Source organism: Eschrichtius robustus, chromosome 3 (genome assembly GCF_028021215.1).
Source record: "Eschrichtius robustus isolate mEscRob2 chromosome 3, mEscRob2.pri, whole genome shotgun sequence".
Taxonomy (NCBI): Eukaryota; Metazoa; Chordata; class Mammalia; order Artiodactyla; family Eschrichtiidae; genus Eschrichtius; species Eschrichtius robustus.
In genome coordinates, this window is record NC_090826.1 from 124110768 (window position 1) to 124254946 (window position 144179).

General features: G+C 45.7%; 1 protein-coding gene across 1 annotated transcript; it reads right to left on the reverse strand.

The window, feature by feature from the left end:
* Positions 1-25854: 25854 nt before the first annotated feature.
* On the reverse strand, positions 25855-117897 carry FAM78B (family with sequence similarity 78 member B). Its single transcript, XM_068538349.1, has 2 exons — positions 117635-117897; positions 25855-26599 (listed from the first exon to the last, which is right to left on the reverse strand). Exons 1-2 carry the CDS (start codon positions 117895-117897, stop codon positions 26077-26079), a joined length of 786 nt encoding a protein of 261 aa, XP_068394450.1. The 3' UTR covers positions 25855-26076.
* Positions 117898-144179: the final 26282 nt, after the last annotated feature.

Genomic DNA, 144179 nt, shown 5'->3' on the forward strand with positions numbered 1-144179 from the left:
CAGTAGTCTAGAGTGGCCTACAGGCCTGGGGATTGGGGACTTTCTGGGTAAGACTCTTCTTTTACCCACATGTGTGGCCTTTGTCAAACCCAGGCCTCAACAGTCTTCAGGAGGTCAGTGGTTCTCCGGGTGCGGTCCCCAGACCAGCAGCATCAACGTCACCTGGGAACTTTTTGGAAATTCAAATTCTCAGGCCCCGCCCTAGACCTACTGAATCAGAAACTTTGGGGCTGGGACTTAACTATGTGTCTTAACAAGTCGTCTAGGTGACTCTGTTAGATGCTAAAGTTGGACAACCTCTGGACTCGCTCAGTGCTTCTTAAATTGCACTCTGTATAAGAAACACTTGGGGTAACTTATTTAGAATGATGATCCCTAGACCCCATCACAGAAGTCTGATTTGGAAAGCCAGAGAGGCCCAGGAATCTGCACCTTAAACAAGCACCTTGGGAGATTCAGAATCCATCTCCAGATCCTACACTGAGTTCATCAACACTGCAGGAGATGATCACTGAAGCCCCTGTGGCAGCAGCCAGCCTCTGGTTCTGATTGACTAGGAGCTGAGCTGTTGGTACAATGAGTGGCAGAAAGGTGGGCCTGACAGGCAGGTGCTTGGCCTACCTTCTGATTGGCCAGGAGAGGCCCTCGGGAGGGACCAATGATGACTGTGCTGTGGGACAGAACTCTGAAAGGAAAGAGGCTCTGTACCTGGAATGGGACAGTCTTTCCCCAAAATAGCCCAGAGGGGTACCAAAGGTAAGGTGTAGCAGTTCTGCCCCTTTAAACACCCTTGTAATTTGCATTTAAAAATAGAAGCCCATGAATAATTTGTGAGTCATGAGCAAGCCCCTTCAAAATACAATCATGAATAAAATATCCTGCTTTGCTTCCTCTAATGGCGCTGGCCTTTGATGTTTTATTGATGGCTCGCCTGCCCTGAGTGCTGCCAGGCTCCTGGATTAATTCATGTGATCGAGCCCTCGACCCTCCCGGGTAGGTGGGCTTGCTCTCGCTGGCTGGTTGGCTTGCTTACACATAAATACACCAGCTTGTTTTAGACAGTTCAAAAGAGTTGCCTCAGATTCCTTCGGAACAAGAAGTGTAATTACAGGGCTGTGGGAACCTCTGCCCGGCCCCATTGAGAGCGTGGAACCTAAATCACCAGAAGCCATTGTTGGCAGCAAGGTGAGTATTTGGGGCAGGTGCAAGTGTGTCTCCCATTTTACTGCTTCCTAAGAAGCCGGGAATGGAAAGCAGACAGGTGGGAACAGAGCCCTTCAGAACCCCAGCCCGGTCAGTGTTGGTAGCTCCAACATTGCTGTGGTTCCAAAGAGGACCCCACCAAGTCTGGGGTGACGAGAGGAGCCCAGGGCCACAAGGGACCATGGCAGAGCAACTGAAGGCATTCAGGCTGGGGAGCAGGAGCTCCTCGACAGCTAGAGACTACAGTGGTCCGCTGGGAAACAGTGTGAGCTCCCTTGGACCCTGACTGCCCACTCCAACCCCTTCTCCCCACTCTGCGACTGACCATCAAGTCCTGGGCTAGAGTCCCCAGGCAAGGTCTCCTATGGAGAGTAGGACAAGGGTCCTGGTCAAGATGCAGAAGGAGGTCATGGGGTGGAGGCAGATTGAAGCCATCAGGAAGCACAAGCCTGGTGGAAAGAAAAGACCCCGGAAGACACAGTTCAGCATGCCTGCACCCCCTCCAGGGATCGAGGGCAGCAAGACAGTCTGCATGAAGTGGGTTCTGTCCCGTTGGGGGCGGGCAGCACCAGGACTAGACCTTTGACCACCATCTGCCAAAAAGTTGTCGCCAAAACATATCCGCCCATTATGATGTAAATGGCATCCCTAGAGTTGTGGAGCGTACAGTCTGCAGAGTCACACACAGCAGCCCTGGGCGGGGTTGGGGGAAGGGGCTCTCTCATCATCACCCAAGGCTGCCCTTCAGGGGCAAGTGCATTTAATAGCATCAAAGCCTCCTGCGAAAGGAACTCATGGCATTGCCCACCAGGGGTGGGGATAGGTATTTTTCAGGGAGTGTCTTAGTCCTTTTGGGCTGCTATAATGAATTACCATAGATTGTTTGGCTTATAAAGAGCAGTATTTGTCTCTCATGTTCTGGAGGCTGGAAAGTCCAAGATCAAGGTGTCAGCAGATTCCGTGTCTCGTGAGGGCCGATTCCTGGTTTGTAGATGGCCATCTTCTCGCTGTGTCCTCACAGGATGGAAGGGACAAAGGAGCTCTCTGGAGTCTCTTTTATAAGAGCATTGATCCCATTCATGAGGCTCCACCCTTATGACCTAATCACCTCCCAAAGGCCCTAGCCCTTAATACCATTGGGATAAACATATGGATTCTGGGAGGACACAAACACTCAGTATACAGCATGGAGGGTACTGGCACTGGGGTTCCCTGAGGCTCCTAAAAGAAGATCATGCTTATGTCATTACGTCCCCCAGCACGAGAATACAGCCTTGGGTGCAAAGATCTTCACTGTTCATCCAGTTCATTCATTCTACTCCTATTCATACTTGGATCAAGGGTTTATTCCAGTCTCTGGAATTAAGTCTAACTTAGTGTAGAGTCAATATTCTGGTATAAGAATGTTGGTCTGACAGATTTGAAAGCAGATCAGAAATGTGTGTATGTGTGTGTGTGTGTGTGTATGAGAGAGAGAGAGAGGGAAGGAGAGAGAGGGGCTGTGGATGGAGGCTTGATTAGGAGAAACTAAGGAGCTCACAGGAGGTGAGAACAGCTAATTGCTGTCTTGTCCACACAGTCTGGGAGACAACGCAGAGTAAGGTATTGCTGAGACTCAGGGGAAGCAAATACCCTAGAAAAGGCAAGTGAGAAAACAGGAAATGTGTCCAGGCCAGAGGAGGGAGGAGATTGCTTCTATTTCCTCGTCTGCCTCTCAGTCTGTATTAAACAGAGCATCCTTTCTCTGGAACATTTTCCCTAATTTCATCCAGATCCCTTTGTTTAGGATTGACACAGGAGACAAGAAGGTGGCCTGACAGGGACCCTGCAGCCAGATGGCTGGGATTTTAGGATAATACTGCCACTTCCCGACCGGGTGGTCTGGGGAGAGTTAGCGCTGGTGAGCCTCTCAGGTTCCTCACCTAAAAACCTGTAAAGTAATCATTCCACGCATGACCTTGTAGGGTTGTCGTGAAGGTGAAATGAGGGTGTTTAAGCCTTGGCACTTAGTAAGCTCGGTAAGTGTAGTGTCAATGCTTCTTGAAAAGCAAATACATGGGAATGGTAAGAATATCACTGTAAGATGTGGGACAGGTATATATATTAAATATGATGAATTAACAACTTTATTACACATACATGGAAACAAATCACATATGGCACAAGGGTATTCTGCATGTCTCCTTCTTACCCTATTCTTAGTTTCTAAGCCCCTTCTTCCAAGAGATGAAGGTTTTTTCCTCCTGTTTGAAGGGCTGTGTTTCAGGCTCTCCTTTATTTCATGCTTGTGCTTTAATCATCTCAACCCCCAAGATTTTTTATGCAGCTTCTCTTGCCTGGGAGCCAGTTTTACAGAAAACATGATTTGAAATGTCTAACAAATAAATAAGCATTCTACACATTTGTTCTACAAAGGATTTGTTTTCTCACACCTTGGTGCCCCAGACAAATACATCTGCCTCACTGGCACCTTCAATGGCAGCTGGTGTGCTTCTGTGTGATGGCTAAGAGGCAGGGGCAGTGCCGTGAGTGCATAAGGTGTGAAAGACAAATGTCATTTGGGAGTGCGCTTTCATGGGCATTTGGGGGAAGGTTGTGGTTGCACCTGGGCCACTGCCTCTTCTCACTGAAGTGTGACTTCCACTGGTTACTGGCTCCTGCAAAACGGTCTTTTGTGATAGGGGCATTTGAGAGTAAGCCCTGCACTCTTGAAGTAGCAAATACCATGGCTGAAATCTCACTTTGGCAAAAGATAAGCAACCAAAACCAATGAAAGTTTTCTTTTTCCTGCTGGGCCCCTATAAATGGCACCGATGTAGATTCCTGCTTGGGTTTATCGTATAAGCACTTAGTAGCAGTGATGGGATCCCCCAACCCCATCCTGCATCCCCACTCACCTCCATCACCTTTCCAAGTCTTCATGGAGACAGGGCTGTGTTCAGTCGATTCCAGCTCTGGGGAGGCCCGGCCCAACACCAAGGGTGTCAAGTCTCAGGCCCATGGGGAACACGACAGATGGACTGTTTCAAGGACCTACTTCATCTTCCCACAGATGCAGTGGGAAAGGAACTACAAAAAGGAAGTGTTTTGCTCCAATGTAGATGCTCCCTCCACTGGCTGCAATAACCTCAGAGCACTAGATTCTAAAGAAAGCTCTGTGATCCTAGAATTTCATATCCATTCACTCAACAAACATCTATTCTGAGGTCCTGGGTGTATGGCATTGCTCTTGACCTCGAGAAGCTCACAACAAACAAACTGCAGAACAGCTGATGTGAGTACAGAGGTATGTGTGGGTAGATGGAATGACCGGGCACTGCATCATGAGTTGGGGCAGGGAGCAAGGGGCATTCGTAGAGGGGACAGCTTGTTCAAAGACACCAAGAGAACAGCATGACATGTTCGCAAAGTTCTGTTCCTAAGTGTCCTATACTTGCTTCTCCTCATTTTATTTTCTTCCTTCCTTTCTCCATTCAGAGTTCTGAAATCACCTCCATCCCCTGCCAAAGACCTAGAAACTACTGCAGAATCTTCATGGGGAGCTTGGCCACCCGGCCAGGACATCCTTACCTCTGATGAAGACCAGTGGGCAGTGTCAGTTCAGACTCAGTAGGGCTCTCGAATGAGCTCCTGGCATGCTGGGTCTTGAAGACGAGGCTCATTCTCCTCTCACCCCACTGGGCCTCTGCTCTTCCTCAATTGCATCCACATCCGGCCTGCTCCAGGCACAGGGCCTTTGCACTGCCTGTTTCCTCTTCCTGGTAAGCCTCCTTCCCTAGGTATCTGCATGACTCACCCACTTTTTTTTTTTTTTTTTTTTAATGTAGCTGCCATTTATTAAGTGCCTACCATGTGGCAGGAGCTGATCTAGCATTTTATGCATTATCTCATTTAATCCTCACAATAAGCCCGTGAAGTAGGTATCATCATTCACTTTTTAAGAACTGGAGGTCGTAGAGATTGAGTGACTTGCCCAGGTCTCCTCTGCTAGGAAGTAAAAGGCTCTGTGTGTGTCCAGGTTTATCAGGTTTCAATGTCTGTGCTCTGTTCCTGTTGCTTTTTTTTTTTTCCCCACCCACTTCTTTTAAGTCTATTTTTAAACGCTCCCTTCTCAGTGAACCTTCCCTGGCCATCGTATCTTCAACCCCTCATCAATCTACATCTTCACTTCCTGCTCTATTTTCCTCCAGAGCATTTATTAACATAGCTTATATTTTGCTTACAAATTGTCTTTATTATCTACCACTCCCCAGCCTGCAATTAGAATGTAAGCTCCTGAGGGCAGAGCTTTGCCTGCCTTGCTCGCTCCTGGGTCCCTCAACCCTAGAACAGTGCCTAACACGTAGCAGGTGTGCCCTACATGTGTGTTGAATAAATAATAGAGACATGGATATTTCCGAGGACTGAATAATGGGACTGAAGAGACGTGGCTGGGCCCATCTTGTACCTCTGCTGAGGGGTGGTTGTGCATTGCAAGAGAAATCGCTGGGAAATTCCTCCGCCTGGTTTCCAAACCCCTGCTCCCTTGACACGGGGGCCCACCGATTTCTTTCAGAGAAGCCTCATGCCCCTCTGCCAGATCCTGTCACAGCATCTTCACGATCTCACTGGGGCAAGGAAGACAGTGGCGGCCCCTCTTCCCATCCTCCACACAGCAGATGCTGCTCGGATGTTTGTTCAGCTGAATGGGCCACCCCCTCCCTGCTCGCACCACAGGCAGTATTTTCTTAGGTAACTTGGCAACAAAGGTGTGAAACAGAGATATAAGAATGTCCTTGTTCACGGCTTCTGGTTTCTGCCTACCTGAACTCACCAGCAGGAAGATCTTTTATTGGGGGGGTGGGGGAAGGAGGGAATGCAGAGCCGGGGGCCCTGGTTAGCTTTCTCGCTGTTTCTCCTGCTGCTTTTGCAGTGGCCTCTCTGCCCTTCGGATCCCAGGCTGTCTGGTTACTGAGTAACTCAGCTCCCAGCCTCGCCATGCGTACACCATCACTGCAGTGATGCTGGTCTTCGTTCCGTCCACCCTGAGACCTCCCAGCACCCCTCCCCTGTCTTTAGGGGAGATGGAGGTTGTGCAATAGGAAGGTGACACAGGAGCCAATCATGAGGGGAGAGATTGGAGGGAAATCCCATCGTTCCCTCACAGAGGTGGGTCAGACCAGAATTCCCTTAAAATCACCCTTCCTAGAATGGGGCCAGGTGAGGGGGATTTCCTCAGGGCTGGAATAGCCCAGCCTTCATGGGGCCTTAGCAGGGCTCCCAGACAGAGCTGCCTCTGCTGCCCCTTCCCACAGCAGAGGGAACCTTGGTCCTCCGGGAGCCTTCAGCTAGAAAGGAGCTTGAGTGGGAGTCGGGACCCAGTGCTGGACTGAGCAGGCACGTGAGCGCCAACTCTGGATGAGTTGGTGGACGGGCCAGCTCTGGCATGGGCCAGCCCTCTGTGAGCTTCAGTGATGTTTGGGGCTCTCATCCAAAGGCAGGTGGTTTCCCTGGTCCTCCCATTGCTTCTGTAGCTTTAGGCACAGAACTGATGCTATACATGAAGTAGGTTACTTGCTGTTATCCCCAAGAGGGCCCACAGCCCTCCCCTGCTGCAAGGTTCAGAGGGAGAATTCTAGTTCTGGGGCCTGTTCTTGTGATGGAGGCTGATTGTGCCTGGAGGGTCGATATCTGGTGGAAGAGATACACCAGTAGTTTTCCAGGAGAGCACAAATCCATGGGAAATAAGTTGCGGCTTTCCCTGCCTGTCCCAACCTGACAGGGGAGAGAGAAGCCTGGGCTGAGAGTGACTGCCCGCTGAGTCACCTCTCGAGTGAACTTTCCCTGGATTGGTCACCTCTCCATCCCTGAACCTGGGGCTAGACCCTGACCAGCCTTGTGCTGGGCATCCGGGGACCTATTCCCTGAGCTTTGGGTAAGTCCTGCGGCCAAGCAAAAAATGCAATGACTTTTTGGACATCAGTGTTGTCGTCTCTAAAATGGCCTGACCGATGATAAGTGGGCTTTTTCTTCCTTCTAAACTCCCAAGCTGGAGCCTTGCAATGTGCACTGCATAGACCAGAGACCAGGACACTCCAATTACAGCTCCAGCTCAACATTTATTCGCTGTCTTTCAGCCTCACTGAATCTCTTTTTTTTCTTCCTATGCAAATATGGGCTCATAACACCCCACAAGGTTACTGGTAGGATAAAGTGAGATATTATATGGGACAAAACTTTATAAACTTCTAGGTTTTATACAATGGAAAGTGCTTAGAAATCTCTGAATCTGGGAATGAGAGGAGCCTGCAAGTCAGGGGGCGTATGGGACCTTAACTCTCAGGGGGCTGGCTCACTTCTCTCTCAGACTAAATTATCACTACAAATGGACAGCAGCCCTGAGGTAGCTCTTTATTTGACCTTGAAGAGACATTTGAATATCATTAAACACTCCAGAGAGTCAGACGACCTGAGACCTCTTGACAACTTTAAAATGCAACCTGGCCATGGGCATCCCAAGTTGCCCTGCTTTCCACTGGGCTGCTTGTCCTGGAGGTGGGCTCTCTTAAAGAGGTGGCATTTGGGGGGTCCTTCTAGCCATCAGTTTACAACTTTGGTATTTGGAAGAAAGAGCCAGAGTCAACTCAGAATTGCCCAGGACAAACTCTCCAGTCTGCTGTGTTTGCTGCTGCCAGATGGACCCCTCTGTTTGGGATGGGAGAGGGATGTTAGGAAGAGAAGAAAAATTCTCCACCAGATACCATTTTTAACTCGCTCAGAAATTTAACTAGGGATCTCTACAGCTTCAGTTGGAGCCCATTTCTCTTTGTCTTTCCTCAGTGAAAGGAAAATAATTGGTTCCCATCATCTTCAATGTAGATAATCTCACTAGAGTGAACAATTGCTACACCACAGATTGGGCTGTGGGGCTGAGACAAAGGCAAATTCCAGAATTTTGCAGATAGATTTGATTTATTTTGTGTCTCTGTCTCATCTGTGACATGAATTTTCGGTTTGAAAACTATGATCATCATGATTTTAGCTTTTCCCACATCCTTTTTATTTCTTCCCAAAGTTCTTTTATCATCTATCTTGGTTCATTCTCTATTCTTACACATGAACATGAGATTTGCCTACTTCCTTCGTCTTGAACCTGGGCTCATCAAGGTTTCTCTGTCTTTTGGGTGGTTTTATCCAACTTCTCTTGGAATCTTGATGGTAGGAGCTGCAGAAGCAGGGTGAGGATACTTTTTATACATCCTCCAGGCTGGGAGGGTGAATGGAGAGGTTACTGTCTTTCCTGGTTGCTCTAAAGCCTCCCACCCTGACCATGGGGAGAAGAAAGCAGGCAACATTTGGCAGCTCTATAAAGGTGCACTTTATTTTTGTAGAACTTTCAAATTTTTTCCCGAGGGCAAGTACATTCCCTTTGTAGAAGCACAGGGATTGGGCAGTTATATTTAAGAACCATTTCAGAAAATAGAGTATGCCTCTTGTCTTAGTTTGGGCTGCTGTAACAAGAACACCATAAACTGGATTGCTTAAATAACCACGAACATTTATTTCTCACAGTTCTGGAGGCTGGAAACCCAAGATCAGGGTACCAGCATGATTGGGTTCTAGTGAGGGCCTTCTTCCTGGTTTCTTCAGATGGGGGCTGGTAGGGGGGAGAGAGAGAACAAGCTGGGATCTTTTCATGAAGGGTACCAAACCCATCATGGAGGTTCCTCCCGCACACAACCTCATCCAAACCTAATTACCTCCCAAAGACCCCATGTCTAAATACCATCACTTTGGGGATTAATGCTTCAACATATGAATTTGGGGGGGTACACAAATATCCAGTCCGTAGCACCTCTCCTCCTGTAGCTTGCATCTTCTAAGCTTTCACAGAAGCCATATTCAGTCTTTTTTTTTTTAAAGAAGTTTTAATTAATTAATTAATTAATTAATTAATTTCTTTATGGCTGTGTTGGGTCTTCATTTCTGTGCGAGGGCTTTCTCTAGTTGTGGCAAGCGGGGGCCACTCTTCATCGCGGTGCGTGGGCCTCTCACTATCGCGGCCTCTCTTGTTGCGGAGCACAGGCTCCAGACGCGCAGGCTCAGCAATTGTGGCTCACGGGCCTAGTCGCTTCGCGGCATGTGGGATCCTCCCAGACCAGGGCTCGAACCCGTGTCCCCTGCATTGGCAGGCAGATTCTCAACCACTGCACCACCAGGGAAGCCCGCCATAGTCAGTCTTATTTCCTAGCTTAAACTAATGGGGTCAGTACCAGCTGCCTTTCAGGCCAATGTGACAGTTTTTTGTGTTCACTGGTGGGCATTCTCCAACTGCTGAGATGACAAAGTTAACAAAGGGGATGCAGAGGTCTGGAATAGGACAAGAAATCCAACTGGTTGCTCACAGCCACAACTGAACCCCTGGGATCTGTCACAGGAGTGTCCTTTTCTCCACACTGATGCTCAGAACTTCCTAACAAGGCCCGTGTACCAGTGCTTCTTCAATACATTTAGTGTGATTATGCACCTGCTGTTACAGAACACCTTTGAAGTGGGCTTGCTTTGAATTTACTTGAATCAGATAATTAGTTTACAGACAGAAAATATATACTGTTTTAATTTGTCCAACTTTAGTAAGAACTGCTTTGGGAGTTGTGTGCAGCGTGCTATAAAAATAACTCCTTTTAATTATATTTATTTACTTAATGAATCACACAGATAGTAGGTAAGTGGAATGTTGAGGCAGCCTGCAGAGTTGCCCCAAAGCATCACATTTGTACCGTGCCGTATGATTTATAAGGTAATTTCAAATCCAGTCTTATCTTACATTTGCAGGGAATTTTTCAAGGTTTTGTACACCTAGTAAGATACAATGCTGGATCTCAGTTTTGGATCTTCTGGCTTCATGTCTTGTGCTGTTTACAAATGCATTGAGAAAAATCACACAATGGAGTCAAGAGAGACTTATTGGAGTTCTCACTCTGACACTTAGTAGCCATGTGACCTAGGGAAGGTCACTTAACTTCTCTCAGCTGCAGCAAATGAAGTCCTCATAGGTTAAAATAGGAGACAATAAACCTGAGACTGCTTTGGAATGCATAAAGTGTAGATCTCAAGCCTTACATGGAAAAGGATGCCTGTTAATGCAGAGATTAAATGGGGTGCCTGGAGAGGCCATAATTATTCATGTTGTTGTTATTAGTAAGTGCAATTGACAACTGCTTCTTTGTATATAGCCTACACAGAAATTCACCTGGAAGCAGATCTTCTAGAACTCTTGATCCCTCTTACCTGTTCTTTTTACCCCCTCCCATAGTACTTCTCACCATCTAACACACTATACAATTTCCTTATTTATTGTGCCTATTGTCTGTCTTTCCTCCCACCAGAATGGAAGCTCCAGGAGGGATGGATTTTTGTCTGTTTGGTTCATTGAGGAATGCCCGGCATCTAGAATGTAGTATCTGGCACATGTTGGTCACTTAATAAGTATTTGTTGGAATAAAAAATCTTTTTGCTCTGTGGGTCAATCCAGTGATTTCCTTCACTTATGCAAATATGGGCTTTCAGGGAGGGGGCATGGAAGAAACGCAGCAACTTGCAAAGGTAACCTGGGCCTTTCTGTAAGACAAGGAAAGCCAACTCCTCCTTCCCAGGCTGGAAGTTGGGATCTTCAGGGGGCCCAGAACCAGGCTAAGAGCAGGATGAGTTGAGATTGCTGACCCTGGGAGGAAAGGGCTCAGGTCGTCGGCCTGGGTATAATGCAGAGGTGTAGAAATTCGTCAGGAAGGTGATTTCAGCACACCGTAGGACTGATTCTGGAAGTGCCTCCAGTCCCAGCCCCATTGGCATCCTTTGAGAATAGAGACTGAGCAAAGCATGGTGTTCAAAGCTATATCAAGGGGACAGTTTGTGTCCTGGGCATCCTGGATGTCTTCCCTCAGGCAGTGGGCAGGGAAGGCAGGAGGAAGGCAGGGCAGGAACGGGTTAATGTGACCCTGTTCTTTCTGCTTGGTGTTTTGACTCTTTTTGGTATGAGTTCAGGATCCAGGGTTCCTGAGAAATAGGAGGGTGGGTGGGTGGGGAGCCTCAAGAAGGGACTGCTGAGCTCTCTGCTAACAGGACCTAAGAAAGTTCAAGTAATGAATTTGAAAAAGAAAAGAAAGACGACCATATTTGTACTCCAAGTTGATTAAGTTGTGACGTTCTTTTCACAGAAATAGCAATAAATACATAGTTTTTGTTAGAATATTCTGTCTTTGCTCCCCCAAATCTCTTCTTTAAGTGTATGTGTATATAATTAGTTAGGTTTTAAAAAATCAAACACATCCCTGTTTCCTTTTCCAAACCATTACAGAGTTTAACATAGAACTTTACAGGTTTTTTTTTAAGTGAAAAAGAAATACCACTTATAATTTCAGTTTGCCTCAACTGTCACTTACGTTCCCCAAACCTCATCTGTACATTTGAACTGTACAGATATCCCCCACTTTTTGTAAGTTTGTTCTATGAAACTTCATTTTTATGAAAGACCTACATTAGTACCTGTTTTTGCTGACGGAAAGAAATCTGAAGAAGATTTTTGCTTTGCAAGGTGAAAAGCGAAAGTTCGGTGTTTCTTTTGCAGGAGCCCTTATAGAGGCAGCAGGCATCTGGAGCAGTGACAGTGGCCCTGCGAAGCTCCTTCCCCAGGAATTACACTCAGCGTCTTAGCACCAAGCCGCCATGGCTTTGACTTGTGTCTGTAAGCATCTGTGCTTTGTCTCAATTTGTTTTGTGCATCCGTTAGCAAGATGTGTCCTGAGGTAATTGCTTCTTCGCTTTACACCACTTGGGTTAATGCAAGGTTTTATCGGATAGTGGGGGAGACCTGTATATATACATGCATTCACACTTGGTGTGTTCAGCCAGCACCAACGCATGGTTTATTTCTTAAAATAAATGAACTGGGAAAAAAGTGCAAATTGCCCTTTCCCAGAGAGTGTACCTCAGATCACACTTTCTAATGGAGAAGATGGGGAAATTCCTCGCCTAAAATGTGTCTACAAAGCTGTTTCCCATAGAATTGAGCATGTGTTGCTTGGCTGAGTTGGTGAAGGTTGGGGATGTCTTAGATTATAAATACATATGCTTAAAAATATACCCCCCTCACCTCATGACATGTATGATAGAGAGATATTTTTTTCCAAGAGTGGAAACCACTATTTACCACTCTCTATTTCAGTATCTGGGTCTCCTTTCTTGCTTTACCTCTTTTGAGTGGTGGTGGTGGTGTGTATGTGTGTGTGTGTGTGTGTGAGTGTGAGAGAGAGAAAGAGAGAGAGAGAAAAAGAATGAAAGACAGAGGAGAGAGAGAGAATATGAACTAGTGACTCTTAGCCCTCTTAAAACTGCTGATCCCACAGAATGGTCACATCTCTTATTTAAAATAGCCATGACAGATTTGAATAATAGGTGCAGTAGAGAGAACAGCTGGTACCTAGAGGACACCAGGCACTTACCAGTCAGGCACTGGCTTCCAAAGCAGAAAAGCAGGTCGGGGTGAGGCGGTCGGGAGAGGCAGGGGGCGGGGTTCTCATGGACTGGGTCCCCAGATCCTCCTACCTCCATCGGGTTTTCAGAATACAAGTACAGGTCAAGAGCTCCATCCCCACTATACTTCCCACTCTTGCCTAGCTGTGGTCTAATCATTTAAAAATGCAGCTCTGTGGGAGAGAAGGCAATATCCCAGAAGCCTTAACTGCCTTCGGGAGCTCAGACTCTTCCAAATATCTTGTTTTAGTCTGACCTTGGGTAGCAAGTGTTAAGCTAAAGGAAAATCATTTAGCAAAAGCAAAGCAGAAACTGATCAAAGGGTGCTCTAGGGAGGAGTGGAGGTGGGGAGAGGATGGAAGGGCAAGATTTGCCCTCTGTGTTTCTAGAATTTCTTCTTCCCCCAATTTCACAGCACTGAGTCACAGACTAAGATAGTGCATTATCAGGGAGAAGGATGAGGACCCCTTTCTGTTCCTTACTCAACGTCATCCAGCTTCTTTCTCATCTGAGACTTGCCTTCTGGACCAACAATGATTGCAGCGCTCTGCCTTAGTCTGCAAGTTTTCCTAGCTGGGCAGGACTCCTGCATCTGCCCTCAGTATGTCCCTGGGGCCTTCCCTGGGCTTTTTGGAAAACCAGGCACTGCATCTGTAAGGACCAAATTAAAAAGAAAAGAGACGTTGTTGTTGTTGTTGAATACATACTGTATTTAACATTTTTTTTTAATCCCAGAGAAGTGAAATGCAACATCTGTTTGAGTTTATGTAACATCCAAAGACTGACGACTCAGAATTTCCTAATTAAAGTCATTTTTAAGGCACTCTGCAGAGCCAGCTTTCATCTCTTCCTTCGTTGGGTTTTTCTCCAAACTGTAGCAGAATACCTGGGTTCTCTTTCTTCAAAGTGATACACACATGCTCATGCTTTTAACCTGCTCTTTGTCCGGATGACACCGAAAAACAGCACAATTCCAATTGGGAAACAGGAAAGGAAGGAAATACATGTGGGGAGATGTGTGAGGAGAGCACGGAGAGAACATCCAAGTCGATGAACTGATGTGGTAGGAGAAGAAAAGAGAAGGAGCAGAAGGGAAATGGAACAGGGTAGCATGGGCCAGATGGCTGGCGGCCGGTGAAAAATAGGCTACATTTCCCAGTGAGGTTTCAATTAATTTAGCTGGTTCCTTTTTTTTTTTTTTTTTTCATTTTTAAACATAGGGAAAGTATAGGAGAGGTGTCTCAAAATTATGGAAAGTGTATATAGGTTAAGTGTGCTTGCTTGTGCTCATGCACTGATGAAGGTTTGATTTTAGAGATAGGTATGATTTGAGGGGTTGTAAAACGTCCCCCTCTGATAAAAAATAATCTCCCCTACTGGCCCACTACTGTGCCTGAAATTCCCACCATGAGGGCCACTCCTTCAGATTAAGGCATTATCTGTAGCCCCTATTAAAACATAAATGTCACCTGGGAGGGCTAACACTCAACTCTTTAGCACCCACTGACTGAACTGTCTGTCACCTATCAGAGAGTAGGACCCTGAGAGATGGGACGTAGGGCAGGGACATTCTGACTAATTGGGAAACAAGGCTTGGTGATATGGGATACAGGAGAGGGACCAGCTGGGCAGCTGAGGGTGTGCTTGACATAGTAGTTGCCCCGGGAGGTTACTTGGGGGCAAGAGAGTAACCTTTGAGGGAGATGGGGTAGCAAAAACAACTCTTCCCACATCACAGGTTTCCCTAGGCTGTGTGTGTGTGTGTGTGTGTGTGTGTATGTGTGTGTGTGTGTGTGTGTGTGTGTGGTGTGTCTAACAGTTTGTAGATATTACAACATTCTGTGTATATATCCAATATAGAATTCACTTGGGTCTATTATGAATGTAGTATATCTCTATGATTTGTATATAGTGTGTGCACATGTGTACACACACACACACACATATTTACTCACACTCAGCACTGGAGATCGTGTAAGTGTGAAATGTGAGGTGTCTCTTCTTAGCCATCTGGGGTATGGATGGTCCAATTCTTGGGGAAAGGACTGGCGTGGGGCAATGTGACTCCTTTCTCTGTTATCAGCAGACCTGCGTTCAATTCAGGTGGCTCTGCAGAAATGGCCGAGGCTTGGGTTGTAAAGACTGGGCACGGGCCTTCCCATCTGGGTTGGGATTTGGAGAATAAATGTCTCCAGCTTTGGAGTTTGGGAGCCTGGGGGAAGGGCAAGTAGAGAAAGAATCTGGGAAAGGGTAGGTTTCTGCTCTGAGAAAAGCTGGAAGTTGTCTGAGAGCAGCCCCCAGGCTGGGTGCAGGTACCAGCCTCTATGTACAACTGGAGGGACCTGCCAGCTCTCCAGGGATCTGCTCAGGTTGGTTGACCTGATGGGAAAGTTCAGTGGGAAGGGTCAGAGATGGGGAAGGTTCAGGGCTGGAGGAATGGGAAGAGAACTCATCATTCCTCAATGGCCTTTTCCTATTCTTGGTGCTGAAGAAAGCTTGGGAAATAAAGGATGAAGGATGTGGGTGGTGGGAAGAAGCAAAGGAGAGAAGACACTAGAAGTGCTTCTCAACTCTAGTCTCACGTTAGAATCCTCTGCATAACCTTTTAAAAATATCAGGGCCAGGCTACCCCCAGAGATTCTGCTGGAATGAGCTGGGGAGGGGACCAGAACTGGGTTTTCTGTAAGCTCCTCAGGTGTCTCTAATGTGCATGTGGCATTAGTTAAGAAGACAGTACCAGAGCAATTGAGAAGTCTAGTTCTGAGATGGTCAGGCTGGAGCTGAGTGGCTAGTCCCCGTCATGCACATGAAGAAGGAGAAGGGGAGGACTGATCCAAGGGGGTAGGGGTAGGGGCTTCTGAGAGCTTCTATTTGGACAGTCAAGCCTCTGCTGATGTGTGTGGCTTTACAGCCTCACTAGCTGGTGGTTTCTAACCCCACTTCTGGTTAAAATCTGCTTGAGGTGGAGGTGTTTGGGCAGAGGGAGAGAATTTCCCCCCCTGTTTTCTGTCATTTAAAAGAGGAATAATTCACTGTGCCCCTTGGGGCCAAGAAGACAAATTCTGGGACTGGGTGCTTCAAAGATGGGAGTAGATTTTCTGCTGTATAATAAATACATATTTCATAAATAAATAAATCAATAAGCAAGGCAATAAATAAAATAATGCACACAGTTTTTGCCTTCTTAGGGTGGTTCTCCCCTCACCCCCCTGATCCTAGTGACATACACTTTGCCCTTGGTTACCCGAAGGTACCCAGCCTGGCCATGTAGGGGAAATAAGACTGCTTTGGCCCTGGCTCTCCAAGGATCAGAGAAATCTACAGAGAGTATTAACACTGGTCACCCATGTGGAGAAGGGAGAAAGAGGGGAGATACGTACTCCCTCTGTTTTTCACCCAAAAGTGTAGGGAGGGCAGGCAGGTTTGGGAACCAACGCTGGAACATTTTAGGTATCTGAAGTCCAAGCTGACCAGTGCTTCATCCCAGCTTCACTTAGAGGGATGGGCATGGACTTGAGATCTGGATGGACCCACTCTTTCCACACAAAAAGATACAGCAGGCACAACTCTCACTTTAACACAGCTCCCCAGGAGCCAACCAGCCAGCCAGTTAGCCCATGGAGACTGCTGCATGGCGCGTGGTGGGGTGGGAGGGGGTACAGGTCATGGGATGAGGGGATGGGAGGATGGCGAGGAGACAGGTAGGATGGCACCCATTTTAATGGGAAATCAGCTGTCCAGGGCTTCAGCTTCTGGAGCCACCAGCCATCGCTCATTTCGTCCTCTTTAGTCTCTGCCATGTGGTTCTGCTCCTGGGTGTGCCTTGTCCTACTAGGTGACCTGTATGTGGACATGGAGACATGTAAATAAAATGGGCATTAAGACAGTGACCAAAGAATGCCATTCCTTAAAAGAAGATGTTCATAATCTGGGCTCCATAAATAGATTGCAAGGCGACAACGACCCTGAGATTTTTATGCAAAATTATCGGTACTTATTTACATATGCATTGCTCTGTCAAGATGGTCAATAGCATTTATGTGGTTCTTTAAAAATGATTAAAAACTAAAATAATATTAAGGGATTCTAGATCGTTTATAGAGGTAACCCATCAGCAAGGCACAAAAGGATCTACAGAAATGGGTGGGAATTCCAGACCCTCCATGGCCTTGGTTCTCAGCATCCAAAGGCACAGGTAATTTGCAAGAATCGCTGATTCACCAGAACCCTATGGCTCACCCAGTATACCTGTGCATGGCCACATATTCCAACTGTGCTAAAACTTTTTGAATATGCCTGTATTATTCAACTTGAAGTTGTCAATCAGTTTTTCTTTAAAAAAAGAAAAAAATTTGCCACTATTTTTTGGGGTACTTGTATATATTGCTTCATGTAATAGTGGTGGTCCTAAAGAAGAAGTGGTGAACTGAATTTTTAAAATAAAAAGGGTATTTTTGAACGTATGAAAGGAGTTGCTCTGAGGTAAATCCAAGCATTGGGCATCTTCCTCTTTCTTCCCTGATCATTTCTGTATGCTTTGTATCGTTGGATTATTGACATGCTGGGTTTGCTTACAGGGATGTACTGCTATATGGCATAACTAGTTTTTATGATTCTAAATGAACACTGTTGCATTTTCAAATTTTATGCATGGTTTCAGTTTCAGAAAGAAACCAAATTCCAAGTTCTTGTAGAGATGGTCAAATAAACTTGTTCCAATTGTTTGAAGTTTGCAGACAACCCCATTATACATGCAAATGGGGACTTAGTAGCCTAGAAGCCATTCTGGAAACTGTCCCTCCCTACACCTTGTGCTCTGGAATAGCTACCATGCTGTAGTGTCAATGAATGCCAGTTCCTCTTCCTGCAGTGAGCGATTGGTCAGAGGCACTGATCATGCTAGGCTCTGCCAGCCCTTGATGTCGCGCATGGCACAGAGTGAAATACATGGTGGGTGATGGGGGAGAGTAAAGTACCAAGTGGGTACAGGTGTGCAGAGGCTTTGAGACAACCTCGGAGTCTCTCTGTTGCTGATGGACCACACTGCCTGTGTGCAGAAGTCATATCATCATGATGACTGCTTTACATGACTATTATATTCATTATCATATTATTCATATTATATTAATTATACAATAAAGATGCCTTTGGGTTAGCATAATTTTTGTACAAAAAATATTTTAACTGCATGGTCGAGTTCTGTCTACCAGTTTTCCCCAAGGCAAGGCACAAGAAGGTCAGAGCTCTATGTCAGTGTGCTCCCACAAGCCTAAAACCTTTAAAGGGGTGACTGTGGCACTGAGGACAGGTCTTCTTCCCATTTCACAGATGGAAAAGTGCAGGTGATCTGCATGAGAGGACCTGCATAATAAAGTCAATTCAAAAATCAGGCCTCAGGGGTCTCAGATTTCCTGGTCCACTAGACCCTCCTGAGCATTTGAAATAGGCTTGGGAGATGCTTCCTTCTTTACTGAAGAGGAAAAGACATTGTTTTAGCTGCAGAAAGTTTGGAATCCAGGTGAATTTAGAGTTGCTTATTCTCTCATAAGAAATGCCACATTTCCTTTCTGATAAACATGCCCAAAGAAGGAATTTCTCTTTTTTGATTTTGTGAGTGGCTCTTAGGAACAGGTATTTTCTTGCTGTTTCAGAATACCCATGAAATTCTCCAGGTGAGATAGTAGATGAGTCTTTAGTCCCTGATGTGTGTGTGTGTGTGTGTGTGTGTGTGTGTATATACGCACGCATGCATGTGTACTGTGCGTGAAGAGGTAAGTGAGGTAGCGCCTCAGTCCCTGTTCATCTGATATGCATACGCAGAGTCCTTCTTTCTTTCCTAATTAATTAGAAGTAATAGCTTTCTGTAGTTTCTGGTACGTGAGGGAATGAAGTGGGAAATAATCTAATTGGCTGTCTTGCTTTCAAAGCCCAGTTTAATGAAATAGTTCTTAGCCTGAAGTGCATGTATTATCTTTCCTGTTATTTTTCCAATTAACATTTCATTGGATCACGTCTGTGTGGAATATTCTAATTGGTTTGAAGGGTGGGGGTGACAGGACGAGAGCAGATGGAGAGAGAACCAGCTGTTCCCTTCATCATCGGAGCCGTGTATGTACTGATGTGGCTGTAGGTTTTCCCCAGTGTGTTTCTTTGGAAGCGCTCAAAGAGCTCAAAGAGCTTGACAGAGTGCTGCCTTCTCACCTTAGCCATCCTCACTGAGCTCTTGGGCCAGACAGGCAGACTAAGGGAGCACTTGCCAAGATTCTGGGCTTCCTTTTGTGATGTGTGACTCCAAAGGGGAAAATGAATGGCTTCCAAAGTTTCCTGTGGGCACTGTCTACCTGCAGACTCTGTTTAGCCTGGAACATAGGAGACACCCCCTACAAATACTTGTAAGAGTGAGTGTCCAGAGGGGTCTCACAACACCCTCCCATATCTGCTCTTCTTGTGAAGAGAACAATGCATAGAAGATGGCACGAAGCAGGGCTGGGGCTGGGGCTGGGGTGAGGCAAGCCAGGTGCCGAGGGCACACACTGAAGGGGGCTCCCTCTCAGCAGATACAGAATCACAGCTCGCAAACAGGAGTTGGCACCTTCTTAGATTTTCCAGCCCAGGCACCTTGGTTGGTTCACGATAGTCCCGGGTCTGGCCTGAAGCAAAGCATTCTGTCCTCCCTCCTGTCTCCTCCCTGCTCCTAGTGATGCTGGGTCTCAGCCAGACTGAGATCAGCCCCAAACTCAGCCATCTCTCCATTCAAATGCTTCACGTGCACTATCAGAGCCCCTCACGATCTCCAGGGAGGTTTGACTGCAGCTGGGCTGCTGCTCTGTGTCTTGGCCTTCTCCCCTCACTGCTGTAATTCGAATGTCTATAGTCCCTTCTCCCGGGCATTTCTGACCCAGCATTCAGCTGTTTTAAGGGTCAGGCCACGTTTTCTGGGTTACTGAAGGACAAATAGGAGCCCGGAGGCAGAGAAGAGCCTCCTTTGCAAGGCCACACGTGGCCTGCTACCCAAAGACCTGTTTTCACATTTGTCTTGGTGAGAAGAGATAGTAGGCTCTCTTCAGGACCACTCTCCAGCTGGGCAAAATTACCTTTCTCCCCAGAAAGTCTGTGGTGGGGCCCACCTGGCAGTGAGGCACAGATTGGGGTTTGGGGCAGGGAGCCTTGGGAAGTAGCCCTGAAGCAGGCTATGTGGCTGGTCCAGATGGGGCCATGTGGAATAGGGCTATAGCAGGCAAGGCCGGCAGAGAGAGGGGCCATGGCCAAATATGCCTCCACGGTGGTGAGACAGCTTGGGGGTGGAGGCAGCGTTGGAAGAAGTATTTCCTCCTTTTATGTGCACCCACGTGACCAAATCTGTAATGTTACCTACAAACTGTGGCATCCCAGCCAAGATTTGGGGCATCAAAAACCGTCTAGGGACAGACAGGCCAGTGGAGACCCACATAAAATTATATATATATATATAATGCTAATAATTTTTCCCTCTGTATCTCTTGCCTGAGCCAGTGACAGGAAAAACATAGCTGTCCCTGGCTGGCTTCTCCAGGAGGCTTAAACTAGGCAAATTGTGCTGGGATTTCAAGTCCAGCCCAGATCTGATCAACCTCTTTTCATTTCCAAAAGGCAAGGAACTCTTGGAATTCCAGCTATAAATTCTGCTCAGAGCTGCTTTCTACAGGGCTATGCAGTGGTCTCCTTTCTTTTCTTGACTGCCAGGGTCCAGTTCTCTCCATCAAGGTGTCTGGGGGCAGGGGGAGCTCAAAAACCCCACCTTCTCCCAAGGCCATGCCTCCCTTGGCAGGAACAGTGGGTTTCCCTGAGATGGTCTTGGGCTTCCAATTCGATGGCACCTGAGGACCTGCAACTAACCCTGGGCCCCATGATTCTCCTGAAGTGACAAAACCTTACATCAGGCAGCACTTTAGACATTTTGGAGTGTTTCCAGACATCATCCTGCTGTGTCTTCCTGACTATGATGTTGGCTGGGCTGTATTAGTGGCTCCGTTAACAAAGGAGAAAACTGAGGCTGAGATGAATTACGTGATTTGCTAAAGGTCTAGTTCATCAGCTGAGTTTAGAAAATTCAAGTCATGCTGAGGTCTTGGGCTCTGGCCTCCTGTCTGAGAGTACTCTTCCAAGGTGGAAGAGGAGAGAAATCACCTGAGAGCACAGACCCTGAGACAGCTGAACCCAGACTCTTCAGGACAGCTTATTCTGTCTGGACAAAGTGCACCCAGAGATCAATTAGGGTGACCCTGCAAAGACTCCCTCTGCTAGTCAGTCAGCCCTGCCTGAGGAATAGCAGTGGCTGGACAGGCAGAGAAGGATGCCTGCATTTAACTAGGGAGACAATGCTCTGTGAGAACGGAGTAAAAGTGTGGTGCCAGAAGACTGAAATTCAAATCTTAAGAGCACCACTGATATTAGTGTGACCTTGGACAGGTCACTTGACTTTCAAATCCCTCGTCAGTAAAGTGGGGATATAAAGCAGACCTTATAAGATTGTTGAGAATCAAATGACAAAATTTTTGTGTCTGTGCTATGCAAACTGCAACATACTAATCAAATGGGAGTTATTGTTATTAATAACAATAAGAAGAGAAAGATTAGACCAATACTAAGATTTTTTATCTTGAATAGAGATGTTTTTTACTCCACACAAAGGAAGGTAAAAACCCTTTGTAAACTGTAAAGCACTGCAGACCTCAAAAGAATTATTAGGAGGACTGAGGTTAGTCAGTGATGGGATCCATCACGGGAGGGGGCGTGGCTGACCAAGGTGAGCGACAGCACTCCGTCTCCCTAGAGGCATTCCTATAAGAGTGTTTAAGGATGGCCAAACAACCTTGGCTGTCCTCTGGCCACTGAGCTGGCAACTCTTCTGAAGGCCTTCCATAGGCAGATGTCCTACCAGGGAAACTGGAACCAGATGTACTCAAGATCTCAGAACAAATTAGTGACAATAAGACTCTGGGGTAAAAATATCTCTGGGCACCGAGCTTGCTCACTCCACTCCCTTTCTATCTAAGGATCTTTTAGGCTTAATTATAGAGTTCAGGCGTTCATTGGGGTTTTAATTAATTTTCTTTTCAGCTTGAAGCACGTGTGAGTGTAGCGGGTCTGTGTGTGTGTGTGTGTGTGTTTACATCTTTCTTTGCAACTCAGTTGGGAGCTGGCTCTGGCAATGTTTAATTGTGCCCTCAGTTCTAGCAAGAACGTTCAAGGTGCCAACTGGAGCTTGGAAAGCCATTGTTTCCAATGCCTCTGCCCCACATGCTGCTCCTGTCGCACTGAGGGATGGCGGGTGGCAGGGCCTTGCTCAGCTGGGACCTCAGCTGTGGGATGCATGCTTTCCTCCTCCTTTTGTGCTCATGGTGTTTCAGGGATTCTCAGACCAGGAGAGCAGATTTCCTACTCCACTAATTACCAGTACTGTGTTAAGAGATGCCGAGTGACAGCCAGCTCACCCACACTGCAGCCCCCGACAGGCTTTTTTCTGGGCAAATCTCCCTGGGGATTACACAGTTTTCTGCATAAGAAAACAGTGTTACTTCTCTTATTTTAATATGTCCACTTAGTAGACTGGTAGGGACTACATGACTGTGTGGGTGAAAGTGACTTGCTTTCTCCTTTCCTTCGTTCTCTTTTGTGCTCTCTAGGCAGGGAACAACGCGGGAGGCACCACAGTATAGTGTAATAGCATGGGATTTGGAGCCAAGTGGCTCAGTTTGAATCCTAACTCATGACATTTGCTATTTGTGTGCCTATGGATAAGTCACTTAACCCCTTTGGATCTCAATTTATTGTCTGTAAAAAGGGGATAATAATAGCAATATCAACAACAATATTACACTCATAAGACTGTCTGGGGATGAGAAAATGCATGTGGAAGCCTTTTGTAAAATACTCCATAAATTGTAGTTCTTTTATTTTACTGCTCAGAACTACTGCTGAGAACATGATTTTGACCTGTGAGATATTCCTAGCACCAGGCAAGAGGGAGTTGCAAAAAGGCCCATGGAAGGGGAGGCAGAGAAGGAACTCGCCTCTAACCTTCCCAGGTGTTGTGGACCAAAGCAATGAACTGGGAATGTAGGATGCTGCAAAGGGCCCAGATTAAGATTTCAATCTCAGAACAGCTTGCATAGATAAAAGGAAACCAGGAACATTCATTTTTTTGAACATACTTGTGACAAGGATTTCCCCCTATTCTTTAAAGGGTGGATTCAATTGTCTCTAGTGCTAAAAGGGTGAATGGCTCAAGGATGGTGACAATGCTTTGGCTGGAGACAAGGGGAAAACTGTGGGTCTTAGGTAAGTGTGACCATGCTATGATATGAGATATGGGAGACCCAGGGTCTTCTCTTGGCTCTGCTGCTAATTATGACCCCTTGAATGATGTGACCCTGAATAGATGAGCTAATATAGCTCGACCTAAATTTCCTTGAGATCATGGAATAAAAAAATCTCAAAGGTGACTAAAGAATCTATGACCTAATGAAATGCTCTTTTCCACACAGGAATTAAAAACTCTTGTGCCAACTGTTGTGTGTATATGTATTTGGAATCCAAATATAGTACTAAGACCACCCAACTAAAACCTAATCAAGGCACCACAGGAGCCCCTTTAAGCTGATGGTATCTGGCATCAGACCCAGGGACTGTCAGGGGAAGAAAGGCCGCATGGGAGGATAGAGGTGACCCCAACCGAGATTTCAAGGTGAATTCTCTCTTGTTGGAGAGTTTCATTTGGCAATATCCCGATTAGCTGAAAGGTAATGATCTAAGGATGACAGAAAGAAAAGGGATCACTTCCTTGTAAAGCAACTATAACTTTAAAATAATAGGCTGCAGGGCAATAGAGCATTCTGCCAGGCTGATTTCGGAATTGAGAGACCCAACTATGGAGTTCACAACAGTATCACTGACAATAATCAAAATGTATATTTGCACAGTGCCTTTAACTTTCATAAGCACTTTCCCATCTACTTTTCTCATTTTTGTTGTTACATAATTTTCCAGAAAACTTGTGGGAGGTCATTTCTTTTAAAACTCTGAAAAGTGTGAGTTTTCAGTAGGAACAAGTCTAGCTAAGTATGTAGCACCTTGCTTTATAAATACAATAAAAGTTATGCTATAAACATAATTGTGTAAGTAATATCTTATTTTAATGGGCAGAAATCTTGTGTAGTATTTTGCAATGTAAAAAATCCTTCCTCATTAACCTTCTCTTTGTTACAATTTTAGATTTTTAAATATCAGTTTTTCTTAAAGCAGGGCCAACAGGGATTGGATTTCAGGATAAGTATCCACACTCCAGAATTCCATAAGGGTAGCATCTAATTCAATCACAGGGAGAGAGTCCTGTTTCTGACATCAGCATGGAAATTAAGCAGTTTTATATTTAAACCATGGAGCTCTCTGGGACTACCTCTCCCATAAAATAAGGAGGCATAACATGGGAAGGGACAGAGGAATCCAAATGTAATAGCTGAATTATTTCTAAATGGAATGTCTCCAGGTCTTCTGTGAGTCACCGATGTGTCATTAATGTGGTGTTATAAATAGCTCAGCTTGCCATCAATAACTGATCTCTAAGAGAGTAGCTGTTGGTTGGAGTGTGAGATTAACACTGCATAATTTGGAGTGGATCTGTTAACCCTCTCATGTAAATAAGCACCATCTCCTGGGACCTGAAGTGACCTGAAATAAATTAGACTGAATTGCATTTTTAATAAAAGTAATAAACAAGTCCTCCTGTTTTTTCTTCTCCATTTTCAAACTCTGATAAAAGACAGGTCACTGGAGCCAACCGTGGGATTGTAATAATTGTGTTGAATCGTAACTCTCTCATCTCTGAAATTAGGCTGGCAGTATCCACCCATAAAATCCACGATGATATTACGAGAGTTTTATAATTATTTTGCATGGGGGGGGGGCTTGAACAAGGATCTATCTATCATCTAGCTATCTATCTATCGATCATCTATCAATCAATCAAAATTAGCACTATGGAGAATAAAAGGAAAAGTTCTTTTTGTAGTGATTTAAAAGCTCTTTCTGTGGTGATCCATATGGTAAAGACTGGATACTTTTAAAAGTTTATATTGGCCTGACTAAAGATCTCAGCAATACAGGTTTGCTTACTGTGAGTAACTCAGATTTTCATTAAGAGTCTGAAGTTAAGACTTATGAAGCACTTTCTCACAAATGCTCAAGCAGTTAGCGTTGAGCTTCTGTGAAACTGAGCTAAAATAAACATACATAGGTACACAGTATAGGTACTGGGTATGCATAAAGGCTATAAGCACACATGCAGGTACAGCTGGCAAATCTGCTAGTAATTATGCTGTATATATCCTGGCACGTGTGCTTGCATGTGTGAATGTGTAACAGTAAAAATACTATTCTTACTTGTAGAAATGTTCTTGAAACTCTACATGGGTTCATGGCTTACAAACAATTATCTTTTTGTAAATTTAGGGCTGGTAATGGGAACAGAATAAGCAGCTGTAAACAAAATCACATTTCAGGTTTCACTAAAAACATGGTGAAGGCCCCAAATATCACAGTTATTGCAGAATACAGAAACTATCTATCCAAATACTGTGATTGAGGATGCTTTAAGTAAGCAGTTTTTGGAAGAAGGTGGGTAGATGGAACCATTGAGAGTCACCATCAATTAGAACTACGGTCAGCAACTTGGACAGTTCCTAGGAGGCTCTCCCTCAGAATGGAACCAATATCATGTCTCCAGTTTTCTCAGCGTTTCTTTCATTCCAGTGAGTGTGTTGACGATCTGATGATTAACTAAGACATGCACAGGCATTATTTTGCAATAACAAATTATTCCCTCCTCCTTCCATTGCCCATTCTCTTCACCACCTGACTTTCCTTCCACCCCTTTCCCCAGCACCTTCCAGTTGGGCAGTGGAACTGTATGTCTTACAAACACCTGGTGTGGATGTTTTCACTCCCACTTCTAATTGGTTGGGAAGCAGCATTTGCCACAGGCACTGTTTAATTTTGTTTCCATCCCCTGCATCTCACAGGAAAGAAATGGTCAATAGTTCAAAGAATCATCCTGGTCAGCTCCAAAATATGGCTACTTGCATGGTAATCACAGCAAGTCTGTCAAATCAGTGATTTCTTTATTCCTAAAAGGAAGGGATTTTTCCTAAGGATTATGGTTCTACCACCCAAGGAGCAGCTCTACTCTTCACAAGTGGCTGCAAAGGCTGGCAAACCATGAGGTCTGCTTTGGCTCAGAAACTCAGTTTGGCTCCTGCCACCCCTGGCAACCTCACTGTGTGTCTCAGTGGCGTGTGCTCCACACACAGTCAGGCCAGTCTGCTTCTACTTAGGAGGGATCACAACCAGAGGTGGCCCCCGCTTGGGCCTCCACATGAGGACCTGGGCATCGTTGGCATTGGGTTTCACTAGTGCGTTGGGGGGGATAGGTTCCATCCGGCTCAGGATCCGGGGCTGCTCCTGCTGAGTCCTGCCCACCAGCCGGGCCCGTTGCCCCAAGAGCTGAAGAGGGTCCACCTCAATGTCCACCCTCATCCTCCACTTGATAGTCTGCAGAATGATCTTCTCTTTCGTGGTGGTGTTCATGGCCACCAGCCAGGTAGTGAAACTTTGGTCCCTCTTGATCCTCGTGAGCAGTGGCACATTGCTGTCACTCACTGGCACTGCCCATGTCACACTGGGGTAGAAATTGTCATTCATGCTGACGGAGAACCTGGAGATCTTGTTGGTGGGGCCAACCAGGGTCACAGTTTCTGTGGTGTTCCCGTACCAAGGGTAGCTCACCCCATCTGAGTCACTGATGGCTTTTACTCTCCCTTCCCTCAAGTCAGGCAGTTCCCAGCTTGACCTGGCAAAGCAGAAGAGATGCACAAGAAAAGAAGAGGCTGAATGAATTTTTCAAAAGCTGGAGAGATGCCCACCACTTACTATCACAGTCAACTTGGGCAAAATGGGAAGTTCAGAGGGGAATTCAGGTCAAAAAGTTCTATGCTGTGCTGTTTTGGGATTAAATGAGAACAAATCAAAACAAAACAAAAATAAAAAAGCAATACCAGAACAAGTTAAATTAAGCCATAGCTGGTCCAACTGGAAGCAAAAATCTCAAAGAAGCATTTATGAGACCCACAAAGAGGCATCAATTAGCTGGAATGGTGCAATTGTAATGAACTACCTAGAGGCATTCAATTGCAAAAACCACTTTGTCAGGAAGTATGTGCATCTCTAAGGTTTGTTAAGAAAAGGTGGTGGTTGAAATCTGACATACTTGGAAGGAAGTATCAGGTGGAAAGGAGGGCAAAGGGAGGTAAGGTTAAAGGTTATACTGATTTCCTAGGAAATCAAAGTAGTAGAATTTCTACTCAACAAAGAAAGTTGTTTAAATTCTAGTCATTGGCCAATCCAGCATTTAGAAAACACACGTAGAAACTGATAACACAGGAGATAATGGTCACCTTTAGGAAAGCACCTCAATGTGCACGTTGTGCCGTAGGCTGGCATACATAGTCTCTACTATGCTGTTCTCCCATCAACTTTAAGTCCAGCCTGGAAGTCTAATTGCTTAGTTTAGCAAACTTGCCATTCTGGGTACTTTGTTACTCCTGGCTGCTCCCAACCTTGAACAGAGGGAAGGAGGAGGATATGTGCCCTACTCTTAGCCCATGTTTCTCCCCCAGTGCTATGGACTACTCATCATCATCATCACAGCTGATACTTACTGAATGCTTGCACTATTCCGACCACCGTGCTGAGTACTTTAATTACGTCATCTCAGTTAATGCTCAAAATATCCCACAAAATAAATACATTTTTATTTCCATTTACACATGAGAGGGTGGAGGCTTAAAGATGTTAAGGTACATGCCAAGGGTTCTACAGATTGTAAGACGTGGAGCTTGGAGTTGTCTGACTCCAAAGTCTATGTTTTTGACCACCGTGCTACACTGGTTTCTGAAGTGTCCTTACATGATGCTGGAGGAAGCCAGAGTGGAGGGCTTTCAGGCTATCCAGTGGGCTAGCAGTTCCCAGAGCTGCCATGGGAAGGTGGACTGGGTCCTCCTAGGGGCAGACGTTTAGTCAGCAGAACCTGGCTATGCATCCTCCATAAATCCTTTCCTGGGACCAAGAATGACTCTCAGCAATGTTGCATGAGAAATTAATAATTAAGGAAAGAAATGAGACTGCTCCTCTCATCAGCTAAGAGGTGGAAGTCTTGTTCGAAATGAAGTTCTTCTCTTAGGAGGTGACAGAAGATCCTACGACTTTATTTTTTTTCTTTTTAAATATTTTTATTGAAATATAGTTGAACAAAATATGTTACATGTGTGTAATATAATGACTCACAATTTTTAAAGCTTATTATACTCCATTTAGTTACTATAAAATATTGGCCATATTCCCTGTGTTGTACAATATATCCTTCTGGCTTATTTTCTTTTATTTATTTATTTATTTATTTATTTATTTATTTATTTATTTATTTTTTAACATCTTTATTGGAGTATAATTGCTTGACAATGGCGTGTTAGTTTCTGCTTTATAACAAAGTGAATCAGCTCTACATATACATATATCCCCATACCTCCTCCATCTTGCGTCTCCCTCCCACCCTCCTCATCCCACACTTCTAGGTGGTCACAAAGCACTGAGCTGACCTCCCTGTGCTATGAGGTTGCTTTCCACTAGCTTTCTATTTTACATTTGGTAGTGTATATATGTCCATGCCACTCTCTCACTTCGTCCCAGCTTACCCTTCCCCCTCTCCGTGTCCTCAAGTCCATTCTCTACGTCTGGGTCTTTATTCCTGTCCTGCCGCTAGATTCACTGGGACAGTTTTTTTTAGATTCCATATATATGCGTTAGCATATGGTATTTGTTTTTCTCTTTCTGACTTACTTCACTCTGTATGACAGACTCTAGGTCCATCCACCTCACTACAAATAACTAAATTTCGTTTCTTTTTATGGCTGAGTAATATTCCATTGTATATATGTGCCACATCTTCTTTATCCACTCATCTATCGATGGGCATTTAGCTTGCTTCAATGTCCTGGCTATTGTAACTAGCACTGCAATGAACATTGGGGTACATGTCTCTTTTTGAATTATGGTTTTCTCAGGGTATATGCCCAGTAGTGGGATTGCTAGGTCGTATGGTAGTTCTATTTTTAGTTTTTTAAGTAACCTCCATACTGTTCTCCATAGTGGCTGTATCAATTTACATTCCCACCAACAGTGCAAGAGGGTTCCCTTTTCTCCACACCCTCTCCAGCATTTATTGTTTGTAGATTTTTTGATAATGGCCATTCTGACTGGTGTGAGGTGATACCTCGTAGTTTTGATTTGCATTTCTCTAATGATTAGTGATGTTGAGCATCCTTTCATGTGTTTGTTGGCAATCTGTATATCTTCTCTGGAGAAATGTCTATTTAGGTCTTCTGCCCATTTTTGGATTGGGTTGTTTTTTTTTTGATATTGAGCTGCATTAGCTGCTTGTAAATTTTGGAGATTAATCCCTTGTCAGTTGCTTCATTTGCAAATATTTTCTCTCTTTCTGAGGGTCTTTTCATCTTGTTTATGGTTTCCTTTGCTGTGCAAAAGCTTTTAAGTTTCATTAGGTCCCATTTGTTGAATTTTGTTTTTATTTCCATTTCTCTAGGAGGTGGGTCAAAAAGGATCTTGCAGTGATTTATGTCATAGAGTGTTCTGCCTATGTTTTCCTCTAAGAGTTTTATAATGTCTGGTCTTACCTTTAAATCTTTAATCCATTTTGAGTTTATTTTTGTGTATGGTGTTGGAAGTGTTCTAATTTAATTCTTTTACATGTAGCTGTCCAGTTTTCCAGGTACAACTTATTGAAGAGGCTGTCTTTCCTCCATTGAATATTCTTGCCTCCATTATGAAAATAAGGTGACCATATGTGCGTGCGTTTATCTCTGGGATTCCTATCCTGTTCAATTAATCTATATTTCTGTTTTTGTGCCAGTACCATACTGTCTTGATTACTGTAGCTTTGAAGTATAGTCTGAAGTCAGGGAGCCTGATTCCTCCAGCTCTGTCTTTCTTTCTCAAGATTGCTTTCGCTATTCGGGGCCTTTTGTGTTTCCATACAAATTGTAAACTTTTTGTTCTAGTTCGGTGAAAAATGCCCTTGGTAGTTTGATAGGGATTGCATTGAATCTGTAGATTGCTTTGGGTTGTATAGTCATTTTAACAATGTTGATTCTTCCAATCCAAGAATATGATATATCTCTCTATCTGTTGGTATCATCTTTAATTTCTCTCATCAGTATCTTATAGTTTTCTGCATACAGGTCTTTTGTCTCCTTAGGTAAGTTTATTCCTAGGTATTTTATTCTTTTTGTTGCAATGGTAAATGGGAGTGTTTCCTTAATTTCTCTTTCAGATTTTTCATCATTACTGTATAGGAATGCAAGAGATTTCTGTGCATTAATTTTATATCCTGCTACTCTACCAAATTCATTGATTAGCTCTAGTAGCTTTCTGGTAGCATCTTTAGGATTCTCTGTGTATAGTATCATGTCGTCTGCAAACAGTGACAGCTTTACATCTTCATTTCTGATTTGGATTCCTTTTATTTCTTTTTCTTCTCTGATTGCTGTGGCTAAAACTTCCACAACGTTGTTGAATAATAGTGGTGAGAGTGGACACCCTTGTCTTTTCCCTGATCTTAGAGGAAATGGTTTCAGTTTTTCACCATTGAGAACGATGTTGGCTGTGGGTTTGTCATATATGGCCTTTATTATGTTGAGGTAGGTTCCCTCTATGCCCACTTTCTGGAGAGTTTTTATCATAAATGGGTGTTGAATTTTGTTGAAAGCTTTTTCTGCATATGTTGAGATTATCATATGGTTTTTATCCTTCTATTTGTTAATACGGTGTATTACATTGATTGATTTGCATATATTGAAGAATCCTTGCATTCCTGAGATATACCCCACTTGATCATGGTGTATGATCCTTTTAATGTGCTGTTGGATTCTGTTTGCTAGGATTTTGTTGAGGATTTTTGCATCTATGTTCGTCAGTGATATTGGCCTGTAGTTTTCTTTTTTGTGACATCTTTGTCTGGTTTTGGTATCAGGGTGATGGTGGTCTCGTAGAATGAGTTTGGGAGTGTTCCTCCCTCTGCTATACTTTGGAAGAGTTTGAGAAGGATGGGTGTTAGCTCTCCTCTAAATGTTTGATAGAATTCACCTGTGAAGCCATCTGGTCCTGGGCTTTTGTTTGTTGGAAGATTTTTAATCACAGTTTCAATTTCAGTGCTTGTGATTGGTCTGTTTATATTTTCTGTTTCTTCCTGGTTCAGACTTGGAAGGTTGTACTTTTCTAAGAATTTGTCCATTTCTTCCAGGTTGTCCATTTTATTGGCATATAGTTTTTTGTAGTAATCTCTCATGATCCTTTGTATTTCTGCAGTGTCAGTTGTTACTTCTCCTTTTTCATTTCTAATTCTATTGTTTTGAGTCTTCTCCCTTTTTTTCTTGATGAGTCTGGCTAATGGTTTATCAATTTTGTTTATCTTCTCAAAGAACCAGCTTTTAGTTTTATTGATCTTTGCTACTGTTTCCTTCATTTCCTTTTCATTTATTTCTGATCTGAGCTTTATGATTTCTTTCCTTCTGCTAACTTTGGGTTTTTTTAATTCTTCTTTCTCTAATTGCTTTAGGTTGTTTATTTGAAATGTTTCTTGTTTCTTGAGGTAGGATTGTATTGCTATAAACTTCCCTCTTAGAAAGGCTTTTGCTGCATCCCATAGGTTTTGGGTTGTCATGTTTTGTTATTTGTTTCTAAGTAATTTCTGATTTCCTCTTTGATTTCTTCAGTGATCTCTTGGTTATTTAGTAGTGTATTGTTTAGCCTCCATGTGTGTGTATTTTTTACAGATTTTTTCCTGTAATTGATATCTAGTCTCATAGCGTTGTGGTTGGAAAAGATACTTGATACAATTTCAATTTTCTTAAATTTACCAAGGCTTGATTTGTGACCCAAGATATGATCTATCTTGGAGAATGTTCCATGAGTGCTTGAGAAGAAAGTGTATTTTGTTGTTTTTGGATCATATGTCCTATAAATATCAATTAAGTCCATCCTGTTTAATGTATCTTTTAAAGCTTGTGTTTCCTTATTTATTTTCATTTTGGATGATCTGTCCATTGGTGAAAGTGGGGTGTTAAAATCCCCTACTATGATTGTGTTACTGTCGATTTCCCTTTTTGTGGCAGTTAGCATTTGCCTATGTATTGAGGTGCTCCTATTTTGGGTGTCTAAATATTTACAATTGTTACATCTTTTTCTTGGATTGATCCCTTGATCATTATGTAGTGTCCTTCTTTGTCTCTTTAATAGTATTTATTTTAAAGTCTATTTTGTCTGATATGAGAATTGCTATGCCAACTTTCTTTTGATTTCCATTTGCATGGAATATCTTTTTCCATCCCCTCACTTTCAGTCTGTATGTGTCCCTAGGTCTGAAGTGGGTCTCTTGTAGACAGCATATATATGGGTCTTGTTTTTGTATCCATTCAGCCAGTGTATGTCTTTTGGTTGGAGCATTTAATCCATTTACATTTAAGGTAGTTATCGATATGTATGTTCCTATTACCATTTTGTTGTTTTGGGTTTGTTAATTTAGGTCTTTTCCTTCTCTTGTGTTTCCTGCCTAGCTAAGTTCCGTTAGCATTTGTTGTAAAGCTGGTTTCATGGTGCTGAATTCTCTTAGCTTTTGCTTGTCTGTAAAGGTTTTAATTACTCCATCAAATCTGAATGAGATCCTTGCTTGGTAGAGTAATCTTGGTTGTAGGTTTTTCCATTTCATCGCTTTAAATATGTCCTGCCAGTCCCTTCGGGCTTGCAGAGTTTCTGCTGAAAGATCAGCTGTTAACCTTATGGGGATTCCCTTGTATGTTATTGGTTGTTTTTCACTTGATGCTTTTAATATTTTTTCTTTGTATTTAACTTTTGATAGTTTGATTAATATGCGTCTTGGTGTGTTTCTCCTTGGATTTATCCTGTATGGGACTCTCTGTGCTTCCTGGACTTGACTATTTCCTTTCCCATGTTAGGGAAGTTTTCAACTATAATCTCTTCAAATATTTTCTCAGATACTTTCTTTTTCTCTTCTTCTCCTGGGATCCCAATAATTTGAATGTTGGTGCGTTTAATGTTGTCCCAGAGGTCTCTGAGACTGTCCTCAGTTCTTTTTGTTCTTTTTTCTCTATTCTGCTCTGCAGTAGTTATTTCCACTATTTTATCTTCCAGGTCACTTATCCGTTCTTCTGCCTCAGTTATTCTGCTATTGATTCCTTCTAGAGAATTTGTAATTTCATCTATTGTGTTGTTCATCATTGTTTGTTTGCTCTTTAGTTCTTCTAGGTCCTTGTTAAACGTTTCTTGTATTTTCTCCATTCTATTTTCAAGATTTTGGATCATCTTTACAATCATTACTCTGAATTCTTTTTCAGGTAGACTGCCTATTTCCTCTTCATTTGTTTGGTCTGATGGGTTTTTACCTTGCTCCTTCATCTGCTACATATTTCTCTGTTTTCCCATTGTGCTTAACTCACTGTGTTTGGGATCTCCTTTTCACAGGCTGCAGGTTTGTAGTTCCTGTTGTTTTTGGTGTCTGCCCCAGTGGCTAAGGTTGGTTCAGTGGGTTGTGTAGGCTTCCTGGTGGAGGGGACTGGTGCCTGTGTTCTGGTGGATGAGGCTGGATGTTGTCTTTCTGGTGGGCAGGATTGCATCCGGTGGTGTGTTTTGGGGTGTCTGTTACCTTATTATGATTTCAGGCAGCCTCTCTGCTAATGGGTGGGGTTGTGTTCCTGTCTTGCTAGTTGTTTGGCATAGGGTATCCAGCACTGTAGCTGGCTGGTTGTTGAGTGGAGCTGAGTCTTAGCATTGAGCAGGAGATCTCTGGGAGAGCTTTTGCTATTTGATATTATGTGGAGCTGGGAGGTCTCTGGTGGACCAATGTCCTGAACTCAGCTCTCCCCCCTCAGAGGCCTGACTCCCGGCCAGAGCACCAAAACCCTGTCAGCCACACCACAGTTGTATGATCTTGAGTAGGTTATTTAACCCCCACCAGTTTTGCTTCCTTGTGTGTTGGTCTTGGAGAGTCTCCTAGAGAGGCAGAGGGCAGCTTCGGCTCATGCTGGGGCAGAAATATTTAGAAGCTTGTTCCAACGCGATAAGCCGGTGCCAGCAGGTGCCACTGTCACTGCCGGACTTTATACCAATGGCCTAAAAGGGAGTTGCATTGCCAGGTTAATACTGAACTGTCTCAGAATCCTTCACACAGGGACATGGAGAAACTGACTGCTGCCTCCTGCTGCCCCCCACAATACTCCCTATGCTAGGCAGCCCCAGCCTGAGGGAGGGGAAGGCTGGATTGCCTGGAGAGGAGGTGAGCCCACAGCTGCAAGAACCTTTTCTCTTGCCTCCATGCCCTTGATAACCGCTGGGAAAAACTGCAGTGTATAATGGTTGGCAGAAACTAAGTAAGAGGAATTGACTTGATGCATAAAGTTGGAGACTTCAGTTACCATTTTGTTACTCATGCTTGTTGTAGCTTGGCCAAGGAGTAGCTCCCAGATAATTCTATAGCCACTTCTTACTCTACAAAAGGGAATAAGTGTTGTTTGAGTGGGATATAATCATACAAGGTCAGGTCAAGTGAGAACCAATCTGCCTGCTGGGTTGATGAAATGGTCAAACTGGAGGCAGTTTTGTTCCCCGAGTCAAAGGGTTGTGACAATTATTCAGTCACCAGGCATTCATTTTCTGTGTTGCTTCAACCCTGTTCTTCATTTTACTTACAGTGATCAGGCTCTGCTGGCCTTTGGTTTCCTCTGTGGGACTGGAGGACAAGTATTCCCAATAGGGTAAAATTTTACTTGCCCTCCTGTCCTAAACACCGGGCCAGCTGTGGCGTGTTGCCTGGGGAGTTTAGCTTGTTATAACACTGTCCTTTTCAGGACTGGCTAGCTTGGCATTCTATTTAATTACTTTGTCTATAGAGTCTTTACATTCATGTTTTTTCTCCATTTTCCCATCCAGAGCTATGTGAGCAACGACTCGGGCCCAGGGTCTAGAGGTCAGTTTTGTGGGAAAATCACAAAGCTTAGTTTGGTCCCAGGTTTTCTGAAAACAGAGATAATACAATAAAGTTGCACTCTTGTGCCTGTCTTGAAAGAGAAAGAAGGAAGCTACCCTTGTCTTGGAGGATTCTCTGGAAGAGAGAAATAAAATAGACTTCTTAATCATCACATCAAAACAAAAGCACCAGAAATGCAAAGGATAATGAGAGACTACTACAAGCAACTACATGCCAATAAAATGGACAACCTGGAAGAAATGGACAAATTCTTAGGAAAGTACAACCTTCCAAGACTGAACCAGGAAGAAACAGAAAATATAAACAGACCAATCACAAGCACTGAAATTGAAACTGTGATTAAAAATCTTCCAACAAACAAAAGCCCAGGGCCAGATGGCTTCACAGGTGAATTCTATCAAACATTTAGAGAAGAGCTAACACCCATCCTTCTCAAACTCTTCCAAAGTATAGCAGAGGGAGGAACACTCCCAAATTCATTCTACGAGACCACCATCACCCTGATACCAAAACCAGACAAAGATGTCACGAAAAAGAAAACTACAGGCCAATATCACCGATGAACATAGATGCAAAAATCCTCAACAAAATCCTAGCAAACAGAATCCAACAGCACATTAAAAAGATCGTACACGATGATCAAGTGGGGTTTATTCCAGGAATGCAAGGATTCTTCAATATATGCAAATCAATCAATGTGATACACCGTATTAACAAATAGAAGGATAAAAACCATATGATAATCTCAACATATGCAGAAAAAGCTTTCAACAAAATTCAACACCCATTTATGATAAAAACTCTCCAGAAAGTGGGCATAGAGGGAACCTACCTCAACATAATAAAGGCCATATATGACAAACCCACAGCCAACAGCATTCTCAATGGTGAAAAACAGAAAGCATTTCCTCTAAGATCAGGAAAAAGACAATGGTGTCCACTCTCACCACTATTATTCAACAACGTTTTGGAAGTTTTAGCCACAGCAATCAGAGAAGAAAAAGAAACAAAAGAAATCCAAATCAGAAAAGAAGAAATAAAGCTGTCACTGTTTGCAGATGACATGATACTATACATAGAGAATCCTAAAGATGTTACCAGAAAGCTACTAGAGCTAATCAATGAATTTGGTAGAGTAGCAGGATATAAAATTGATGCACAGAAATCTCGTTCCTATAAACTAATGATGAAAAATCTGAAAGAAAAATTAAGGAAACACTCCCATTTACCATTGCAACAAAAAGAATAAAATACCTAGGAATAATCCTACCTAAGGAGAAAAAAGACCTGTATGCAGAAAACTATAAGACACTGATGAAAGAAATTAAAGATGATACAAACAGATGGAGAGATATACTATGCTCCTGGGTAGGAAGAATCAACATTGTGAAAATGACTATACTTGCTTTGACTATACCCAAAGCAATCTACAGATTCAATGCAATCCCTATCAAACTACCAAGGGCATTTTTCACAGAACTAGAACAAAAAGTTTACAATTTGTATGGAAACAAATAGCGAATAGCGAAAGCAATCTTGAGAAAGAAAAACAGAGCTGGAGGAATCAGGCTCCCTGACTTCGGACTATACTACAAAGCTACAGTAATCAAGACAGTATGGTACTGGGGCAAAAACAGAAATATAGATTAATGGAGCAGGATAGGAAGCCCAGAGATAAAGCCACACACATATGGTCACCTTATCTTTGACAAAGGAGGCAAGAGTATATGGCAAGAATGGAGAAAAGGCAGCCTCTTCAATAAGTTGTGCTGAGAAAACTGGACAGCTACATGTAAAAAAAATGAAATTAGAACACTTCCTAACACTGTACACAAAAATAAACTCAAAATGGATTATGGACCTAAATGTAAGGCCAGACACTATCAAATTCTTAGAGGACAACATAGGAAGAACTCTATGACATAAATCACAGCAGGATCCTTTTTGACCCACCCTCTAGAGTAATGGAAATAAACACAAAAATAAACAAATGGGACCTAATGAAACTTAAAAGCTTTTGCACAGCAAAGGAAACCATAAACAAGATGAAAAGACCATACTTAGAATGGGAGAAAGTATTTGCAAGCGAAGCAACTGACAAAGGATTAATCTCCAAAATATACAAGCAGCTCATGCAGCTCAATATCAAAAGAACAAACTACCCAATCCAAAAACGGGCGTAAGACCTAAATAGACATTTCTCCAAAGTAGATATACAGTTTGCCAACAAACATATGAAAGAATGCTCAACATCACTAATCATTAGAGAAATGCAAATCCAAACTACAATGAGGTATCACCTCACATGGGTCAGAATGGCCATCATCAAAAACTCTACAAACAATAAATGCTGGAGAAGGTGTGGAGAAAAGGGAACCCTCTTGCACTGTTGGTGGGAATGTAAATTGATATAGCTACTATGGAGAAAAGTATGGAGGTTCCTTAAAAACTAAAAACAGAACTACCATATGACCCAGCAATCCCACTACTGGGCATATACCCTGAAAAAACCATAATTCAAAAAGAGTCATGTTCCACAATGTTCATTGCAGCACTAGTTACAATAGCCAGGACATGGAAGCAACCTAAGTGTCCATTGACAGATGAATGGATAAAGAAGATGTGCCACATATACAACGGAATATTACTCAGCCATAAAAAGAAATGAAATAGTTATTTGTAGTGAGGTGGATGGACCTAGAGTCTGTCATACAGAGTGAAGTAAGTCAGAAAGAGAAAAACAAATACCATATGCTAACACATATATATGGAATCTAAAAAAATGGTTCTGATGAACCTAGGGGCAGGAGAGGAATAAAGACATAGATTCAGAGAATGGACTTGAGGATACAGTTGGGGGGAAGGGGAAGCTGGGATGAATTGAGAGAGTGGCATGGACATATATACACTACCAAATGTAAAATAAATGGCTAGTGGGAAGCAGCCGCATAGCACAGGGAGATCAGCTCGGTGCTTTGTGACCACCTAGAGGGGTGGGATTGGGAGGGTGGGAGGGAGGCTCAAGAGGGAGGGGATATGGGGAGATTATATATATATATATATATACACACACACACACATATATACATATAGCTGATTCACTTTGTTATACAACAGAAACTAACACAACATTGTAAAGCAATTATACTCCAATAAAGATGTAAAACAAAAACAAAAACAAAAAAACAAAGGCACCTGGTGCGTGTAGCTAATGGGCATGGTGACCTTGGGAGGCTACACACTCGTTCCATCCATTTCTGTGACTTTGGCCACTGCTCTATTGGAAATCCCTCAGGTCTGAGGCATGTTCTTTTCTATAGCCCCAGGGGCCCCAGGACTACATGATTAATGGAGGGTTTGATTTTGGAAGCAGCCAAAATTCATTATGACTTAAGCGTAGTGAATAAGGACTTAAACCTAGTGTACAGGGAGTAGGTTTCTTTTTGAAAAGTACTATATCATTTTTATTTCTTTTATGAAAAATAGCTATTAATGTGCATTCCAAGGTAGTGGCTTTTTTATTTTTTATTTTTGCAAAAAGAATTTTGCCTGTAAAATGCATGACTGGTTTATGTAGCTGATAAATTGGCTTTCATAATAGTTTTCAAATAGTTCCTGATAAGTTCCAAGAATAACAGCACCATTGGAATCACTCTATGACCATTATGACTACTTTGAATGGGATGCCAAAATCACTTCAAATTCCACATAGCCCAAACCAAACTCACCACATCCACCATAAACTTGGCCCTTTCCCCCGTCTCTGCTGCAGGCATTGGCCCACTGCTCACCCTGTCTTCCAGGAGAGAAGTGAGGGTCATCTTTGGCTCTTCCTCTGCCTTCTCCTAGACTGCCAAAGCTGTTGTTACTGCATCTTGTGAATTTGCCCCATAAGTGATGCTTGAATTTATCTCCCTTTCTCCATTCAACTCTCGCTGCCCTTATTTAATCCGAGTCTTCAGCATCTCTTACCTGGTCTACTGTAATGGTCCATAACTGGTCTCTCTGCATCCAATCCTGATCCCTCTCAAATTCATCTTTTAGGCTGCACTCATGTACAAATATGCAGATCTGATTATGTCTTTTCTCTACCTAAAACCCTTCAAAGTCTCCTTTACCTGGACATCACTGGCATCACCTACAGGATAAAATTCAAGTTCCTTAATAGGACATATGTGGCCCTCTGCAGTCTGGCATCCCTGTCTCCACACACCATGCTGTTTCTCACCTCTGCCCCTTTGCTCACTCTGTGCCGTCTGCCTGCACTGCTCTTTCCTCTCCTAAAGTCTCACTGTGTTTAACTATTTGACATTTGAGAATCATTGCATGCATCACCTCCTCCAGGAAGCCTTCTCTTCTGTGCTCCCATGGATATATCCAGATCTTTACAGGTCCCAGATTATATTATAATTATCTGAAAGGCTTGCTCCCTTGCCTCCATTATTCCTGGCTCAAATATCATGTTCTCAGTGCAATAGTTCCTGAAAGCTGTATTCAAAATGGCAACTTCCTGCCCCAGCCCTCCCCATCCCTGATTCATTTTTCTTTATAGCACTGTCTAATATAATATATAATTTACTTAGCTAATGGTCTATCTCTCCTCATCTCACTCCCCAAATATAACCCCAAAGAAGGCAGGGATTTCCTATGTTTTATTCACTGCCATATCTCCAGTACTGACAATTTATTCACTGCTATATCTACAGTACCGACAACAGTGCCTGACACACAGGAGTTCAACATTATTTGTTAAATAAATAAGCATTGAATTGATCTGAAGTGAAAGATGGGAGGAGACTATTTTCAGTTGGGATGTTGCTGCTTTTATGAAGTTGCAAAGTTGGGTCTAGAGCTTAGGAGAAAATCAGGGCTAGAGATGTAAATTTGGCAACTATCTGCATGGAGAGAATTGGTTGATGTGATGGGGATGGGTGAGATCTCTGGGGATGAAACAGAGATCTTAGGGGGCTTGTTAGATGGCCAGGAGACAAAGAGGAATCTGAAAAGCAGAATAGCCAGTGAAGGGGGGGTAGAACTTGTTTCCGAAGTCAAGAGAATTTCAGGGAGTCATCACTGTCAAAAGCCACACAAATGGAAGAGAGTGGGGTTAAGAAAAAGCCATTAGATTTACTATCAAGACAGCAGTACAGATATGCTGGTGGAGGCCATTCTGTAAGGGGTTATGGAGGGAATGAATAAACACAAGAAAAAATGGAGAGTTCAGGGAGTTCCTTCAAGAAGCTGGGCAAGGGCTTCCCTGGTGGCGCAGTGGTAGAGAATCTGCCTGCCAATGCAGGGGACACGGGTTCGAGCCCTGGTCTGGGAGGATCCCACGTGCCGCGGAGCAGCTGGGCCCGTGAGCCACAATTGCTGAGCCTGCGTGTCTGGAGCCTGTGCTCCGCAACGGGAGAGGCCACGATAGTGGGAGGCCCGCGCACCGCGATGAAGAGCGGCCCCCGCTCGCCGCAACTAGAGAAAGCCCTCGCACAGAGACGAGGACCCAACACAGCCATAAATAAAATAAATAAATAAATAAAAATTAAAAAAAAAAAAAAAGAAGTTGGGCAATGAAGGGGACAAGAAAGATAAAGTAGAGAGCTGATCAAGCAAAGAAGCTGAAGGCAGGATTCCTGGAGCCAGACTGTCTAGGCTTGTAAACCTAGTGCTATCACTTAGTAGCTACCACTTACTAGACAAGTTACTTGCCATTTCTATACCTGTTTCCCCATTTATCCAATAGACATAAGAACAGGACTTATTGATGTACTTGGTGTGAGAATTAAATGACATAATGAAGGGAAGTACTTAACACAGTGTGGCACAAAGTACGTTACATTGAAGGTTAGGTATCAGTAAAGAACAGAGATGGGGCAGAGTTAGAGAAAAAGGAAATGAACAGCCACTGAACCCTTCCACGTGCAAGCACTTAATAGTAACTATATGAGGCAGGGATTATTATACGCTGTTCATACATGAGGAAAAGTGGACTAAGCAAAGTCATATAGATGGTAAGGGGCGGTGCCAGGGTGTAAAGGCAAGCCTCCCTGGCCCCAAACTCTGCCTTTTCTACTGCATCACACTGTGGGAAGAGCTCCTTTGAGTTCTAAATTTCATCTCTCTTTCCTTGAAGTCTTTGGTGTGGTGAATGGAGGGAGCAACCAAGACTGCCCTCAGGAGTCTTGGATGTCAATCCCAAGGTGACAGCTGGCTGACCTCAGCAAATCAGCCTCAGGCTGCTCATGTGTAAAATGGGAATAAAAATAACCCCACCTCCTTAATCTCAGGGCTATTACAAGGATCAAATGAAGTGATGATCTGTGAGCAACTGCTTTGTAAACTGTAACACACCTGGTCAATATTAGTTCTTATCATCTCATTCCCCTCCTTCTCCAACCACCCTTCTCCTCACTGTGATAAACACAGTGTTTTCCTTTCAGACAATCAGCTATTGACCCAAAGCTCACAGCTACTGGACTCGCCAATGGAGCTAATAATGAAAACATCGATTATTGCAACCTACATGCTTTCTGCATTCCATTTTTAGAAGAAAGAGACAAATCTCAATCAAACAAGCTCATGTGAAGCATTTCATTCAAATAAGTGGTCCCTGGGTTGAGGTCCGGGTCTCCACCCAGACCCAGCCAGTTCTTCCAGTGTCCATGAGGGCCAGAGCAACCTCTCTGAAGGAGCCTTGCTTTGCTCTTGCCAAAGCCCTGTGGTCATCAAGGGGATGGGGGGCCAGCAGCAGCATTCTTGAAGGCAGGGAGTGGGCAGGTGTGCAGGGGCACTGCTGAGACTACTGTCCCCTGACGGAGACTGGAATGGGAGTCAGGGGAACCACACATGGAGAGGACTGATGGTTTCAAGCCTGTAGAGCTGCCAGGGGAGGCCATCCGGGATGGTACTGCCCCTAGGCCTAGGTAAGAGAAGTCCCTGCCTGGCCCAACACTTTAAATGTACCCACTCTAGTATCTTCTGGCTATGCCCTTACACATTGGCCAAGGAGTTTGTGGGGCTAAGAGGGCATGCCCACCTAGAACCTGTGCTCCTCCTTCTAGACCACCCTCCGGGTATCTGGGATCCAGCTCAGACGGCCCCAAAGTTGCCTTCAGGGTCTACACAGGCCTTTTTCCTGGTCGGTTTTCCAAAGGGGTCCACTCCACCTGTGTGTACACCCCTGGCCCCAAGGCTGTTTGTTGGGGGTATGCATGGAGTTTGGACATACACATGTTAAATGTCCACACGCATATGTGTGATGGTCCGTATCTCGATATGGTACAGAGCAAGGGGAAGGAAGAGAAATGGAACCAGGGGCTGAAGGTTGGCTATTCCTACACTGCTACATCTGGCACAGAACTTTTGGAATCCAAGAATTCTAAACCTGAACCTGGCTTTCAGGTTGTTATAAAGATACATCTGTCAAGGTCAGAGTATAGAACTTAGTGTTCTGTTAGTCTGAATTATACATTCAGCATTTTGTTAGTTCGGCTTAAAATTAATATTAATATTTTAAAATATGGTACATGGGCCTTCATTCTTTCCCTGGACCCTACAAATATTAGGGATGGATAACAGGTGGGAGATCTGTATCCACAGCTCTGGAACCATGGACAGTTCCAACCCTGAATTTTCTTTGGGTATGTGAGTTTTATTCACATCTGTTTAGTATTAACATTTACTCTTGGAAACAGCATTGCACCTACTTCTTACATTGATCGCATGACATGGGCATCATTCCATTTCCATTACACAATAAGGAACCTGCTCAAGGTCACACAGCTAGTGCTGGGCAGAAGTGAGTTGCGAACACAAGATCTTATTCTAAATCACACGTGTTCCCTAAAGTGACTCCCTGGTACTAAATTAGTGCTCCAAAGGCTCTGAAAAATAATAACAGTCATGGACGATATTAGCTGGCACACAATGCTCTCACCGTATCTGTTGTTAAAATGTTAAAACAGTTTTGGAACAATGGCTAAAGAGACTCCCCTCTCCCCAAGAGCGTCCCCCGTGGCTACCCAGGTTCCTTCTCGGGCCCTGTTTCTGTCCCAAATCCAGCAACTATAGGGTTAGTGTAGGCAGAGCAGAGGCAGTTCTGTAGCTGGGTATCAGTCCTGGTCACATGCCAGGCGCTGTTCTGAGGGTCTGTGGTCTAACCGCCTCAGCGCGTCTGCTCTTAAAGAAGACTGACCGCTGTGTAAACTCTACTGCACTTAGAGGGTGGAAAAGAGGCCCCTACCTAGTTACTTTCTGTCATAGCATAGAGTTACCAGTCAGGAACGTGGAAAGTTTAGTTAAAGAGAACACTGCGCTTTCTGAGAATTCAGCGTTTCTGCTGCATCCAGCGCGGAGAAGAGTCACGTGCCTACGTCCTGGGAAGCCTCCTGCTCAGCGTCACTTCGGACTCGGCAGAGGCGGTGCCCAGCATCTTTCCTCCCCCCGACACCCCTGCACAGGAGGCTCTGGAGACAGCAGTCCCTGGTGGGCAGGGAGGTCGAGAGGGAGAGGGTGGAGATAAGACCCTTTGGAAGGAGCAGAGCTCAGGGCTGGGAGAGGGCGGAGGTGGGGCTGGGGGGAAGCCAATACCCTGTATCACCCAGGGAGTCACGAAGCCCATGGCCCCTGGGTAGCCTCCCAGCCCACTCAGGCACCAATCCCAGCCCCCGCACTGGCACACATCCCGATTCTCAGATGGTCTGCACCATGATTACAGAGTAAGTTTTAAAATTAGGCTTTTCCTCATTCTGCACTGTTTATGTCAGACTCTGAGAAGCCTGTAAATACCACCCTCCCACCTCTGCCTCCGCCCCCTTCCTTCCTGACCACATCCTTTTCTTTCTGGCACACAGAGAGGCATTTCCCCACCCCCACCCCCCCAACAGCAGAAAAGACAATTTCCAGTGTTTTTAAAGAGTCATCAGCGTTGGGCGAGGCTCCATGTTTAACCGAAAGGCTTCTTTTGTCAGCCACCCTCATGTTCTGTTTAGACTGCGTTTCTCTACCAATGGAGACACCTTCTCAGTATGTATTTACTCTTGGGCTTCCCTGGTGGCGCAGTGGTTAAGAATCCGCCTGCCAGTGCAGGGCACACGGGTTCGAGCCCTGATCTGGGAAGATCCCACATGCCGCAGAGCAACTAAGCCCATGCGCCACAACTACTGAGCCTGCGCTCTAGAGCTCGTGCTCCGCAACAAGAGAAGCCACCGCAATGAGAAGCCCACGCACCGCATCGAAGAGTAGCCCCGGCTCGTCGCAACTAGAGAAAGACCGCGTGCAGCAACAAAGACCCAATGCAGCCAAAAATAAATAAATTAATTAATTTAAAAAAATATGTATTTACTCTTCACCACTTAGAGGTCAGTTACTGTCTCGAAGCCCTTGTCCTGGCTGGGTTCTCAGAGACCTCTGCTGCTTCGTCCTAGCTGACAGCCCTGAGGTCTTGGATCGGCGGCCAGTTTTCTGGGTCATGTCTGAGTATGGTTTGCCTCTGACTCCAATTCTGAGCGTCTTGGAGCAAAGCGCCTTTCCCCGCAGAGAGAGCTGTGGGCGTCGGTAGCCTTATCCACGGAGAATCCTCATGCGTGCCTGCAGGGCGGGAATGCGGACCCAGGCTGTGTCCCTTACAGAGCCGGCCAGGCATGGGCACTCTGCTGGGCATGTGAGGGCCTGTGCTTGGCCTCAAGGAGCTCGCAGCCAGCCTGAGGTGACCGGCCAGACCTCCTGATGGGTCAGACGCCAGAATTCGTCTTTACGCTCTATGTGCATGGCTACCATCCCGCTCCTCATCATTTTTCCTCTCCCCAGGACACTGCAATGACCTCCTTGCTGGGCCCCCATGTCTAAGCTTGCCCTGCCCCCACAAGCCACGGATGTGGTTTTTTAAGAAATGTACGTCAGATCATGCCTCACCTCTCTGAAAACTCCGATGACGGCTTCTCTTGCACTGCACATCCACGCTGCATTATTTGGCCCCTGCCAGTTCTCCAGTCTCATCTCCACCACCTTCCCCTGGCTCCTTATACACCCCCAACACTGACCTTTTTCATCCTGGGACAAGACAAACTCCTTCCCACCTCTGAGCCTTTGGACTTGCTGTTGCCTTTGCCCAGAACCCTCTTCCCCCAGCTCTTTCAATGCTTGGCTCCTTTTCATCCTCAATTTGCAGCTCCAAGTCGCCTCCTGAGAGGGGCTGCCCGACGGTGCCAGTCTCCCCACCAGACTGCAGGCATCTCGAGGACAGGCCTCACTGCGCCTCCAGCGAGCCCAGAGCAGGAGCTTCCTTCAGGCTTCTGCAATGAGCGGGCCCAGTGTTTCCGGCAGAGCAGGCAGGGCCGGCTATTGAGGTTAGTTCCAGAGGGCAGCAGAGGGGATGCTATGGGAAGGGTCTTCAGGAGACCAGGGGAACAGGCCTGATGTGATGACCAAAGGAATGCGAAGGGATTGGATGAAGACACATTGGGAGGAGCGTCTTAAGGTTCCCGGCTTGGAGCTCGAGTTGAATGTCCTTCTGACATTCAGCATTGACCATGAGCCCGGCCCCCCCAGGTGCTGGGAGAGGCCGGAGGCACCAGGTGGTGGGGGTCATGATCTGGCCATGGCAGTCAGCTGTATCCTCTACTTCCATCCCTCTAAGCAGACAAATAGTGGACAAGAGAAGAGGGAAAGTGGACGTGTTTTTTTTTCTTCTTATTTTGGAATTCTGCTACTACAGGTAGAACCTTAGTTAAAATTTAAAAAAGACATTATTGGATGGAGACTTCAAAATGTTAAAAGTATGATGATAAGATTATGGATATTTTCCTTTTATTTTTATTTTGTATATCTCCTCATATAAAAAATAATTAATTTGTATTTACTCTGTAATCAAAAGAGATGAATTGCTTCACAGAATTGTGTATCATGAGGGTGAAGCATTTTGGGGAAAAAAAGAGGAAGAGGAGGGCTTCCCTGGTGGCGCAGTGGTAGAGAATCTGCCTGCCGATGCAGGGGACACGGGTTCGAGCCCTGGTCTGGGAAGATCCCACATGCCGCGGAGCAACTAGGCCCGTGAGCCGCAACTACTGAGCCTGCACGTCTGGAGCCTGTGCTCCGCAACAAGAGAGGCCGCGACAGTGAGAGGCCCGCGCACCGCAATGAAGAGTGGCCCCCGCTCGCCGCAACTAGAGAAAGCCCTCGCATAGAAACGAAGACCCAACGCAGCCCAAAATAAAAATAAAATAAAAAAATAAAAAAAAAAAAAAGAGGAAGAGGATTGGCAACATAATGTAGGTTGAATTGAGCTGGGCAGGCCGAGGGGCAGCTGGAGGTGACATGGAGAGGCAGCGAGCAGGACTCACGCAGACCTGTGTGCAGCCCTGGACAGCACTGCCTGCAGGGCCGTGCAGACTTGGGCAAACAGCTAGGCCTCTTGGGTCTTCAGTTTCCAAGTATTATGGGAATAATAATAAAACCCACCTTATAGGTTGCTTTTAGAAATAAATGAGAAACCTATGCAAAGCAATCTCTGCAGTGCCTGGCACAGAGTAGGTGCTTCACGAATGGGAACTGTTATTACAGATACTGCTCATTTAAGGAGAATGTTGACTGGTTGGGACCCAAGCATCCTCAAAGGGTAAGAGGTATTTCCTCCTTTAATGCAGGTGATGTGGGCACCTGAGTATTTCCCTCCCATACTGACAAGGTTACAGGAGGGTAGATGGCCACCCTTCATTTACATGATGGGGACACTGAAGGAGAGCGAGAGAGATGACCCATTCATGACACTCACCAAGAAAGACACACATCCACATGTTCATTTCACAAAGATTTTTGAGATTTTCTTCTCAACATTGAGTCAGACTTTGTAGTTAACAGAGAGGACCTAGGACAACAACCCTCTCAAATTTTGCATGCGATTTCATGGGAGAAGGGCCCTGCTTTGGAAGCTACTAGCTTGGCCAGAGACCACTCTCTCACGCTCTTCTGGGATGACTTTTGGGCTACCTTCTCCAACGCGAGCACTTTCACCTTCAATTTTTTTCATCTATAAAACTGAGAGGGTGGAATACACAATAATCTCATGAATAAGGCCATGTCTAGTCCTATGTTCTTTGACCAAAGACCTCAGTCCTTGTACTGATGGCCAGTGGGATTTTCAGGGCCATAGAGGAAGAAGTTCTGCTTTCAGAAGAGAACTGTAGTGGGTACTCCCCAGGGATGGGCTGCTCTCCCCAGAACACAGGATCCTACACAACTGGTTCTCCTTGAGATCCAAGGCCACTGGGGACTCAGGGTAGCTTCCCTGGGTCTACACTGGGCCAGGGTCCCCATTCACATTCCACTCCAGGGTCTGGCACCGTCCTGATTGAGTCTCCTGCACTACCTGCAGCTGGGGAGCCACTGCAGCTCTTGAGCCCTGATGGGGTCTCTGACTTGCCGGTTGTCAGGCTTCCAGTCTGTGCCTTGGGTGGTGGAAGGAGACACCGCTCCTGCCTTCACACCACCTGGATCCCAGCCCCAAGCCAGGCCTCTCCTACAGCTCCCGCTGGAGCCTAGAATCTGGGAGCTCCTGTGATGATGAAAGACCTTTGACACTGTCAACACCCAACCTCTTTCTTTCTTTGCATTTTTCCTCTTGTTCCTTGTCCCTGACTGGGAGGAGGTGTGGTTCACTTATTTCTTTTTTTTTTTGTTATTCAAGTGGGATTCCTAGTAGGAATCTTCTGGTGATCCCTGGAGGAGGACGTGTTGGGGTCCTCCCATTTACCCCGTCTTGGTGAGCTGACACTCTCTGGCACTGCGTGCCCTGTAGTCTCATTGACTCTTTTAGCCCAGAACATCTGCAGCTTTAACTGTTATTTATAAAGATACAGCTAGTTTTCTGTGGGCTGAATCCAATGGTGGCACATGTATCTGATGAAGACGATGTGAGGAAGGTTGGCTGGGGGCCCCCTTGAGGAGAAGAGAGCCACTCTGCCAACCCCACTCTGCCAACCCCACTCTGCCATCTGGACCTAACGTGCATGGGAGCTGGGGCCAGAACTCAGAAGTCTTCCTATTTCTTGGCCTGGACAGCAGTTGTTGTGATTTCTTCCCATCCAATTTGGGAACAATTAAGGGCAAAGATTCTTCAAGGGCAAGGAGATATTGGTAATGACACGATTGCCAAATCTTCCCCAAGATGAACAGGAAGTCAATAGATATATACCATCTGAATGAATGAATGAATGAATGAACCACAGCAGGACTGGGCACAATGTCTGAGCAGGAGTGAAGGGGCACTGCCTACCCTCTGGTATCAGAGGGCATTCTTACCCTTCCCCTGCCTCTGGTTACAGAGGTCTCAGGGACCCAGGGAGAAGTGACCAGGATTTGGACATGTCTGCTGTCATCTTGTTTAAACCTAGCTCCTCTGACCAGAGCTGCCCGAGGCTCACTGATCTCAGCCTGGGGAAGAGAGAAGGTGGCCTCCTTCCACTCCTGCCCACCCCATCGGCTGGCCGTGAGGAACGTCCCACAGGGCTGCGGCTCAAGGATCTGGGTACTGGGGGTGAGGGGGGAGGGTTGATGCAGGGTCTGGGGAGGGGGCTCCTTGACCTCAGCGTCTAGAGGAGCCTACAGTCTGGAAACCAGGAAATAAAGTCAAAGTCAAAGATCTGTTCATTGGAGCAAGAACAAGACCAGGGGAATCAGATTGAGCAAAACAGCCATGGTGACAGGGTTGAGAAGATTAAGGCAGACAGAGGGGAGACTCTCAGAAGTCAGGTATTATTAATACTGCTACTACTCATAAGAACCGCTAATATATACTGGGGGCTTACCACGTGCCAAGCATTCGACTAAATGCTTGATACATCAACCTCAAAGGAGGCACTGTTACTCCCTCGACTTTTTTCTTCCCCCACATAAGGGACCTGAGGCTCAGGTTAAGTCACTTGGCAAAGTCACAAAGCAAGTAGGTGGCTGAGCTGGTATGAACCTAACTCTCTAGCACCTGTGCCCACCTGTTGCCCAGAACCAAAGGTACTGACCTGGGTCCCCTAACTTGATTCCCCAAACACTGGTTCTCTGTACAGGTGAAACCACAGCTAAGGTGAGTCCCCAGGGGGAGCATGGTGGCAGAGGGACAAGACTGCCAGGAGCTGCTGGGACCAGTCCTCTCTCACCAGCACTGGGCCAGGTGTGGCCGGGAAGATGGAAGCTGCCCTCGCAGAATGTGGACATGCCAGTTCCCCTTCTCCCAGCTGCCAAGTCCTACCACTGCTTCTTTAGGGAGCTCCCATTTCCCACCAAATAATGGCCAAGGAGAGAAGGGGAAGGGTGGGGAAGGGTCAGGTTCATTAGTCTAAGCCGAGGAGGGAGGCAGACACAGGCTCACAGGAGGGACCAGGCTGACGATGGAGGTGGAGTTATGCAGTGGCACAGACTTTTAAAATCAGAGTTTACTGTTTTCATTAGCTTTCCACTGCGTGTTCATCACAGGCCACGTTTCACTGCCCGCTGAGCGGGGCAGCAGATGTGGGGAGTTACCGGCAGCAGCGAAGCTGGGAGCAGACCATGTGAGGATGCCGGCGGCTCAGTGTGTGTCCTGGCGACAGGGCTGTGAAAATGATTTATTAGACAGGTCCCTGTTTAGCACACAGAAGGGGCGCCTGTGTGCAGGGAGTTGCGCACATATGTGAGCACAGAGGACTTCACGTGGGTGTTATGACACTAGAGGGCAGAGAGATTCCAAAGCACGCAGGGGCTTCTAAGTTTTCCCCCAGTACAGCATGTCCAGGCGGGATGCCCCTCTGGGCGACGGTCGAGGCAAACGCTCCACACACTTGCTCTCTTGAATCTGTGCCAACACTACCAGGTGGCGTCTATTACCACCATCCCATTTTGCAAAGGAGGAAACTGAGACTCAGAAAGATTAAGAGGTACCTGGGATCACGTGGCTGGTAAGTCGTGGAGCCAGGATTCACACCCAAGCAGTTGCCTCCATGGCCCATATTTAAGCACTCGGCTCTCCAGAGACAGAAGGAAAGTACCTTTTCTTGAGCTCCTACTATGCTTCAGGCACCATGCTAGGTCCTTTGTCAACTCATTTGGTCTTCGTAACTGCCTTTGTGAAGGAGGCAAAATCCTGACTTAGAAATGCAGCAACTTAGATTGAGAGAAGTTAGGTAACCTGTGTACATTCTCCCAGCTAGTAAGTGCAGAGCTGAGATTTAGCCCAAGAGAGACGCCACACCCTTTCTCCTAAACTGGGTGCCTCCTACATGACGGCATTGTGTTTTCAATTTTAAAAAGTTACACTACAGCTGACCCTCGGTATCCAAGGGTTCTGCATCCACAGATTCAACCATTGGCGGATTGAAAATATTGGGAAAAAGAATTCCAGAAAGTTCCGAAAAGCAAAACTTGAATTTGCCATGTGCCCTGGCAACTATTTACATAGCATTTACATTGTATTTACAACCATTTACATAACATTTATATTGTCTTAGGTATTATAAGTAACCTGGGGATGATTTAAAGTATACGGGAGGATGTGTGTAGGTTATATGCAAATACTATGCCATTTTATATAATGGACTTGGGCATTCCCGGATTTTGGTATACTCTGGGGGTCCTGGAACCAATCCCCCGTGAATACTGAGGGACAACTGTATTTTTGACACCGCCTGCCCCAATCTGTTTTGTTTGTTGGTTGTTTAATTACTTCCTTTAGCACGTAATTCTTGAAGTCCTTTTGTGTCCAAGGCAATATGAGGGAGGGGACACAAAGCTGGCTGTGACCTGGCTCCTGGTGGGTTTGATGACCCTGATGCAAGGAGGAAGGTGAGGAGTGCCGCTCAACCAGAGAACATTCTGGGGGTGCTGGGATGGCAGAGGGCACTTGTTCTCAGTATTTTGAATGAGATTGTTTTACTAATTTCCTTTTCAGATAGTCATTATCAGTGTACTGAAATGCAACTGATTTCAGGAAGCGCTGTGTCTGCTGCTGTTTCCTTCCGCACCCCAGGGGCGGTGGATCAGGAGTCAGCCTTCCCCAACATGAAGTCCAGGCTTGGATGCTTTGAGCCAATTCTGCTCAAGCTGTTGGTCACCTCCATCAAACACTCAGGGGACTTCCTTTTGCCCCTGGATGGATCATATCTGCTCTGATGATTCTGGCATCAGCCTGAGAGCCAGCAGGGGAGCTGGCTTTCAGCAGAGGCCTCTGGAAACTCATGCTTTTTAGATGTTCAGTTGAAATCAGGAGGTTTATGACTCTTCCTTTATTCAGAAGCCCATCAAAGCCAATGTGGGAGCTGCCGTGGATTCAGAAGGAACACCTGCATGGCCCTTCAGCCCCACCATGTTCCACTCTGTCCTCACTCTCTTTCCAAGGGAATTTTCTTTCTTCTGCAGACCCTGCTGGGTGGGGCAGAAAAAGCACTGGGAGGCAGAAGATCCAGGACCGCTTTCCTGACTGTCACTCAGCCACATGACTCGCATGGGTTACATTATGACTCTCTTAGGCCTCAGTTGTCTGAGCTGTAAAATGGAGATCATAATGCCCCCTTATGGATTCACCATGTGGGTTACATGAGAAGTAAGTGCAATGTTAGGTTTTATGCCCATTACAACTTCCAGGCTTCTTTGAGTAACTTCCAGCTATGGCCAAGACATTTCAACCCTGTGATCCTATGTGAAGGGCTTCTTGATCAGTCTAGCCCACCTGACTTTTGGAGGGCTGTGTGACTTCTTCCCAGGAGTAGGGGCAGAGGAAGCAGATGCTGGATTAATCCGGGGTTTGGGTTTTGCTGGGTTGGTGGACTCTCCACTCTACGACTCTTCAAAGGCTTCCTATCACAGGCAGAATCAAACCTGGAGCCCTAACTTGCTCCACACGGCCCTGCTTAATCTGGCCTCTGACTCTCTCTCCAGCTTCATCTCACACTACACTCCCCGTGCTCTCAGGGCTCTATCCCCACCAGCTTCCCTTACAGTCCTGAAACACACCTGCTCTTCCCTGCCTCAGGGCCTTGGCACATGCTGTTGGGAAAGCACTTTTCCCACTGTTTGCATGGGTAACTCTGAATAATCCTTAGCTCTCAGTGCGAGTATTACTTCCTCTGGGACCTTCTCTAGTCTGCACACACCCTCCCCCAATGCTGAACTAAATTAGGTCTCTCTTACTGAGCCCTGTTCTTTTTCTGATTCATAGAACATACCACTGTTTGCAGTTACATATGTGAGTGTGTTTATGGTTTAACACCTGTCTCTTCATGCGGACTGCGACAGCTCAACTCTGATCCCTGTTATAGACCCGGCACCTGCCACTGTCTGCCGCACGGTGGTATTTCATGAACGTGTGGAAGGGTGAATGTCTGCAGAAGAGGCAAGAGGATGGAGGGTGTCGGAAGAAGTGATGGTGATGACGTGCCTGAGAGGTAAGGAGGCAGGGAGAAGGCAGAGGGCTCTATGAGACGGAAGATGAGTCCAGTGGAAGGCCTGAGGGTGACTGTTTGAATTTAAGATTTCACAGGAGCAGCCTTGAAGGATGGTCTGTTTTGAGGCTCCCAGACAGGGTACATACTGCCTCCTGATGGGGTTTTGTGCAGTCGGGGCACCCAGAGGGCCCCGGGAGCTGGGAAATGGACCGGGAAGTAGGAGAGGGCTCCATGGACGGGCCCATGTTGCTGTGACCCTGTGGTATGGGGAAGCCCTGCCCTGCAGGTGTCTGAGGGAGTTGGGACTTCACGTGTATCCCTTGGACTCAGCAGGAGGGAACTCTCTTTGGGAGGCAGGGGCTCTGTGAACACAACTGCAGTGGGGGTTAAATAGCAGCTTTCCCTCCTGGTCTGGAGCCCTGTGGCCAGAAATGCTGCATGGACTCTGTGAGACTCAGCTTACACCTTCCCTGGGCCACACTGGGGCTCTTAGTCCTCTGGAAGCAATGAAAAAGCTGAACAGCAGAGGCAGGGATGGAAGACTAAACAGGAAGCTGGTAATAGCCTCTTGCAGATGTAGCTCTTTTATAATAGAAAGGTTCATACCAAGGTCAGATATACAATACTCCTCCTGTCCCACCCACGCCTACAATTCTTCCCAGCGTTCACTTTCTGACCCTTTGCTCTCATGTGGGTTGAAAGATGTCAACATGAAAACTGGGAAACAGGAAGCCCTGTCTCGTATGTGTCAATTTTCGGGGCTCTTGAGCACACAACCATGGGAGTAACTCTTTTTTTCCAAGCCAGGACCATGATACTACCTGCTCATTCACTAGCCCAGCCCCTGGATGGACAGGCAGACCAATGCCCCAGCCACTGAAACTGACCCTTATGCAACAGGAAGACTGGGCTGGAAAAGCAAAAGTCATCAGGAGAAGTAGGTGCCATGAGCTGAAGGAGGAGGCCACATTGATGACAACAACAGGGTAAGAGCCATCCAAGATCATAGGTTAAGTCCATCCTTCTATGGCTAAGACTAGACCCACCGAAGGGAATGTTGTCCCAATCAAAATCGATAATAAAGAAAAACCACCCCATGGTGACAGATGGTATCTAGACTTATCATGGTGGTCATTTTGTAATGCACAGAAATATTGAATCACTATGTTGTACACCTGGAACTAACATAGCGTTGTAGGTCAATTATACTTCAATTGAAAAAAATCATGATGAAATGGATGTGGAGGCAGGGAAGTTTGCCAAATTCCTCTTAGCAGCAACCTGCTCCCAAACATAATTAGATAAATTGTGGGAAGAAGTTACATTGAAGTCTCACCCAACTACAGTGTCTGTATTCCAGACCCCAGGTCTAGCTCAAATGCCGTTAGACAGGACAGAAATCATCTAAAGTGTATACTGAAATATGATGTTATCTCTGAGAGTGGCATCGTGGGTGATTTTATTTTCTGCCTTATACTCTTATGTATGAATTACTTATATAATAAAAACTGGTATTTAAAAAAAAAAAAGAAAAAAAGAAAACCACCCCAGAGATATGGCTCATTTTAAATCAGTTCCCTGATTTCTTGAACCCTTACCATGTGCCTGGCTCTGTCCTGGGTGCAGAGGACATCAAGACTCATAAAACAGGGTCCCTGCCCTCAGGGAATGTTGACATTATTTGGGGAGGACTCAGAGGCAGATTACTTCAGTACAATGTGGGATATTTGGGGACAGAGACATGTCATCACGAGGGCAGCAGTGCTTTTGCTGGGGAGAGGATGGTGGTGGTAATAAGGACAGCCAGCGCTGAAGGAGTGCCTGCTCTGTGCGGGCCTCGTTCACGGCCCTTCACATGCATTAGCTGATTGATCCTCACAGCCACTCGGTGAGGCTGGAACCAGCCTTGTCCCCATTTTACATGGGAGGAACTGAGGTTTGGGGAGGTAAAGAAAGTAGCCTAGGGTAACGCAGGATTTGAATGCAGGCCAGCTGGCTCCTAAGCAGAATCTGGATAAAGAATGAATAGCAGAAGAGGAAGCAGCATGAGCAAAGGCCTTAACGAGTGGTGTGGGCAGAAAGGGTAGAAGAAGTAATTTCTGAATCGCCTGAACATAATGTTGGGCTAAGAGCGAGGGAGGACGAGGCTGAAGGGGAGGTGGTGGCCTTGACAACTGCCCCAGGGCTGTCTGGTCAGGTTGGTGCAAGGAGGTGGGGTCTCAAGAGTGATTCCTTGTGGGTCCTGCCACCTCCTGCTGCTACAGAGCTGCTCCACAATGTTCGGTGGTTGAATGAATGGGAAAACGACCACAGCCAAATACTGGCTTAATATCCTGCTTTTCACAACATCCTCCCCTTATAAATGATCTCGTTTAACCTTCATGCTAATCCTATGAAACAGACAGTAAGTCCTCCATATTACAGACAAGGAAACCAAAGCTCAGAAAGGCTAACTGATTTTTCTCAAGGTCCAGCAGTTAGTAAGCAACGGAGACAGGTCTTGAGCCCATATCCACATCCTGTATGTTTCCTACCACATGCCCCACTGCTGTCACTGAGGCAGGAGGGCCTGAGAACCTGGAAACGCAGTGGTTGACACAGCTGAGCTATCATTTCTCTGAAATACAGAACGGGTGGGAGGTTTAGGTATGAAGAGCCCATTTCTCTGAAGAATTTTCCAGAACTTGACTCTCAGGAAGATTTGTCCAAACGGTCTATAATACACTTAGTAAACGTGAACAAGAAAAAATTAGCTAATGAGCTGCCATCCACGCTAATCATCTGTGCCAAAGGAGGCGAGCACTGATGAGGGAGATAAAAAGCCACGGGAAACTGTCTTTTGGATGGTGGGACCCGGGCCCTGCTCCCCAGCAGGGGGTCCCGGGCTGGCCTGCCTTCTGCACAGCCTGAATTCCAAATCTGCCTGGTATTCCTGACCCTACCCACTCTGGGGGCTTGTTTAAAGGGACCCCTCCAGGTGGTCAGTGGTCTCAACCCCCCTCCTCCTCCTCCTGCCCCCAGTTAGTCCTGCTCGGTTTCCTCTCTTCCACAGACCTTTTGCCTTGGATTCACTTCTGGTTCTCTGCCTAATCTCTGCCCATTAGTCTTCGTGCTTCAAACTTCCTTAGCCCGTTCTTGTCATCCAGGATGCAGACCTGGCTTCTCCTTTATTCCATACTCCTCAGTTACAAGCCAGCCTTGCCCACCCAGTACTCCAGTTCTGACCCTTGGGAGCCCTAGGTGTGAGCCCCACAAAGTGAATTTTGTGTACATGGCACAGTTTTTACCTTAGGTCTAACCACCCCAAACATAGTCTCTTAAATTTGGTGACATCTGCGCAGTTCTTTTTGTGTGATACGGTAAAAGAGGCTCTCAGAAATGTTATTCAAATTTACATTTTTGATGAATGAAGTAATAAGGAACTTGTTTAATCCTCCCAACAATGTCCATTTTACAGAGGAGCACACTGGATCTCAGAGACCTTCTAACTTGCCACTAAGTGGCCAGGCCAGAATTAAACCTGGGCCTATCTGAGCCTCAAAACTACACTCTTTCAAATCCACTTGGAACTTCAGCAGTAGTTAAGGATATGTAAAGAAACAAATATATTGCAGCAGCTACTCCTTAAAGGAGCCTCGCAGAGAAGCATTTTGGAACAGGAAGTCTTTATGTTAACATAAATAAGCACCCATTAGTTTTCTGGTTTTATAAGTTTCTCTAAATATATATATATATACATATATATATATATATATGTATATATATATATACATATATATATATATATATATATATATATGTATATATGTATATATCTCCAGTTCCTTAAAGTGGGGCATGTCAGTTTGTGAGAAATAACCCAGAAAAGTGGCCAAGTTGTGTCTCAAGTCTAGTTGTGAAAGGTAGTTGTGAACAGCAGGAAAAATAGGCAGCTGATAATAAATTCTAATTTTCAAGCAGCTCTTCTAAGTCCCTGCCCTTCCCACTACTTTTACCAAGAAAAAAAGGGGTCTTATAGAGACCTGTGACTGCCAAGGGGGAGGGGGTTGGAGGAGGGATGGATTGGGACTTCGGGGTTAACAGATGCAAACTATTATATATAGAATGGATAAGCAACAAGGTCCTACTGTATAGCACAGGGAACTATATTCAACATCCTGTGATAAACCATAATGGAAAAGAATATGAAAAAGAATGTATGTATGTCTATATATATATATATATATATATATATATATATATATATATATATATATATATATGTATGTATGTATAACTGAATCACTTTGCAGAAATTAGCACAACATTGTAAATCAACTATACTGCAATAAAATAGATTTTTTTAAAAAAGGAGTCTTGGGGGGGGGGCATTTGTTACCTTTTACTTCCTTTTCCCCTGGGCCAAAAGCAGAAGGAAATAGGCTGAAATGTCACTCCCTGCCAGGTACTATGGGACCCAGAGTTCACAGATCTCCATTGAAAGCAGGGTGCTTGCCTTCTTTGCCATCAAATATCTTTCGGGGCTCTTCCCACATGTAAAGGCTCTAAGAGATCGAACCTGTGCTACACGAACGGACGACAAACTCATGAGGGAAAAGTGTGTCAAAGAGCAGTTCTCTGCAGAATAAAAGAATCCTGACCAGCAGAGGCTTCTCAAGGACCTGGCAACGGCAGGCGGGTCACATGGAAAGGGCTCTTTATTATTTTTTTAAAGAAAGTGAGAAAATGAGCAGATGTAGATTAGGCACTGAAGGTAAGGCAGGCATTGATTTTCAGGAAAGACTTGATACCTCCTGATTGGCTCGTATGATATAAGGATAGCGCTGCTAGGAGGGGACTGCATATCTTGGGATCAATGACTGTGCACAGGGGAGAGGTGGGGATGTGGGGAACAGGGAAGGGGGGCACAGAGGGAGTGTGAATGAGTGAGTGAGTGAGTGAGTGTGTGTGTGTGTGTGTTCTGGAGTCCATGCTTTATAGAGCCAGAGGTCCGGCACAGGGAGGGGAAGCAGGAGGTTGGGATGCAGGGATGATCTCAGACAGCAAGTGCTGAATGCAGCCCCAGAGCAGAAGTCATCTGAGGGGGAATGCGCCTGGGGGAGTGTCCATACCCACAGCCAAAAGAAAAATGGTGGTAACTGAAGAGCACACAGAGATGGTGGGAATGAAAGTCTCGGTCCCGATGGAGAGGGAGGCTGCAGCCAGGAGGGGGGCGCAGAAGTGGAAGGCTGTCACTCCACTATGGAATGAGGAAGTATCCTGTGCTCCCTGTGAAATCAGTCTCCAAGCCTCTCTCCCCGGAGGTGTGTGTGCCACGCTGACATCTGCTGTCTGCCAGAATGCTGCAGTGGGCATTCTGCAGTCAAGGTGGACCCAGCGCTGCCCTTGGCCATGCTGCATCAGGACTGCAATGAGTCTGTGGATTCCTGCTGTCATGTTCTGTCACAGCAGATTTCCCTCTGCTTCAAACAGTGTGTACTTAGGAGGCTGACAGTGCAAGACAGTCCTATAGATGCAGGGACAGAATGTGCCTTAATTCTTTTGCAGTGAACATTTTGGCCCCGTATGGATGCTGCCATGAATCAAAATGGTCACATATTCTGGAAGGATCCCTGGGAGGAGCAGAGGATGTTTGGGGCCAAACGAGGCTGAGATGCGCAGGGGAGGAACAAGCTGGGGCTTCTGTTGTAGTGACAGCAATACAGGAGTAGTACTAGTTACTGTGGTTTATGCACCTATGACATGCCAGACAGGATAGAGCGTCTTATGTACATTTCTTCCCTTAATCCTTAGTGCCATGCTTCTGCACAGTGGCTAGTATTAGACCCATTTAATATATAAGAACACAAGTTCAGGGAGCTGAAGCAGCTTGTCCAAGGTGGGGAGTCAGAGGTGGCCCAGCTGGCAGGCTGCTCTGACACTTAAGCTGCTCCTGTGCCCCCTCTTTAGGCAGGGGGAGCTCTGTCCTCGGGCCCCTGCAGAAGCAGGGTTGCGGGCACACGTGCGGGTTCAGGAGGCCCGGCCTCAGGTGGCTGCATTTTCCCATTGCCCAAGGGCTTGCCAGGCCCTGTGGTGGCAGCTTCCCATCCCTCCCCTCCTTCCTTTGAGCACGGAAAACTCAGCAGATAGGCCCCTCCCGCTCCCCAGTCCCACTGTGGTGGCAGGCCAGGCCCAGGAGGACTTGGGCAGAGGGGTGCACAGGCATCACAGGTGAGACCAGAAGTGTGGGGAGCAATCTGGGCAGGTAAAAAAGAAGGCAGAGGGGCAGGTAGAGGCAGCGGTCAAGGTGGCCAGTGGGCCAGGAACCGGGGCAGGCAGGCAGGAGAGCTCACGAAGATGGAGTGGTCAGAAGACACGGAGGCAGGCCTGGTGCTGGCCCGAGGTTCGGGCACATCTGGGGGCGTGGGCACACAGCTTCACAGCTTCTCGATTCTGCAGCGTGGGCTGTCAGGAGCCACCGGGGAGGGGAGGTTAGGGAATACCCTGGAAGGAAGGCCATCACGACCGTTTTCAATAGGAGCAGTACAGCCAGAGCCTCTGGGCACAGACTGGCAGGCACTGCCCTGGCAGAGAATCCTCACTCCCTGTCTCTGCCCCAGAACTCTTGCACCCCAGGGACCCATAGGCCTCCTCAGTCATCCCTCTCTTAACCCCTGCCAAGAAAGGGGCTGGGGGAAATGGGCAGGGCATTGCCCAAGTGATAGATACAGTGAGTGAGGCTCAGACCCTCCCCCGCCACCTCCCAGAAGGTCTCTGGGGCTGGAGCAGGGGATGGAATCAGGAACTCTTGTGGGTGGAGACACTCCGCTGGCAGAGAGGAGTAAGGTACCGATGCCCGAGGACTGGTGACGGTCAGAATAAACACGGTGATAATCAGATCCTAAGTGCAGCAAGCTGCAGACAGCAAGGTAATTCCCCATCCGGCAATGGCAACACCTAAAAGTACTGAACTGTGGTTCTCACAGGAATGCTTAATGGCTCACATTCAATCTAGAGCAGCTTCTGGATTATGGGTTAGGATAAATAAAGAAAATCATCTAAGCGACATAACCACAGGTTTTTAGCTTAAAATGACATCTGGTACCAACAGAGTGTCTGTCTCTAGGAAACTCAGATTGCCAGTCATCCCAGGAGCCTCTCTGCTGCTCTCAGCAAGTTTTCATCCTGACTTGTTCTGACTGGTGGGAAGAACACAAGTTTGGACCTCCAGCTCCCCTTTGGGCCCCTGTCGTTTGTTAGCCAGGAGCCACTGCTGAGAACGGGCCGTCACCGGTCAGCATGTGGGCCGCGGCTCTGGCAAGGGCGGTGAGCTGGGTCTGCTTCCACCCGTGGGCTGGAAGCTCACCCCTCTGGCCAGCCCAAAGAGCCCCCCACGCACATCACTATACCCCCGTCTCTTCTCCAAGAGAAACAACTTTAAGCACACAACTTCCTGGTGGCTGGTCAGTGGCAGCATTTCCTTGGGAAGGAAGGAAAACTCAGGATCTAATTCCTGGTTCTATAATGTCCTGGCCATGTGACCTAGGGTGGGTTACCTCGCTGCTTTATGCCTCAGTTTCATCATCCAAGATGGGGACTAAGGAGAGGAATGTCTCTGACTGCCCTGAAGTCATCAGAGAGGTCTGCTTCAATGCTCTCATCTTCTCTTCACCCAGTTGACCTTCCTGCCCTGAACACCCATCATGGCAGGTCTGCCTGCATCTCACCGCACCCTGACCTTTGCCTCTGGAAGCCAACCTAGTTGCCAGGGAAACAAGGCTGGAGTCCTAGGATCAAGTGATGATGAACAGTTGTCTTCAAAAGGGAAAAGAACAGGGTTTATCACTGGCCCTGACCCTGGGTATCATGAAACCCTGACTTCACATCCTCCCTCTGCACAGGCGGGCACCTTTGAAGAGTCAGGCAGTAAGAGACTGTAACTGCTCTCTTACTTTCGCTATTTTGGATGTTGTTATTCATTATCTTTTCTTCCTCTGGCTGAGGCCAAGGCAAGTGGTGAGCAATCCTGGCTTTTCCTCCCGTGAGCTGCTCCCCAAAGCCCAGCTAATAGTTAACTTCCCTGCTTCTTTCTTGCTTGCCGGTCACTGATGCCATGACCACATGTCATGAGCATGCTGGCTGCTGGCTAGTCTTCAGCTTTGGGAGAGTAGAGTTTGTGGCCCTCAGCTATGAAAGACTCAGCTTCTGCTATCTCATCAGGCAGAGCTCCGGGAAGCTGAGCATATCTGGACCTGTGAGGAGTGAGACAGAAGATATAATGGGATGACGGCTTAGGACAGACACAAGCTCTGAGCCTCCAGCTTCTCTGCATGTAATACTGAGAATTAAGAAGTTACAAGTGTGAGCATGGGCTGGCACTATACCATCAAGCTTTGGGAGGTCCTATGCCCTGTAAATGTTGACAGGAATGACCGAGAAACCTGAAAGGTCCCTGCTGAGCACAAATGAAAGACACCACAGTTGTGAAAAACCAAGTGACCAGGATGAACTGTCTTTGATGACCAATGTTGGAGGGTGGAAAGCATTAGGCCTCTGCGTGAAGACAAATGATGGGACCACTGTAGGCAGGGGTCTCCTGACCATCCCACAAATGCTGGCCTGAACCTGACCCTTCTCTTTCATATGTTCCCCGGATCAAGCAACTATGGAATTTAGGTGGCTGAGATCAGTCCAAGGAACACATTTTTCAGTGCATCTGCTCTTTTCTGCATCAAGGAGACCCCAAATGTCTGGCTTGTTAAAAATAGATACTCTCTCCAGGACTCATAGGCAGGAATAGGAAGGATAAGGTTATACTGGGTTTCACGTTTGTTCTCTGCACCCCAATAAATGGGCCTCTACTTGCAGAGCTTGGTTGTCAAGTCAAGACGCCTAATATGATGATCGCACCAATGCAGAGAGAGAGAAAGCTAGAAGTCTCAGACGAGTCCAGGACAACTTGTAACACAGGCTAGAACAGCTGTCATCCGGCAAGGACACATTGACTATGGTCCACGTACAGCGTCTGTGCTGTACCTACAGTCTGTTCTGGAAATGTAATAAGTCTCTTACTTTAGTTACAAATAACTGGGAATTACCACTTCCTTTTGGACACCTGAAATGGGAGAAAAGTCAAATCCACAAGGTCCCAAAATATGTCTTTATAACAGAAAATTGTCAAGTGGTTACTAGACCAGGATGCCTTCTGCACAGGGCTTTTGAGGGGATCCAATGAGTGCAGGTCATCAACGTTCGAAGCACTTAATAAGTACTTGGTCAATGTTCAATGTTATCTAATTTTCTGTAATATTTGAAATATAACCAGCCAGAAACTAGGGCTCCTGGCTTCCCAGAGGCTAGTTCATTACCTGTGGCTTTCCATTCTTTATTGCTCTCTGGCTAAGTTTCCATCCAGGTCATAGTGATTTTGCCTAAGATAATATAAATTGAGTTCAGTAAGTTGCATGATCCAGGTTCTCAAAGACTTGATTAGCATCAGGAGACATTACTCAGCACCATGGCCTTCCCTGGCTATAATTCTGCAATCTCGTCTCCAGAAGCAGCCAGGTCTCTCTGGCATTGCTGTTTCTGTCTAAATTCTTGGGGTGTATCTCCCCACTGGCTCTGTCTGCAATTCTCTTTCAGCTTAGTCATTCCCTCTTCAGAACGGATTTACCAGGGATTAGCTTTCTTATTCATTTATCACATTTCTATTATAATCATACTCACGACCCCAGTCCCTGGATAGACACAAAACAGAGAGAAAAGTCGAGAGACAATATAGGTCCAAGCCCAAAGTAGGCTTCTATGGAGTCCAGCCTAGTTCTTCTCTTCCAATCTTCACCTCGCTTCACCCAATTTATTTACTTTTTATTTGTTTCTTTTCCATTATGGTTTATCACAGGATATTGAATATAGTTCCCTGTGCTATACAGTAAGACCTTGTTGTTTATCCATCCTATATATAATAGTTTATATCTGCTAATCCCAAACTCCTGATCCATTTCTCCCCCACCCCCCTCCCCCTTGGCAACCACAAGTCTGTTCTCTGTGTCTGTTCGCTTCACCCAGTTTATAAAAAAGCACTAATCAGGTTCTTAGGTCAACAGTCTGAATTACCTTGGAGAGAAACCTCTGGAGCCTGAAAGGGTACTTTCCCTTAGAATCATCCTCCAAATGCTGCCAGACCAAGCTCTGGGCCCTCAGCCCTCATGGCACTGCCTCAGATAAGATAACTGAGGAAAGGCTTTGAGGGAGATGTTAATTCACGGATTTCCCTGATGAAGAGCAGAGTACACACTGACGTCCCACTCTGGCCATTCCTTTCTGCAGACGCCCCACTATTCAAGGAGCAGCTGGGTGCTCTGTTACTCCAAGAGGCAGGTGTTGTCTCAGCTCCTGCCCTCAAACCAAGGAGGATGGGGATCTGACAACAAGGCCCTGGACCACCTACAATTCTGGGAGTACTTTCTATACGCCAGGCTCCATGCTAATTACTCTATACATTCACCTCTTTTCATCTTTGCAACAATCCTATAAAGCACATACTAGGTGACCCCCATTTTACAGATGTGCAAACTGAGGCCCAGAGAGGTTATGTAATTCAGCCAAAGTCACTAACAGGTGCCAGAGCTGGGATATGAACCCATTAGACTCTGTATTCTTGGGAAACCCACTTAAAATACATTGTTAAATTGGCTAAATTAGAGAGATGAGAGGTTAAAAACAAATCTGTTTTCTAATTAAAAAAATAAAACCACAGAAACTTCGTATCATGAATCAGGCTTGGCTGTGCCCCATCTGATGGTCATTCAGTCTGAAGATGGTCACTGGCCCCCCAGACTCCCCATGCCCTGTCCTGGCCCAGGTTGGGGGTCGATGTGTGGGGGTGGGCAGCAGATGAGCAAGCTGACTCTCATGACGGCCCTCTGGACCAGTTAGCTGTCCTCAGCCAGGATTCCCCTCCTGCAGGCTCCGGACTCACAGCCTGTCCCCATCAGGGTCCTGCCCCCTACAGGCTTCCTCAGAAACAATGTGGTTTAGTGAAAAGAGACTCTTTGCAAGGGGAAAAAGCTGGATTTGAAATTCCATCTCTCTTATTTGTAGCTGTATGTTCAGATGACTTTACCACTCCAGCTTCGGTTTCCTCAACTGTGAAGCAGAGCTAATCACTCCAACAATGTTATAAAGATTAAATTAAACATGTGGTGAGAGAACACAGGGAAAGCTTTATAAACATTAGCAATTAAATATATAACAAAGTTCATTTTCATCAGGGTGTGAATGACCATTAGGAGTTTTGCATTTTAAAGAATACTTGCATTTTAAAAGAGGAATCTGATAAAACAAATGACGCTCAAAGCAGTGGGTTGTTGATGTGACATCAGAAATCCAGGAATCCCACTTACTTCCTCTGGCAGGCCTGGAGGACAGGAATCATGCTGTCCCTCCCTTCAAAGAGGCTCTGGCCCTGCTCTGTTGTTCTACCTGGCCTCCCGTGCATTCACACTTGAGTGTGTTTCCTTGAACGGCCCTGCACAGAAATGAGTTGGTGCTTCCTGGTATATATGGGTTGCTGAAGGGAGGGTAAGGAGGTGGGGTCTGCATGCAGATGGGAGCAGCTGTGAGATCTCAGCTCTGCCGTGTAGGATGGGGAGGTCGGGGGAAGATGCCACTTCTGGCAGAAGCAGTGTCAGGATCCAAACGCATAAACCATTAAGGTCAAACACAGGGCAAAAGGAGGCAGCCCATCAGAACCAGTAACACCCCCTACCATGCCGGGATCCACCACCCTGCAGGTACTTGTTGGCATGCAAATTATTTACATAACAAGATGCAGGGCAGTAAGTAAATCAAATAGACCCTGTTTATGTTCTTAATATTCAGCCAAAGGCCCCCTCTGTGCACACATTATGTCAGGCACTGCTGGGGGATACAATGCATGATGATAAAAAGACATTTTTATCGCACATTAGGATTTCTGAGGCACTCACACATGCGCTATCTAACTGAGTTCTTGAAACGAACTGTGCAGAACATACTCTAATGCCCATTTCGAGGTGGGGAAACTGAGGCTCAGGGAGGGTGTCCTGGGTCATAGTAAATGGCAGAGCTCAGGCTAAAGGCCATTGGTTCATTCATTCGTTCATTCAGTCACAGAGTGGCCAGGATTTTTCTGAATTGATTTTGGCGTAGATCTGTCATCTTTAAGAAAAGACTGGCTGCTGAGGCTAGAGAATCCAGGAGCTTGTGAGAGGCAGGTACGTCTGTTTGGTTGATGTGGTCTCCCCAGGACAGTGGGTGCTCTCTTGGACACAGAGGGGGGAGTAACAGGTAGAAAAGTGAACTTTTACCTCCTTCAAACTGTGCCTCTCTTCTGCTCAGCTCCTACGAGTCCAGGGATGGATCACATTGGGGAAACAGGCAGCCCAGCATCCACCAATCACACAGGCGGTCAGCTGCCACTTTACACCTCGTTTCATCTCCACAACATCCCTAGGAGGTGTTAAACCCCCACTTTACAAACGAGAAAAGCAGGAGCGGGATAGGAGGCAGAGGGCTGCTGCATCCTCCTGCTGCTCTGCAGGTCGCCAGGAACGCTGACCGCTACAGGGCTGTCCACCACCTTGCACGTCCTTCCCTTCCTTCCATCCTCCTGCTGTCATGGCTCTAGTTTACCCAGACCCTGATTTTCTCTCTCTTGCACTACTGCAATAATTCCATTTGACATTCATTTAAAAAAAAATGTATATACTTAGTGAGCTCCAGCAGTGTCAATGCTGGGCACTGGGATAGAATGATGCGCATAAGTTACTGCCTGCCGTTCTAGTGAGGGACACGACAAGAGAACAGGCAACCCTAAATGAGGATGAGTGCGGCAGCAGGGAGAAGTCCAGGTGCAGCATGAGTGCGTGGTAGATGCACCCAGTCCAGCTGGGGGAGGTGAGGGCAGGTGGTGCTTAGGGTCAAGGGAGGTTGGGGACCTCCAGGATGCATCCAAGTCAACCATCTTCCTAAGAACACCCTTTGAGAGTCCTTCTGAAAATGAAAACCTAAGCAAACCACTCCTCTTCTCAAAACCCTTCAGTGGCTCCCTATCATCCACAGAATGAAGGACAGGCTCCTTAGTGAGGCTCCCAAAGTTCTCCAGGTTCTGACCTCATCTCCCACCATGTCCCAACGTATCTACATGGTTGTCTCCTCCAGAACGGAAGCATCTTGAACGCGGGGCCTATGTTCAGCTTAGTTCTCTGTATCCACGGCCCAGAACAGGGCTGCTATATATTTAGGTGTGATGGACTTATTAAAATAATGAATACATTCCTGAGGTCTGAGCCCTTGTCCCCAAAGAGAAGGCCAATTCTGCCTTCCCTTGGGTCTCCTGGTAGGAATGGTCCAAGCCCCCTGCAATTTTGGTCATTGAGGGTAGAAGAGAAGTTTAATAAGGAATGGGGCATGTGACTCTTCTGGGATGTAGCTCTGCACCCCAATTTCCTGATCTCAGCCCTACGGCGAGTTCTTCCTAAGTCTTGACACAGAGGAGTCCTGGGTCAGTTTATACATCCCCCAAGTCAGAGTGCATGGAAATTCCTTTGGGTGACCTGTCCCTTCCCCCAGTTCTCTGCATTCCATCCCTAGGAGCCGCAGCCCCTCACACGGTGCTCTGTACACATCAAGCATTTAGGGAGTTCTGTGTGAATACTGAACACTCTACTCTTGCCACCAGGATGGGGTTTATAACGGAGACAAATTCTCCTGTGCTAATTTTCAGGGAGAAAAGAAATGCACTTCAAGCAAGAAAACTGGGCATTTGGGAAGGTTTCCAGCCAGGAGATTTCCAGCAGGAGTTGAAAAAAGGTAGTCCATCCCGCACTGTAACAGGCTGGGGGTGGGGTGGTGGCCTTTACACCCCTTTCCCCGGCCCTGTGCTAGTCACCGCAGAGGACACAGAAGAGGAAGATGTGGAGCCTGCCCAGCACAGTATAACAATGTGGATTCCTTATTTCAAAAGAGACAACAGTGTAGCTTAGGTTCTCTGTTTTCCCCCCACCAAAACTCAGAAACCATAGCTGTGCTAGCCAATATCTTTGCAGAGTTAGACTGTGTCTGACCCACATCAACCTCAGGGCTCCCGACTCCCGCGGAGACAGTCTGATCATGTACAAAAGGTTCCCCGCAGCCTTCTCTAATTGTTAGCATAGAGACGGAGAGTCTCAAATATTTTTGGGGGGAGGGCAGAAGATGAGGAATGAGGGAATAGGAGGGGCATGTGGTACCACTATGCTCTCCAGATGTAACAGGAAAGCAGCTATTGGTGCCTTAACGTGGAACAGTATGGTTTGTTCATTCATTCGATAGATGTTTGCCGAGTGGCAGGGACTGTTCTAAGCTCTTGGAGCCACAGCAGCAAACAAAACAAAGCTCCTGCTCTCAGGGAGCTAACGTGGTAGGAGAAAAAGACAACAAACAAACAGGATAGAGGTAATGAAGGATGGGGCTGCTTTTTAAGACAGAGGTGCAGGGAAGGCCTCTTTGGGAATGTTGTCCCATTGTCATTTTAAGCAAATACCGGGATGAAGTGATGGAGGGAGCTGCTTGTATGCGTGGAGGTGGAGGGTTCCGGGCAGAGGGGCCAGCAAAGGCCCTGGAGTGGGGAAGTACTTCTTGCATTTGAGGTCGGCTTGGGGAAGGTGGGTAGAGGTGAGGTCAAAGGGGCTGTGGGCCCAGGGGTGATGCACATCCTATGGGCCCTGGAAGCCATGTTGAACGGACTCTGGGTGTCTGCTGTGCACCTTCTATGTGCCAGACATGTCCTAGGACCTGGGGATACTCCGATGAACAGTCACGACCCCCTGCTTTCATGCAGCTTATGATCTAGGGAAGGATGACGGACAAAGAGAGGGAGTCCAGGACCCCATGGTCAGTGCTAAGGGGGCACTCGGAGGAGCTGAGGGCTCAGGAAAGGCCTTCCAGAGGAGATGTCAGCAAAGCTGGCAGGAAGAGTTGTGAAATAAGCCAGAAGTCAGCTGTGTTATGGACCCAGTTTTGCTCACTTGTTATCTCAGTCAAGTCCCTTGATGTCTCCGAGCCTCGACTTCATTGTGCATAGAATGGGAACAATAATAATAATACCTGTTCTCTAAAGAAAAAAACAGGGTCATAGGTGTGAAAGTGCTTTGAAAACTGTAAAGCCTCAGACAGATGTAAAACACTGCTGTTAGCTCACTGCACTGTTTTCTCTTCCTAGGTATTTTGTTACTCTGGGTTTGAGCGCACAGGCTCACAGCCTCTCTCCTTCCCCCTGGAGCCAACCGGAGCTGGTGGCTCAGTCTGTGAAGATCTAAGCCAGGCTTCTCGGCCAGAGGCCTGGTTGCATCGTGTGGACTCCATGCATACCGTGGCCACCAGTAGGGCTGCCGGAGCCACCCTCATGGCATCTGCTCCAGTGGTAACTGGAATTGCCCAAACGTGTGTGTAGACACCTGTTTGCTTCTGGGCTCTTCGTCTTCTCCAACCAGAACCAGAGATGGGACCCTGACCCTGCTCCCCAAGCCCCAGATGAGAGGCGGCCATCCTGCACTGCCATTTTTCTGCATCCGGGAGGGGGACATTGTTGCCAGATACACCAGGCTTGGCTCTGTCCAGAGCTGCATTTCTCTGTAGCAAGAGGCATTCAGCCAGGGAAAGAGAAGAGCATGCTCTCTCTACAAACAAGGTCCATCTGGGGAGTAAATTTCCTTCTGCAGATTGGCAAAGTCATAGTTTAACACCAAACAATCCCCAACGAATGTAGAATGAAGTGCTTTCCACAAATCTTATTCCATGGTTAAGAAGCTCTTTTTCCTAGGTCCTTTCAGGAAGAAGAGAGTTTCCTTTCAATAATCTTAGGCTTTATGTATTTCATTTTCCAGGGTATTTTCTCCAATCAGAGTTGTCCTGTGGAAAACTTACCCTCCTCAGCTGAAACACCCACTTTCAATTCCTAGGGGAACACTGGCTGGGTTCAGGTACTGGTTCTGTGACCCCGAGCACCCCTTGGGCCTCAATAACTATCTGTAAAATGGGGGGAATGAGAACAGATGACTCCAAGGTCTCAGGACCCTTTGCTTTTGTTTTTTAGTTTTTATAAAATAGATTTTATTTTTAGAGCAATTTTAGGTTCACAGCAAAATTAAGTGGGAGACAAGGAGATTTCCCATATATGCCCTGCCCCCACTCATACATAGCCTCCCACATAATTAACATCCCCACCAGAGTGGTACATTTATTACAACGGATGAACCTACACTGACACATCATTATCACCCATAGTTTACATTAGAGTTCACTCTTGGTGTTGTATATTCTATGAGTTTGGACAAATGTATGACAAATGCATCACATGTAGGCACAATTACAGTATGCAGAGTAGTTTCACTGCCCTAAAAATCCTCTGTGCTCCGCCTATTCATTCTTTCCCTCCTCTCCACTCCTGTTTTAAATTCTATGCTTAAAATATATGATTTCAACTACTGCTCTATGTTTAGAAACTCCTCCGCTCTGAGATTCAATACCAAGTTACCTGTGCTAGTTTGACTTGTTTTGTGTGTTTCCTTCTATAATTTTTTGGTATAAAGTGAAGATCTACATATTTAACAATAAGAATAGTTAACCAATCATCCTACTAGTATTTCTTTAAACTCTCTTCCCCCAAATATATGTGACTCCCATTCATCACAAGCTAAATTGTAACTATATAATAGTCTACTTCTGCATTATATTCTGTGCCATTCATCTGTCCATTTATTTTTTTGTCAATTAAAACTATTTAATAAAAGTGTATTTCAGTATTTGATAGGGCAAGTCCCTCATTTTCAAAACATTCTTGACTATTTTCATTGACTTAATTATTCCGCAGGAATTTTTTGATGTGTTTTTCAAGAAAAAATATCCCATTAATATGTAGTGGAATTAATTTCCATGATTTAAAAATTATGTTGAGTCACGAGTTACTTAAGGAGCATAACCTTGGTTCTCTGGTACGGCTACTCCTGGAAGACTAGTATGAGCAACGCTTTTAATTGGCAGCCTGGGAGGAACAGGAAACAGCTACATGGGATGTAGCCAAGGATGGGGCCAGCCAGAACTCACACAAGAAGAGATCTGACTCCCTTCAAGAAAGAGCCAAACCATTTACTCAGTCAATATCTATCTGAATATGAATCAGAAAACAAATTTGGCTTTTAATCCAAACACAGAATGACTGGAGTCTGAGCTACAGAAGAATAGAGAGGTAGCAACTCTTTAGATTAGCTAACCAAATCCCATCTGCCCTCACATTTTTCTACTCCAGATACTGGGAACCAAGGCTGTAAGCGATTGAGAAAAAGTCATCCAAACATATCAGATCATCATCACTGATAAGAGTCCGAGACTTAGAAGTCTTTTTTTTTACCCTGAAGGACCCTTTGTTTTTAATGGCACCACCCTGCCATCTTGTCCTGGCTGAGGAGTCACCATGTCCTTTGACTTTTATCTTGATTGTTCCCTTTCCGTGGTCTCTTTCTGCTTCCCCCGACAGTTGAGGGAAAGACACAAGTCCCCGGGGAGGATTCTTGCCTAATATGGCATGGTGTGGAGCATGTAGTTTGCTGTTGGTGTTCAATAAACACAACAGCAGAATAACAGACCCCAAATAGCAAGTTTTTCTTTGTTCATTTAGATAATCAGCTGTTACCCTCGTTTCCTCGTCAGCACAAGCTACTGCTTCTCTGATAGGCTAACAACCTAAGCATCCATTTATTCCCATCTGAGAAGCGTAGTTTCTATGGCCACTGTTTCATTCCAGTTTTAATGGCACTTATTTTTCTATGGATATATGCTTTCATTAGCATAGATTTCTGTTGAGAAGGCAGTTAGCTCTTTTATTCATGGTAGGAATGGCTGAACTGTGGGTATATAGGTAGGCTGAAAGCACTGGGGGTCTGATTGGTCTGGAAGAGAGTGGACTTTAAATACCTAAAGAGTTATCATGTATTCTAAACATTCCTGGATAATTGGGGCCCAGGGGCTGGACACAAGCAGAGCTTCTGGATATCTGGGAAGGGCACAGGGGCTGAACCAAGTGCAGTCTGAGACGTAGAGTTGGGAGTGCAGCTGGGATGGAAAGCTAACATGCAGTCCTCCTGGATTGAGAGTGCTCTCTCCAAAAGTCTGGGCCTGCCCGGAGCCAGCCTGACATGAGGCAGCTGGGGAGGAGGTGGGGGGCCCAGGAGCGGTGGGCCAGGTTTCAATTGGAAGCAAGAAGGCAGCGCTGAAGTGGTCCTTTGAGGCAAACCTCCTGGACTCGACAGGGGAAGTGCGACTCATCTGTGGGAGATGAGGGTAGAAGGAGACGGTAGAAGCAAGGAGCATGCACAAGTGGCACCAACGGGGGAAGTCACAAGGAAGCAGAGTCTGCCTTCGTTGAGAACTTGTTGACAGCGGGAGGGGCCTGGATGGAGTGGCCTGTCTCCTGAGATGAGAAGCTCAGTGCAGACTACGGGTAACCAGGAGTCAGGAACTCGTAGAGGGGCTTCCAGGATGGAGCAGGTGGTGGTCCCTAAGACCCTTTTAGCTCTAAGAGTCTGACATTCTATGAGGTTTTGAAAAAGTATATACCAAGGTAGCCATCTAATGTGTAACTTCAGTTAATCACATAGCAAATAAAATCAGCAGTAATTTCACACTCTAATGGGTTTTGTGACTTCACAAGATAAACGTGTAACTTAACTGTTAGGAAGAGCCTTATTGGATATGTTTATTACCTTGACTGAGGTGATGGTTTCATGGGTGTATGCATATGAGTTTAATTTTAAACTCATCAAATTAAATATGTACAGGTTTTTGGTATATCAATTATACTTCAACAAAGCTCTTAATAAAAAAATTGTGAATTAAAAAACAAGAACCTTATTGGTCATCTAATCCACGGTTGGCCAATTATGGCCTGCTGTCTGTTTTTATAAATAAAGTTTTATTGGAACAGCCACGTCCATTCATCTACATATTGTCTTGGCTGTTTACGTGCTATAATGGCAGAGGTGAGTAGTTGCAACAGTGACCAAATGGATTGTGAAGCCTAAAATGCTTATTTTCTGGCCTTTTAGAGAAAAAGTTTGCCACCCTTCAATCTAATCCAGTCCCCCATTTTATAGGTAAGAAAACGGAGGCTGACATAGTTAAGTGACTTCCTTTAGGTTGAGTTAGTTGGTGGCTGAGTCGGGACAAGAACCATGGCATCTGATGCTCAGGCCTGTATTTCTCTGCCTCAGCCCCTAGTGTCCCAACGCTGGCTGGCCTGTGTACAAGCCCCTCTTAATGTCCTGCCACATTCACGTTTCACAGACCCAGGGCCCGAGGGGCAGAGGTGAATAGACCAGCCCACGGTCACTCCACCCACCCGCCAGCCACATGACGGGCCTCACGCTTGCGAGTTCCGACCCTACCGAGCTGGCTCCAAACCACTACTCCAGGAAAGCTGAGGCCTTGGGAGGCAGTGAGAGCTTCTAAGAGCTTCTAAGACAAGCACTCATCCAGCTCCCCCAGTCCCTCTCAGCATTAGCATTCACCTTCTGTTATCCAACAAAAGGACACATTTACAACTGTCTCAAATTCAACCTGAAAACCCTTTTCACAGGTTTCCAGGGAAATTACTCCAAGCAGCCCTGATGGGTTAAAATGATTTTAACACACCCAGTTGCCTTCGATTACTTTGGTGGCACCTGCTACAAAGAGCAAAACATATGAGTACCTGATATTTACCTTCTTTTGCAGTAAGAGATTCCAAAGGAGACAATGCAAAGGGTAAACAAAACAAAACAAAACCAAGCCCTATCTACCCACAATCATATTTAAAGGAAAAAACAGCCAATCTGAGGCCCAGGTCGGGCCTCCACTTTCCATGTGGGAGATTTCCCAGAGGGATGAGAACCAATCAGACCATTAGAATGATCTGTATTTGTCCAGGAGAGTATAAATTGAAAGCCAACACCCACTTTCACCCTTCTTCCAGCTGCCTCCCTAAAAGGACTGTTTTCCTCCTCCTTGCCCTTTATAAGCCTTTAAAGTTTCTGCATTTCCACTTCTCTTACACATCTCTCTTAGACAGATAAGAATGAATATTCATGCAGGAGACTAAAGCACATCAGCAGTCCTAACATAAGTGGTCAAGAGAATAAAGGACGAGGTTTGTAAGTGGCCACATGAGACTCCTCAAGCCTTGCCAAGGCAATACTTTTGACATGTGTGTGGTTCCCTGGGGCCACAGGACTCCTGCCCAGCTCTGACACAAGCTCGAATTCCAAGGGTGACGTTTCCCACCCAAGGGAGGAAAGCTAAGGATGAGAGAGAAGACAGATCCACAGAGGCAGCTCTGCTTGGGGCTCAGCCAGTGGATCTACTGTTACTTGTACCTTTGAACTCAGTCCGCCCCTCTCAGCAGAGTCAGATCTTCACAGCGCAAAGATGAGAACCAACATACATTATGTCAGGCACTGGGTGGGGTGCTGGGAATCAACGGTAAATAAGGTCTTTGTCTTTACATTTATTGAGAATCTGTCTGTGCCAGTTCCTGTGCTAGGGGTTTTACATGTGCCATCTCTCTAAATCCTTGCACAGCACTAAGCTCAACATTATTATCCTCATTTTATACATGTAGCACCCACAACTCAGAGAAGTTAAGTAACTGGTCCAAAGATGTACAGGAATTAAGTGGTGGAGCTGTGCTTTGAACTCGTGTGCATCTGGGTGCTTTCTATTACTCCGTGCCACCGCAAAACCTGGGGACTTTCTTTTACCGCTGTTGCTGGCTGACTGTGCCTCACCCACTTAGTAAGGTGCCCAGCAGCTGCAGGAACACGGGTCGAGGAAGAGATGCATGGGGTGTGCTGCGTGTCATGTTGAAACGAGAGCCCGTGGAAACGCTGAAGGTCATTTGGAGAAGAGAGGCAGAGGAGTCAGAGGAGGGAAGAACAAACCCAATTTGCGTGGAAATACAATTGTTTATGTTGGTGTGAATTATATGGATTGATCTTGGCTGCTGTGAGTGTCAGATGTACAGACAACTGTGCTCAGTCAGGCCCCAGGGGCTCCTGAAGAGGGGTCCCTGAGGGCCACTGTCAGGGATGCTGAAGATAGTAAAAACACCAGATTCCAGCTGAATCTGAAGTGAGGTGGGTGGAGAAAACAGGAGGAGCTGAGAGCTGTTTCCAAGAGAAGGGAGGGTGGGGAGCAGGGGACCTCTACCGAGAGCTCGCAGTTAACCAGGGTGAACGGATGAATGCTTGAGGCGGGAGGGGTCGGCCTGATTCCAGAACCCCTGGCCGCATTTGCACACACCATTTGTTTTGTCCTTTACACCTAAGTTTCCAGCACCTCTGCCTTCTCTCTACTTGGCCACAGTTAGCAGAAGGAGGGAGTGAGAAAGCAAATCAATGCAGTCCTCCCGTCAGCTTCAGGTGTTTGTCCCCAGGGTATCAGCTCAGCAATTGCTCTCCATCTCCCTCTTTACCACCAACATCATCACCACATTCCCCCCAATTCCCCTAAAATTTTCAGGGTCTGGGACAATAATTTTTTTAAAAAGCCCACATACCATATGACTAAGTATTTAAAAGTTATAAATCAATCCTACAAATTGCTAAATAAAATATGTGCTCTTCTCTGACCTTGACAAGCTTCAGGTCTGGAAGGCTAGATTCAAATTTAGAATTCTCGGACTCCACCGAGTTCTGCTGGACCATGGTGGTGAGGGATGGCAGTCACACGGATGTGGACACCACGATCCAAGAGGAGCGACACCCACATCATGAAAGGCCACAAGGGGCCCCATACAAACAAGTGCAGACACTGTGGCCCACAGGGGGCTGATCACACCTGGGCGTGGACACCAAAGTCCACAGGGCCAGGTTCTAGCCACACCATCACCTTTGGTCACCTGGGGCCTCTGGGGGTTCCCAAGGCAGTGGAGTCCACCCTCAGGAGGTAGACCTGGGGAAAAGGTCTACAAGGGTCCTGGAAGCAGGCATGAGGCTGTTTCCATAGGGAGTTCTGAGGTCCTGGTACCTGAAGTATAGTCTAGAAGGAGGAGTCCAGACATGTCTCCTTGGCCCTTCAGAACTCCACACACTGTGGAGTGCAGGGCCCTCTAAGGCATGGGGCCCAGAACAAGGGTCTAAGAGTGGTAATGATCTTCACTGATACCCACTGAGCATCACATACTAATAGTTGTCCTAAGCATTCTATGTGGGGTAACTTAGGTAATTCTCACAACTCCATGAGCTGGGTACCATTATTGCCATTTCTCAGATGAGGAACCTGAGACACAGAGCAGATAAGCCACTTGCCCACAGTTATACTTGACGGAGCAGGCTGTCTGGCTGCAGGTCCTGACTCCTATCCATCACCCCATGCCCCTCCTCACATGGGAGAGCCCACCTTCGGGGCACGTAAGGCTCACATGGCAGCCTCCCAGAGGGGTACACAGCCCTCAAGACAACTCCCAATCAGGCACTATGGAGCTCCTACTGTATACCCATTGCCTATATTCCTGAATGTTTGGAACAACTCTTTGTCATATCCCTGCATCTCTGACTGCTTTGCTGAATCACAGATTAATTCCCAGATCTGTGTGGTGGACTTGCATCATTTTGAGGAGTTGGAAGTGACTTGGAAGATGGATTGTCTCAGACAAGATAAGGAATAGAATCTTCCTTAAGGGAGGGGACAAGCATGGTCTGAGGGCACGTGTGGTGTGATGCCATAGCTGGTAACCAGAAGAATGCTGCTCTACCCAGGACACAGATCTGCCTAAAGTGTAAGATGGGGAAAACAAACAGCCCAGATGAGCAAGGTTTCTAACAGGCAGTGATGGTAGCTGCTCTTGAATTGAGGGAAAGTACAAACCAAAGGAAAGAAAACTTTGGTACCTCATCTTGGTTCTCTTAAAAGTGCAACCCACCTCTACCTAAATCAGATAACAAACGTGAAGGAAGATACCATCAGCTCGATATTTACATACGTTTGTAAAGTTTATTATCCAATGGTATGTCAGCCAACTCACATCTTAGGTAATCAGAGATGTTGGACTAGAGATAACAGCAACCCACTCTTAAATGGTTAAAAAAATCAGTCTAAAGGTGAGAATCACCAGGGACCTGGGCTCAAATCCTCATTTTTTCCCTTAGCAGCTGCATGGTGTTGTGTATGTCATTTGATCTTCCTGAACCTTGGCTTTCTCACCTGTAAAATGGGGATAGAAAGTATTTACCAGGATTATTGTGAGAATTAAATGAAATGATGCTTGTAAAGTCTCTGGTATATAGAATATACTTTTTTTCCTTTAAAAAAGTTTTCTTTTTAGATTTTTTTATTGCATGATTCTTCAAATTCTATAGTGCTTTACAATTTTCAAAAGTTTCACATGAATGATTTCATATAATCCCACAGTAACCCTTTTGTCTTTTTCCCTCTGCCCCTATATTTCCTGTCCCCACTGGAAACCACTAGTTTGTTCTCTGTATCTGTGAGTCTGCTTCTTTTTTGTTTTATTCACTAGTTTGTTGTACTTTTTAAGTTCCACATATAAGTGATATCATACAGTATTTGTCTTTCTCTGACTTCTTTCACTTAGCATAATGCCCTCCAAGTCCATCCATGCTGCTTCAAATGAAAAAGTTTCAATCTTTTTTATGACTAAATAGTATTCCATTGTGTTTATGTGTGTGTGTGTGTGTGTGTGTATACATACACCACATCTTCTTTATTCATTTGTCTGTTGATGGACACTTAAGTTGATTCCGTAGAATGGAGTTTTTTTTTTTTTTAGAATGTAGTTTTTTTTTTTAACATCTTTATTGGAGTATAATTGCTTTACAATGGTGTGTTAGTTTCTGCTTTATAACAAAGTGAATCAGCTATACATACACATATATCCCCATATCTCCTCCCTCTTGTGTCTCCCTCCCACCCTCCCTATCCCACCCCTCTAGGTGGTCACAAAGCACCGAGCTGATCTCCCTGGGCTATGCGGCTGCTTCCCACTAGCTATCTATTTTACGTTTGGTAGTGTATATATGTCCATGCCACTCTCTCACTTTGTCCCAGCTTACCCTTCCCCCTCCCCATGTCCTCAGGTCCATAGAATGTACTTTTAAAATGCTATTTCCCCCACTCTCAGGCCATTTCCCCTTCCACTCCTCCCTCCTGGGAGCCTCGGTCCTCATGCTGTCTTTAGGATCCCATGGAGCGGGTTGTTCACAGCTATGGGAGGCCTCTTCTGCGTGGGGGAAACATGGTCAGGCTGGGAGGCCCGGGAGGAAGGTACAAAAGCAGCAGAGGGCAGGGCCTGCTTTTGATGAGGAACCACTCTAAGGAAGATGGGAAAACAGACAAACACATTTAAAAGAAGTCCCTCGGCAGTGACAGACAGCAGAGCCCTGGGGGGCAGACCTGACACGGCAAGGTGACAGCGTGCTGAGCAGAAAGGGTTTGCTGCAAGGGGAGAACAGAATTTCTTGCTGCCTCTGCCACCTGCCGCTTCCTGGCCTTGACCTTCCAAGCCAGGCCACCTGCAGCTGGTCCAGGGATCTTTAGGCCCTGGGCCTCATGGGCAGAGACACAGCTGATGGTCAGTCAGCGTCTGGCTCCTCCTGCTCTGGGCCGCCTCTGGTTTCTCAGATCAGCCTGTCATCTCCATTCCTACTTCAATTCTTTCAGGTCAGGCCCTCGCCACTTCTCTCCTAGATGAGGATGATAGCCCGTCACTGGTGTCCCCAGCTCCAACCTTTCTCTCTAATTCATCCTCCATACTGCTGTCAGGGTGACATCCTTGAAAGGCTCAAGTGACCCCAGTTTAACACCCTTTAATAGCTCCTCACTGCTCAGCGGAGGAAATCCCAGCTCCTTGGCGGCATCTATTAGTCAGGCCTTTTTCATTTGCAAATATCAGAAACCCACTTGAAGAAGTCAGGATTGGGAGGGAGACGCAAGAGGGAGGAGATATGGGGATATATGTATACGTATAGCTGATTCACCTTGTTATACAGCAGAAACTAACACACCATTGCAAAGCAATTATACTCCAATAAAGATGTTAAAAAAAAAAAAAAAAAAAAGAAGCCGAGATTCTAAAAACAGGTTTGCTGGTAGGACAGTGAGAAAGTTCACAGCACAGAAGGCAGGTCTGCAGGAACCTGGGCAGTTCCTGGACCTGAGGGGCCAGGACTGGGGACCATGCCACAGTGGGGAAGAGGTCTTTAGTCACCCAGAACCACACTCCTCCAGCAACATGCCACGAGGGGCAGTGGACTGGTCCACCCAGGCCCCGGCGGAAATTCCAGGGGACCATTATGATTGGCCAGCTTGGGGCGCATGCCCTTCCCCCCGTAACTCTCATGGCCAGTAAAACTGGGAAGGTGACTGGTACCTGGGCCTAGATGGAGTGGGAAGTAGATTGGAATCTGAGCTAAAAGAAGTCAGGAGAAGGGTGCTGAGCTGATGAAACCCCCCATGATCTGACCCTGCTTCAGCTTCATCCCTCAGCATCCTGCCTGGAACTTTACACGGTAGCAACACTAGCCTCCGTGCAGCTCCTGACACACTCGGGTATGTCATATGGTTTCCAACACCCCTTTCCTGGACCATCTTCCACCTTCTTGGCTTGGGTAATGCCTACTCATCTTTCCAGACTCAGTGCATTGTCACTTCCTCCAGGAATCCTTCCCAGATTAAAGTCTCTTTTTGGGCTCCTAGCACTCCCGTGCATCTTTATATCACTTATTACAGAATAACACTAAACAATAATAATGACAATAAAAACAAACATATATAACATTTACTGTATGCCTGGCACTGTTCTAGGTATTTGACATACTTTAATTCATTTGCTCCTCACAGAAACCCAATGAGGTAGGCACAATTATTAGTCCTCATTTTATGAAGCAAAGAAACCGAGATACAGGTGGTTTATGTAACTTCCCCAAGATCACAGACCTAATAAATAGCAGGGCCAAGTTCAAACACAGGACTGGTGGCTCTGGGTCTGTGCTCTTAACTACTGCTTCTAGAAATGGCTTGAAAAGCCTCAGTCGGCCTTGCTGGGTTGTGAGCCCTCAAGGGCAGGGATGGTGACAGCCATCCTCACACACCTAGTGATGGCTGAGCTGTCACTCACGAAATACTGCCTGATAGAACTCAATAGAACTTTCTCTGTTAGGTGATAGAAGGAGGAGGATGGAAGGAGAAAAGGCTACTTGGGCCCTGGGAGCTGGATTATGCAGGGCCGTGGAAGGAATGGGGTCAGAGATGTCCAGCCCCACAATGCCTGTGTCCTAGAGGTCATGGTATTGGGCGGGCGGGAGGCGGGGTGTAGGCACAGACACCAAAGAATCCTGCCAGAGCCCTGCTGCCCACCAGGCCATTTCTGTGGAATGTCTCTGGCTGACTCGGCCTCACTTTCTTTCTCTCCAACTTGTCTCCATATTCTTTAAGTAAATTTGACTTCTCCTATGGTTTGCTGAGACTTCCTTAGCGGCACAAACAAGGAGGCTTCTGCACTGAGCTCTCACAATCGCAGTTCCTTGCTCTACATAACTTGGTAAGGCCAGCGTCAGGGTGTGCTGCGCTGGGGGGATTCTCTCCCGGAGCTGAGGCATTCCTCAGTTTAGCTGCACTTTACTACAGTTGTCTTTCCTTAAACAAGCTACCAAATGCTCCCTGACTTGGTTTCTCCAGTTGCATATTGAAGCTGACTCTGATCACCTGCCCCAGTGGGTCATAGAGCTCCATGAAATAGTCTATTTGTGTCCACGAGGAAGGTGGGCGGCAAGGGGGGATTGCGCCCATAAGGGACAGACCATGGAATACGGCCCATGTTTCCCTCCAGTGGAACCTCAACCCAATACAACCCAACAGCAAATTAATCGATATGAAAGTCAGATACAATGAGAGCAGCCTTTTATTGAGTCTTTGCTATGGGTCAGGCTTTGAGCTAGGCTATTAACAAATACTGTCTACTTTAATCCTTACAAATCCGTGTTAATCCTTTCAACACTATGACTGAGTACCAGTATACGCCAGGCTCTGTATTGGGCACCTGGAACACGGCACCGAACAAAACAGACAAAGAACTTTGACTTGAATGCAGATAGCAAGCAATAAACATAATAAACAAGTAATAAACAACAAGGTCAACATGTAGTAGGTTAGGGAAAAACACTATGGGTAAAACAGTAGCACAGGTAAGAGGGACTGAGAGTGCTGGGGGATGGTCCAGGGAGGTCTAATTGAGAAGATGATATTTGAGCAAAAATTCGTTGGAAGTGAGGGAATAGGCCATGTGGATATCTGGGGGAAGATCTTTCTGGACAAAGAGAACGGCCAGTGTGAAGGCCTGAAGGTGGGAATGTGATGGGGGTGTTCGGGGAGTGGTGAGGAAGCCAGTGAGGCTGGGAAGGAGTGAGGGCAGGACAGATGAGGATGAGAGACGATGAGGGGGCATGTAAGGTAGGGCCTTGTAGGCCATAAGACGAGTACCATTATTATCCTCATTTTACAGATGAGGACCACTGAGGCAGAGCAAGCTTATGCCACGACCTGTAGGTATTAGAGCTGGGAATTAACCAGCTCTAACCACATCCACAGTCCATGTGCATATCCTAATACTATATACTCCCCCTCTCCACACATGGCAAACCAGGAAGTTTCTTGATATCCTCCCATGTCAACCAAGTTAGGCTAGGTGGGACCCAAGACTCAGAAGTTTCTGAACTTGGAAGGAATCCTAGAGATCTTCTTGTCCAATCCTGGCATTGTGGAAGGAACAATAGATTTTGAGGCTGAAGCCTGGGTGTTCTCTCTTGCTGGGTGACAAGACTTATGACATATGACAGGTATCCTTACCTGCAAAATGGAAACAGTCACTCCTGCCTCATATGGTTGTGCAGATTAAATGAAATGACCTATGTACCAGGGCTCTGAAAAATGCTGGCAGTTCCTCTTTTTTTTTTTTTTTTTTTTCCCATCTCCTTCCCTAGCTTCTTGGAGCTGCAGTCAGTGACAATCCATCTCCAAGTTCAACCCTGCCTCAGACAGAGACAGGATATGTATTTTACAAAAAATTTTATTGGCGTACAGTTGATTTATGATGCTGTGTTAGTTTCAGATGTACAGCGAAGTGAATCAGTTTTATATATATATATATATATATATATATATATATATATATATATATATATATATATATATATATATATCTCCATTCTTTTTCAGATTCTTTTCCCATATAGGTTATTACAGAATACAGAGTAGAGTTCCCTGTGCTATACCATAGGTCCTTGTTATTGACAGAGGAATGGATAAAGAAGATGTGGTACATATATACAATGGAATATTACTCAGCCATAAAAAAGAACAAAATAATGCCATTTGCAGCAATATGGAGAGACAGGATATGTATTGATAGCCTCCCCTGTCCCCAGTCACCACCAATCCAGTGGGGAGCTTGGAGTTTCCCTGGGACTGGGGAGCAACATACCCCTTATCTGTCCCCACACATGGTGAGTCCACTGTCCTCAAACTCTCATCTGGTGCTCCAGGGGTCCCCAACCTTGAGTCTCCTCACTCCCTCTCCCATCAGCTGGGGCCCTACTGTATGTGCTTACAGCTCTGTTTAAAGTGTTAGATATATAATAGGTGCTTATTAAATGGTTGTTATTGTTATTACTAGTAGAAATGGAACTCGCTGCCACAAAAATATCTTGCCAGTTTGAACAGACATTGGCAAAGGAAAACTTGATGATGGAAAGAGAAAGATAAATTTAGTTCACCAATCTGTCTGAGCAGCCATTGCACATGTGGGGAAGTCAGCGAAACAGCTGCACCAAGATGCGAGATCACACAGACGGCCTGCCGGGGTTAACCTGCAGGCTGAGGATGGTATCAAGATCACACCTCACCTGCGACAGCCCTGGTGGGTCAGGTGGCAAATGGATCTGCACAGAATTACTGAGCACGCACCTGTGATTATCTTCGAAATAACCAGTATAAAATGCAGAGCCATCATACCAGACAAGGCATCTTGCTATCAGATAAAAACAATCTGTGAAGTTGGCCTCATTAATATAAGCTTTATTGTATGGATATCAGAAAACTTGTATAAAATAAAAGCCTAGGACACAGGAGCTAAAGGAAATGTGTAAACCGATAAATAGGAGAGCTCAGCCAACAAATACCATTTTGACACCCTAATTAGACATATTCCCAGGATCTAACCTTTTCTTCTTTGCTCGTCACCTTTCATTCCTTTGTTTATTCCTCTAGTTAATTCATTCCTCATTCATTTATTTTCTCCTCACTATTTTATTCATACCCTAGTCACTTATTTTATGCATTTATTTTCTTCCTCCCTAGCTGTTCCTCACTCCACGGTGGTCCTAATCAGCAGTGAGATGGACCAGAGGAAGCCTGCAGCTGGAGGAAAGGAAGCAAAGGTGATGGACTTGACAGAAGTTGCCATGTGGCAGGAGCCTGGACAGAGGACTGGGGTTCCAGTCCTTGCTCTGGCACACAGGAGCTGTGTGGCCCTGGACGAGTCACGCACTTCTCTGCACCTCAGTTCCCCACAAAGCGGGGGCTTAATACCTGTGTTGGTTTCCATCGTGACAGCTGGCTTGGCTAACATGGATGAAATGGTGAAAAGCTATCCACATGTAAGGCTCAGTTTTTTGATCATCAGCTGGAGAATAGAGGAGAGAAGTGTTCACAGATGGATCCCACTGCCAACATATATAAAGCAGAGGCAGGGGACCTGGTCCTTGGACCTCTCCTCCCACTCTCCCCCTGGGAGCAAACCTGGTTGTCAGCGAGAGTGGCTGAGGTAGGATGGCCTTCTTTCCTGTGTCAGCCCCACAGATGCATGAAGCATCCCTTTAGCTGGTTAGCAGATAAATATTAAGGACTAAACATGTACGTAGGGTGGAAGATGGACGGGTGTCCTGGGAGCCATCCCTTTGATTGTCCCTTCTTAGATGCATTTAAGGATCTCAACATCATAATTGCAGAATGTGCTGGAATAAAATCATAAAAAGGGTGGCAGGGGGGCAGGGGAGGTACAGGAAGGTTCATGGGAGGAAAAATAAACCAAAGCCGAATCACCTGCTGAGGGGACAAGATGAGAATGAGACAGAGGCGTCCCTGGGAAGGATGGAAGCCTTTTGTGGGAACATAAACATGGGGATACCTGCTCACACACTCAAGGGTCCAGCCTCTGTTTTCCTGCCTGGGTGTGTGAGCAGGAAGTCCAGCTGGACCAATTTGGGCTCAGAGCCCCTGCTGTGGGCACACTCCTGTGTATATAGATTTAGAGCGTCCCGGTGTATTGTTAGAATATTAGGAAAAAGCAGCATATGGCATATGCTCTGTGTGCAATTCGGTTCCTGCTGTTAAATTAGTTAATTCCACACTCTGATTCTTTCTGCTTATAAAAGGTGCTTTGCACAGGGACTCAGGCCCCAGGCTGAGCTTCTTTTCTTTTTTTCACTGAATGTTATTTTTTGAGATAAATAGTCCCTAAAAAATGATAAATGGATTTGAGAAGCCCATCTCTATTGAAAAAACAAAGCACTGAGCAAACGACTGTGTACTTTTTCCCACAGGAAGCGTGCGAGACTGTGTACAGGCATGGATGCGGAAGGATTCGGGAAACCCACACATTTAATGCTTTTCCCGGGCCCCTGCTCGGTGCCCAGAGTTCCTGATTTCTGGTTCTTCCTCCGTTTCCTCCTGTTCTATTAATGGAAACCTCTTTCTCAGGGATCAGATTCAAAGCTGTAGTCCCCTCTGCCTCCTTCCCTTCCTCCCTACCCCCCGCCCACAATTCCTGTTGTTTCTCCCCTTGTACTTTCTTCTCCATTTCCTCGTCCCTCCACCCCAACCACTATCACTCTAGTCTGGTCCCCCAGTCATCTTGTACTTGGCCTCTCCTCACTCCCATCCACCCCAGACACTACTTCCAAACCCCTTAAACACAGTTCTGGCCATGCCATCCCATTACTCAGAAACCTTCCATGGCTCTCCATGGCCCACCAAGCTAAGGACAACTTGCAAACCCGGCATTCAGAGCCTTCATAAACTGGCCACAAGGCCATATCTCCTGCTACCTTGCCCTCTAGTCCTGTGTGCTTCTCTGCCCTTAATCACACTGCTCCCTACTGAAATCCCATTCGACCCTCAGGGCCTATCCCAAACAGCACCTCTTTCATGAAGCGTTTTCTCTCTGCTACCTGAGTGTCTCTTTCTGGCCTTAGGTATGTACACTCTGCATTCCAGTCATTTCCGTGCTTAAATATTCCTCCCACTGGAATTTATCATCCATGAAAATAGGCACGGCTACTCATCTCTCTGGCTCTTCACTTCACATACAGTCGACACTAAACACGTTAGAAGAAGGAAACTTACTTGAATTGCATGAAGTAAAGCACAGACTTATCAAGTTACTTGCTGGGCCATGGAGGGGTCTGGTATAGAATGTGCTGTTTCTACTTTCTGCTTCTACAGAACTATAGTCAAATCAGAGAAGACCAAAATGCTAAAGGATGAAGATGACAACTCTGATGTCTTGTATTTGCACACATTGTGATTCAATGTATCTGGATAATCCTATCAGTTAAAGCAGTGCTTCTCCACTGAGGCAATTTTCCCACCACGGGACACTCAGCAATGTCTGGAGACACATTTTGTTATCACAAGGCAGAAACGCTACTGGTAGAGGCCCGGCGCGCTGCTAAACATGCTACGATTCACACGACAGGCCCCCTCCCAGCCCCCCACAAAAATATTATTTGGACCAAAATGTCAATAGTGCTACCGTTGACAAACCCTGGATTAATGTAACAAAGACATGATTAACCCCACAATTCAAATGAAGAAACTGGGGCACAGACAAGTCAGGTGGCTTCCCCAAGATAACACAGCACTTTAAGTGGCAGAAATAGGCCTTAACTCCAGGTTCCCTGATTCCCAGCACTGTGCTCTTTCTCCTAGATTATGCATCCATCTGCATAGCCAGACACCATGGCAGGAACTCAGAAGCACCAGACTGGACCGAGATGCTATTATTAAGCCTGGTAGATGCCAAAGTGACCACAAGGGTGTGGGCCCAGGTTGGATAACTTGGTCTACCAGCCAGTCCTGCTCCAGGATGCTTTTCTATAGCTCCTCCTAATTGAACAAGACAGTGGGAGGCAATGCCAGCAGCCCAGAGGGCGGCTGACCCCTATCCCAGTAGGCAGGGCCAGACTGCTCTAGGGTTGAAGCAACTCCACTGGACCATGTTGGAAAGGGTGCCAGGGAGAGGAAAATAATTCCCCCTCCCATCAATGGATAATTGAACCCTCCAGCAGACAGTGGCTTTGCAGAGACCAAATAGCATCAAGGTCAGTCTTCCTTACTCCAAGTGCTGTATGCAGCCTGGGAAGCAGCCCAAGGAGAGTTGATATCCAGTGATGGGAATGCCAGCTGGGAACCCCTACACAAAACCTCGCTTACTGAATTTCTTGACTCAAGAGAGCAGAGGGGCAGCATGTTGGCATGGAGGGCTTGACAGACACAGATGTCACTTTTTCTGAGCATTTGGGCCCATGCCCTGAAACCCACCACCTACAGGAGAGTGGTGAGATGGAAAAGGGCTGAGGAAGACTGATGGGGAGAGCAGGAGACTTGCGGGGCAAGAGCTCTTCCTCAAGTATCTTCAGGGCAGCCATGTGGATCTGTGAAAAGGCGTATCTTAGGGGTTTTCACGGGCAGAACTGGAACTCATGGACAGCATAAAATTTGACAGGTGTGGGCCCAATATGAGGAAGAATAGGGGATAACTGTATAAAACTGTATGAGGTTCCACGTCGTTGGGATTCAGGGTAAGCTGGATGATCTCCAAGGGATGTTGAAGAAGTTCCCAGTTGGATACCTCCAATAACCTGCATGGCTTATGAAAGAAAAAGCAAGGCTATGTGGCAATGTGCCAACTGTAGGGCCTAAGCTTATGACCCACCTAGCATGGGACATGTGACTTGAAAAAGCCCTGCCCCAAATAGCAGGAGATGTTCAGCTGAACGCAGAAGGCCTAGGTCTTAAATTGTGCAGTGACAGTGACACATATGCATTGCTTTCACTCTGTTCAAAGCTGTTGACTTCAGCTGAGAAAGACTTCTGCTTCAGTGTGAGGCTGCAAGTCAGGAAGGCCATAAAAGCTCACCTAAGTACACTTTTCATCAATTAAAAAAAAAAATGTGTTAGGACATGTCTCTACAGTAAGCACAATAGGCTATGAAGACTGGGCATGTATTAGCCGCCATTACTAAATAAAACTTGTAATAAAGTGAATATGACATGTTCAGCAATATCTTATCATTACTATTGTGTAACACGGGGATTAAGCAGTTCACATAAACAACTGAAAGGTGTTTGTCTGGTTTTTCTGTTCTCACTTTGTTACTTAGAGGGGTGGTTCCAAATCTCCTCTCCCCCGACACTCACAGTATGAAGAAAATGACACACTGAGGTTGACTGCCATTGCCTGATTTCAAATTCTGGCACTGCAACTTAACAGTATGCAAGTCATGTAATTTTCATGTTGTAGTTCCCTCATCTGTAAAATGGGGATGATACTACTACTTACCTTTATAGGGTAACTGCTGAGGATTCAATGAGATGTTTGTACAGGGCACAGGAAGTGTGGGCACAGCAAGTGGCTGCTAAACGTCAGCCGTCATTACAAGGGCTTTCCCATGTCATCTCCCTTCTCCTTCTACCGCCATAAGGTGCTGCAGAGAGAGCTTCCCCCCATCCCTCCAGTGCATCATTCTCCACCTAACAGTTGTTCCCTCTTGCCAAATTGTTCTGCCTAATTAGACAAAGATTCTCATGTTAGGATGAAGGCACCAAGTTCAAAAGCCACTTGCTTCCAGTTATTTTCTGTGAAGGAATCACTATAAAGTGTAGTATACTCATCAACTATGTGAACCAGTAAGGTCAGCTTTGTTGCTAATGGCCCCAAAGTACTATTAGATAAACAGCGACTTGAGCTATAATACCAGCTCATTGGCGTGATGAAACAATGCTTCATAATATCTGCTGGCTTCCCAAGATGAACCATGATGAAAGCAGTAGGGCAGTTTGTAGGGGTGTCCATTGTCCTATTTATCTCTTCAGGGATACGGGAACAATCTCTGGGGCCAGTCCAAGGTCTTCAGCAGTGCTGGGGATTTGCTGGGCAACTTGTGCTTCCAACAATGAGGGAAGGTATGGGTAGCTTATTAAATGTTTATTAAATTGGCAGGATCTTGGCAGGAAAGGGACATTGCTGACTCTGGGAATGACAGAGTGCCTCTCTTCTTATCTTTGAGAACAGGATTTCCGCTAGAGTCTGGATCCCAGTGTTCTTCTCTTGGCTTCGTGTATGGTGAACGGCTGAGCTTTGCAGAACTGAATGTCCTGATCCAGCAGCTGCATGCAGTGCTTGAAACTCCTAATAATGCCCGCTTTGGTCTTTCTCAAGAGCAGGTTACAAGACCTCTAGCAGAGGATGCTTGTTCCTGTATAACTTTAGGTTTAGAGTTATCTTTCCCAAAGACGTCTGCAGAAGGTACAATTTCTTAAACAAAAGAACCTGCAATTTGAATACTCTTCTAGCAGGTGGCAGTGATGTGAACCAAACTACAAGGTATCTGGTTCACGTGGGGAATCTCTCCCCAAACTCCACAAGTGTAAAACTGTTTTTTTTTTTTTTTTTTTTTAACAGGTTTTCTTGGTAATGTCTTTTTTTAAAAATATTTTATTTATTTATTTATTTGGTTGTGCTGGGTCTTAGTTGCGGCCAGTGGGCTCCTTAGTTGTGGCTCTCTGGCTCCTTAGTTGCGGCATGCAAACTCTTGGTTGCAGCATGCATGTGGGATCTAGTTCCCTGACCAGGGATCAAACCCGTGCCTCCTGCATTGGGAGCATGAGTCTTAACCACTGAGCCACCAGGGAAGTCCCTGCAAGTGTATAACTGCTATTTCCACTGATTTATTAAAATGTATACAACTTTCAAACAATATTAATCAGCAAAATTGAGCAACCTTAAAGAAAGAAAAAATATAGATATAATGTGAAACACTCAACCTGATTTTTACTGGTTAGGAATGTTTTCTACCGCTAATTTCACACCCAGTTAATTGCAGCAGACTTTGCATAGCCGTGGGCTGCAGGCTGTAACCTTTCCCAGGCTGCTTCCTTCAGCTGCACCAGCTTCTCTTTCCCTGACGGTTACTTACGAGGAGCTTGCCATTATAATTGCCCTGTTCTGGAACACCTCTCTCCTTTCTCTAAACATTATTATTTATTGAGCACTGACTCTATACCAGAAACTGAACGGAACACTTTATGCCACTAATCTCATTTCTGCCTCACCACGACCCCACAAGTTCCATGTTATTACTTCCATTTTACCATTGAACGACTGGGATCTGCTGGTGACTGAGCCACATCTGAACTCAGATTTTGCCTCACTCTCACACACACTGTGAGCTCCCCAATCTCTCTCTCTCACTTCCTCTACCAAATTCAAAGAAAAGGAAATTATGGGGAGTTTCCTGATGCTGACACGGGTTTCCGTGCACTGCCCCTATAATGTTCATTTCCTGTCAGAAGGGGGAAATTGTCTACTTTATCCTTTTCGAAAAATAAGACAAAACAGTCTCTCCACCCCACTATTCTTTTATTCTAGGCATTCCCTGAATGATTGTGCATATCGTATTTATTTATAGATTCATAGAATTTTGCCACCAATGGGACCTCAGAGGGGGTTTAATCAAGCTCCCTTTCTTTGAGATATGAAAAACTAGGGAGGAGAGCTGCAGTGACACCCCAGGGTCAAGCAACTGGTTAGTGGCAGAGGCAGGATTGGAGCTCAGGAGTTCTGTCTTATGGTTGGACTGCAGTACCCTGTAGGTTTTTCCAAATCATTTCAGAGAGTTCTGAAGAAGTGGCCAATTGAAAGAGATCAGAACATCAGCATTATCATCAACAACAAAAGAAAAAGAGAAAGAAAGAAAGAAAGACTAGAGGTTAAACTAGTTAAACTGGCTTAAAAAGAATGGAGCATAAGAATTTAAAACATCTCAGTAGGTCAGATCAGCATTCACCCCACCTTACCCAGAACCCTTGATGGTGGTGTCACCAAGGGTCATGGGAAAATATGGGAGACCCATCTGTAATGTTAACTTTAAGCATTTAGAAAACGTTACCTAACTTCCCTTTAATAACCCCATTTATATCTGTCATCCATGACTCTCTGAAAGTTCATTCCTGGAATCTATTTATAATTTCAGTCCATACTGTTTCTAGGAGTAACAATTTTTACACATTTACTACCTGCAGCGTAAAGTACTACTTCCTTCTATTTGGCCTAAAACCGTCAAGCTCTCTGGCTGTGCTCAGCAGGTCAGGATGAGAAGCCATTAACATCTTTCATCTGAAGAATTATTTTTAAAGAAGCTAATTAAGTCTACAATGAAAATAGGTATATTTACTATGCAAAAACATTAATTAGGACAATTTTGAGGTTCCTATAAGTTTCCTGAAAGAGTTCAGTCCACCCACAGGGCTTTATCTTCTCCAGATGTCTTCCAGGTAGAACCTACTTCAGTAGGAATTTTCTTTACACACCTGTGTGGACATGGTTTGTGTCTGTCCCAGAAGAAAAATGAAAATAGTGAGTCCAAGGGGCAGGAATATATAATCTATAACTACAGTATTACAGCAATGACATCGTGAAAATGCATTCTTTTGTTTCCAAAGTCCAAAACTCTGAAAACAACTCCTTTCTAAACAAAGGTATGTTGGGAATGGTTAACTGACTCCAATATCTAAAGCTGGGAGATGGATAGCAGGAAACACCATCTCGATGAAGATTCAGGTTTCATTACCTGAATCCTTCCAGATCACGATTTATATCGAAAGCATGCGTTGCCCCTTGTCTGTTTCACTAACAGTAAGGAAAAAGCTTCCGTTGCTTTTCTATTCAGCCCGATAGATAGCATGAGACCTGTTGGGTGGAGACATTCTCCTTGAAGATTCAAAGAAAGGGCAGATAGATGGCACTCTCTGAGTCTCCTTTTGTGGCCAGGGGAGGAAAGGGATGGAGAGGCAATCAGGCCAGAAAGAATTCCAAATGGAACAGTTTCCATGGAGGTGTCAGGGTTCTTGGGTTACCAGCCCCAAATGACACAGGCACAGAGTGCTTCTAACTCAACACCATGGCGTCTGTCCAGTGAAGAGGGGAGGTTGGTGCCCAAATGTGTTTCTCTCTCCTCTAAATAGATTTACAATCTGTATGCATTCCACAGAGATAGTGCAAAGGTTAATAATCTGAGGTATTTTAGAATCAGTACAGACCAAACCCCCTTTCCAAAAGCTGGTTTTTGATGTATTAAGAAGAGATCTAGTCTCCCAAGACCCAGGAAATCCCCAGGGGTTCCTGCATTTGCGAGATGGAGCAGAAGGAATGTATAAACATTGCAAGCCTCAACACTAAATCTTTTCAAGGAGCCCCTTTGAGGGGGACTTGTCACTCACCAGTATTTTAAGATGGGCTAAGTACAGTGTCTTAACCAAACCCTGCCAGTAATTTGCTTGTCTATGAGACCAGCTGGGAACTAGCAAAGGACACGGAAGATGTAACAGAACAAGACTCTAAGAATTCTAATGCATGGAGGGTGTCAGAGATTTAATGAGTTCAATCTTATACCAATGTCTGAATTCACAGCATGGCTTTTCCCAAGAAGTGCCAAGTACTTTAAGGATGACACGTTAATCTTCCCAGAGCCTGGGTAATGGAAAGCCTGAGCCTGCAGGGACAGGGTGTGAGGTTGGGGAAGCAGACTTCTAGCAGACTTCTAGCTGTGTGCTGGCCCCCGAGAGTGGATCGGTGACGTGGGTAACAGGACAGCCGTATCCAGACGCCTCATCTTTTTGCCCTGACTGCTGCTGCCAGGGCTGCCAACTCTCACTCCCAGTGTTATTGCAGACTGTGACCCCTTACTTCTCACTTTCTTTATAGCAGCAGAACTTTATTGATAAGTAATAACCAAAAACAAAAGAGCTGAAGAGCAGATAAGTGAGTGAAGGGGGTAACAGGAAGATTTGCCAAAAGAAAAAAGCAATGAACTTATGGAAAGTAACGCTATAGGATGGACAAATCCACCTTCTGTCCAAGGTCCTGGGTTACCTCACCCACATTTGGGGGTGTGCTTGCTCCAGACCAAGAGTCTAGGCTCTCTGTCCCTGAGCAGAAAGAAGATCTAGATGCCTGGTGGGGTGCTTAAGTTCCTGGCCTGACCCAGTACAAATAAGGCTCTACCCCACGTGCTAGTGCAGTGCCTGGCACACAGCAGGTGCTCACTGAGTGTCTGCTAAGTGAATGTACGTGTACTGCGCTCTACAGTTTAGTAAAGTGCTTGCTCACCTTAACTCCCTCACTCATCGTAACTACCATGTGAGGTAGGTGTTATTACCCTCGAATTAAACTAAGCCTGTAAGGCAAAAAGAAAGTGCCTGAACCCAGATCGTCTCATTCTATTACTTTTTCTAAATATCTGTGGAAAAGGAATGTTCCAGGCTGACCTAGTGGAAACAGCATGGGCTGGAAGGGAGGAGACCAGGTTTCTATGCCCAGAATGTTAGACTGGAAAAGAACCTGGAGAGCTAGTTGGGGGATGACAAGCAGTTTCATTTTATGTGCTAACTCTGATTTTCAGCAGCGGCTGTGGGCCGCTGGGGAGCAGGGTACTGAGGACTCTGGGGCTGCTCAGGGGAGCAGCGTGCTGTGATCGATTAGCCATGTCTGCCACAGGTATGGAAAGGGCTAATAGGACCAAAGATGTTACCTATTTGTCATATTTTCTTTTTCTAGTCTACCTACTTATTTCATAGATAATAAAATTAAGTCTATCAGAAAATTAATATATTTGAAGTCACACAGCTAGACAGTAGCAGAAGGGAAATTTGAAGCCAGGACTCTTGACTGCTAGTGCAGTATGTTTTCACTGTCATACTATTCCGGTTCCAATACTTAGTTCTAGCTCCCTAAATATGGATAAATGAGTCCCCTATGACTCTGTTTCCTCACTCGCAGATTAGAGGAGATAATTCCTGTTTTATCTTTCTCACAGAATTACTGAAAACCAAATGAAATGCCAGAATCCCAGAACTTGAAGCTCCCAGGCCCACGTTCTTGCTACTGCACCATGATGCTATCAATAGACACGAAAACATTGAAAGGCGTAAGCAGCCCTAAAAACGTAGAGCAGTATTATTGGAAGTGAGGAGTCTGGAGCCCTAGATTCTGCTTCAGTTGCATCTGCTCCACACCTGCAGGCTTTCTCTCTATAGCCCTGCGCGCAGGAGCTCAGGAAGAGTCTGAATGGGAGCGAATCAAGGCTAACAGGGGAAGCAGACCCCAGTCCCCTGGGAGGCAGTTGGTCCCATGTATGTTGCAGAGGAGAGCATGAGACTGGAGGTGGAAGCTCCATCCTCTTATATTCCACTCATCCCTTCTAGCCTGCTCTCCGGAGTACGTGTCCCAGACCTAGTCAATGAACAGGAGCTGTGTGATCGGAACCTGGGATACTGCAGGTAGCCTCCCAGCTTCTCAGCAGTATGGCTTACATGGGAGTGAGGCTGGGATTCCTGGGTCTTGCACTGAGGGGTTTCCCCTGTCTGTCTCCTACTTCTGCACTCTCCTCATCAAAGGCTCCATCTCCACCTCCCCTGCTTGCTGTCTCCTCCTCCTCTTCCTCCTGACTCACTCTCATTGGTCCTTCAACCAAGTTGCCTATCCTCTGAGGTCCTCCTTCTTCAGCCTCAGTATCACAGTGATCTCAAGAAAAGGCAACCACCCCTCGCCATGCACATTTGTGAAGTACTGGGTTTTGGTACCTTTCATAACAACAGCCGCTGCATCTACCTTGTCTCTCTTAGAATGAGAGTTGTCATAGAGTGGAGACCATGATTAAGCCTAGAGGCGTTAGAATACAGAGAGATCACTCATCTTAACCAGCCTCAGATTCATAAGATTGCAGAGCTAAAAGGAACTAACAAGGTCTAGTCTAACCAGCCGCTGGAAACAAATTCTAAGTATTAAAATTAACGTATCTGAAGTCACGCAGCTGGACAGTAGCAGAGGTGAAATTTGAAGCCAGGACTCTTGACTACTGGTCCAGTACTTTTTCACTATGTCATACTATCCTGGTCCGAATACTTAGTTCTAGCTCCAAAACTATGGATAAATGAGTCCCCTGTGACTCATTTAGAAAAGTATCCCTGAACACAGGAAACAATAGCTCCCAGGCAGCCCACTTTGGAAGTCCAAGAAGCTCTGACCCAATACATTTATTTTATTTTTGGATTGCCTCTGCTCGCTAGAAAGTAAACTCCATGAGGGTGAGGATTTTTGTCTGTTTTGTTCATTACTATAGGTCTATTACCTAGAATAGTGCTTGCAAATGGCAGGTGCTCAATAAATATTCATTGAACAAATTAATAATTGGTCTTCTTTCTAGCCCTTGGGGCCTTTTGAGAGTCTGATCCTCTTCATCGTCTATACGATAGCACCTCAAGATTCAAGACAGCTGGCATGTCCCTGAGTCTTCTTCCTCCCTCCCTAAGTACTGACAGTCCCTTGAACGTTATATGAAGAATATCCAGACCTTTTGCCATCTTGGGGTGTTCTCTGAAGTGCTCCAGAATCACAAAACAGCAAGGGGGAACACCTGAAAATTTTCCTAGCTAGTCCCTGTTCTCATTTTACAGACAAGAATTTGGAAGCCCATAAAGGTACAGTGGCTATGTTAGAAGGAGAGGCCTGGGCTCAGAGCTTTATTCAGTAGCAGGTAGGCCAACATCAGAAACAGCTGAGATAAGCTCCATGATGCAGAAACTTTGTAGGTAAAAACAATCCCACACCAATGTATTTCCCATCTTTTTGATGCTATTCCTGTGAGTAGCAAAAACAGGCATCTCCAAAAAGAAACCAACCACTATGGCTTTCCATGCAATCAGACTTTTTATTCATTCAACAAGCACTGCTGACAGGTCAGGGTGTCCTATGAACTGCGCTGGGCTTTGAGGCTTTACAAAGTTGGGAAAAATAAGTTTCTACACACTTGACACTTACAGTCTAGTGGAGAAACCCGAGCAAACAAACAAGATGGCCACGGTGATAGAGGGGCAGAGTTGACAGGGAACAGAGAGGGAGGAGCCCCAAAGTCATTGTCAGGGAGATGGGGAAGGCTTCCTGGAGGAGGAGGTAGCATTTGAGCACCAACAAGCCCCACCAACACATGCCTGGTCGGGGTTTGCCACTGGTTTCAGATTGAACCCTGATACATATAAGATGAGCAGCTGGCAGAGGGGGCTGTAGGGCTCGTCTTAACCAGACTAGTAAATCCCCTGGGCTACTCTTCCTGTGGACACCATCAGCCAGGCTTGTGTTGCCCCAGAAATAGCACAGTATGTTCTTTCAGCCAAAGAGTTGAACAGCCCTGTTGCTTTCTCACGCAGCTGCAAGTTGGGCTGTCCTACTTTGGAGATGAAGGTTAAGAGGCTGGACTCTTCCACGATGCAGAGCAGGGCGGCAGCCTCCCTACCACCACTGCCAGGGCCCCCTCGAAGGCAGGATGTGATGAAGGCCATGCAGGATGTGGGGCAGGGTGGAGGCAGATTTCTCCAAACCCTTTTGGAGGACTGCTTTAAATGAGCAGGAAAGAGAGGTGTAGAGCACACACGTGTCTGACACCCTACAGCAGAGCCATACTCTTCTTAGCTAGAAAATAACCTTTCTAGTAGTGACTAGGATATTCCAGGAGCAGAACTGCTACCTACCCACTGCATCCACCTCCCCACCAAACCTTCAAGTGGGCAGATCCCATGTTCATTCTTTCATCCACTGCACAATCCACTGCCAGCATGAGACTCCTAAGAGTTGCCCCTGTCCTGGAGAGAGAAGGCTGACTTGCTGGGAAAGAGCAGAGACCACAATCAGGTGAGAGAACTGGCCCCAGCTGGATTGCCGCCTGGGAGGATTTGGATTGGACAGTGAAAGTGAATATGCAAATTAGACTCCAGACATTGTTAGTGCCTAGAGACTGTGATTATAAATCTGGGAAGCCAGACAGCAGCATTACAGAGCTTTGGGCCTTCAGGAAATGATAGGACAACTAATAAATCTGACCAGAGGAGGGAGAGAGGCGCCATCATCTCTGCTCCAGGGTGGGCTGAGGAAACTGACCTGCAGAAGGCCTCTGTCCTTTGCTAGGATGCTGATGCTGAATAAGTCATAGGGTGTGCCTCAGTTTCCCTTATTGCAAACAGGGGCCGAAGTCGCCGATTGTTAGGAAACAGCTGAGGTTTCTAAGAAAATACTTGATGATAAAACACAACAAAGAAGACTTTTTTTTTTTGGCAAGATTTGTATCAGTCCTGACCACTGGTCTGTAGCATGGAGAGGAGGGGAAGTGTCCTGAAGTTTACAAAATGGCTTCCCATCATCCTATTCGCTCTCAAAACAGCCCTGTGAGGCAGGTATCATTATTAATGCCTCCATTTTCCAGATGAAGAGACGATGGCTTAGAGATACCAGGCAACTTGACTTGCTCAAAGTTCATGGCTAACCCACAGCAGAGCTGTGGCTGCAATCTGGCCTTCGGACACTAAAGCCCAGGCTACCTCTGTAAGTGAAAGTAGCTAAATTAGAGGTGCATTAACTGTCTACAAAGCGGAAATCTTCATGTATTAGCAATGCTCCCTTGACATCGAAGGCTGGGCCAGTGAGCAGGCAGAATGCTCATAAAGGGCTCACCCACCGTGGTCCAACAGATACGTATGATATGCCCACTGGGGCAATGACATATAAGGTGCACAGAGACAGTCTCTGCCCTCATGGTCTCTAGTGCAACAGAGAGATAAGTCAACATGCAATTACATCACAGTCAGACAAATAGTTGATGAGGCAAGTGCCCCATCACAAGCAGAGGTTTGGGGACATGGAAATCTCTGTGAGTTTTACTCCAGTTATTGAGCAAGACACCCCATTTCCCTGCATATCCTAACAGCATCAAACAACTGAAGGAAAGGAGTTGGAATACTGCTACCTGTGCATTTTCCATGTAGCTTTGAAACCACTTTGCCTAAGACAGAGTTTCTTAAAACTCTTTCAATTGAGTGTTTACTATGTGCTGGAAGCTGGGCCCCTACAGGTTACTCAAAAAATTTGTTAAACAAATAGATGCAGGAACTTCACAAACACTCTGCAAGGAAGGCATGTTTCTCCCCATTTTACAGAAGAGGAAAGCGTGTTCCGACGAGGAGGTGATGGGAGGTGCACATCCACGTGGGGCCTGGTAAGGGGTGACCTACAGATGAGTGGCAGCCACTTCTGGTTGTCCTAGCTGCTTGTAGAGGCAGTCCATGACAGCATGCATTGTCTTCTGCATCCACATTGGTGCATGCAAAGCCGTACAAGCCAGGGACAGACTGCAAGTGCCCCCCACTCTGTTGGAGGGAGACCGCTCCGGGCTGGATGGGGTGGAGAAGGGGAAGGGGGCAGGCTGACAGGTGCTGAGCTGGTTCCACAAGAATGTGGTGCTCTCTGCACTCCTGGCAAGACGTGCCGACTGTGAGAGGTCCTGGGTTTCCCTGCTCTGAGCACAGTTCCCCTGTGAGCAGACTGGCTACGAGGGTGACTGGCACAGTGGCAGACGGGCCTGCCCTGTCCTGGGGCATGTCAGCATGGAAGGGGACTGCTGCCTTGTAGAGGTCTATACCCAGGTAGGTCACTAGGGGATGCTGTGCAATGGAAAATAATTGGTCGTGGGTGGAGGGGTCAGACTGCACTGAAATGAGGCTCTAGAGTCCTGAACAACTTGGGTCTATTTCAGCTTGGGACTATGTCCCCAGAAACCCACTTCCAAACTGGAATTTCCCAGATGTCTGGGTCTTTTGCGTGAGCTCACCCAGGCCTGGGAAGACTGCATAGCTGAGGCTAGGACACGGGGCAGCAGCAGAAGCCTTAAGTCCATGGAGAGGCACTTGCTGAGTACCGGGTACTGAGCTACAGTACATTGGCCCTCTCTTCAAGGGTACTGGGGTCTAGCTGGGACAAGTGGGAGACTATTTTTCTATGAGGACTGACCATAAGACAAAGAAACTGGTTTTGTTTGTGATTTGAAGCATCATTATCATTCCTTTAGGTTTGTGTATAATCTTGTTTATTTCAACCAAATTATAAGTTCCCCAAGGGTGCAGCCTTGTCTTCTAAGTCTCTGACCCCAGAGTTCTAACACATGAAGGCATTCTAGGCCTTTTTCTATGGAATGATGTATGGGCAACTAGTTGCATAAAGTAGGTTCATCTTAAATCTACTGAGTCCCACAGGCCTAGAACAATGGATTGACGGAAGAGTTACCTGGAAAGGAATTGTGCTTATACCCTGAGTGAGGCAGGGAGACACGCTCCAGGATCAAACATGCATAGCACAGGGCTTCTCAGGTCAAGGAGCTCAGTCCATGAGGGACATGGCTTGGCCAACAGCACCAGAGGCCAAAGAGCCCAGTGGTTACGGTGTAGACTCTGGAGCCAAGATCATTCGGGTTCAAAGCCCAGCTCAAAAGTGCTGTGAGATCTTAGACAATCAGTTAATTTCTTTATGTCTGAATTTCCTCATCTGTTAGTGGCCATAATAACAGTGCCTAGTTCATACGGTTGTCGTGAGGATTAAATGTGTTAAGAGATATGAAGTATCTGGGAACACATAAGTGCTAGCTATTAACACATGGAAGAGGCTGGGGCAGTGGAAGGGAGGGACACCGAATCCAGGCTGGGGGAGGGTGCCAGGGAAGGCTCTCTGGGGAGATGCATCCTGGCTGGGAACTGCACGTAATTTGGTGTGGCTCTGGCTGAGGGACCAAGGAGGGACAGGCAGATGAGATGGATAAGAGACGCCTCTGGTCCCCTAAGCAGGGAAGGTTTAGCGTAACTTGCTAAGGAGTTTGAATCTTATCTCGAAGGGCATGGGCAACTGTAGGAGACTTTTAAGTAGGAGGGGGTGACCTGATCAGACTGATAGTCTGAGGTTCTCGCTCTGACCGTGAGGCAGAGGATGGCTGGTAGAGGGGAAGAGTGTGGAGATGGGAGGCAGGGAGGCCAGTAAGGAGGCCATGGCATTAAGGCAGGTGAGAAGCGGAGGCCTGCACTAAAGGAGTGGGGTTGGAGAGAAGAGGGCAGACAGATCCGAGAAAGATGAGTTAAGTAAGTCATGTTAAACAACAAGACTGGCAGATACTAAAACACCAACAATAATAATACGTATGGAGCCTTTAACCAGGCCCCACGCTAAACAGCTGGCATGGATCATCTCATTTAGTCCTTACCCACATCCTACAAGCCTCATAGGGGTGCGGGGTGGTGGAGGGATGGGGAAAGAACAGATGTCCACACGGACTGGAGGACAGATAAGACACAACCCGCTAACCTACCTTTGATGGAAATAAAAAAGGAGATTTTATCAAGGAGTAAGTAATGATGAGGAAGCCAAAACAGCTGACAAAAGTCACCAGTGAGATCCTGAACCCGAGTCAGTGGGTCCAGTAACCAGGGTTCCCAAGGAATAAAGGGATTGGCGGGTCTCTACTGTTAATTATTCAGGAAATAAATACCAAAACGTAAAATTGCCCGACAGTCTGCAGTCCGTCAAATGCGTGTGTGTGTGTGTGTGTGTGAGAGAGAGACAGAGAGAGAAAGGGAGAGAGAGAGAGAGAGACAGAGAGAGAAAGGGAGAGAGAGAGAGAGAGAGAGAGAGAGAGAGAGGGAGAGAGAGAGAGAATATGTTTTCACAGATCCACGCATGCTCCGGCATTTGGACGGGAAGAAAGAGCTGTGTGTAAGAGGGGGTCTAGGAATGGGTCTCATCCTCCTTATGAATGATCTTGATGTGGGTGTCACAGGAATGAAATCAACAGATGGCAATAAATTTGTAGGGAATGAAAGAGACAGATTTAAATCCAGGATCACAGGAACCCTTAAACTGCTTCTATGCAAGGGAGGCATATGAACATTAAATATTTCCTGAAGGATTAGCTCAGTTCTGAAAGGTGGGAGGCAGGGACAGGGAGGAGGAGGCTGGCTGTCCTCATGATGGAGCAGGAAGAATCAGAGAGTCATGGGGCGGGCGGAGACGGGAGCAGAGAGAGGTCTCCCATTCATCTTAAGCTGTACTGGCTCTTGACAGACAGGGAGTGGGTGGCTGTTTATTTCTCAAACCTCAGCTATTTTCTTCAGCAACAAGGTGTAAACTAACTCTGCTCAGGGCAAAATCTTCTGCTGCAAAGGGGAAAAATCACATCAAAGGTATAGAGCCCACAGGGGAAGGAGGGACCTTCCAGGGAGGCCCCCTCTCTGTTCTCCACAATGGTACCTCTCCCAGAGGCTCCCCTAGGAATTCATTCATCTTTCCATAAAAAAAGCAACTCCCTCTTCCAACCCCTGCCTAGGAAAGGAAGAAGTTTGGGGTTTCTTTGAAAGAGCCAGAGATGGGGTGGGTGTTAGGGGGACTCAACACCTGCCAGGCTTGACTATCATTTGAAAGGTACACATCAGCCCCCAGTTCCTTGGATCTCAAACTTCACCAGAGAAGACAGGTGGGAGGAGGCCCTCAGGTTGGGTTGAGTCCATTCTAGTCAAAGTGAAGGATGTGCCCCCCAAATGGCCCTGGGACAAAAAAATCCGAACCGTTGTCTGACATCCCCAGGATGCCAAGGACTGCGGTCATCACCAAACCTGCCTCAGACTCTCATCTCTTCCATCAAGGTTGTTCCTATCATGCTCGTCTCTCCAAGTCATAGGTGCCTCCTAGACATGGAACTGAGGCAAGATTTTACGTTCTGGATGAGTTTCCACCTGCCCAGCCTGTCTGAATGGCAAAATATATCATTCCAGAACACGTCTGGCATCCTGCCTTCCAGGGCATCCTGCAGGTTGGTACCAGATGCCAGCTTGGCATCAGTGCTTTGCCTGGGCTTTCAAAGGAAAAGAGAGCTTCTCAATGGGCAAAGGGGGTGTGTGGAAGGGCCTGTGTGGTACAGGACATTCACCTGCTCTGCGCTGTGTGGAGGAAGAGTCAGATGTCTCCGCCAATTCCCTTCCAGCTGCTTCATGAGTTTAAGAGAGGCCACAAAGCATTATCTTAGCGAAAGTCAGCAGAATGTCCAGTCCTGGGTCTGTATATGATCAAAGACAAGCTCAAGTCTGACACATTTGTGGCACCCAATGGGGCCCATCTATGCAAGTTTTCCAAATGGAAGGGGATTGACTCTTTTTCTTGGTTGGCTGCACATTAAGCTGATGCTCAAATTCAGGACCCAGAAGGCCAGTGGGATGGTAAAGTGGACAAACAGTGCATAATGAGTCAGAGGACACTTTGTTAGCCTATGCCTGCATCCTTCTGGCCTTGGACAACTCACACCACTTCTGAGTCTTTGTTTCTTCATTTGCAAGAGAAATGATACCTTCTCTACCTTTAGTCTCATAGTTACTCTGAGAAGCAAAACAAATGTTATGAGCCAAAGCACTTTGTAAGGTTTTATTACCAAAATGAAGGATGGTTATTAGTAACATGGCTTGGAAGGGCCAGAATCTTCCCTGAGGACAATTCAGGGGAGTGCTTTAGGCCTTCAGTTCAATGGACTAATGTCTCAGAGTTACTGCCACTGCCATTTTGTTGACAAGGCTTTTGACCTCAAGGGCCAATTTCTACCTTCTTCATTCAGGGTTTTATGGCACCTGGGACCACAAAGCATTGGGTTTATTGAGGATCCTGTCTGAGTCACTTTTTCTACCTCTGAATTAACCTTATTGATTATTGGGTCAGGGGTGGCACATTAAGCTGGCACTCACATTCAGAACCCATAAGGCCAATAGGATGGCAAAGTGGACAAACAGCGGGGAGTGAGTCTCGGGGGACATCTCCGTCAACCTCTCAGCAGAGGCAAAGGGCCTCCTGAGCATTGGTGTTCATTTCATTTTGGTTCGTGGGGCCTGGAATTTTCCTGGGCTTCCTCTTCTAGAAGCATTCGTTCCCTAGCCTTCCCCAGTATTCAGTGCTCAGGCTCAGTTTACGACTTTGTGATAATGACCTACAGTTCCTCTTTGCAGGTTTCATCCCCTGCCACCAAGCACACACACAAAGCCATCAGCGTTCCTAGAAATTCTGAGCTCATAACCTAATTCCAGGCCTTTGAGCTCTGAGTCTGGTTCTCACCCGCCTGGGGTTTAAGCGAGACCACATCTAGGGGGAGATGAGCAGAGAGGTGGTCAGGAAAGAACAAAGTGCAGCTTTGCAAGCCATCAATGGACACGGGGAAGGCTGTGTGTGAGGTGAGGACGGCCAGCAAAGTCCTAGGGGTTGCTGAAGGTAACAGCTGGCATCTCTTACTGGAACGCTGTGGTTCCAGAGATAAGAAGCAGGTACAATGCCGGCAAAATAACACCCAGGTGGGAATCAGTGAGCAGGAGGCCTGGGGAAGTCTGCTCGTGGCTGCTGCTGCCCGCTCAGGCCAGATCTCATCTGAGAACAGAGTCCAGGGGTGAGCAAGTTAGACCCAATAAGGATGCTTTAGGGAACTGGCACAATTCTGCCCCGAGAAGGCTGGGTGAAAAGGCGACTTAATGGTGGTTGTCAACTGGTTTTTACGCATCTGTAGGGTTCTCCCTCCTCTGGGTGAGCTCCCTGACCACGAAGCTTATGCTGGACCCAGCACAATGCCAAGTACCAAGGTGCTCAAAACACCAGCTGGCTGATCCAGCTGGATAAAGGGCTTTTACACAACCACAGCAGGTTTTTTCTTCACGGTATGAAACACTTCCCAGCACAGTTCCTGGCACATACCAGGTATTCAGTAAATTTTTGTCCATCTAGTTATTTGTTCACCCATTTAAAAAACATGTAACAAAAACATAGTGCCTGCAACGCCTCAGGCGCTATAACTAAGCACTTTATAAACTCATTTCATCTTCCTAACAACTTCATGATGTAGGAACTATTATTACTCCCTTTTATGAATGGGGAAGCAGAGGCACAGAGAGGTTAAGCTACCTGAAGCTACACAGCAAGCAAGTGGTGGAGGCAGGATTTGAACCTATGTGCAGAGGCTGCAAGGTCCATGCTTTTTAACACTACACTGCCTTCAGTCAAAGAGGAACGAAGGGCGATTTTCAGTGACCAGTGGCTCTGAAAGCCATGCCCTTCTCCACTGCGGCACACTCTTCCTGTTAATCTAAGGCTTCATCTTTAACAACACCAACTACAACAATGATTCTCTAACTCTGTGGTCCACTCACGTAGAAGCCCCAGACGAACACAAGGGAAGATGTGAGGGGTCTAGAGAGCTGGTAACACAAAGAATTCAAATCTTGGATACTATTCTTTCAAGAGTGGTTTTTTTGGCTTACAGATAAATCCTGAAATACCTTTCATATGCGTGCAGTTTGGTAAGAGTGCTTGCAATAGTTTTGTTATCGGATGTTCAAATTACTTGCTGTTCCCACCATTCTCAAGCCCTGCTTGGAATCTGAAGTTAACTTTTCTCTTTTAGGTGAAGCAATAATGTACTGATAACGGTGGTCAGGGCATAGATTTGGAGTCCTTTGAACCTGGTGTTAAATTCTGGTTCTAGCACTGTTACACGATCTTTCAAAAGCCTCAGTTTCTTTATGAGTGAAATAGAGATAAGATGAATTTAAATGAACTTTAAATGAGGTGTAATTTGTGTAAAACACCTAGCATCTCATGTTTGTCTTGTCCCTATTAGGTGATGAAACAATGATGGTTATCTGAGTTAGGAAAGGACTTACCCTGACAGTCAAGTGGGTGAGACACAGCTCAGATTTCTGATGGGTACTAAATGGACATGAGGGACGGGACAATTCATTCTACCACTTGGAGTCAGGAGGCCCAGCTGACAATCGTGGTTCAGACCCTTTCTTCCCAATACAGTTGTCTATTAGGCTAGGCCATTCCTGTAGACTGTCGTTCCATTTTGGAGTGTGTTTCCCAGAGAAATGACAAGATTTCATTAAAAAAATTAAATTCACTGAATTGAATTGCTATCAAAGGCACAGACAAAATTTTTAAAATGAACACAATCCTTCGAGGATCTCAACTGGTCTGCCACTTAACTCTTTGTATGACTTTGGACAATTCCTTTTACCTCTTTTAACATCTGGGCTTTTTTTTTTTTTTTTTAAGCCTGTAAAAAAAATAAAGGAGTCAGACCCAGGAACTCCAGCATCTTTTCAGCTTCCAAAGTTCTATCACTTTTTCTTTTACCAGCATCAGCTACCTAAAGGGAGCAATCAATTTGGAATCAGATGGCAACTGTGGCCACTTCCTCACTTAACCTGCCAAATCGCTTAAGCTTATGGAGCCTTGGTTTTCCCCTTGCTACATGGACAGTAATATCATCTCTAAGAGTGAGCATGAAGTTCAACAGAAGTAACATACACGAAAGCATTTTTGTAAATGCTGAAGTGCTAGCCTAGTCTTTTGTCATCGGAGTCTAGCTTTACGTGGTCCCAACCACCTTGAGATCTCCACAGCCCTGAATAGCTCAACGTAGGGAATCCGCCCCTCCTGCCTCCACCTCTGGAAAGAATCAGCCTGCTGAGTGCCAGGGCCGTGCCAGGCATGCGCGCCTTCTCAGGGGTCCCTGGGTATGCCTTCCAAAGAGCAGACAGCTATTGGAAAGCATACCCCGCCTCCCTCCCACCCTCCTGCCTCCCGTTGGTCTTTCTCAGAGCCATCTGGAAGAGAAGGAGGCAAAACAAGCTCACGAACTGCCAGAAGCCAAATGCCAGTGCAAAATGAGCCTCGGGGGTAAGGCCCAAGGAAGAAAAGTGTGGAATCCTGGAGCCAACTCGAGCCTCTGATGCTACAGAGAGACACTGAGGATGGCTGTGCTCGAGCGGGGTCCTGAGGCTCTCCAGGAAAGCAGCTTCTTTTCCAGCAGGACATTCTGGCTTGTCAAGGCCAACTCGGGGCCCTGAAGTGTGTACAGATGGGTGGCAAATGCAGTAGTCATTCAGCAGTCGCTTACCACACGGCAGAGACACTGGGTCCGCGGAGAGAGCAGTTTGCGCCCGTCAGCCGTGCCCAGCGCCCAGTGGGGGTCTGACGGGCTCTCTCGTCCTTAGCTGTGGACCCAAGATCCTCAGGGTGCCTTGGCTCCCCTCCTCACCCCCAGCGCCAGAGCGCTAAGAAACCTCAGCTCTTTCTATCAACGCGCCTTGCCTAGGCAGACAACTTGCTTTGAAAGACATTCATTCAAACCCGAAAAAGTAGCCACTGAAAGCTCTGTCTATGGTTGAGGAACAGAAGGATCTAGCAAGCAAATCATAATGTGGTAGACTAAATATCTTGAAAAACCCTCCATTACAAATTTCGTACTGAATCCACAGTTGAGCTTTGCAAAATAAACCCCCAGGGGTCAGAAAAGAAGAGGAAACTGAAAGCCAAAGAGGTAAACAGGCTCAGCCTCAAAATGCATAAAGAAACAGTGAACAGCCCTGCAGGAAGAGTCACGAACACACAGGCAAGAGGGAGAAATTTCAGCAGGCTTTCTCAGTAATTGATAGATCAAGCAGATAAAACTTGGCAAGAATACAGAACATTTGTATAACACAGCTAACAAACTTGAGCTTATGGACATAAGAAATAGTGAAAACACATTCATTTAAAGCATACATAGAAGCCAATCAGAAATGTTCAGAAGTTGGATGGAGTGACCCGGAACTGGGATTTTGAACTCACGTGGAAAGCGATTTCCCGCAGGGGGACCCATCTCAGTTCTGTCCTGGGTCATGCATCTATCACACCGCTGACAAACGGGTATGGCACCCGAAGAAAATGAACACCTGAGACTGGAAATGATTGCATGTAGAGTTGTAACAGCTCAGGAGTTCATTGTTACCTTGTACATTGGTCTGCGCTCTTGAACTCTGGATATATACTTAGCCCTTGACCTGTCCCAGAGAAGACAGCCCGACCATTCCACCCACTTCTTTTTCTCCGGCTACTCTGCTTCCATTTAACCAGAGGTGTTTCTAAGAGAATACTTTTTCAATGTCTTTGTTCTTTCAAAATGGCATGACAACACTCCAAGATGCTTTTCCTTTTCGTAGAAAGTCATCAACACTAGCGTGTAATTCTAGATCCCAATCCTGATGCCCAGACATTCCAGGAAGCACCAGATGCTGAGGGAAAATCTTGAAAAAAAACCTCTCGGCATCCAAGTAGGGGATTTCCTTCTCAGAATAACCACCTAAACATGCCTGTGTTCTGATCTAGAAGCATCCCTACTCTGCTGGGCTCAATGGTGGTTGTTTGTCCAATTGTAGGGTACCTGGCCTATGACTCCTCAATCCTGAGTCTGAAGACATTGATACAAACCGCAGAAACTGTGGCCCCATGTGAGTGGAGAGGAAACTGTCTTAAACGCTAAGTGGTCGCAAACAGTCCCCCATGGGGGCTGTGCCCGAGTGTCTCGGCTTCAGTGCTGGACCCACGCCACTATTCATCCATTTGGCGAAAGAGATTGGCCGCTTAATAAAAAAAGTAACGGTGCACAGATCCTAAGGTCGACAGACAGGGTTTCCATGAAAACTTTCTCACGTCGGCAAATGCACCTTCCTCGTGTGGACAAATTCCCCCCTTCCATTCGGCGCTGAGGCCTGGTGGCTACTGCGGGAGAAACGGGCCCTCAGCGCTACATCTGCACCGTGACCCCTTTCCGTCAGCCTTTCTCCAGGTCCAACTCTCGGTATAAGTATGCAGCAGGTCCATCTCTGAAAGTCTTTCCAACAGTGACTAAGCAACCCCACCGGTACCCAGCTGGTCTAGATTCCCTGTGGGATTCAGGTCCTGAAAAGACAAGCTCTCCAGAGACATCTGAGAGGAACCGGCATTGGCCAGTGCAGGAGGATGCCTGCCTCGACCACAGAGGGGCCGCTTGGCATTCCCAGCTCCTACCCTCCCTTGCGTCTCAGAAGCCTCTCAGCTGGGGCCACTCAGCTTGGCCACCCGCCTGGAGATGGTTACCTTAAGGGGCTTTTCTGCAGAGAAGACTCTGGAGTGTGGCTGTTCTCTGGCCTCAGGGCGGGGGTGGGGGGGGGCGGTGAGAGCAGCTGCCACCCTTGCTTGGACCCCGCCTCCCCCGCCCCCAGCTTCACACCTGGCAGGACAAACGGTCAAGAGTTTGTCCCGACTTGTCGGGCAGGAACTAGGCTGCGTGTGGCTTCCCTGGGCCCTGTCCACCCCCCATCAATTGTCCTCTTTATCTTAGGATCTGCTCTCGACACCCAGGCCTTTCTGATGGCTGCTGAGAAGACAAGGGCAGTACAGCATGTTCTGAACCCCCTTTCGTGCTCCCTCTCTCTGCTCCAGACTGTGCGCTGACCAGCCCTGAGTGCTTGTCCAATGAATCCCCTCCTCCTTGCCCCCACCCGCTCTGGGGATGTCCACAGCGCTCTGGTCCTAGCTGTTTCAGCTTCCTCACCAGACCTCTGGAACTCTAGTTTAGTTGCCCCTTTAAGTCACAAGCAATTTTCCGCATAAAGATCATCCCCACTCATGAGATGAGAGTGGAAGCCCAGTGCAGTCTCAGAGGGTCCAAGGAGGACAGAGGATCTCATGGGCTCCCCCGGCGGCAGCCCCCTCTGCATTTGTGTCTCCTACCTCAGAGGGAGAGGGTAAGCCCGACAGGGAGGACCCAGGAGGACAGGGGGCCTGGAGGCAGGCGTCCGGCTGAGGCCCAGCAGCTTGAAGAGTGCCTGGCCCGAGCAGGGAAACCAGAGGGTCAGAGAGCAAGCAGGGAGACACTGAGATGGACACAGAGACAGCACAAGTGGTGGACAGGGACGAAGGCAGGCAGAGCCTTCATATACTGAAAAATAAACTTCATATACTTCAAATACTGAAAAATCAGGCAGCAGGGCTGATCAGACAGGTACAGGGAGCCCTGAGAGTTACCAGACTTGAAAAGGCCAAGCCAGGTTGGTGGGACAATGGGGAGAGTCCCAAGGAGGCCAGGAGACCTAAAGGTGCCTCCTCCTCCAGGGAGGCCTCCAGGGAGGGCCAGGGGTAGGTCCCAAGTGCAAGTTTTGAGAGGGAGGGCCAAAGCTGGAATGGGACCGTGTGTGGGGAAGGCAGACCCCCTGACATCGCACTGGATTTCCAGAGTCTTCCTCGTGAAAGGCAGTCTGGAGTGGTGCAAAGATCTTGGGTTCAGCCAGACAGGCAGAGGTGACAGGCTGCTCGGAGGCACAAACTCGGCCCCTTCAGATCCCAACAAGGGCAAAGCAGATTGTACTGTAGCCCCGACCCGCTGGCTCCTGCTCCTCCCCACCTCCCACCTCCTTTAGAGTAAGCAGACACAGGACAATTGGATCATGCCCCTATGCTAAAATGTATCGAGTCCACAAAAAATAAAAGGGGGGAAGAAATGGAGAAAACCCAACTAAAAGCCACAACAGAAACAGAGTCTCCAGGCTGCTAGGATCTCCCTCTCAGACTCCCCCATCTGCTCTGCTCCACAGGGGCCGCGCAGCTGAGCCCTGCTGTCAGGGGAGGGCCCTGGCCCCCTCACAATCTGTCATCTCTGATACCACTTGGATCCCGTTTCTTCTGGAGCTGCCAGGGGCCATGGAGCTATCCTGCCTGTCTGTGGGCAGGGCCCAGGGGCCCAGGGATGGCATCAGCGCCTGGCCTTGGGGGGGTGGTGGTGTTGAGGGGTGGAGAAAAGGACTGGGGGGGGGCTGGTGTTGAGGGGTGGAGAAAAGGATTTCTGGGTTGTTGGGCATCCATGCTGAAACTCAATTTCCAATTTTTCCGTACACCCCTCCTCCCCTGGGCTGCCGAGCCCTCCCATTTCCTGCCATCTGTGATGGGCGTCTCTGGGGAGCCCCTCTGTTTTCTGGCTTGCTAATCACTGCCTATGGACACTGGGAAAAGGCTGGTTTCTCTGCTCCTGGCAACTGTGTAGACATCCCCTGGGCCCATCTGAGTTCCTCTCTGTGCGGCCCAGGGCTGTGCTGCTTCCTCCCTTGGGCCCGTGGCCATCTCTGCCCACAGACTTGGCCCCTCAGCAAACGGGGGGCGGGGGGGTGGCTGTGGAAAAACAGGCGGTGGTGAGCCCTGATGACTGCTTTACAGACCAGGGGTGCCCCCTGCCTTGACCCACGGAGCGAGCCACCTGCTCCCCCTCAGGTCTGGTGTGGCCTGGTGGTGAAGAACACTGGCTGTGAAGTCGGAGGGACCTGGGTCTGAGGCCCAGTTCTAGCACTCCCTCGCTGGAGTTCAGTGTCCTCTCTGGGCTTCAGTGTCCCCATCTGTAAAGTGAGCAGCTGGGCCAGACGATTGCCCACAGGGCCCTGACACCCCCAAGTCAAGGAGGGCTCTGCTGACCCACCACTTGCATTTTCCCGGCTGTTTCTCTGCCCTGTAATCTAGACTCTGCTATGACTGGCAGCTGGAAGCAGTCACGTGCAAGGCAGCTGGAAGGGCAGAGTGCTGACCTGGGTGCTGGGATGGTCTCCTGGGTCTGACCCCGAGACCCCGATCTCATTAACATGCCCTGACCAGCTGAGCAAACGGGCTGGGAGGTGAGGAGGCTGCTTGTTTCCAAAGTGATTTCAACCCTTTGTTCCCCAGGTCCCCACAGCAAGGACAAAAGCAAGCACTCAGGAAATATCCTGAATGCTCCCTGCTCATCCATTTGTTCATTCATTCACTCTATCGTGCAATCATTCGTTCTTAATGTGGCAGTGAAACATCATAAGGAATCACTGGAATTCTGGTTTCTGATCCTGGCTCTGTCACTTATGAGCTGGGTAATGCTGGCAGGTTACCTACCCTCTCTGGGCCTCTGTTTCATCATCTCTAACATGGGGAAAGCATGGCACCTGTCTCTCAGACAGTGCATACGAAGCATTTAGCTCTGGATAAGTGTTCAACATTAAGTTGATCATCATTAAGTTGAGTATGTTGTTCATGGCCTCGTGGGGAGACAGACAATAAGCAGATACCTGCCCACTCCTTAAAGTGTACACATGTCCCAGCAAGACAGACTCCTGGCTCCGAAGGCCAAGAAGAAATCTTCAACAGGAGTTTGGGTTTAGTTTTTTGGCACAAATCTCTTCTCCATCCTTAAACAAGGTGAAGGCTGTTTATGGAAGTCTGAAAGGGAGTCTCAAACATTTGAGTCACTTAAAACCTGGTCTTGAAGTGAGTTCCCCAGGCTCAGCCGTGGAGGCTGCCATCTTGGAATGGAGGCTCAGCCTGTGGCTCGTGGGAGGGGGAAGAATGAGAAGGCCACATCCTGTTCTCTTTCAAGCCTCTCCCTCCCCACACATACCAGCTCCTGAACCCTTCCTCCCGCCCATGCCTAGGGCAAAGGAACATCTCATTTGTCTGTTTCTGGCAGTTCCCAGGCTTGCCAAAGGCTGTTCCTGTCACCACTCATGCCCTCAAGCCATGACCTCCTTGGCCTGCATGCCCCCTCAGGATGCTGCAGAGCTTGCTGACTGAGGATGCTGATTTATTGCTGCCCATTAGCCAGACCTCTGACAGCCTCTGAGCACCCCGGCCTGACACAGCCCACAAGCCAGCTTGGAAAGGTCAGGTCTCAAGAGAGGAAGCCAGCCACCAAGGTGCCATCACGTGGCACATGGCCTTATTTATTTTGTCTTAATCAGACAACCTGAAAATTTCGCTTTGCTCCTGTTGAACATATTTAGATGTTTCTATCTACCTTCTCTTGTCTTCAGAGGCCATAAATGATGCCCCCCAAAGTGCCCATGTGCCGACTGACCCTGGGGTGCTCAATGGCTCTGAGCACGTGGCTCTGAGGATGACCTCTCGCACCCCCACCTCCTATCCCGGGTGGGCGCTGACCATGCACTTGGCTCAGGAGGGCACTAGGGCAGGAGCTGGAAGCCCTGATTCTACCAGCGCCTGCCCAAGTGACCTCAAGTGACCTTGAGCATGTTACTTATCTCATCAGCTTGCTTATCTAAAATGGGAAAAATGTTTACCCTAAATAGGTTTCATGATTATTTTGGGATTATGTGAGGTCCCCTTATAAAGGGTTTCTTCTTCATGGTTTCTTTCTTCATGGTTTCTTCTTATAAGGAAACAAAATCATGGAAGTATATGTTAAAGATATACTAAAGATATATTGGAAAGAATATATTAGAAATGGTTTCGGACACAGATTATTTCAGGTGTGGGTCTCATCGTCCACCCAGGCTGGCAACTCCAGACCTTCCTGAGCCTGGACAGCATGGCTGACACGCTCTAGTACCCCCCCAGCCCCGAGTCCTCGGCTCCTCATCTGGGGCCTGACTGGTACACCTCAGGAGGACCTGGGGGCAGGGCAGGCAGTCCCCACGAGGACATGGCTGAGTTGCAGGCATTGCACCAAGGACTGGGAGCGGCCAGGGCCCTGCATGCTGCTCATCTGCCCGGGGCAGATCCAGGAGGGCGACCTCTGGGTGGGGCAAGAGTTAGTAGCTACCACCCTCCGCTGCGTATGAATGGAAAACAGCCCTGGCCCTGAAGGATCTACAAAGCGAGTCTCTCTCCTCCCCTCTGGCTCTGAGTGGGGCTGTGGGAGAGCAGTGGCTGATGCATGAGGGACCCCTCTCCAGAGTGTGAATGCTTCTCTCTGCCAGGGGAAGCCACAGGGTCACAACCTCCCTGTTCCTTGAGGCTGATCCAGAGTCACCCTCTAGTAATAATAACAGCCACACTCTATAATAATAAAAAAGCAACACGTGCACAATACACTACAGTTTGGAGAGCCCTTTCACACTTTTCATCTCACTTGATTCCTGACCCCCAGCCAAGGAGACAAGACAGATCTTTTCATTGTCTATTTACCTGCATACAATCTAGACACTGGATTGTTAAGGAACCTGCCAAAGGTCACACGGCTGGAAATCGAACCCAGGTTTTCTGACTCGAATCCCTGTGCTGGGGAGCCAGCTGCTATACCTTCAACTGGCACAGTGAACAGTTCCAACTGGCTTGTATCAGAGCCACCGAGGGAGCAGGGTCCACACAGCTAACACACTGGCCCGAGGGGGCCTTGGAAAAGGAATAATAGTATAAGAATTCCTGGGAGCCAGCGGAATGTCCGATGAGCTGATGGTAGAGCCAGGGGTCCTTCCCACCACCAGAAGGGGGTCCTCTTTTCTTCCTAATCATCTGTCCAAACAGCAATTGTCTGGAGAGTTTGAGGGATGAACAGACTCACAAGTCCAGTAACTGAGTGGTCTGGGTGACTGTCAGCTGGGGTCCAGGGCTGTCCATCTGAGCTGACATGTGATCCCCAGGGAAGATTCTGGAGAAGACAGCACGGGGCTAAAACCTGCAGTCCAGACTGGCCAGCTCGGGGTCCCTGAGAGCTGAGGAGGCATCCCCCTGCTCCCAGGGAATGAGCTTCTCAGCAATGGATGGACCTGGTCCCTTGCCCTCTTGGCTCCACCCTCTCACAAAGATTCAGCTCAGCCACTTACTAGATGTACAGTCTCATCTGACCCCCGTGAGCCTTAGTTTCCTCATCAGGTATAAGAGTAGCTTCTAGCTCCCAGGGCCATAATAGAGAGGGTCAGACAAGATCAGAGTGCTACACAAATCAGAGGGAAAGGGGATATTTGGGATCTTGCATCTTACACCAGATTCTGCATTTCGTTACTCAATCGCCAGCCTTCTTTAACCTGGCACATGAAGCATCTGCAGACCTAACCCCGCAAACAGCATTTGCCTCTGCTGTCATGTGGAAGGTCGCTGACATCTCGCAGTCCAACACCTCCCAGCTCACCCGTCCCTGCTTTCTCCATCCTGTGCAGCTGTATTTCAGCATCCCAGGCTACACAAGCCACATCCCGTTGTTAACTCCCATTTATTTCTCCCCTTCTCTTTTCTGAATCATTTGTTTCCTCCCCTGTTCCTCCTACACCTCCCCTCCAGCTCCAGAGTTGTGCTTTATCTCCAGAGAGCTTAATGCTTCCTGATAAGACCAGCTAATCCTCTGCTGCTCCTCTCTTGCGGAGATGGAGAAGATTAGAGGCAAAGGGTCAGTCCGCCTCCCCTTCAAGGGCACTCAGGACTTTAATAAGGGAATTGGATCCTGCTTTCCCATCTGATGCTCTGGGACTGAGGGTCCCCATCGTTTCTGATGAGGAGCAGCTCTCGCTACTTCCAGATCACGAGGCCCCTGACTGGGGGGTGTAATGGGAATGGGGGATGGGTGTTGATGCAAGTCTCCGCGGGGAGACAGAGGAAGTAACAGATGTGAGCCCTGTGCTGAGGCGCGTTGGACCTGGTAGGACAATGCACCTGGAGGCTCATCAGGCTCCCTGGACAGATAAGCCGAGCTGGCCCTCAAGAGCAAAATGCCCGAAGGAGGCACCTCTATGACCAGTGAGAGCCACACTCACAGCCATGCCGCACACGCAGCCGTGAACAAGGGCGGAGGTGTTCACTTTGTGGGCAATGACCCTATCAGGCAAGGTATTTAAGTGATTGCTAGGGCCATCACCTCCAGAAGCCCTGGGGCTCAGGCCGCGAGTTAATGATGCAGGTGGAACTGTGCTGCGACAAGGTTTCTATGTCCCATCTCCTTGGGCAGGCGGTGAATGCCACTTTGTAGTAGGTGACGTGACAGTGAGGCTTCAGTGTTTGCTGAACCTCACTCGTGGCGTTCAGAACACCTCAGGGCGACAGAAGAAGTGACGGACACGAGCCCTGGGCTGAGGAGCAGCGGATCTGGTGGGACGATGCAGGTCAAAATGACACAGAAGCACAGCGGAGTTAAACTGTATGTGCTACGTGACTGCTGGAATGTCAAGAGTTGGACAGCTTTGTGGGGTTGCCGTAGGTTTTATATGAAAAGCTAATTCTGCAGAGGCATGATTTGTTGAAGAGGACACAGACTATTTGAGGTCAGAAAAATGGCTCCTTTATTTATTTGTATCCAATGTTTATTGAACTTCTGCTATGGGTCAAGCACTGTTCACAGAGAATAAAATGGACGTAATACCTGCTTTAATGGGGCTCATATTCTTGTAGATAAGTCAGATGTTAAATAAACATATAATTACTTGCTTACTTGCAACAATTACTTGCAACAACTAAAAGAATAGTGTATTACTCGAGAGAACAGGAGAACCCTAATTTAAACTATGAACTCAGGGCTGCCTCTCTGAGCAGGTAACAGTTGAGACCTGAATGAGGAGCAGGCATTTTGCGAGACAAGCGTGGGCGAGAAGAGCATTTCAGACAGAGAGCAGCACATGGAAAAGTTCTGAACTGGGATGAAGCTGGTTCCTTTGAAGAAATGGAAAAAGGCTGATGGGGCTTAAGAACAGAAATCCAAAGAGTGGGAAGAGATTTTCAAGTTTTATCTTGATTGCAATGGAAAGTCATTAAAGGGTTTAAGCAGGAAAGCGACAGCATTTATGTTTTTAAAATATCACTCTGGCTATCGTATGGGGGATAGACCAGAGGGAGGGCAAGAACGGAGGTGGCAAGTTTGGTCAGAAATCCTCCATCGGAGCAAGTGATAGGTGATGGTGACATGTCCTAACATGGAAGGGGTGGACGTGGTGGCTGGATTAGAGCTATCTGTGAGATGCAATCAGCAGGATTTGATGATGGACTGGACGTCTGGGGAAGTATCCAGAGTGACACCCAGATTTTCAGCTGGAGCAATCCAGGGACTGGAGGTGTTATTTATTAAGATGGGAAAGAACGGTGGAGGTGCAGCTTTTGGGTGGGAGCTACAGCAGAGATCAAGAGTGCAGGTTTGGATACATTAAGTTCAAGATGTCTTTCAGACAGCCAAGTAGAAATTGTATGTAGGCACACACACCTACACTGCAGGTGACTGTGTAGCACAGAGACCATCTGCTGCTATTGGGATGGATGAAATTACCATCCATCCAGTATGGCGTGAGAAATGTCCTGATGAACTGTCCTAGGAGGTCAGCTAGAGGAACAGCCAGAAAAATAGCATGAAAGCTAAATGATGGAAGGAGTCAAGACACAGGAAGCTGTCAACTATGTGGAATATTGATGAAAAGGTGAGTGCGTCTCAAAGTGCCTGCTGGATCTGGCAACATGGAAAAGCCCAGACGAACTGAGCAAGAACAAATCTGGAACAGATAGAAACCAGCTTGGATTGAACTGAACAGTCAACAGAGGTGGGTGGGTATAGTCAAAGCCTCAACAGTGTTGGCTCTGAAGGAGGAGTAGAGAGACAGGCAGGAGCTGTCTCCTGAGAGGAGTAAGCTCTGACCTCCTCAAGCTTCACCCAGGACAAGGTTCTCCAAATTCTATACCATCAGCCCTAAGCTGACCAGAGAGCTCCCTACGGCTCTAGAAGACAACGCACATGGGCTCAAAGGGAGCGGGAAGGGCCTCCAGCCAGCCACTGCCGGCTCTCCCCTTGACCTCAGCTTCACCTTCATCCTTGGCACGTGAACCTCACTCTTTGTTCTTGGGTATTGTACTCTAGCATGCAAAACTGTTCCATCATGGGGTGGGGGGGGGGGGATGGATTGGGAGTCTGAGATTAGCAGATGCAAAGTATTACATATAGAATGGATAAACAACAGTCTTACTGTAGAGCACAGGGAACTATATTCAATATCCTGTGATAAACCATAATAGAAAAGAATATGAAAAAGAATGCATACATATGTATAACCGAATCACTTTGCTGTACAGCAGAAATTAACAAAACATTGTAAATCAACTATACTTCAATAAAATAAATTAAAAAAAAAGAAACTGTTCCATCATAAAGGTCTCATGCCTCTACTGTAAAGCTCCTGTATGCCCAAGAGGCATGGAGAAGGTATGAAGAGCTTCCTTATACTCTTCTGGTTAAGAAGACCTGACCTTACTTAACCTTCTCTTTTCCAGATCATATTGTCCTAGGCCTTCCCCAACAGACCCTTTCTGACCTCATCTCCCACTGTTCTTCCCCCTGAAAGCTCCTCTACTACCTACGCATGCCCCCTTAAGACGCCTTATATTTTCCTACCTCCATACCTTTGTTTTTCCCCTTTAGAACTAACTAGTCCCTCCTCCTTGCCTCACTGAATCTCATCCACCTCTCACATTCAGCTTGAGTCCTTACACATCTAGAAAACCCGGCCTGGTCCCCTGCCCCTCTCTCTGGCCTTCCTCCTACACTGCTTGGGAGCACTGGCTTTTTCTGCGTGTGCCCCTACCTCCTACACTGAGGATCAGTGACGCTGTGTGCTTATTCCTTTGTTTTCTTTGCTGGCGCTGGTACATCAGAGGCGCTTGGTAAATATTTGTTTATTGATGGGTTGATTGAGAAAATACAGTAGCCCTTCCTCCCTGAAGGATGAAGCCTTGCAGTGGTCTCAGCAGGGCTGCATGACCGGGGCTCATCAGGGCCAAATGAGAAATAAGTGGGTTCCACAAGCATTTATAGCCTGTTTCCTGTAGAATTATTGAAGGAAGTTCCAAGTCATTTGAGTTCAAGTTCAAATTAAGCTCCGGCCATCCTGACCATCAACTATTTCAAATGCTCCTGTAGAAGCCTACTCGTTTTTGGAAATGTTGCGAATTTAAACCACAAAAGCTCATGTTTTCTTTTAAACCTATAGATAGAAGTTTCTTGGCATTTTAAGTTGCGGGTTTCCTCTGGCATAGTCCCTTTTAAATGTTGAAAAGGTAGCTTTCTAACCTACACTCTCTCATCGTGTCATGCTTCATGTAACAAGAGCATTGCACAGGGGTGAAAATTCAGCCTGCAGTGTTTTTTCCACTCAAGGTACTGGCTAAAGTGGACATAGTAACTAATAGACTTCAGTGACTTTCATGCAATATGAGTTTCCATCAAAAAGTTTACACTGATGAAGTTTTCAGGGCAGAAACATTTTGTGGAAATTGGTTCAATCAAATCTGGGCTCCAAAGTGGCCTTAGACACATAGCAATTATTGCAGCCATGAAGAGACAGGTAGACCCTTGACCCATTTCTAAAATAATATGCTTTGTGATTTGCTCCCTGGCACCAACAACAGGAAAACCAAGAATCTTAAAATACAGAAAGTGGTAGTTTAAAGGCAAAACTTTTTTCCCAAATCCCAAAGGCAAGAATTCAGCAAGGAAGGGTCAGGGAAGATGTGTCCCTCTGGGCGGGCACCAACTCATGCCCATTAAAGCAGGTTCCCATGAGGGCATATCCTCTCATAGTCAAGGAAGTTCAACTACCGTGTGTGTTTATACCTCACCTCGGCTTCTCCTGAGGTAGAATATATTTTCTTTTATGGAAAGAATGATTTATTTGCTTTCCGAGTACTAATTTACAAGAGATGTGAGGCAACAGAGAGCCTTGGCTGTGCAGTCTTGGGAAAAGTAAGGCTGTTTCGGCTCAGTACCTCCTAGCCTCCTCCAGAGGGGCCCCAGGCTGCAGTTACAGCCCCCCAGCAAGGCTGCACACTGCCATTAGGGCCAGGCCAACAGGACAAAAGGGAGGGTGCCCTTGCCCTGTCTGGGGCTTTTTCTGACTTGGCTGGAAATAATAAGTTTCTTAAAAAAACATCTTTAAGAGACACATGTGTTCAGATATAATCATTCTTTCGAGGATGTGTCTGTTTTTAAATGGCATGATTCACCCCAAATAGTATGTCCCCCATTTCTCATATCCAGCTGCCATACAGAAAGACAAGAACACTCTATGTGCAGAGGCACAGAAGAAACTGGGCTGTCACACATCTTCCCTAGGAAGGAACTTTCTCCAGCATTTAGCTTTTACGGTGAAAGAGAAAAGTTCAAACTCTTTGGGGTGGGGATGGGAGGGGGGAGAAACAAAGCGACCTGTCAAAATTCCTTTTAGCACCTACGACTAGTGTTAACTCACATGCTCTCAGAGTGCAATAAAAAGCCTCCAAACTGCTGTTAAAGAGATAGTTTGACCTTTTAAAATGGAAACTCTCCCACCTTGTATCCATATTCAAAAGATGAACCTTGGGAACTCTAGAGTTTTAGATTAATAATGAAATGAGGCTGCCTTTCCAGAACAGGGTTTCCCTACAGGCTGCAAGCTAATTAGGGTGCTCTAGACCTACATTGTAACAGCAGGTAGAACGCAGGCCCCAAACCTTTTGTCCATTGTAGTTGCCAACTGCCCATAGTCTACTTCTGAAAGGAGGCTGGCAGGGAGTCATGAAAATTTAGTAAATAAAGAAGTCCTGGACGCGACTGTCAGTAGCCTGCGGTTCCGGGGCAGGCTGTCGGCCCCTGGCGGCAGAGGAGTCGCCGCGATTTCGGGTCTCCACCGCAGCCGCCGAGCTCGGCGCGCACCGAGCGGCGCTGCTGAAAGAAGTTGGAGAGCTCCCAGATCGCCAACAGAATTCGGCGGTGGGCGCTGGGGAATCACTTCCAGCGTCGCAATCAGTAAAGTTTTGGAGTAAGTAAAGACTTTAGACCGACAAGAGACCCATACTTTCCTTGAGCATAAGACACACACCGCACCACGCCAGCCAGAGGCTGCTCTTACAAGGCCATCAGCCCTGCTCCACCGGGACGCGCCCGATGCCTTCCAGTTCCCACCACCCCAGTACTCGTCCAGAGGGAGCCGAGCCAGAAAAGCGGCTCTCCTGGGTTTGCGGTTCCGGATGCAAATGCCTCCAGGCTTCCCGGCCCGGGGGACAAGGGCTAGAAGTCAACAATCGAGGGAACAAGGGCAGAACCACCAAGTCCAGCTGGGACACCCGGGACCTTCTCCTCCAAGCCCGCTCGGGTTTCTCCAACGGACGCGCGCGGCACAGCCCACGCGCCCCCGGCACTCCACTCCACTCCTCTCTACAGGTCCCCCCCAAACTCTTCCCGGGAAGCCCCACAAAGCACAGACGGCGCCCCGAAACTCCCAGGGCACTAGCCAGCCACCCCCACCTCCGTCTCTCGAACCCTCCTTATCGCACCGTTCTCGCGTTCATGGGGAGTCAGAAGCAAACCACGAGAAAATGCCTTCGCGAGGAGCCTCCCTACACACACCCGCCCTGTCACTGAAACAAAAGCGTAGGGAGGAGGGAGATGGAAGAGGAGGCGGGAGGAAGGTTTAGAAAGAGGATGGGGAGAGCAGTAAGAAGGAGCTGGGGAGGAGGGTCGGGATCAGGAGAAGAGACCGGGGCCAGGGACCCCGTTCCGACTCCGCGCGGCCGGTCGCTTACATGCCCAGGTCGCTGTAGGTGTTGAAGAACTCCATCTGGTTGCACGCCTGGATCCAGCCCACCACCCAGGTCTCGTGGCGGGGGATGGGGGGCATGACCACGCGGGCCGAAGCTTTGAAGTAGGGGGTCTTGTAGCGCAGGACGATGGGCGAGGTCTCCTCGATGCGCGTGGGGCACTGGTCGATGGTGGCGCACACATCGTACACCACGATGTTCTCGCGCCGGATCCGCGCCTTGCAGGTAATGCTTTGGATACAGCCCATCCTGCCGCCCGGCGCCGGCGCGGCGCGGCGTGGGGCAGCGCGGGGGACCGCGCGGGCAGCCGGGGGCGCCCGTCACACCGGCATGGCGACGCGCCGCCCGCTCCGGGTCCGGCTCAGCCCGTGCCTAGGAGCGGTGAGTCGGCGCCGGGCATTCTCCGAGGCAGCCCCCTCCTCTCGTCGCCGTGCCGGGTCTCCGCTGCCCCGACGCCCGCCCGCCCCTGCCCACGCCCGCCCCCTCTCTCCGGCAGGGCGCGCGGAGCGTGCGCTCCTAGGAGGCGGCGGGCGCCCCCGCCGGCTCCAGGGCCGGCGCGGAGGGCAGGGAGGGGAGCGGCACTGCGAGGAGTGGTGCCCACCCCGGGCCGGAGCCCCCCGCCCCTCGCCGGAGAGGAGGAGGCGGCAGCGGCGGCGGCATGTAGCCGGGGGAGGGCGGCGGCGGCGGCAGCGCCGGGTCTGTCTGCCTCCGCGGTAGCAGCAGCAGCAGCAGCCGCCGCCGCCGCCGCCGCTGCATGAACCTCTGCACCGCGGCTGCCCCCCGCGTGCAGCGCGCCCAGAGGCTGGCGAGCGGGCGGCCCGAGCGGCAGGCGGAGGCAGCAGTGGCGGCGGCGGAGACCTGCGCTCCCGCCGGCCCCGCCCCGCAGCTGGGCCGCGGCGACACTCCTCTGCCCGGCCGCCGCGGGCTGGGGGGGCGCCAGGGGACTGTGGCCCAGGGTGGAGGGCCCCACGGGCTGGGCAACCCCAGACGAGATCCGCGGAGGAAACTGGCTGTACGCCATCAGTTTTGTCCCTCTCCGGCTGCCGTCCGGCTGCCGTGGGGGGGGGGTGGGTACTGTGTAAGGGTGGGGGTGTTTAAAGGACAGCCAGCTCAGGGGTGGGGCCCGACACGTGGGGACCGGGAGGGGCGGGGCCGCGGTGGGTGGTGTTCCGGGGGTGGGCGTGGGGGCTGTGGGGACCCCTCGTGGATTGGGTGGATGGGTGGGTGGGGCCGAGAAGGGTGCGGCGCTGTCCAGGGTCGAGGAAGGAACCCGGCAGTGAGTCTTTGGGGCAGCCTGAGGGTTAGGGGGGCAGCTATATCTGAGATTGGCCAGTTATTTATAATGTAGTTTGTTAGATTAGAGTTAGGCTGAGGTCTGGGCTCCAGTATGTTGATACATGCAGTGGATTTCCGTCTTTCCCTGACTGGGTTTGCTCTGGAAGCTTTTCTTTCCACCACTGTATATGGGGAAGGTACCCAAAGAATCCTTCCGTGCCCTAACACCAAGTCACCAAAACTCCCAAGAGTTTTGACTGAAGCTCGAGCTCAGTTTTACTCATCGCCTGCCTTCATCCAAATCTTTTCCTTCTTAGAAAACGCTCTTTCAGCAAACCCCCGCACATTGGGGAATTGGAGCAGGAAGGGACTTACCCTAAACACTGCCTTTTGAATGTAGCTGCATCCCGAGACAGGTTGTGCCTTGAAGAACCGACTAGCTGGATTAGAATGCTTAGCAGTCTTCTTGAGGTTACCCAAGGTAACCTGTGACCTGTTAAGTACATGGAGAACTTGAGAACATTTTTGGAACCGGGCTGGATTTAAATAGTAACTGCTTAATGATACATGTCCAGGGTGCCCGTTTGTAGTAATCCATATGGCCTACAGAAAGCCTGGAATCTTAGGACCTATTCTTTTCTTTGCTTGTCAAGGGCACAGCATGGTGACTGGCACATAGTAGCTGTGCAACAGTTGTCTGTGAATGAATGCATGAGTGAACAGAAAAAGCCTCCCTGTAATTGTCCTGTAGAAACTGCCACCACAAATATGATTCCTTGTGTCTAATAGTGTGGTTTACAATGCCAAAAAGAAAAAAAATTAGCAAATGGTCTTATTGGGCAGTTATTTTTAACATTTGTATTTTCAAAGCCAATAGCTTCTCTTTAAGTATTTCTTCCATGATCATTGAGCATTTGCTGGATCTGGTGTCCAAGTGTGAAATATTCTGACTTAACAGGCTGCACAGGAGGCTGGCTAGAGTTAGTCTTTAGCTAGGACAGATGTGATGAGTAATTTAAAAGTCAGCTGAGATCTAAAAGCACTCTTCATCCTTATTTTAACTTTCCTGGTACCTTGATTCACTTTAGAGTTAACAAAAAAGCAGTTTTGCCCTTTGATAACATGCTTCTCTCATTTTACCATTTTAGCCACCGATCTCAGTCACTGATCCTTTCATTCAGCAAACAATGACCGCCTGGCAGGAGCCAAGCAGTCAAGCATTGTGCTGAGTACTAGGATTCAAAGACAAGAGCTTGTGGATCACTGGAGAAGATAACCTTGTGAACAGTTTGTCGCTGTAAACTATGACACATGCTTTAATAGTGTGTATTCAGGGCCACAGGAGCCCAGATAGGAGAGCCACTGAGAGATTTACATGTGGCTCCCTTGAAGTAGTGGCATTTGAACTGGATCTGGAAGGTCCGATAAGAAGCTCATTAAGAGTAGAAGAGTGAAAGGGCAGTGCAGGATGAGAGTTGGGCAAATGCAAAAATGCACAGAAGTATGAAAGAACACAGCATGTTTAGGGACATAAACAGCTCAAGTCAATGCAGTTCTCAAAGTGTTATGTGTAAACCATTGGCATCAGACTCACTGGCCAGGAACCAGCTATTGATGGGACCATATTTTGATCTTCAGTGGAAACTAATGAATGCAAGATTTGCATTTTGAGAAAAATTACTCTCTATCAATTTGGAGGATAGAGGAAGGACAGGTTAGAGGCACTGTGTCACGATATTGTGATGACAGATGATTTGGCCCTGAGCTAGAGCCGTTCCATGGGACTGGAGAGGCCTGACTGCTTCTGAGAGTCATTTAAGAGGTAAAACTGATTTACTTTGTAACTGAGGAGATGCTGGGGGAAGAGTCTGGTCAACTCTGAGTTTTCCAGCTTCAATTAAATACATGTGATCCTAATAGCCAAAACAAGGTGACAGAAGTGGAAGCAGATTGAGGTTGTGTGTTGTCATGTTAAGTTTGAGGTACATGGAGTGTATTTTGGGTAGGGAGCCAGAGTTTGAGTTTCAGTGGTTATTAAGTTCCAAGAAATAGACCAAGAGAAAAGCATTTAACTGGGGGAATTTAGTTATCTTTGTTGATTTGAGTTGCTTGTCAGGCTGCAATTTTGTGGATAAATATTATCCTTTGTCTTCTGGTAATACATGGTATGCCTGCATAAATAGGGAAGGGCAATAGTAGCCTTCTCCAAATAATAGGAAAATCATATAAAGGAGAATATATCTTACTTTTCAAACTTAAAATGAGACCATGTTATGTCCAATAGAATGCCAATAAAATATAACTCATCATTCACAGACGTGGACCCTTGACATTCTCAAAGGGTTCATCCATGACCTTCATGAGTATCCAGAATCATGAATGTCACCATGACATATCATTTTCACTATAAAAAGCAGTAAAGTGTAACTGAAAAATGTAAGGGATCATTTTTAGACTCTTAATGGTTCTATAAATATGGCGCCAAGGTAATTTCAAAAGCTACTTAAATAAATTTTGCCATTTAAATAAACTCTTTACTTCATTACATCTGTACCTTATTAACTCCATATTCCTCTGACTCTTCAAAGAAAAAAAAAAGTCAATCAAAGTATGAGAATTACTACATAGATGTCAATGAGAAGAGCTAAGCTGTGCTGGGGCACAAATGCCAGGTGTTGGGTGTGGTTCATTCACTAACTAAGTGGCTGGCAAGTACACTCTGGCCTCCTAGCAGGCCATTCAGATTTGTGTCTCAGAAAATTACCTCACTACAGGGACCTTTCAGATCACTCAGTGGAGACTATCTTCATCCAAGAACATTCAGTCTGCAAATGCCAATGGGCCGCTACGTGTAGCTCAAACCAAAGTCTTCAGAAGTACAACAATGTCTCTGTGCTGCTCTTTTAAGTTTCTTTCTCTCCTGGTGAAGTAAATCTCCCCTGCCTCTATTAGCATCCTGTACCTGCCTCTGTGAGCACCTTTCCAGCTGTTTCACAGTTGTTTGCTCACACTTGTCTCCCTCAATAGGCTGTACACTCCTCAAGGGGATGTGTCATCATGCACTGTTGTCCAGCCTAGTGCCTGGCACCTAGGAGCCGCTCAGTAAATATTTGAATGACTAAATTTATTTTTTTAATCTGGTAAAATACTATTTTCCATAACTTAACTATAAGCTCTGTCTCCTTACTTACAATGAGCATATTTTTTTAATCTACTTCTTTCTGCATGGTACCTCTTTGTCTTCCCACCGTCTTTCCCCCCAGCGTCCCTCCTAGATGTAAAAGTGATGCCCTTTGTCTTTGAGCACTAAATCTCCTCTCAAGGGTTATCAGTTCTAGGCACCAAGAAATGGAAAAACTTCAATGACAGGACCTGGATGACAATCATTCCTTGTGAATAACTTCATTTGAGTTTATTCTCAGGGCACAGCACAAATACTCCTTTGTACTTCATGCTTGTGATATTCTTGAGCATGACAGAGCCCCTCAGATCCCTGAGTTAGAGCCCTAGAGCACACTCTCCAGGATACTGGCCTCTGCACCCCCTTTACAATCCATTCCCTCAGCCTCCAATGACCCCGTGCTCCATCTTTCCAGAAGCAGGGCAATCTCTGACTTTATTTTTCCTATCAGTTGACTCATTACTCAATTTGTCAAGTGAGCTTTTTAGAAACTTCGGGCCACAAAGGCCTATTTTCTAGTTGACCTTGGCAAGGGTTTTCAGAAACTGTAGAACAGACTACCAAATTTGCTGGAAAATTACCTCTGGAACTGCTAAAAAGGGAGATAATTTCTATCTCGCTTATACGGTCTGAAGGCAGGCAACGGGTTAAATGAATCCTCAATGTCCAAGAGAACAGGATTAAAGAAACAACTCTTTTTGGGGTGAACTCCTCCTACGACCACTTCAAGTCAGAGTAACCAATTTCCCTTCCAGGCTAGGCTAAGAAGCTCTAAAGAAGGTGGACCCTGGCAATGGACTCTGACTGCTTTGCTAAATGCATTGAGCCCAAGGTATGGCAGCTGCTTCAGGTAGCCAATATTTATCAAGCTTTTCCCACCAGCCTCACGTTACAGTAGGCTGCAGAGACTACCAAGAATGCCCTAGTCTGTGAGCTGTCATGTTGAAGGTCACTCGTGCCTGTCTCTGCCACAGAGTCCTTTTTTTAGTCTTTTTTTTTTTTTTAATTTATTTATTTATTTATTTATTTTTGGCTGTGTTGGGTCTTCGTTTCTGTGCGAGGGCTTTCTCTAGTTGCGGCGAGCGGGGGCCACTCTTCATCGCGGTGTGCAGGCCTCTCACTGTCGCGGCCTCTCTTGTTGTGGAGCACAGGCTCCAGACGCGCAGGCTCAGTAGTTGTGGCTCACGGGCCTAGTTGCTCCGCGGCACGTGGGATCTTCCCAGACCAGGGCTCGAACCCGTGTCCCCTGCATTGGCAGGCAGATTCTCAACCACTGCACCACCAGGGAAGCCCCCCTTTTCTTAGTCTTTATCTGCAGGACTTGATGCTCTTCTTTTTATTCCATGATTCTGCAAATCCTACTTCTCCTCTTGGCTTCTCTGATTCCTCTTGCTTTCCCTGGTTCCCCCAGGGTGGTATTTTCTGAGGGTCCCTCCTCCCCTGTCTGAACTCCTGCAGGGCATAAACCGTTGATATTGGTTTTAACTATTATTTTCTATGATGTCTTCCAAGTCTGTCCCTCCAGCCCAAACATTTCCTGAACTCAAGGCTAGCATGTCCATCTGCCTACTACTAGATGTTTCCGTTCAGACATACTGCCAGTTTCTTCATCTCAGTGAGTTGACACCTCTCTTCCAGCAATCCAGTGTCACCTCCTGACTACCCTGTTTCTTTTTATTTTATTTTTTGTGTTCAGTATTTTTTAAATTTTATTTTATTTATTTATTTTTTATACAGCAGGTTCAGGTTCTTTTTTTTTTAACATCTTTATTGGAGTAAAATTGCTTTACACTGGTGTGTTAGTTTCTGCTTTATAACAAAGTAAATCAGCTATACATATACATATATCCCCATATCTCTTCCCTCTTGGGTCTCCCTCCCTCCCACCCTCCCTATCCCACCCCTCTAGGTGGTCACAAAGCACCGAGGTGATCTCCCTGTGCTATGCGGCTGCTTCCCACTAGCTATTGGTTTTACATTTGGTAGTGCATATATGTGTATGCCACTCTTTCACTTTGCCCCAGCTTACCCTTCCCCCTCCCCATGTCCTCAAGTCCATTTTCTGTAGGTCTGCGTTTTTATTCCCATCCTGCTCCTAGGTTCTTCATGACCAATTTTTTTTTTTAGATTCCATATATATGTGTTAGTATACAGTATTTGTTTTTCTCTTTCTGACTTACTTTGTATAGCAGGTTCTTATCAGCTATCTATTTTACACTTATTAGTGTATATATGTCAATCCCAATCTCCCAATTAATCCTACTCCCCCCCCCCCCACTTTCCGCCCTTGGTGTCCATATGTTTGTTCTCTACATCTGTGTCTCTCTTTCTGACTTGCAAACCAGTTCATCTGTACCATTTTTCTAGATTCCACATATATTTGTTAATATACAATATTTGTTTTTCTCTTTCTGACTTACTTCACTCTGTGTGACAGTCTCTAGGTCCATCCACATCTGTACAAATGACCCAATTTTGTTTGTTTTTATACCTGAGTAATCTTCCATTGTATATATGTACCACATCTTCTTTATCCATTCGTCTGTCAATGGGCATTTATGTTGCTTCCATGATCTGGCTATTGTAAATAGTGCTGCAATGAACATTGGGGTGCATGTGTCTTTTTTCATTATGGTTTTTTCTGGGTATATGCTCAGTAGTGGGATTTCTGGGTCATATGGTAGTTCTATTTTTAGTTTTTTAAGGAACCTCCATACTGTTCTCCATACTGGCTGTATCAATTTACATTCCCACCAACAGTGCAAGAGGGTTCCATTTTCACCACACCCTCTCCAGCATTTGTTGTTTATAGATTTTCTGATGATGCCCATTCTAACCGGTGTGAAGTGATACCTCACTGTAGTTTTGATCTGCATTTCTCTAATAATTAGTGATGTTGAGCAGCTTTTCATGTGCCTCTTGGCCATCTGTATGTCTTCTTTGGAGAGATGTCTATTTAGGTCTTCTGCTCATTTTTTGATTGCATTGTTTGTTTTTTTAATATTGAGCTGCATCAGCTGTTTATATATTTTGGAGATTAATCCTTTGTCTGTTGATCCATTTGCAAATACTTTCTCCCATTCTGAGGGTTGTCTTTTTGTTTTGTTTATAATTTCCTTTGCTGTGCAAAAGCTTTTAAGTTTCATTAGGTCTCATTTGCTTATTTTTGTTTTTATTTCCATTACTCTAGGAGGTGGGTCAAAAAAGATCTTGCTGAGATTTATGTCAAAGAGTGTTCTTCCTATGTTTTCCTCTAAGAGTTTTATAGTGTCTGGTCTTATATTTAAGTCTTTAATCCATTTTGAGTTTAATTTTTTGTATGGTGTTAGGGAGTGTTCTAATTTCATTCTTTTACATGTAGCTGTCCAGTTTTCCCAGCACCACTTATTGAAGAGGCTGTCTTTTCTCCACTGTATATCCTTGGCTCCTTTGTCATAGATTAGTTGACCATAGGTGCATGGGTTTATCTCTGGGCATTCTATCCTGTTCCATTGATCTACATTTCTGTTTTTGTGCCAGTACCATATTGTCTTCATTACTGTAGCTTTGTAGTATAGTCTGAAGTCAGGGAGTCTGATTCCTCCAGCTCTGTTTTTTTCCCTCAAGACTGCTTTAGCTATTCGGGGTCTTTTGTGTCTCCATACAAATTTTTAAGATTTTTTGTTCTAGTTCTGTAAAAAATGCCGCTGGTAATTTGATAGGGATTGCATTGAATCTGTAGATTGCTTTGGGTATTATAGTCATTTTCACAATATTAATTCTTCCAGTCCAAGAATATGGTATATCTCTCCAACTGTTTGTGTCATCTTTGATTTCTTTCACCAGCGTCTTATATGTTTCTGAGTATAGGTCTTTTACCTCCTTAGGTAGGTTTACTCCTAGGTATTTTATTCTTTTTATTGCAGTGGTGAATGGGATTGTTTCCTTAACTTCTCTTTCTGATCTTTTGTTGTTAGTGTATAGGAATACAAGAGATTTCTGTACATTAATTTTGTATCCTGCAACTTAACCAAATTCATTGATTAGCTCTAGTAGTTTTCTGGTGGCATCTTTAGGATTATCTATGTATAGTATCATATCATATGTAAAAAGTGAGAGTTTTAATTCTTCTTTTCCAATTTGTATTCCTTTTCTTTCTTTTTCTTCTCAGATTGCCATGGCTAGGACTTCCAAAACTATGTTGAATAATAGTGGTGAGAGTGGACATCCTTGTCCTGTTCCTGATCTTAGAGGAAATGCTTTCAGTTTTTCACCATTGAGAATGATGTTTGCTGTTGGGTTGTCATATATGGTCTTTATTATGTTGAGGTAGGTTCGCTGTGTGCCCACTTTCTGGAAAGTATTTATCATAAATGGGTGTTGAATTTTGTCAAAAGCTTTTTCTGCATCTATTGAGATGATCGTATGATTTTTATTCTTCAGTTTGTTAATATGGTGTATCACATTGATTGATTTGTGTATATTGAAGAATCCTCGCATCCCTGGGATAAATCCCACTTGATCATGGTGTATGATCCTTTTAATGTGCTGTTGGATTCTGTTTGCTAGTATTTTGATGAGGATTTTTGCATCTATATTCATCAGTGATATTGGTCTGTAATTTTCTTTTTTTGTAGTGTCTCTTTCTGGTTTTGGTATCAGGGTGATGGTGGCCCCATAGAATGAGTTTGAGAGTGTTCCTTCCTCTACAAATTTTTGGAAGAGTTTGAGAAGGATGGGTGTTAGCGCCTCTCTAAATGTTTGATAGAATTCACCTGTGAAGCCATCTGGTCCTGGACTTTTGTTTGTTGGAAGATTTTTAATCACAGTTTCAATTTCATTACTTGTGATTGGTCTGTTCATATTTTCTATTTCTTCCTGGTTCAGTCTTGGAAGGTTATCCCTTTCTAAGAATTTGTCCATTTCTTCCAGGTTGTCCATTTTATTGGCGTAGAGTTGCTTGTAGTAGTCTCTTAGGATGTTTTGTATTTCTGCAGTGTCCACTGTAACTTCTTTTTCATTTCTAGTTTTATTGATTTGAGTCCTCTCCCTCTTTTTCTTCATGAGTCTGGCTAAAGGTTGATCAATTTTGTTTATCTTCTCAAAGTAGCAGATTTTAGTTTTATTGATCTTTGCTATTGTTTTCTTTGTTTCTATTTCATTTATTTCTGCTCTGATCTTTATGATTTCTTTCCTTCTACTAACTTTGGGTTTTGTTTGTTCTTCTTCCTCTAGTTCCTTTCGGTGTAAGGTTAGATTGTGTATTTGAGATTTTTCTTGTTTCTTGAGGTAGGCTTGTATAGCTATAAACTTCCCTCTTAGAACTGCTTTTGCTGCATCCCATAGGTTTTGGATCGTCGTGTTTTCACTGTAATTTGTCTCTAGGTAATTTTTGATTTCCTCTTTGATTTCTTCAGTGATCTCTTGGTTATTTAGTAACATATTGTTTAGCCTCCATGTGTTTGTGTTTTTTACGTTTTTTCCCCCTGTATTTGATTTCTAATCTCATAGCGTTGTGGTCGGAAAAGATGCTTGATATGATTTCAATTTTCTTAAATTTACCAAGGCTTGATTTTTGACCGAAGACGTGATCTATCCTAGAGAATGTTCCATGTGCACTTGAGAAGAAAGTGTAATTTGCTGTTTTTGGATGGAATGTCCTATAAATATCAATTAAATCTATCTGGTTTATTGTGTCATTTAAAGCTTCTGTTTCCTTATTTATTTTCATTTTGGATGATCTGTCCATTGGTGTAAGTGAGGTGTTAAAGTCCCCCACTATTATTGTGTTACTGTCGATTTCCTCTTTTATAGCTGTTAGCAGTTGCCTTATGTATTGAGGTGCTCCTTTGTTGGGTGCATACATATTTATAATTGTTATATCTTCTTCTTGGATTGATCCCTTGATCATTATGTAGTGTCCTTCCTTGTCTCTTGTAAGATTCTTTATTTTAAAGTCTATTTTATCCGATATGAGTACTGCTACTCCAGCTTCCTTTTGACTTCCATTTGCATGGAATATCTTTTTCCATCCCCTCACTTTCAGTCTGTATGCATCCCTAGGTCTGAAGTGGGTCTCTTGTAGACAGCGTATATATGGGTCTTGTTTTTGTATCCATTCAGTGAGCCTGTGTCTTTTGGTTGGAGCATTTAACCCATCCACTTTTAAGGTAATTATCAATATGTATGTTCCTATTACCATTTTCTTAATTGCTATGGGTTTGTTTTTGTAGGTCCTTTTCTTCTCTTGTGTTTCCCACTTAGAGAAGTTCCTTTAGCATTTGTTGTAGAGCTGGTTTCGTGGTGTTGAATTCTCTTAGGTTTTGCTTGTCTGTAAAGCTTTTGATTTCTCCTTCAAATCTGAATGAGATTCTTGTTGGGTAGAGTAATTTTGGTTGTAGGTTCTCCCTTTCATCACTCTAAACATATCACGCCAGTCCCTTCTGGCTTGTAGAGATTCTGCTGAGAAATCAGCTGTTAACCTTATGGGAGTTCCCTTGTATGTTATTTGTTTTTTTCCCCTTGTTGCTTTCAATAATTTTTCTTTGTCTTTAATTTTTGTCAGTTTGATTACTATGTGTCTCGGCATGTTTCTCCTTGGGTTTATCCTGCCTGGGACTCTTTGTACTTCCTGGACTTGGGTGGCTATTTCCTTTCCCATGTTAGGGAAGTTTTCAATTATAATCCCTTCAAATATTTTCTCAGGTACTTTCTCTCTCTCTTTTCCTTCTGGGACCCCTATAATGCAAATGCTGGTGCATTTAATGTTGTCCCAGAGGTCTCTTAGGCTTTCTTCATTTCTTTTCATTCTTTTTTCTTTATTCTGTTCCATGGCAGTGAATTCCACCATTCTGTCTTCCAGGTCACTTATCTGTTCTTCTGCCTCAGTTATTCTGCTATTGATTCCTTCTAGTGTATTTTTTGTTTCAGTTATTGTATTATTCATCTCTGTTTGTTTGTTCTTTAATTCTTCTAGGTGTTTGTTCTTTAATTCTTCTAGGTCTTTGTTAAACATTTGTTGCATCTTCTCAATCTTTGCCTCCATTCTTTTTCTGAGGTCCTGGGTCATCTTCACTATCATTATTCTGAATTCTTTTTCTACAAGGTTGCCTATCTCCACTTCATTTAGTTGTTTTTCTGGGGTTTTAGTTTTTTCCTTCATCTGGTACATAGTCCTCTGCCTTTTCATTCTGTCTATCTTTCTGTGAATGTGGTTTTCATTCCACAGGCTGCAGAATTGTAGTTCTTCTTGCTTCTGCTGTCTGCCCTCTGGTGGATGAGGCTATCTAAGAGGCTTGTGCAAGCTTTGTGATGGGAGGGACGGGTGGTGGGTAGAGCTGGGTGTTGCTCTGGTGGGCAGAACTCAGTAAAACTTTAATCCACTTGTCTGCTGATGGGTGGGGCTGGGTTCCCTCCCATTTGGTTGTTTGTCCTGAGGTGACCCAGCACTGGAGCCTATTTGGCTCTTTGGTTGGGCTAATGGGGGACTCTGGGAGGGCTCATGACAAGGAATACTTCCCAGAACTTCTGCTGCCTGTGTCTTTGTTCCTGCGGTGAGCCACAGCCACCACCTGCGTCTGCAGGAGACCCTCCAACACTAGCAGGTAGGTCTGGTTCAGTCTCCTATGGGGGTCACTTCTCCTTCCCCTGAGTCCTGATGTGCACACTTACTTTGTGTGTGCTCTCCGAGAGAGGAGTCTCTCTTTCTCCCAGTCCTGTTGAAGTCCTGCAATCAATTCCCACTAGCCTTCAAAATCTGATTCTCTAGGAATTCCTCCTCCTGTTGCTGGAGCCCCAGGTTGGGAAGCCTGACGTGGGGCTCAGAACCTTCAGTCCAGTGGTTGGACTTCTGTGGTATATGTGTTCTCCAGTTTGTGAGTCACCCACCCAGCAGTTATGGGATTTGATTTTATTGTGATTGCACCCCTCCTACCATCTCATTGTGGCTTCTCCTTTGTCTTTGGATGTGGGGTATCTTTTCTGTGATTTCCAATGTCTTCCTGTCAATGATTGTTCAGCAGTTCATTGTGATTCTGGTGCTCTCGCAAGAGGGAGTGAGCACACGTCCTTCTACTCCACCATTTTGAACGAATCTCAACTACCCTGTTTCTACCTGAAGGTTCTTCCATCTCTATCTTTGCCACTCTCCCCCCACACATCAAGGCAGAGCAAATTTTTATCATGATTCCCCCTATTGTAGAAACGTTCAGTGTTTTCTTGTTACTATCAAATTCACCACAGATCTCTTGACTTGGTAGTGAAGTACACCATGATGGGACCCCAAGCAGCTGTTCTAGCCTTTTTTCCCTCTGCTTCTATTATACCCTGGGCCTCAGGCCAAGCAGATGGCTCACCATTCCCTTAACAGGTCTCCATCCTTTCCTCTTCTCTTTGTTTAAACTATGTCGTCAACTGCATGTTCATATCCCACCCTGCTCCATGACAGTGATAATAATAGCAATGGTGTATGTCTCATTGATTCCTTTCTTAAGTCTGTGAGGTAATATCGTTATCCTCTTTTACAGACAGTGGTGCAAAGAGAGTAGGGGACTGCCCTAACGTCACAACTAGCAAATGGCTGGGCCAGGATTCAGATCTCTGTCTGACCACACGCTCTGACCTCCTGACTCTCATGAGAAATTCTGTAAGCACTTCATCTAGAAATGATCTTTTCAACCCCTGACCTCCTACTCAGAACATTCCTTGGACACTGAGTAACTAATACATGAATGAATAGAATAATAGCAGTTTTTAATAGCTTTATCGAAAGATCAAAGGAGAAGAAAGAGTCAAGGATAAATCCAGATTTCTAGGCTAATTGTTTACTGAATGATAACACCATTGTCCAAATGAACCACATGAGTAAAGGAGAGTTTGGTGGATTGGGGGCTACAGTGATCTCGTTATCAGGGTATCCAAGTGTCCAAGTGAAGATGCCCCTTGAGGAAGTCACTGATGGGTATATCTTGTTTGAGTTGTCATTTTAGAAATTATAGTTTATTTTATTTATTTGTCTTTTTTAGGCCGCGCTGAGTGGCTTGCTGGATCTTCCAGACCAGGGATCAAACCCGTGCCCCCTGCAGTGGAAGTACAGAGTCCTAACCACTGGACCTCCAGGGAAGTCCCTAGAAATTATAGTTTAGTGAAATTCCTTCTATCATTTCTCTTTCCTTCCCTTTCTATGTCTCACCTTCCCCCCTTTACTTTCTTACAGAAATATCATTGACCTTTACTTGGTATCTGGTATTATGGTGGTGCTTAGAGATAGTGAGGTATGGAAAATACTACATCCTGTTCTTACCCTTACCTTGTTCATAGCACTCACCCTTTAAAAAATACTATTTATTTACATGTCTTTCTCATGGATACATTATCATCATATTAAGTTTGTGCCTCATATTTAATTTGACTTTGTGTCGTCAGTTCTAAGCACAGTGCCTAACACATAGTAAATGCTCAAAAGAGTAAAGGGTGGTCTGATGCAGAACAAAGGAAAGGGTATTTCAGTTTGAGACCAATGCTTCTTAAATTATAATGCACATATAAAGCCCCTGGGGATCTTGTTAAAGATTCTGATTCAGTAGGTCTGAGGTGGGGCAGAAATGAGATTCTGCATTTGTAGTGAGTTTCTCGGTCCTTATTATTCAAAATGTGGTCTGTGGACCCACAGCATTGGCATTCAAGTTGAGAAGCATGATGAAGAAGATGGTGTGTAAGGGAGCAGCAGGAAGTTTAGTGCGGCAGAGCATAGCACCTGGGAGGGCACTCATGGGGATTGATAAGGTCAAAAAGGGAGGCTAGGACCAGAGCCCACAGCTCCCAGTAACTACATGAGGCAGAGGCAGGTATAGTGAAAAGCTAATGCAATTGGAGTCAGACATACCTGGGTTCTAATCTCAGTTTGGACAAGTACAGGTGGTACAATGTCATTGTCCCTAATCCTCATTTTCCATATCTACAGCATGAGGACAGGGAGAGCACAATGTCTCCTTGACGGGGCTGCTGTGAGCATTAACTAAATGTAAATTTCCTTAGTCAATGCCTGGCACATGGTGGATACTCATTAAATGGTAGTGATCATCATCACCAGGGTAGATGATGGGCAGTGTGAGTCTGGGCAGACAGAGAAAATACGATTTCTGCCTATAAGACTTTCCAGAGTGGATGAATCATCAGCGTGGATGGGCCTTCTGGCTATTGCCCCTCCATTTTCTGTTTTGGCTTCATGACTAGAGGGAATAAACTGTAAATTGATTTCACAGCTTGAGGCCCCAGGTGAGATTTCCACTCACAAGTAGATCCAGGTCAGTAAACACCCTCAGCAGAAGGCAGTTACCTTCTCTGGATTTGCTTTGGCCTCAACCACATTTCTTCTAGACACCTTCCCTTCTTCTCCCTTCTTACCGCACCCTCAGGTTATCCTACCAAACACCAACTAATCCTGGATGAGGTGTATTTGACCAGATTCCTCCACGTGGGTCAGATAGTAGAATTTGTTGGAGCAGCAATTCAACACTGTTTTCTATCCATGTATGTTCCTTCTCATCAGGGCTGGCCGCTGTCCAGCTCTTGTGCTATGTGGGACACAGACCCTCACTTGTCCTCAAACACACCCCTCTCCATCTCCATCTCCTTTGCCTCTTTCACTACTCAATCCTCATCATCCAGAGCACTGGTCTCCAGAACAATCTCCACTGGAGCAGAGGAAGAAAATCATAAAATTCCTATTTTTATGTGTGTTTTACTAATGACTATATCAGTATTGTGATACTGAGGTATACAATTTATAAATAAACAGGCAAACCCATATGACAACTACCAATCTAGACAATTGCAATTCCTTCTAGCTGGTCTCCTTGTCTCAATCCCATCTTCTGTATTACACGATTATCTTTTTTTTTCAATCTCTTTTTTAAAATGGAAGTATAGTTAATTTACAATTTGTGTTAGCTTCAGGTGTACAGCAAAGTGATCTGAAAAAAAATATATATATTCTTTTCAGATTCTTTTCCATTATAGGTTATTAGAAGACATTGCATATAATTTCCTGTGCTATATAGTAGGTCCTTGTTGTTTATCTATTTTATACACAGTAGTGTGTGTATGTTAATCCCAAACTTCTAATTTATCTCCCTCCCACCAAAGATTATCTTTCTAAAATGTCCTTCTCATTGTTCACTGGCCTGTCTAAGGTCATTCATTCATTTATGTGCTGAGCAGCTGTCATCTGTCAGGCACTGTATTAAGTGCTGGAGCTACAAAGATGAGTAAGATGCTGCCCTTGTCTTTGCAGAATCCAGGGAAGTGGGCTCCTTGTGATCTAATTCTCCTCTGTGTGATGAAAATGTCTTTGTAGTCTGGCCCCCTCCTACCCTGCAGCCTAATCTCCAAGATCTCCCATTTACATTTGACCACATCTAGGTGATTAGCATTGCCCAGTTTTCACCCTATGTGTTTTCCACTTTCACATTCTGCAAACACATAAGCTCCATGAGGGCAAGGATCTTTGCCTTTTTGTTCACTAATGTATCCCAAATGCCAACATATAGTGGGTACTTAATAAATAACTTATTGAATGCAGGACTGCTCAGCACATGCTGATTTCCCTCTTCTTTGAGGTCTTTTCTCTCTGGTGAATGTCTTTCAGGTAGCCAGCTCATTCTTCAGAGCTCAACCTAAATGCCACTCCCTCAGCAATGCTTTTGGCCTCCCAGACCCAGCGAAGGCTCACCGTTGTGCATCCTTAAAGCCCCTTGTATCTTTTCCTCACAGCACATATCATGAGTCAAATTCTGGGATTATTTAATTATGATCTGTCTTCCTCGCTAGATTATAAGCTCCATGAGGGTAGGAACTATGTTTAATTTTGTCATTGCTGTTTCCCCAGCCTTCAAAACAATGCCCAATACATAGTGGTTGTTCACAAAATATTTGCTGAATGAGGTGAGGGCTTCGTCTTGGTAACCTGCCCAGTATCCCAGTCCTTTGGGAGTTATTGCCCTATCTCACTCTCGACACTCCCGTGCCCCCTGGGTGGGAAGGAGATCCCCAAACTCCACCTTGGTGATTGAACCCTGATACTTGCTCATGGACTCCTCTCATGCTGCCTCCCTTCTTGCTGCTCCAGGATTTGACCAGTGCTTTGCCCCCTGCCAGGACACATCCATCATTCCACTAGAGGTTCTGATGAGGCCAGGCCTGCCTGTCACCATGCTGTCCCTGTGGGATGAGGCACATTTCTCTCAGCACCAGCTTTGGGATCTCCTCCTTACTTTCAAGTCCTACTCCTCCTGGACTGCCCCATCCGAATTGTGTTGGGGAAATGTGTCTGGAGATACCACAGGAAGTTTTGAGGAGCTGGTGTGTGGATCCCCAGGGACTGATTGTGTGAGGTGCTCTAATGTGTGCTGTATTTACTCAGAAAGTGCAACCCGGGGATCAGTCCAGGCTAAATAAATACAGCATGAGGGTAGAACTCTTAGTGAGCATTTACCATTTGGAATAAGTATTTATTTTTATTACTGCTGGAAACTATGAATGGAAAGCAAGACCAAATCACATTATAATAAAGGGAATGAACAGTATAGGAAAAACACAATATAAAAGGGAAGGAGAAAAACAGAGACGCTCTTTAAATTGGGTATTTGCTGGAACAGAAACTAATTTTATCTATATTGCTCAGTAAGTATCACACACAGTGGAAGCAAAATAACATTAGTGTTTACACTTCCTGAGGCAATTGGAGGCAACACCCACAATCCAGTACCAACAAGAGGCAAGTATCAAGCAGGTCACACATCACAATTTCATTTCACAAACACCTCATGGAGCTTGGTGGAGAAGACCATGCTGTCTCCCCAAAATGTTTGAAGCACAATTGACTGCATCTTGAAATAGGCCCACAGTCTGGCACTGGGAGCTTTATTGGAAAGTTATGTCTCTGAGGCTTTGTGTCTTCCGCCTGACAGAGGATTGGAAGTGATATCAACTTTCTACTCTCAGGCAGTCACATAAAGCCTTTGAGCCTCAGTTTCCTTGTTTGTATTTGTAATTCAAAGAGATGATCTCTGTAGCTATCTCCAGATTTCCTCCTGTTTTTGTTTTGTGAAACACCTTGATGTACTGCTTGGGGCAAAAGATGAGAATTTGACAACAGGAACTTGAGACCTGGTAAAAAGATGGTAGTTGGTTCTCCCATAGAAAGGGATATGAATTTGGGAGATGGGAAGAGAGTGAAGAAAAGGGAAGACAGGAGAAGGAAGAGATTGCAGGTGGCCTGCCCAAATTGGTAGGAAGATCTACCCATTAGAACAGGGAAATCTAATGTCCAGTTTTAGAAGGTTTGTATTATTTTTTCACATAAAAAACCCACTCCTCTTTGTCCACAGACCTTTAATACAGTCTTCCTTATTTACAAAGGCATTGTGTGTGTGTGTGTGTATGTGTGTGTGTGTATGTGTGTGTGTGTGTGTGTGTGTAAATTAAGGAATAGGGTTGAGTTCCATGTCTGGGTCAATTAAAGGGCAAACAACTGTATGAGTTAGAATGAGACCAAGTGTTGAGAAGTGACATGAAGTCAGAGTCAGGCACATAAGACATAAGCCTCCTGGAATTGACAGAAACCTTGGAAAAGTGAATTAATTTTCTGAGGGCATAGGTAAGCATTTGAGCCAATCCAATCCTTCTTTCTCAAGGAGAAGGAAGACCTGAGTACACTAGGTCACATGCAAAAAAGCAAAAACAAACAACACAAGGGCAAAATTCTCTGTGAGTACATACCATTGGAGTCAGTAATTCTTTTTCATTATTGCTGGAAACTGCCCTGCCCTGTTTACCTTATATGGTTGTTAAGGGTTGAGGAGGGCCATCAGTTGGATAGTGTATGTATGTGAAAGTTTATTACTTTGTCAGATATTGTTATTACTATTACTATTTTAGGGGGCTTAAAGCCCTCTCTGCTGTGTCCTCAGATTTTGTGACTCAATTTTCATGCTGGAAAGCATTACACAAAGTTATTGTTTGTTTTTCTTGGTTGTTGGAGACCAAAGTCCACTCCATAAGGACATCATCTTTCTTTCTTTTTATTTATTTATTTATTTATTTATTTATTTATTTATTTATTTATTTATTTATTTATACAGCGGGTTCTTATTAGTTATCCATTTTATACATATTAGTGTATATATGTCAATCCCAATCTCCCAATTCATCACACCACCACCACCACCACCCCCACCACTTTCCCCCCCTTGGCGTCCATACATTTGTTCTCTACATCTGTGTCTCTGTTTCTGCCCTGCAAACTGGTTCATCTGTACCATTTTTCTAGGTTCCACATATATGCGTTAATATAGGATATTTGTTTCTCTCTTTCTGACTTACTTCACTCTGTATGACAGTCTCTAAATCCATCCACATCTCTACAAATGACCCAATTTTGTTTCTTTTTATGGCTGAGTAATATTCCATTGTATATATGTACCACATCTTCTTTATCCATTCGTCTGTTGATGGGCATTTAGGTTAAGGACAGCATCTTTCTAGGCATGCTATTGTATCTATGATAATAACTAAAATAAATGCAAAACTGAGAAATTTTGCAAAGGTATAAAGAGATTGAGCAATTTCCTCCTCAAAAGGGAAGAAATTAAAATATGACATTAAACAAATGAAAAAAATGATCAATGGGAGGGAATTCAGCTCCTTTTCCAGATGACAGAGAGTAATGGGACCTGAAAAGAGGCGATCTAAAGGAAATTCTCAAGGTAAGGAGTAGAGGCAAAAGCAAAAGAGATTTTATCTACTTTACCCAAGTTTCAGGGGGATGTGGAGACAATTGAGCAGAGTGTGTAAAGCAGATATATAAATAGAAATTATAAAAACCAGAAGACAGACTGGGGAAATAAATGTCATAAAATATATGTCAGACAAGCATAAAGGGATCACCCCCAGGCATATTAGACTGGGACAGTGACCCCCAACACTCCCAAGGTGGAAGACACCATCATCATGGAACTGGAAGGCTGTGTCTGGGAGATTAGATGATTTCTAAGATGTAAAATGGGAAAAGCTCACTGGACTGTTGGCCTATCTGGCTGTACCTATTAAACTTCAGTTCAAACATTCTCTTTTCCATTTTTATTAGTATTTTGGGAAGAGAAGTAAAGGAAGCTGAGTGCTTTGTTGGAGGTGAAAGCAATGCCTAGAACGTCTGGAGGTCAGAGGAGCATGGTACAGGACTGGGGAGGCCAGGCAATTCAGAGGACAGGCAATTCAGAAATACAGATGGGATGCATAGAGTCCAGCACAAAGGCCCTATTAATTTTTACCTCCTTCAGGCAGGGGTGGACAACTGTGGCATATGCTCAAAGGCGTAGTCAGAGTAGGGAACTCTCAGCCAGGTTGGGAGTGGATATTAATGCTCTTCCACTATCTCATACCATAAATTTGGGTGAATAATTTACCCTTCCTGAGCTTCGGTTTCTTCATCAGAAAAATAGGGTTAATCACATCTTCCTCATTGCCCTCAAATAGAATATTATATGTATAAATGCTTGGACATGGTGGAACTCTGAACACAAGTAAGCCAGATGATGTAATGTTGCGTGGAAAGGATGATGCTTTTGGTTTTGGAAACCTTCCAAGCCCCTCTGAGGATCCTTTCTTCCTTTTGGATTAATTGCCTCTGTCCCGTAAAACACTAGGCTCTATCTCAAGTGACTGTCAACTATTCTCCACTAAGATGTTTATTGACCAATAATTTATGAAGGGTCTCCCCCATGGCAGGCACTGTGCTAGCCATTGAGGAGTCAAAGGTGAATTGGATGCCATTCTTGCCCTGGTAGAACTCACAGTCTAGGAAGAAAGAAATAATGTAATAGAAGATGAAGTCCTATAATAGAAGACCTAATAGCATGTTGTGAGAGAGATAGGAAAGATGGGGAGGAGGAGCTTGAGGCAGAAGAGGAAGTTTTCTCAGAACAGAAGAAGTTATCTGTTCTAGGATGTGAAGGGTGACTAAGTGTTCCCCATTGAGAGAACAAGAGAGGACAGTGTTTGCAGGGGAATAGCATGGGCAAAGGCATGAGCATATGGAGGTAACATATATTTAGGAAATGGAGAGAGGCTGATGCAGATAAATCCTAAGTTAGGGATGGAATGGGGAAAGGTGGAAGACGATATAGGATGGGTTGCTGGAGGCCAGGTCTTTTAAAGGAATTTGGAGCAGGTTGGAAAAGCAATGGAATATTAAACCGTAACAGCTTTCCTGGGTTAAACCCCATTTGGTCATGATGAATTATCTCCTTTATATATTGTTAGATTGGGTTTGCTAAAATGTGGTAATGACATTTAGTGTTTATATTCTGTGGCTTCTTTATTGTAATGTCATTGTCTGGTTTTGCTATCGAGATAATGCAGGCTTCATAGAATAAGCTGGAAGTGTTCCCTCTTTATAGTATTAGTTTTTTATTGCTGCTGAACAAATTAACACAGATTTAATGGCTTAAAACAACACAAATTATTATTACACAGTTCTGGAGATCCGAAGTCCAAAATGCATCTTACTGGATGAAAATCAAGGTGTTGGCAGGGCTGACTTCCTTCTGGAGGCTCTAGGGGAGAATCAGTTTCCTTGCCTTTTCTGGCTTCCAGAGGCTGCCTGAGTTCCTTGGCTCACAGTGCCTTCTTTCATCTTCAAAGCCAGTAGTGTAGTATCTTCTAATCTCTCTCTCATTCTAAGTCTCCTGCCTCTCTCTTTCACTTATAAGGACTCTCTCTTATGATTACATTGGGTCCACCAGGATAATGCAGGATAATCTCTCCATCCTAAGATCCTTAGTTTAATCACTTCTGCAAAGTCCCTTTTGCCATGTAAGGTAACACTTCATATTCTTCCTTCCTACTTTTCTTCAATTTTTTTTAAAAGAAGATTTTGTGTAGAATTGGTATTATTTCTTCCTTAAATGTTCGGTAGAATTTGCCAGTTTGGAGTTTTCTGCATGGAAAGATTTTTAGTTACAAATACAGTTTCTTTAATAGGTTTAAGACTATTCAGATTATCTACTTCTTTTTGAGAGAGCTTCAGTAGATTATGCCTTTTAAAAGAAATTTGTACCATTTCATCTAAGTTGCTGAATTAATTGGCATGAAGTTGGTCATAATATTCCTTTGTTATCTTTTTAATTCTATAGGATCTATTGTGATATCCACTCTCTCATTCTGATATTGGTTATTTGTGTCTTCTCTCTTTTTTTTGGTCGTGATCAATCTGTGTAGAAGTTTATGAGTTTTATTGATGTTCTCAAAGAACAAGCTTTTGTTTCATTGATTTTATCTATTGTTACTCTCTTTTTTATTTTATTGGTTTATTTTTTATTTTTTTATATGTCATGTATTTATTAATATCAGATATTTATTTATTTATTTTAAAATATCAGGTATTTATTTATTTATTTTTGGGTGAAGTAGAAAAGAATAGCTTTGTTGCTTTGCCAGGCAAAGGAAGCCACAGCAGGCTAATGCCCTCAAAACTGTGTGTCCCAACCTGGAGAGGGTAGTGAGAAGTTCTGTGTTTGTTTTTTTTTTTAACTTTTTATTTTATATTAGAGTAAAGTTGATTAACAATGTTGTGTTAGTTTCAGGTGTACAACAAAGTGATTCAGTTATACATATACATGTATCTCTTCTTTTTCAAATTATTTTCCCAATTAGGTTGTTACAGAATATTGAGCAGAGTTCCCTGTGCTATACAGTAGGTCCTTGTTGGTTATCCATTTTAAATATAGCAGTGTGTACATGTCAATCCCAGACTCCCTAACTATCCCTCCCCCCAACCCTTCCCTCCTGGTAACCATAAGTTCATTCTCTAAGTCTGTGAGTCTATTTCTGTTTTGTAAATAAGTTCATTTGTATCATTTTTCTTTTAGATTCCACATATAAGCGATATCATGTGATATTTCTCTTTCTCTGTCTTACTTCACTCATTATGACAATCTCTAGGTCCATCCATGTTGCTGCAAATGGCATTATTACATTCTTTTTAATGGCTGAGTAATATTCCATTGTGTATATGTACCACATCTTCTTTATCCATTCTTTTGTCGATGGACATTTAGGTTGCTTCCATGTCTTGGCTATTGTAAACAGTTCTGCAATGAACATTGGGGTGCATGTACCCTTTCGGACCATGTTTTTCTCTGGGTATATGCCCAAGAATGGGATTGCAGGATCATATGGTAGCTCTATTTTTAGTTTCTTAAGGAACTTCCATACTGTTCTCCATAGTGGCTGCACCAATTTACATTCCCACCAACAGTGTAGGAGGGTTCCCTTCTCTCCACACCCTCCCCAGCATTTATTGTTTGTTGATTTTTTGATTGTGGATTTTATTCTCAAAGAACAAGCTTTTGTTTCACTGATTTTATCTATTATTATTCTCTTTTTTCATTTTATTGGTCTAGACTGTTATTATTTGCTTTCTTCTTACACTAGATTTAATTTACCTTTTTTCTAGTTTTTTAAGGTAGAATCTTAGGTTACTGATTTGAGACCTTTTTCTTTTCCAGTATGTGTTTAATGCTATAAATTTCTCTCTGAGTGTTGTTTTCACTGCATTTCATAAACCTTGGTATGCTGGGGTTTTTAAAATTTCAGTTCAAAATATTTTATATGGTGCCTTGTGATTTCTTCTTTGACCCATGGTTTATTTATATGTGTGTTGCTTAATGTATAGATATTTAGAAAATTTTAGGTTGACGGTTTTTTTCTTTCAGTATTTTAAAAATGTTGCTCCACTTTCTTCTGGCTTATATTGTACTCAGAGAGAAATCTCCTGTCATTCTTACCTTTGTTCCTCTATATGTGATATGTCCTTTTGTTTTTTAATCTGGGTTTTTAAAAGATTTTTGTTTTATCATGGGTTTTAAGCAATCTGATTTTGATGTGCCTTGGTATAATTTGGTAATGTTTCTTCTTCTGAACTTCTTGGGTCTGTGTCTACAGTTTTCACCAAATTTTGAAAAAAAAATCTTCACATTTCTTCAAAAAATTTTTTCTACATCTTCTTCCTCTTTCCTTTTCCTCTCATTTATGGCCATCAATTACTTATATATTAGACTACTTGAAGTTCTTCCACAGCTCATTTATACTTCGGTCATTTTTTCAATAATTTTTCTCTCTGTGTTTCATTTAGAATATGTCTATGGTTATACATATTACTATTTACTAAACTTTTCTTCTACAGTGTCTAATCTGCTCTTAATATTTTTGATTGTACTTTTTCATCTTAGGTGTATTTTTCCTCTATAAAAGTTCAATTTGGATCTTTTAAAAATGTTTTTTTATATCTCCTCTTATCATGTCCATGATTTCCACTACCTTCTTGAGTATATGGAATGTAATAGTTTTTTTTTAAATTTATTTATTTTACTTATTTATTTTTGGCCGTGTTGGGTCTTCGTTGCTGTGCATGGGCTTTCTCTAGTTGCGGCGAGTGGGGGCTACTCTTCGTTGCGGCGCGCGGGCTTCTCATTGTGGTGACTTATCTTGTTGTGGAGCACAGGCTCAAGGTGTGTGGGCTTCAGTAGTTGTGGCACGAGGGCTCAGTAGTTGTGGCTCATGGGCTTAGTTGCTCCGTGGCATGTGGGATCTTCCCAGACCAGGGCTCGAACCCGCGTGCCCTGAGTTGGTAGGCAGATTCTTAACCACTGCACCACCAGGGAAGTCCTGTAATAGTTGTTTTAATGTCTTTGTTTAATAATTCTTTCATCTGTACCATTTCTGGGTCTATGTCTATTGACTGGTTTTTATCCTCCTGGATCATATTTTCTTGTTTGTTTGTATGTCTGATAGTTTTTCATTGGATGCTAAGCATTTACATTTTATGTTTTTGGTACAGAATTTTTTGTGCTCCTTTAAATGCTTTTGTGCTTTGTTCAGGGAGGCAGTTAAGGATCAAACAGTGTGATCTTTTGAGGCTTGCTTTTAAACTTTATTAAGTGGGACCAGGCAATCTTTCACATGGGCTAATTTGGCAATACTCTTTGGAATACTCTTTGGAATACTCTTCCTTATACCCCAACATATTACAGTTTTCTCCACTCTAATTTTGGAGAACACAAACTATTCCCAGCCCTGTATGAACTTTGGGAGTTGTTTCTCCTGCTCTTTTCCAGTGGGTCTTTCTCCTATCTCAGCTAGTTTCCTCATATGTAAGCACTAATCAGTATTCAGCCAAAGAATCAATGGGAACCCTCTGCAGAGCTCTGGAGCTCTTTCTGTATGCAGGTCTGTTTTCTTTGATACTTTGCTCTGTGAACTCTAGCTGCCTTGGGCTTCCCAAACTCCCAACTCTATCTCCTCAACTCAGGGAGACCCCTTTGCCTGGGGCTCCCATCTCTGTTCTTTGTCCAGGAAACTTTTTCTAGGCATCAATTTAGGACAACCATAGGGCTCCCTTTGTTTGCTTCTTCTCTCTTGGTGACTCTGTCTTTTACTGCCTATTTTCCAATGTCTAAAACCATATACTTTGTTTTTTTAGTTGTTTAAGGAGGGAGGGCAACTAGTCATTTTTACTTCATCTTGGTTGGAGGTAGAAATAGACATAAAAATAGCTTAAGATGAGATTGCTTAAAGATTTGACTTTTTAAGAAGATTTAGATCCAAAAAAATAATGCCATGGTCACAAAAACCTAGAGCATGGAGATCTAGGGCATGGTAGGGAGCAAGTGACTAATATCAGTATGCCTAAAATCTATATAATCAGTTCCACGCTGCCTCAGATCAGAAGTCCCCACTAGACCCTCCTGAAAGCTCTGCTGGAGCAGGACACAGAATCCCCCATCATCACTGGGTGCTGGGTGTTACCTCACTTTTGGTTCTAGGGAACCCACTTGCCCTAATATGCTAGAAGTTGATGAAGTCATCAGGCAGGGTTGGGCCTGGGCCCCTGGTCACAGTGGACTTGCCAGGCTTCCTTGAAGACTATTTCTGCCTGTGTTTCCAGGGAAACAGTCCTGAGCCCCATGGAGCCTCCTAACACCTCAACACTGAAACTCAAGACTAAGAAGTGAAGCCATCCTCCAGTGTCTCACTTCTGCACATTGGGATCATGATTAACTTTGTGGCAGCAGAGTTAGGATAAATGACTTTCTTTCCTTATAGTAATTCAGATCTCCTAGGTGGAGCAGCTCTGCTGGGATAAGGAATAAGAGTTGGGCAGCTCCCTGTGCTGGAGCTGGTGGCCTGGATGGCTGAGCATATCCCTGCTGACAGCCCTCTGGGGATAGGCAGATGGGGATACAGTTATCTATAGGCTAAGCCTCTCTCCCAGGCCTAGAATCCTCATTTTAAAGAATGTGGAGCTAAATAGCCTAGAAGATCCTTACCTTTTATCTTCTTGAAACTCAGTTTCATTTCCCTTTTGGTTTCTTTTTATTGAGGCAGAGTCCATAGAAACCAGTGCTAAAGAAGTGTAGCCAGGTGGCCCTGCAAGGGAAGCTCTCACCTCTTTGAATGACCATGAAGGGCTCTTCCTCAGGGCCAGTTGTGATGGCTCCTATAATGATGACAGATTATCATAGTGATGACAAATGCCAGGCATCACCTCTGTACACTTTGCTTAGAAGGCCTTGTTGACTGCAGGCAGTAAGCATATGTGTGTCCAATATGTCTGCTGAATCAGCTGCAATGCCTAATGTGGGTCAGGACACACAATAGGCACACAGGAAATGCTCACTGAGTGAATAAGCAGAGAGACTTTTATAGTTGTCATGGGCTTGGAGATGGATGCATTTATTGAGCTCTTCCTGGGTGCATGGAACCAATATTATGGCACACGAAATTAAAAATGGCACCTCACCTGACACAGGGAATTTTCCAGTCTGGGGCAAAGAACTGTAGTACAAAGTAAAAAAGCTGTAATGTCTACAAAAGCAGTGATTCACAAAACCCAGGAGGAAGAAAACCCTTAATTCGAGCTTCTTCTTAAAACAGTAGCCCTCTAAAGTTAATGCTTGTCTATTTTCTAATCAAATGTTCTCAAACCCTTCCTATATTTGGGGCATTTTCTGCATTACAAGTCTCCCCTCCCCTAGG

What these genes read in the sequence shown, in the direction of transcription:
- FAM78B (XM_068538349.1), bottom strand. Translation starts at nt 117,897, where the DNA reads ATGGGCTGTATCCAAAGCATTACCTGCAAGGCGCGGATCCGGCGCGAG. An exon ending in ACCTACAGCGACCTGGGCAT is followed by an intron (nt 26,600 to 117,634) that starts GTAAGCGACCGG and finishes CTGCTTTGCCAG; the next exon opens with GTCAAGCTGGGAACTGCCTG.